The following is a 144,179-nucleotide window of genomic DNA, read 5'->3' as shown; positions in this document are numbered from 1 at the left end:
TTGAGGTAATTAAAAATTAGTGTCTTGACAAATTGGTTTTAACATTCTATCTATCTTGGTCAAGTTGCGTCACTGTAGAAGTCATTATAAGTTTTTAAAATACGGTGTCCACAATATTTTTATCAGTCAAAAAAATCCAACAAAGGTTGAGCTATAGCAGAAGCTGCAACAAAACTCACAACCGCACATCAAGTTATGGCAATATTAATGATTATTTTCAACCACATATCAAAGATAATTTCATCATAAATATCTGAAAAGTTTGTGTTGACAGAGAAACTTTTTTAGACTTTGCATTTATGACAATATCAAACAGATGAACACACAGAACGAACAAATTCTTACAATGCCACACAGACACTCTTCATAAGAAAGCTTTCAGAGAAGCTGAGAAGCTGCCAATAAAAGAGACAAAAGAAGTTGTGAGTGCCATTTGTTTGAGCAGCATGTCTCTGTGAATCAGTGTTTCTGTCTACAATAGCAGAACATCTGACAGAGAAAAGCTGTTATTTGTTCTTTCCAGAGCTCCCAAATGACAAATCAGCATTACTAATAGATTTTGCACCTAGCAGTTCAAGGCAACCTCCTGCTGGGCCTAACGCACCATGGTCAACAGTCCTTGCAGTCTGTCCACCACACTCCCTCCAGAGACTGGCAAATTGCCTTACACATTACATGGGGGTTTTCTAAAGGGGAAGAGTCTCCTATCTCCTATTCTTTGTAAATCAGGGGTTTGATACAAACATAAGTGAACAGTAATCCCTCAAAACAGCCTTGAAATGAGCCAAGAGACTGAAGAATGAAATTGTGAGGGGAATTACACAGACACAAGTATCTTCCTTCGCTGTTATAATAATACGATTATGATAATCTGCCACTTCATCATTTGGAATTGACTTTTATATTGTTGCTGTCTTGCTTGGTACTGTAAGGATTCAAACTTCAAAGAAAGTTTCTGTAATGTTGCAGTTATAATGCTTCATCATAAATCTGACACTTTTCTAGACATGCCTTTGTTTCTTCTTTTAACCAAGGCTTACTATTAAACCTAATCAAGCCAAAACCACGTAGGAGGCATTTCACACCAGAGGTACAGTTTTGGAGTGCACTGACAAAAAGATGACAAAATACTCAAGTCATTTTGGAACCATTTTATCGTTTGGGTCATTTTTATGATAAATCATATTCTTCTGAGACCTTCCTTGACAGTAATAAAGAGCCACACTGTTTCCCAAATAGTTTTTTAACTAATTACTTAATTGGTGCTCAAACTTGAATTTTAAATTTTAAATTTAGCTGTTGCTAGAATGAAGCCATGACGCATGACTAAAGCGGAATCTGTAAGTCATGTGTCATCCTCCAAGCTCAGGCGCACTAAGAACATGTTGACGAACAGAGCACAGGGAAATTAAACAGTGAAGTTGGTAAATGCACAGGACATGATACAGTTTGCCGATGAATAAACACACTCACAGCTTCTCGGTACCCAAGAAGACCTCATGTTAGAGTGACCACTATTGCGATCCGTGGTAATATCCATGCTATTGCTATCCATGCAAACATCCATGCTAATGATGATGATCTTGCTAGAACAGCAGTCTGTTTGTAATGTAATGAATTACATCTGCCACCACATCAACCACATCCATTTTCTCTGTTTGTGAAAGAATGTTAACCACTGGTTAGAGTTGCAGCTTTTTAAACCAATTCCAAACTCAAAGTGGTTTACTGTTTCCCATGGAAGAAGCCGCTATTTATTGAAAGTACAGAACTGTCGCCACCTTGGCTGAGAAGAATGCTACCCACAAATGTAAGCACCCTAATTGCCTAACGACAAAAGACAAAACCAGGGGTGGACTAGGACAAAAATTTGGCCCTGGACTTTTTGGTCCAGACCGGCCCACTACAATCTGCGCGCAGATATTGTGCCTACTCGCCCCGTTGATGTACATACAAACACACAAGCTCTTAATAACACCACTATACTATACAATACAATATCCCTTTATATTCTGAAGCCTTGAATAAAATAAATGATAACTACACAGTGTGTTGCTCACTTGCTCTTAAGAAGGATACTGGAGAAAGGGTGTGTGGGTTGGGACGGGTGATATAATCTATGGGTGGGCTCACTGGGCTGCTTGGGGTCTCTGGTGAGATCATCTCCACAGGAGATGATGTACTGGGCCTGTCGCCTATCACAAACCTGGACTTGAAAAGTAGAGGAATAGTGTGGAATAGGTTAAGTTTGAACAAGATTACATGCACATAATGAGTCTGCATGCAATCAGAACTTTGGCAAGTTGGCTAAAGTATGGAAAACAATTGTATAATGATCTGAAAAATGGACAAACACTAATTTTATTTTAGAAAGACAGTACAGCTCAACATAATGTATAGACAATGAAGCATAACATAAGAGGAAATACTTGTAATTTGTGTACTTCATCATGAGTAATATGTATGCAGATGTTCTATTGTAACAGTAGTTAATCAGTGTTTTATTAATTTTAACTGTTTACTGTTAAACTGTTGAAAGGACAATAAACCATAAACACAGACTGAAAAAAATATGTAAAGCATACATGTTAAGTTGTTAGCTCAGTGTCCTTCATGACCAAATTGGAGTGTGGGCACGAAAAAAGGTGCATGTTGGCACTTTGCACTTTAACTCTGGTGACCCGATTTGGGGGATGTCATTATAGGTAGAAAGGATGAAAAACTGGGAAAATAGCAGATCTACATGCTCAAAACACATCACATTGCAACATGTGAGTTGTAAGCTTGTAGATCTGCAATTTTGTGTGGCATCCTTTGATGAAAGTATGAAATAGGGATTAAGTGGTTAATAAAAGCAACTAATCAATTATTCAGGATAGTATATGAATATGGTTATTGTTTTCCAATACTTTAGATAACTAGATTTAGTTGTAACACACCACACCATCCAGAGTTTGCTATTTATTATGTCAAGTAAAGTTCATAGACAGTTAAAGGGATAGTTTGGGTTTTTTGTAGTGGAATCATATAAAGTACATATCTATAGTCGAACTGTTTCCTACCATAATCACCGATCAGCGCAGCCTCAGTTTGGAGAAGTATAGAGCCGCTCCAGCCCAGACGCTCAGCTTTGTACTGCAGTGAACGGGGTCCAGCGAAAAAGCGAAATTAACCACCTAAAACAAGGCTCACGTAAATTTTTTTACATCAGGTCAAGTGTACGTTGTATAGGTAGAATTCATACCGCTTTACATCACTGTCAGACCGCGCTTTCTTTTGGCACTACATTTTCTCAACCGCAGAGCCCCCGTATCCCTACGCATGAGCGCTAATGCGGAAGGATACGGAGAGTTAAGTTTCATTTTTAACAAAAGTAAACCTCTCGTCCAGCAACTGAGCCTCGCGCTGTATTCCGCCGCTTGCAGATCAGCTGTTGCCCAGTTACGCTAGTGCGTAGGGATACGGGGGTTCTGCAGTTTAGAAAATGTAGTGCCAAAAGAAAGCGCGGTCTGACGGCGATGTAAAGCGGTGTGAATTTTACCTATACAACGTACACTTGAACTTATATAGATTTTTTTACGTGAGCCTTGTTTTAGGTGGTTAATTTCGCTTTTTCGCTGGACCCCGTTCACTGCAGTACAAAGCTGAGCATCTGGGCTGGAGCGGCTCTCTACTTCTCCAAACTGAGGCTGCGCTGATCGGTGATGATGATAGGGAACAGATCGACTATACATATGTACTTTATATGACCCCACTTCAAAAAACCCGAACTATCCCTTTAAGCAACCGTTCTGAACCATTTATTTTAATCAATGTTTATCCACACCATTCTAGAAGGCACATACCTGCTAACCACGGTATCACTGCCTCGTTCACATGGTGGAGAGACTTCCTCAACACTTATTTTTTCAGCCTCCTCCTGCACCATAAGGACAGTGGTAATGCAAGCCTCACTCTCTTCAGACTCACGTGAAGGACCCGCTGCTGAAGCTGTAGCATCGGTGCTGCTATCCCCAGCCAGGCCGGCCCCTGCAGCAAACATTTGCGTTATTGTTTTACTTTTAGCAGCCTGTCTTTCCCTCAATTTTTCCGCACCGCCTTTGCGTTTTTTACTTTCCTTCTCCATTTTTGTTTTTTGTGTGCTGGTGTGTTTTTTTTTTTTTTTTTTTTTTTTCTCGCTCTCTCTCTCTCATCATCGACTCCTCATCATTAAAATTGATTGGACGAGGGGGGGTCAATAACATGCGTGGGTGGGACTCCTGGGCCTCTGTAGCCTCTCATAGGGCCATTGGGCCAGGTATTCTTTAGACAGACAAGCCACTGGGCCAATCGTCACCTCACTGCTGTGTCTGCAGCTGAGCACTGTGGGCCGAGCCGATGCATGTCTCTCTCCCCGGGCCGGGAGAGTTACAATAGTTACCAAGGCAAGGCGAGGCATGGCAAAAAAAAAAAAGTTAAATTAATAAATGAATAAAAATAAAATAAAAAACGGCCGTCCATCGGCCCATTAGTGACCGGCCCACCGCGAAAAGTCCCGGTACTCCCGATGTCCAATCCACCCCTGGACAAAACCGATCCAAAATGAGAAAATGAAATTATTCAAATGTGTATTTTTACCTGCTAGAGTTTCATTTAAAGTAGGGATGGAAGGATATTCTGGGCTTCCCGATATTGCCCTAAAATAAATTCCATGATTCCGTCTTGGGACTATGATGACATCTACCACCAGATCACATGGTTATTTTGCTTGTAACGCTCATGGATCTAATGTGTAGCATACCAAACACGGTAATATACAAAGAAACTAATTATTTCTTCAACATTTTGATTAGTTTGATTAAAAAGCTTGTGTTGGAGTGCACACAGACCCACTGACCCCTGACCTTAAGGAGGAAGGATGTCAAGAATGACAAGGAACAAACCTGAAAAGTCCAGCCTCATCCGACCAACTTTGGATAAATAACTACTTTGTTTGCTCTTCAGACAGGGACTTCATCCACCAGTCATCTGTTAGCGTGTTATATTTACCACGAGTGTATTTGATGTTAACCAATATGATTTAATTGTGATTTGAGTTCAGTTATCTTTTACTATTTTTGATGTGCCCCACTGTTATCTAATCCTAAAAACAGGTAAGAAAATGATTATATGTTATAGTACGGGTTGATGTGTTATCTGAATAATTCATCTTACAAGCTATTTGCACAACCATTGGTTCTTTTTAATGTTGCATATATTGAAATTAAATTACAACCCTTTACGTAGAGTTCTCTTTTGACTAAGGCTGTCAATCGATGAAGCTGTAGCCACCCATTTAGCTATCGCTGTTGAAAGTGTGTCTCATGAGTTGTCCAGGTGTCTTCATTGCAAACTATCCAACATGGTCTGCCTTTGGAGGGTTGAGGAGGGCTCTCTGTATCAGCTGTGTGCTCGGCCAGCAAGTGGTATTTGAGACTTTGATGTACTCCAGTGATAACTCATTGCAAATAACTTTTTTCTTGTTGAGGGAACCATCTGGCAGGGCTTTGAAGCTGAACTTAACATTCAAAATACCCTTTTCTTTAACCATTTCTGCTGCCATCGACAGCGTTACTGCTGCATCGCTTCCTTATTTCCTAAACTACAGAGCAGGCAAAGGGTCATAACGTGTGTGCATTAATGGTGCGTCAAAAAAATTCACACTGAGGAACCACTGACACCTTATTATGGTGTTAACTTTGACAGCCCTACATTCCACTTAGAGGAAAACATTAGTAATCAAGAGCGCCATGGATTCTCTCTCTTCCAAAACACGCCTCTAGACTATAAAACTTCACAACACGTGCTGTTCTCTGGTTCTTTGGGTTCTTTTAGCGCATCCTCCTGTCCCTCCTGCTTCTCGTCCTGACTCTATGCTTTTGCTCAGCATCCTTTTGGACTCACCGCGGTGAATGTTGAATGTCTGTTTTATTATTGTATGTTTGACTCAATATGACTAATAATTGTCCTTTCAACATAATTCAACAATTGAATTTTCAACCGTATGTACACACATAAGTTGGTGAAAGGGAGGTGTTCTCATGGAAGCTACAATGTCATCATTGTCTCACTTGCCAGTGGACCAACAGCAGATCCTGTAGGACTGTGACTGTTGGCTCACTATTGGTCACTGGTTGCCTATCCATTACTAGGGATATAACAAATACATGTTTAAGGAAAGCAAAAACATTGCAATAGAAAAAGATATTTCTTAGACCCATAGGTGTTGTTAAGCCCTTGTATGGGTACCCAAGAACATCTGTATTTCATCTCATAAAAAAACAAAACAATGTATTATTAGGGTTTTTGATGAAGTTAAGCCATTCATTTCAACACATCAATATGCACGAGGCCTCAGTGACATCAATTTCATCAGTCTCTGCCATTTCCCTGTCAGCTGCTGTGGATTTCCAAAGACCACACAAAGGCATACACGGTCAATTAGCTTTCTTGCAAATTAGTATGTGCAATCATCCTGGCTTACATTGTGTTTACCTAACGTAATATGCCACTTAGCACGATATTTTCAGGAAAGAAAAAAATGATTGTACAGCCCCACACAGTGTCTCACACATGGACCAGGATTTTCAGCGAGAGGGATGAGGCCAGCAGTCTCTTTGTCTCTGTAATGTTTGAGTAGGCAGTCATCTTGGACGCATATTAAAATATTTGACAAGAGGAACAGCCTGGAAATGACAACGCCAAGTGATCTTGCATATTCTAATATTCACATTAGGAAGGGAACTGCCTTCCCCCGGCTTGAGATATTGGCAAAGAAAAATGAGCGTATTCTCATTTTAGAAAAAAGGCACAGGACTCTCTAAGTCATGCTTATAGACTATTGATTGAGATTAATGGACAGGCTTATGGAAATGAGCTCTAAAACAATAACCCATTACATTGGGTAATTGATCATTTGAAAAATCTATACCAATCCTTTCCCCAGGCAGGAATTAATGTCTCTGTGGACCATAATTCATTAACTGCTTGGCACACTAGTTGGCATTATTTCAAGACTGAGAAGTTAAAATGCAAAAAGAGGAAAATCTCCTGCTGACCTGTTACATAGTCATTGGATTTCCTGCTGTTTCGCACGGCTACCCTGCACACCAAGCTCTTCTAGTCTAATGTAATAGACAATAATGTCAGGATAAAGGGTTGACAAATTATGCATTATGTCTGTATGAATGTGATAAAGTCTAGTTTTGAACTAACGGATAGCATTTTAATGATAACCATATATTAGTTTTGCTCTACTACTTGATTAAACTCAGCATGAAATATATTTCCAGACACCGGAAACCATATTCATGGAGTAAATCACACTGCAATTGAAGTATGATGGTGGGATGTGCTTCTTGAATTAGTGTCACAGTGGAAGAAACCTGTAATCATGTCTTGTTAGTGGTCAGGTTCCCACCATTTCCTCGTGGACTTGGATGACCTGTATTGTCTGAAAGTTCAGGCATATTTAGCTCGCCAACAATTTGTGTTCCCAAGGCAGCTATCAAATTTCAAATTTGGGGCACATCCTTCGAGGGTGCTGGAAAACATGCTGATGACCCAGCATGTGATATTAAACTGCCATGAAAAAACTCACTCATGTCAGACTCTTGTGTGATGACGGCAGACCAAGTTAAAAAATTCAACGATTGCACTGTGTTCTATTGCTCGTGGTCTGTATTCACACTTATTTCAACTTACAAAAGGACCAGCAGATTCAAGGACAGCAAGTCTGCATGAAAATGGAGAGAAAGTGAGTGGCCTCATCTGAGGCATGCTGGTATTTCAACACATCCTCACACCTTTACGTCCGAACAAACTGTCGATACGTTTTTTGCATCACCCCCGCAAAATCATATATGTACACAACCGCAATCTCTGTTGTTATAGATTTCTGTGTTCAAAATGCTCTAAGTGGTTTGTCTCCTCTCTTATAATATCCTTGGCTAAACCAAAAAGTATCCAGCTCAGCCAATGAAAGTCTCTTGTGTGCATGTTTTATGAGCCCCAAGATGTGGAAGCTATATGGAACACCGGGGTTATTTCATACCTGGATGTTGAACAGGTATTGTTTTATGCGCCACTGAGCAGCTTTCATTGGAAGGAACGTGTCTCCACCTCTGACACTCTATTCAATTCCCATTGAAGGTCCAAGCTCTCACTACGCCAACCTCCTCCTTATGCAGACTTTATTGCACTATATAATCCTTCACCTGACTTCCTCCTTTGCTCCTGTCATGATAACCACTGCAACTAATCTAAATATGTATAAACTGCTTCCACAGATGACCTACACCATCGTCTGTCTGGTAATCAGTATACATCGGTTCATCAGGATGTCAACACACCCTGCAGGCACACCATATAAATCTGGAAGCAAAACAGACAGTTAAATCATTAGAGGGCAGAGATAAACAAACATAGAGATAGACACTAATAACAGGACGTCAAAGACTGGATTCATTAAAAAAATAAAAAAAATAAAAAAATGAACAGTACAAATTTAATTTAAAAAAACTCCCCTTGTGTATCTTGCTGGGTTGAGGGAAATCTTAAGGAGTTGCTGGATTTAGAAGAAGTTGCTAACTTGTCCTAGTTGCCGTCTTGTTGTGTGTCATTGTGTGTGTGTGTGTGTTTGTGTGTGTGGGGGCAAGGAAGGTCTGTTAGTCTCCTTCTGAGGCACAGAGAGAGCTGAGACTGACATGAAGGACATAGCAGACTGAGCAGCAGGGACTGCTACTACTCTTGCCAATAGTTCTTGACAACAACAACACCAGACTGCAGCGCATTGCGAGAACCATGTGTTGGTACTTTATAAAGCGCCCAAGCAACTGAAATCCAAACGGATTTGCTGGCCAAGTCTGAGGTGCTGAATTGCACATCCACTTAACTTGAGCAATCGTTTTACAAGAGGAGAACATTTTCTGCCAAGTTGACCAGAATGGCTGAGCGAGCAGATGAGCAATATAACTTTCAAAGTAAGACATTTGCCCTTCAAGTTTATTCTGTGTCTTACTGAAACAAACACACATGAACATGTACTGACTATATAGTATGTGTTCATATACAGTACAGTTTATTTTTTCTGTTTGCTTTCTTACTTCATCAGCTTACATTGTACTTGTCATGTTATACAGTTTGAAACTATTTTAACTGTTGTCCACGTATGATGTCAGGGTCAAACAATATTGAACACAAAGTTCTGTCACAAAGGTCTGTTTTAGGTTTCATAGAAAATCAGATAAATTATGTAATTCTATTAAAATAATAACTTTTTTGTTAAAAAGAAAAAAACCCTCCATTCATATTTCTGAGTAATTCAACATTCAATTTCGATCCATTATAGCACAGATGATCATGTCTCTATTTTATTAAGCTTTCAAAATGTCCTTTCTGCTCTTAACCAAATATATTTTGGTAATCAAAATGTATCATTTCAGTTTTTATCATATACATGTTGCCTCATGATGCATGTATTCATATTAATATACATACATACAAAATACATAACACAACAGCTTTTGCAAATGGAATTTTGCAATGCAAATACTGGTCATCGTCATAAATTATTTGTATCAAACGGCCTTATTGGCCCTTTAGCATGGCTTGGATCTACTGTCATTTAGAATAAATGAACACCATGCACCACACAGATCAGAGGCCCTCTCTGAACCTATGTTATCCTTATTCGTCAGCAAGTCTTTACTTTCTAAGATCTTAGACTGTTTAAATGAATAACAGTATCACTCCACCTTAGTTTGTACCTTGTACGTTTTACCTTTTAATAGCTGCATCTAACAAACTATCCACACATCGTCATCAAAAAAATTACCATATACGTCACCTGTGAAAGCAGCTCATGACCCATATTGCCGTTTCTTGTTAAGTGGTGACCTCTACTGGCTGCAGGTACTATGACAGCAGCACAGGAGAAAGTTAGACAAAGTATAAAGAACAACAACTCACATGGGGAGGAAGTCAAGGACGGATAGACAGGTTGAACAAACACAAGGGGCTCTTTGTAACAATTTGCAGCAATTTATATGTATAAATAACTTTTTTGGGGGGGCCCTGTGTGAGCTGATTGCAACATGACCTGAAAAATGATACCTTTCCTGTGCGTCTCCGTTGCCTATACAAGCCCATGGATGACTTGTTTAAGTTATGTAACGCTGCTGGACCATGGATTTCTTTTTGACAGACATGGGTCAGATTTTCCATGACAGTTCAAATGATGAGATTTGACACGCATATTCTCCAGTGATACTTCATTAGGGTACTTTAAGATCAGGACAACTCTCAGAACTGAGTATTAACAATTATATACATCATTATACTCTAAAAATCAAGCTAATCTTTGTCAAGCTATACATGAGTTTCTAGAATTATTTAAAGCTGTACCTCAATTTCAAATCTCTGATAGTGAGGCTGGTAAAATTAAAGCTAAGTAAATAGGAGAAGGCAAGGACTTTTGTCAGTGTCAGGTTTAGAATATAAGAATGTGGTTATTTCTTGGAAACAGTTAATTGCTCGCGTTGTCCAGTGCAGACCAAACTCATAAAGTCTCAGTATAATGGGAAAAAAAGCAGAAAGAAAGCAAAATTTCCCAGAATGTTGAACTATTTATTCATTGCTCACTTACTCTAACCTAGGGTCTTAATATGGCATTGGTGGTATCAAAATTAAAAGTACGGTAACAATCTTTTGATCATATGAATGTGCCAACACTACACCACCAAAACAAACAAATAAACAAACAAACACACACACCTCTGATCTATGACCATACAAAAAGAAGTGCCCACCCATGAAAAACCAGTGCCCCTTTCCTGATCAATGTCGGCTGCCAGCATTGAAGAAGTTGATTCCTTGGTCGATCTATATGGTCATCAGAAAGTCATTACCCCTTTTCTAAGTGAGTCATCCATGTTTCACAAAAACAATAAGAAAAGGGACACTCAAATTATTGGTAGAGGAGCCATACTGAACAGGTGTCACCATGATTAAAAAATATACTTCACATCAAAAGCAGCCATGAATGGCCTAGATGTGGATGTGTATCTACAGAAACAGAAGCCGTGTTTGAGAAACTGCCACATGGTGTCACTTTGAGGTTTCAGTCAAGAGAAACACCAAGCCTGTTTTCAGCAGAGCCAGTCTTTTGCTATTCGTAGTCACTTGATAAATAACTGGATTGACTAGAGGCCAAGGGCATGTTACCAAAAGAAGAAAATGTGCTAAGGAGCACATGACGGAGGCAATAAGCTTCACTTATACAACAAACACATACCAGTATGCTTAATTCAACAAACCTAACCGCTGCCTGGTATGGAAGACATGCCACACAATGAATACTGCGCAAACACCAAGGATTCCGCACTTACAGGAATTCCACTTTTTTTGCTTTTCTTGTTGGCAGGAGCAGACTAAAGCCCTCCGGTGGTGAAAAATGTCACATATCAGTAAAACAGGTACAATCAAGTAAATCAGGTTCTCAGTTATATTGAAGAGGCAAAATGCAGATTCACCTTGGTACCTAAATATAGTGAAACCTTTCATGTAGCCGATGTATTTTCCCATTCTCTCACACTGACTCTTTACCTCTTAAAGCGTAACATACAGTCCAAAGTGTTCCTTAAAAGAATCTGTCACAGGCTCGGCATGTAGCATCACTGAGGCCTATAATCGCTATTTATCCCTCTGATGTACTAAAATATGTGCTTAGAATACAAGGACATCAATCAGAGCACATTAATACGTACTTCAGGACAGCCGACTGTCTGCCACCTCACAATACCAACAAAAACATACCTACATGAAGGCATGTGATGCATCAGGACTGTTGACAGATGAAACAAATGTAGATTGGCTAACACCTGGCACATTTATCAGTCTCTCCTTCTCTCCCTCCTTCCACCATTTCTCTCTCCCTTAAGCAAGTCATCAGTCAACATTGAGCTTTCACTCTGCCGCATCAGGTAGGCGGCCAAGAGATTCATTGTATGGAGGCGACATAACACCAGCATCACAACTGCCTGCCGAACTGATTTCTGTAACCCACTTCATATGAAACCAGCAGAACCTGGTGTGAGAAAATGAACAGGTCTGGGAGTCTTTCATGCGAGTCTACCTCTTGAGCAGTAGGTGAGAAAAACACACTATAGGATAGAAAATCCAAACTGGTAAATGGCTCATCTTTAAGTGCAAAAAAACAAACAAAACCCATAAAGGCACCATTTGGGCATCTGTTATGGACAAAATACGCCCATGGGTTTTCCCATTATTTATTGGAAACAGTGAAACAAGATGGGAGATCTGTAGGCAATGCCAGGGGAAGCAACAACACACATGATGAGAGCTGTTTCACCCTAACATTTCTGAAAAAAAACTTTTCAACCAAAATCAGATCAGTTGGCGGACCTGCCTGACATGCATCTACCTGCAGCATAGGTAAGTGTTAGAGGTATGAAATGCTCAATGTTGAGTCATCACTGCCCAGAAAATGAGCTGGTAACAGTGTTTCAACCTAGTGTCTGAAAAGAACTCCAGACAATCCTATCCACTTCCAGTCTTCCAGTTTCAGACATTTAAATATGAAACCCGTGCTCATATTTGGGCTGTTTTCACTCAATATTGAGAATTTATGTATGCAATACTGTTCTTGGCTGAAAAAACAATTGGATGAAAATCTTGGCAGGTCCATAATTGCGTGCCAGGTCATATTCCCAGCTGTTCCCATATTCATTCACATTGAGAATTTGACACTAACACTCCTTCATGCTGAATAAAGAGGTGGATGCAAATCTCGGCAGGTGAAAAGAAAACATCTGGCGAAAATGCATCCACATTGAAACCTAATTTTTAAAGATCAATAAACCAAATGGTCTTACTAGTTATTTACTTATTTATTTGATTGAATTTGACAGAGTGTGTTTGACAACTGACACTAAGTTGTTTTTGTTCATTTAAAAATGCCAACACAGTCGGCCTTATTAACGAACACATTTCAAGAAATCTCAAGGAAAATCTACACCTACTTCCACTGAGTATAATAAAACATTGATGACCAGACATTCAGATCATTTGTCATCATTGATGAACACCCACAAACAAAATAATATCGTCTAAACCATTCGCTGCCGTGGAAATTAATACGGCTGCATCTTTAGTCAATCCCAAGTCAATTTGCATGGATAGTAACAATAGTAACAGCTATAATAGTTAAATTATGAGTAGTTTTTTTTTATTATGAAATTATAATAATACTAAAACATGGAAAACCACTTGAGTCTAAATTTAATTCTTCGTTCGTTTGTTTGTTTTCTTTCCGCTTTTTCCGTCAGGGTTGCGGGATGTTGCTGCTTTTTGTCCCCCCTGGGGGGTTGCGGGGCTTACTGGGGCCAAATCCAGTTCGACTTATGGGCGAAGGCCAGGGTACACCCTGGACAAGTTGCCAGCTCATTGCAGGACCTTTACTGATGGCAGTGGCTGCCCCACAGGGTGCCAATTGCACATCAGGAGCAATTCCGGGGTTCAGTATCTTGCTCAAGGATACTTCGGCATGTAGCTCAGCCCCACCCCAGGGGAAGCAGGGGATTCGAACCAGCAACCTTCCGATCACTGGTCCACCAGCTCTACCCACTGAGCTACAGCCGCCCCAATATGATTCTTATTAATAAAGCAATCACCATCACTATCACCATCATCATCATTATTATCAATATGATTCTTATTAATAATAATGATAATGATGGTGATAGTGATAGTGCTTGTAGTAGGAGTCAAGCAGGACCACAGCACCAGGACCGACCACAGTACACAGGAACCTGCAAGACAAGAAAGCACAGAGACTCAGGGAAGAAGCCAAGTTAGTATCATGCGTTAATGTGACACAAATGTGTACAGATAGAGCAAGAGAGAGGAACTCAGTGCATCATGGGGAGTCTCTTGGAAGTCTTAACCTATGGCAGCATAGCTAAGGGACTGTGCAGGTCCTTTCTAAATGCTTTATCAAAGTGGACAGTTTTAAGTTTACTCTTAAATGTAGAGACGGTGTCTGCCTCCCAATCCTAGACTGGACGATGGTTACACATGAGAGAGACTTAATAGCTACACGCTCTGCCTCCCATTCTACGTTTGGAGACTCTAGGACCCATAAATGAACCTGCATCCTGGGAGCGCAGTATTCTAGTGAGGTAATAGGGTACTATCAAGTCTTTAAGATATGTAAGTGCCTTGCCAATAATGCCTTTGTATGTGAGGGAGATAATTTTACATTTTCTTCTGGATTTTAAAGCAAGCCAGTGCAGAGATTATTACATTGAAGAAGGATGATCTCTAATATGAGTTCTTAGCAAACATGCAGCAGCATTCTGGATCAGCTGGAAAGTCTTTAGAGACTTTTTGGGGCAGTCTGATGAAAGCAGTAATCCAGCCTTGAAGTAACAAGGCGTGGACTAACTTTTTGGCATCTTTTCGATACAGGATGTTGCTGATTTTTGCAATGTTCCATAGGTGAAAGAAGTCAGTTTATCAAATGTGTTTTATGTGGGAGTTGAAAGACAAATCCTTATCGAAGATAGCACCCAGATTCTTTACAGTGGTGCTAGAGGCTAGAGTAATGGCATCCAGAGTAGCTGTATCATCAGATGATATGTTTGTAAGATGTTTAGGGACTTACAGGTCATCATGATTTTATGTCCTTAAGACAGGCCTGAATTTTAGTCAACTGATTAGTGTCATCTGGCTTAATGGATAAGTACAATTGTGTATCGTCTGCACAACAACGAAAACTCGTTTTCTAAAGATATTACATAAAGGACGCATATCAAGTGAATATTATTGGTCCAAGCACATAACCACTTAACTAACTTTGGTATGTATGATGATTCATTATTATCCTGGGCAAACCGAGAACTATCTGATAAATAAGACTTAAACCAGTTCAATGCAGTTCCTTCCATTCAATGTTCGAGTTTTGTGTCAGGATGTGATTGTCAATGGTGTCAAATGCAACACTAAGATCTGACAAGAATAGCATCGTTCATCGTCAGATGGAATAAGGAAGTGATTTGTAACATTGACCAATGCTGTTTCCGTGCTCTGATGCACTATAAAACTTCATTAGAAACCATCATATAAGCTGATGCTACGTAAAAGACTTATTATTCATATAACAAATAAGGCCTGACACAATTTAATGTGTAAGATTGCTGTCCATCAAGAGCAATATCTAGGTTGTTTTTGGATGAATAAGCAGATCTACAGTTTCAGGAGTTGGACTCCTCCTCAGCTCTGGTGCTGGCAGATTTACAAACAACACTGACCTCAGTTAATGTCTTGCCCCAAATGTCCTTCTTTAAGGGCCTTCTTCTGGCCAGACTGTGGTGTCTCAGTACTTTCCTCAGTCTCATCTGGTCTCAACTTCTTCTGCAGAAAAAAGGTCATCTGTTCACCATGGTTCATTCTATACTTCATAAACAAGGGTCCCTCAGCCTAATGTAAAATATCAAATACATGCATACACAGATACACATTTATACTAAGGTTACATTATATAGCATTGAAATATTATACTGTATGTGTATATACAAATGTACTGTATACTTTATGAAAATGTGTTTTTTAAGAGTGGGCTGTATTACTTATATACCTCAAGGGATGCAGCCTCTGCAATCACTCTGGCATGAATGTCCAGCTGTTATCCTTTAGCAGGTAAAGGCAGTGCTTAAAACCTTAGGTTGAGTGTAGAGGCTGTGTAAAGACTGCATTTATTCTGCACACTGGTGCATCTTTTAGCCCTATCTCTGTGGATTGCCAATTTGATTTCCCAGGGTGATTGGTGTTTCAATGCCAGCAAAGCCTGCTTCTTTGTTGTGAAGCAACTAAGCATGCAAAGAAGCGATCACTAAGAGTCTAAGTGTAGAGCCCTCCAATATAATCTTGGTTTGTGCTTTTCATTAGCTTGAATGCTGGCGCTATTTCTAAGCATTGTTCCACCTGGAGAGAGGAGGATGGCACAAATGGCAGGCTGCTGCTCCAGGAATGGCTCCATCATGTCCAGCATGCTATTCCACCTCGTAGCGACATCAATTTTCAACTTGTGTGGCGGCATCTGTAGAAGCTTCTGTTTCGATTTGCGATGGCACTGCAATGGAAAAATCCTGTGATTTGCCTAATCCTCCCAAGCAGCCATGACACCAAAGTAAGATTCATAGCTTTCTGAGGAACAAAGTTAATTGAATGCACAAAACACTTGTGTTATATTGTCTATCTGTGCAGCAGCAAGTGTGTTTGCAGCATTATCTATAACAATCACCAAATCTATTCGTGCATCACCTAGTTTGGAACACACGAGACCCAAGCTTCCAGGCGTCCCTGTTGAAGAAGTCAAGAAGGTGAAGAATGACTGGGTTGCTATTCAAGTACATGCATCACATATAGGAGCTGTTGGTCAAGGTGTCTCTGATTTTTACATTTGTCTCTTGGTAAGGCTGAGGCACCACTTTCTCAGTAAAATACTGATGCCATGGTATTACTTACTTTGGCTCAATTGTCTGTATCATACACCTAAAGCCTTTGCTTTCAACAATGCTGTAGGGTTGCAAATCAAGCTGGCGATAGATTTTGTTTTTGTTTTGTTTTTGCCAATTAAAAATTGGCTGGCAGTTGGTGGCTGGTGGCCTACGATGTGATCCCAGGCACTTGTAATGTTCCTGAAGTACTTGACTCTAATTTTGCAAACTTGAAATACTGAACAAGAGGGCTTATGTTTGCAGCCACTGATTAGCCAGCTAGCCAGTAGTCACACTGCTTGCTGCCTGTGCTGGCTTCCACAGAACCAACATATCTATGGCTATGAGATTAAATAAACGACCATGGAAGAAGAAATGGCGTGCATTAGGTCAAGCAAGGCAGATAAAATGTTGTAAAATTGATTAGAGGTAGTTGTGAATAGACTGAATCATAGAAGAGTAGAATTGTGATTCTTATGTGAATCAATATTTCCCCCACCCCTGGAATGAAGGAGGGAGTGGTTTTTGGTCAGAAATATTTTTATTTTATTTTTATTTTTCTACCGTGCATTCTTATTCCTTTACAAACCATGATATCTGCAATACCCATAATGTAATTCAACCACTAACAGTTTGGTCTCAGATTCTTGTGCACAGTGTGATCTTCTAAAACAGGTAGTCAGTGATTAGTTTAACGTTTTCGACTTACCTGCAATAAATCTGATAAATTGGTTGTGCTCTATTCTACTAATACTACTGGACACCACAACTAATTGAATTTGCAGCTACAAGGCAGAGGTCAAACTGTGTCCAACTGTTCCACTCATGCGAATGAGTTTGGGCCTTCGAAAATCCTCTGTCATCAATGTGAACAGATCTGACACATTCTCTGGCTTGTGGAGAACTGCATAATGATGTACCTGATTCAGCTTGAGCACTTACACCACTGACATGTAAAAACTGAACAGGACATGAAAAGTTTCTGGGGTGTGTTCTATCACTTTTTGAAGCCTTGTACAGTCTTCTGTGACAGTGTGATTTATTGGACTCTCAGACTGTCAACATTTAAAGCAGTATTATCTAACCTTTTTACCATACAGTAACAGCTTCAAAATGATTTTGGTGGTACGGTGACTTATAATAGGGTGAACGGTGTCTCTATCTCAGCCAGTCTGCCCCCACCACTTGTTTCTGCACAGTATAACTTCAGTGAGAAGGTAGGATCACAGTGTGACATTCATGTTTACTTCAAGATACAAGTTTTCAAGATAAAACATTGTTTGTTAGTAGGTAGCACCTACATTACATTTGATAAGCTGTTGTAGACCTGGGATTTGTATTTAAGACAGCGGTGAAGGTGCCAAATTGCACAAATGTTTACATAATGTTGCTTTAGCATTTAAGCAATACATGTTGATATAAGTTGTTTAAATTCAGCACAGATACATACATACCTGTCCATGTACTAATCTGTCTCAAGTTCCATCAGTCTACACCAAACTGGATTTTCAAGATGTTTCAGCTTTCCCTCGAGGAATTTCATTGTGCCTTTTGATGTTGATCTTGATTTTTGTACATAGCCTAAGGAAACTACACATACAATATTAGGTAATGTGTGTGTGAGATGTGAATTACTTGCACATATAAATGTGACAATCAAATAAGTTCTATTACTTTTGCCATGAAGATTATGTTTTCTTTGGCAGGAAATGTCCAAAGCTGAGGAACAGATTTCAAATTAAATCTGGTGAACAGCTTGGGACAACTGATCTGATTTTGGTAGTCATCTGGATGCTGGATTAACTTCATTTAATGAATAACCTTTTTCTAGTTAATAATTACAGGACTAACGGACTTTATGTCAAATCTCAAGAATTGGTTGTTGAGGTCAAAAAGATCAGGTCAAGTGTGAAAATAAGTGATGAGCAAATAGCAAGCCGGAGGATTGTTCAGGCCGACGTTTGAGTTCTTTTAACTCAAACTGCATTTTGAACAGACAAACTAAGAAACTAAAAAACAAAGCAATGAAGCAACTCATGTTGCAAAATCATCATACCACCAAAAGTAAGCAAAAAAATAGGCAGCAGCATCATGCAGACAACAAATTAGCAGTATTGCAGAGTTTCTTCACTCTAAAAACTTGCATTGGAACCTTTTAAATGTACTTGAATTAATTGAGTTAACTTGAGTAAAAATAAATAAATAGGTCGGAATAACTTTGCTTATTATCATGACATAAAAAAATAATGATGATGATAATGATAATAATCATAATCATAATCATAATAATAATAATAATAATAATTGAAATACTCACTAGCTTTAACTGGAAAACAAAACATTATTTGACAAGACAAATAGCAACATTTACTGAATGTTATCTCTCCATTTAATTTCTGAATATGGATAATTTCTTTCTACAGTGGATAACATTAAAAGACAACACTAGACTAAAAAAAGGCTAAACAGTGACAACTGGTGAGTGAAACATCCATAATTAGGCCTTTGACTTAAAGGAGAACTTCGGTCGATTTAAACATGCAGCTTCATTGCTCAAGCTACCCTTGATTTGCCAGTACCGAAGACGCGAACAAATTTGGTCCAGCCATTACAGGGCTCCGTGAACGGAGACTTAGCATTGAACGCTAACAGCATGGGGTCAGAACTTTACACTGTGTTTTAAGTGTCTTAACATGCTCCACATCTCACACCAAAAGTTATGCAACATCCTCAGTCTCTGTAGCTGTTTGGTTGTGTTAGCTTGTTGTTGTGTTGGCAAGCTAAGACCGGTCGCTACGTTCAAATTAAAAGCCCCCGCTAAGAACCCATTTCTAAACTCCAATGGGGTGCAATGTAAAGCTCTTATTTTGAAGACAAATTCGTTGTCAACTGTTCACAGCCGAACTTCGAACTTCACATCACGTCACATGTTTACGCCTACCTCAGAGGCGGCTTTTGGAAAAGGACAAATATTACACCTCCGTTTTGGAAAGACAGGCCGGCACATTGCCGCCCCTACCTTGGAGCAAATGTGCCGCCTTTTCTATCTAAAAAGGGTTACAGTTGACTGCTGGGTATTTTGCCATTTATTTTCTTATGTCCAACTCAAACAATGACTTCATTGATATTCATGCATATTATTAATGTAGTATAACATTTAATTATTGTAATATTTACAAAGCCACATAATAATTTTAAGTGTGTATGTGTAGCGGTTTTTAGACAGAGCACCAAGCCGCCAATTTGCCCGTCCTTTTGGCAGCTCGGTCCACGGTTTTAGACAGAGGCCGGCAAATTGGGGGTCTGTTTTGGTCCACCGATTTTCCGCCTCGGAGGGACACTTATTTCCGCCTCGCCTGCTGTCTAAAAACGAGGCGGCAATGTGCCGGCCTCTGCGTGAGCTGGGCGGAGGTGTCAATGACCTGCACTGTTGTGCAACCCACAGCCGGGGAGTTTTAAAACCAAGAAACAGTTGATCACACCAGCCAGTCCATTTAATCTGCGGACATTAAGATGAGCAACTGGACAGCCGTTGAGATCCAGGAGATGCTAGCATCTCCTTGGTCTCTGTAGCTGTTTGGTTGTGTTGTTGTTGTGTCGGCAAGCTAAGGCCGGTCGCTACTTTCAAATTAAAAGCCCCCCGCTAAGAACCCAGCTCTAAACTCCAATGGGGTGCAATGTAAAGTTCTTATATTGAAGACAAAATTCGTTATCAGCTGTTCACAGCCAAACTTCGAGCTTCACGTCACGTCACATGTTTACGCTTCTACTTCAGAGGTGGCTTTTGAAAAGGAAAAATATTACGCCTCCGTTTTAGAAAGGCACATTGCCGCCCTTACCTTGGAGCAAATGTGCCGCCTTTTCTATCTAAAAAGGGCTTATGTGTCAGCTAATTATTTTGGAGCATGTGTGGTTAATGACTGAACTAAAAAGACTGAACTGACATAGTAGCTCTTGCTCAATGCTGTGCAGAAATGGAGTGGAGAGGGGAGATATCTGCACCTGTCAGGACATTATCAGTGTCAGGGAGTTGACAGCTCTGACTGAAATACAATGTCAGCCACCCTTTTTCAGTGTCATCCCACATGCTTACCTGCTGACAGCTGTGCTTGACTTTGACACCTGAGGTAAGCAGCTTGCCGGCACTATGAGTCAGGAGTGAAGGGAGGACTGGAGTCACTCTGGAGGTCATACATGGAATGGTGTTCTGTTAAGCTAGTTTTAAATGCATAAAAGGTTAATGCAATGTAGAATTCTGCAGTTTTTTTTTTCATTAATACACTGAAATATTTCACATTAGTGTGTAGATATTAAATTGTTGAGTGGTTCTCAAATGGCATCACACTTTATTATGATGAATAATTCAAAGACAGAAGAGAAAGGTTCTATTTGTCTACAAATGTGAAGGTTTCCTATCATGAGCTGGGGCTGACACCAGCTGCTTACATCAGCCAGGCACATAGCACAGTGACACACCTTGACTGTTAGCCTACCATCTTGCTGCTATCAAACATTCAAATACCTTATCATAGTAGTAGCAGGCAGATGTGTGATTAATCTAGCCTAAAGGAGAAATGTCTCTTCTCCACCTGTACCTGCTCACACACAGCTTCACACTCTGCTGTAGTCAACAACCTGATCAACTCAACGCAATCTCTGGCTTATTTAATGCGAGCTATCCATGCACGCCTTTAGTCAAAATCAAGTAACTCATCTGCGTTCCTGATCGCTGCCATGTTCATAGAGCCTGTGCAACATCGCTCCATAGCCATTCTGTTCATCATTCTCACAGCCCACAGTAATCATTGCTCTTTTAGCTCTTTTGACTTCCATTCCTGAGAGTGGAATCCCAGAAAAACATGTCTTGATCTTTATCTCGCTAAATGCTTCACTATTGTTTATAGCCACTTGACTGTCAAGGCCTTTTTAACCGAGAGTTTGTTTGTTTTTTTTTCTTGGCATGGCAGGCTGATAGGAGTTGGTGTTGCTTAGAGTGGATTGGTGTTGATTGGAGCAGCTCAGTTAATAATACTGTGATGAAATGAAACCCGCGAAAATCTGCTATATGAGGCAAACAGTTTTCTCCCTGTGAAAGTTTTTATAATATCGTCAATAAAGATTTTATATGAAAGGTTTGGTTGTTTGGATTTCAGGCCAAAGCTTCCCCTCAATAGTTTGCATGAGCAGACTACAAGGGGACCTGGGAGAACGATCCTCTGACAGACCTGCCATATGTCCATTTGTCCTCTGTTTATGATTACCTCTTCAACAGTCCTGACCTTTGAAGCAATGAGCAATTGATTTAATTTGTTCAGACTCACTTGTTTTAAAGGGGAACAAGTCTTGTTTAATTAAACTATATTTAAGTATGGGTTTACCTGCTATTCATTTGAAGACCAGATAAGCCTATAAAGCCCTGTTTAATGACTTACATTTAGCTTCCTAGACAGAAAATTCAAGATTATTATTCATCATCATGCATTTGACAGGCATTCTTTGTTTATTCAGCGTCAGATGGTTTCAGATCATTATAACACTACTTGATCTTGTCTTGATAGGTAGGATTCTTCAGAAGCATAACTCTGTTGAGCTGTATTACATTTCTTGGAGCAGCAATAGGGCTTTTTGTGAAAAGGAGGGACTGGGTATACTTTGCTAATATTCGCTGACGTAGTTAAACAAAGAAAAGAAGGCCACTTAAGTCGACCTTGATGAACAGAAAACCTCAAGAGGAAAGACTCCAATGTAGAGTTAACATTTATTCCACCCTCTGATGATGAGGAGCTCTCTATGCTGAGAGGGGTCAATGAGGACTATTGCAAATTTGGCTCCTGTTTCTTTTTATTAAGTTTCTCTAATTAGTCACAGTCTAGAGTGAGGCACTATATTATTGAGATTTCTTTGTTAAAGCACTGAGGCAATGACTGGTTATGACTGGAATCTATGGGAGCTTTTTTTGTGGCTAGCTTTTGGGATATACTTTAAACTTATCAATCCTAAGAAATACATCAGGTAGCTTTTGTGCCACTATAATCACACCTTTACCTCACAGGTGACAAGAAGCTGTGGCTACTCAAGGCTCCTGTGGCAGCAACACAAAACTGCCTGTGTGTGCTGTTTGCTCAGTGTTGCCATCACTTTTAATTGAAGGTTCCATCTTCATTATGTGGCCATCTGAATGAGGAGGTGGGCCACAATAGATCAATTGTGTCATGAACTGGAGGTCACCTCAGCTGTTCTTAATGGTTTACTATCAGCTCCTGTTTTGCATGCTGTCACCAATTTAAAGTACTTTACATTCCCCAAGAATCTGAGGCATCTGACCTTGACTCCTTTACAGCAAGCAATCTAAATGGCAATATGGGGTGTTTTGTGAGACTTCAACACAGAGAAAGCAAGATGAAATTCCTGTAGCTATTACTTAAAAGAAGACAGTGTCCATCATAACTACAAATCACCATTTTCCGCGGACATACATCCCTCATACTAAGATCAGTGTCAGAGTAAACCGATTGCCTACACCAACAGCCATCTTCCCAAACAGCCTTGAACACATATGTTCAATGTTCAGCTTCATTGTTATTGTATAACTTTACTAGTATCATGAAGTTATGATGGAAATGCAAGTGTCCTTGCTTTTGTATCTCCATGAAATGAATGGTGATTACATTGGAAGAGCCCAGTTGCATCTGTTTACATAAACACCATCCACTACTTATAATATACTAATAATATTCTATGAGGGTCTTGGGGGGTTGTCCTATTTCACAGGAGGATATTTAATCCACAACCAATTAGAACTCTATACTGAGAGGCAAGGGGGCAATCATGAACATGGGGTAAGGGTAAAAATTTGAAATGAGATTGAGCCAATACTGTGAATGCAGGTTGTGCAAAGTTAATGGTGCAGTGTGTGTGGAGTAGTGTGCTATGTAGAACACCTATACTATATAACGTTGAAGACATTTACACATGCAGATGAGTTAAGGAGTCTCAGTTTGAGGAAAAATAAATAAAAATAAATAAGCTGCCCTGTAGTCTGCTGGCAGACACTCCTGCATCATACGCTGTGTCTTAAGTTGGTAGCTATTGTCTTTAAGTATCCTTTGCTCTGTGCAGGCAAGTTAAAGAGAAAAAAAGTTAATGAGAACTTGACATAAAAAAGTATTGCCTTCTTAGGTGAACTCAGTTCACTCATTTGGATCTGGCTGCTGTGCAGGATCCATACCCTGTTTTGATATTGCCTCAGCATTGTTTGGATGTAACAGAGTCAGCGCCATTATCCAGACAGTCTAGAATGTGTAGAGCAAACTAAAGACGTTTTTGATCTCTCATTACACTCAATAAAATCCCGCTTTAAAGAATGAGCATCATTCCCAACATGTCAGGAAACACTGATTGCAAACAGTGGTAGCTGGTGTCCAGCCCGCTGACATAGCTGAACTCAATGAAGATTGCCAGCAATTTCTTGATTCCAAAAGGCAATGCTCCAATCATAGCAACACCAGCCTCCTCACACTTACTGACTCTGGGAAATTGGCTGCGGCACAGAAGCTTTTACAGACTCTGGCAGAAGAGTCTGGACCTGGTGAACGCCTGATAAGGCTGATTTGAATGAGACTGCTTTCTCTTTTGTTTTGATTACAGGAATTATAAATATCAGCAGTGACCCCACTTGTGATGCAGCCTTAAATTAATATATTGCAGCTGTAAAAAAAAAAAAAAAAACAATGCAGGCAGTCTAGTTTCAGCATGGCTCAATGATGCCCTCAAGTGGCCTGATCCAGCAGCTAATTAATGGGTAACACCATCATAGACAGCAGATACTTATGATTTTGCTTTTGTGATAAACCCTGCATTAAGTTTGCTCCTATTCAAATATGAATTCAAGAACTTTCATTATCCCCGTCTGTGTGTGTTTTTCTTGATCTGTGCCAGACATGCATGACTGTCAGTGACAAGTAACCATTGTTTTTGCACAGAGAATGTCTAAGTGCTGCAAATGCCTTGACTACAAAGTGATCCATGGCGTGTGACTTCCTTTTCAAAAATAAAACACAGTAAAAGTTTTCAGCAATATTCTTCAAAGATAAACTCACATATCCTTTGTAACTGGGCTTCCAAAGGGGGCCCTTGTTCATAGGTCTCAGATCCACGCTGCGTTCCTGCTGTACACAAATAGTCCTGATACGCACTACAGGCAACTTGCCTGCCTTTGTGTCTTTGACTACATCAAAATAATTGCATGCCTTATTCTGTGGGTGATTCACTGTTGCTGCATTGCAGTAGACCAGTCACACATCGTGACACAGGCAGAAGGGTTTGATACATACTGTATACTTTTTGCCAAGGCTGGTTCCAATAAGAGAGGTAGTGGGCCTTTCTTGTGTCTAGTGAAGCCTCCCTCATATGGCCACTGGGTGCGGTGGAGAAGACAGTTAAAGGTGGATTGTATTATATAATATGTTTAAACTCGGGCTGCACGATATGGAAAAATAAATACTGTAAATATTTTGACAGATATTGCCAATGCGATATGATTCACAATTAGTTGGAATGACCATTCTTGTATCATAATTTTAACCACAAAAAATTCAATAAATGATGATGTGACATTTGCAAGGGTCTGATCCGAATAAACATGTTATCTAACATCTGGAGAAAATTGTATTTTGTGTTGTAGCAATAGTAATAGTAACAGTATCCTTGTATTGTATAATGATTTTGTAGACCAGGACATCCCTGCAGCACTACAGCTCTTCATTATAATGCTGTTTGTCACATAGTTGACCTTTTACCATATTGCAATTTGATTATACTTCAATTAAGTGTGCAGCCCACAGTTAAGCATGAACATACAAACTCTCAGTCATCTTAACACTGCGTTGAAAATGACTTTTGAAATAAAACTTTAAATACGACTGTGATGCCACTGGCAAATTACACAATAATGGAAACTGATTACAGTATAACCTATAACCTAGCATTTTAATTGTTTAAAGTAATTACCTACCACCTTAATGAGTATATTTTGTCTGTTCAATGTCGACCATTTATAGACAAGTATGACAGACATTTGTGAATAGAAACAGCAGTCAGTAAGTTCCTCCAGCTCTGAAATTGCATGTACTAAAAATAAAAGCACTTAAAAGGCAAGTGGCTCTCTGCTGTCCTTAAATGGATAATTACCATCCACGACAGTGAGCGCCTGGTATTGTCTTCAGTCTGTGTGTGTGTGTGTCAGCATGGAAATGTATGTGACAGAAGCACATTTTCCAGGAACCAGCCAAGCAGGATTTTTGAGTACAGTTATTATATCAATTGTGTTAGATTTAGGAAAACATGGTGTTTAGGGTTAAAATAACTACCTTTCTTATGCAACGTCAGTTACGAACATTACTTATGTTACTGAAGTGATATTATGTACATCTACACTGCACACTTTTACACTTTATCTACATGTTAGTAATTAGTTAAAATAACTTACTTCACTTGTTTATTTTTGGTTTCATACTGGACACAAACAGCTTCCCCTGGGTGCCAGCCCTGTCCTTCATGATCAGTCCTCGACCTCCTCCCTTAATGGACTAATAACTAAAGACTTAAACGCTGCCAAAGCAATAAACATGGGTAATAATAAGCTGCTTACGCCACTGACCATTGGAGTTGTAATTCAGATAAGGACAGGCTGTAGAACTGAGTACTCTTGTAATAATGCAGTAATGAGCACTGAGTACTTATTGCTGGGCAGCTCAAGAGGTTAAAACAGGTTGTCCAGTATGCGGAGGGTCACTGGTTCGATTCCCCGGCTCCCCCGGCTGCATGTCAAAGTATCCTTGAGCAAGATAACCCCAAACTGGTCCTGATGAACAGATCTGCCATGTGCTTGAATGTGTGAGTGTGACAAGCGTTGTGATCACTTTGAGACTGGAAAAGTGCTATAGACTTCAACATGTTGATGAGGGCTAAACCAGTTACATAAACCTCATTTATTTTGGATTACATGGAAAGAACTCACTTTAATTCACAGGTAGACAAAACTAATTTCCTTCACTAATAAAGAAAACAAGTGTACAAAGAAGCAAAAAAAAAAGGTACAAGAAATACAATATTCTTTTCATTCCTTCATGACCAAAAAATGGCAGACACTGGAATCTGTAGTTGCCACTGGAAATGTTTCTTTGACTCTCAATTGATATACATACTAGTTTAATGGTACATGGTTATACAGCCACTTTCACTTTGTTTATTTTAAAATGCATGGGAGCAAACCAAGAGACAGAAAAAAGTCTGCAGCAGCTACAGTTGAACATATGCTAAAAATCCAAATTCATTGACATTTCCATTGAGAACAATTTGCCCTGTAATTCTAAAGGAGATTTTGTTTTGCCTCAGACTGCAAAAACCCTTGATTGGTGTCCACAGTCTTTGTGGGCACTCTTAAAAAGCTACTGTATAGAGTGCCCCATTTCCCCCTGTCCCCCCCATTGTTATCACACTGATTCAGTCCGTAGGAGGCCTAGTAATGACTAAATGGTGCAGACTCCTTCAACTCATGGTACCCCTGGTGGTTTGGCTCTGTGAAGAGACAGAGAGGTCAGTTAGAACTAGTAAGTGTCACAAATCTCTCTCTCCTAAATCAGCCATGGCTTTTAAAACTCTTTTAGAAATACAGGCAGTTCAGTTTGGTTCCAAAAAGAAAGAACAAAAGCAAAACATTGACAGACAGTAAAGAGAAAGAACATGACTAAACAATGTTTAAATTCACTGCAAATGTTTCTCAAGCCACTTCCTTAGGTCTATTTGGATACTACCCTATTCTATATTCAGTGGCTTTTCAGTGAGAACTGCTTATTTTACCTTATATTTAAAGCACTTGCTTTACATTCTCAGAGCCTGTGTTCTGGAGGTCACTTAATAATTTTCTGCACATCCCAAATGATGTAAACAAATATAGCCACTAGCAGAATACGTTTAAGTGTGTAAATAAATGTTACGGTACCAAGACTCATATTCTCCTCCACAAGAGGCCTCTTCTCGCTGCAGTTTACCACTCTTCCCTGCGCTGCTCCCAGAATAGTCATGATGTCTACTAGGCTGAGCTTCCCTTCCTCCTTGGCCTCCTCCACCTCTCCTGCCAGCTCCATCGCAGCCTCCTCGCGCTCTTCCATCTCTTCTTGGCTCAGCATTGCGTTCAGACCCTGCCCTGTGGTGGTTGTGCCCACCTGTGGTGGCGCCAGTGAGCACAATGCCCTCACCTGCCCATAGGACTTCAGGTGTGCTACGTTGGCCCGCAAGAAGAGCAGAAGGACATTGAGGTCATTCAGTGGGCATCCTAGCCTACGCTGGCTGATTACATCCAGTGCTGGAAGGACCTCGTAGACAGAGATAAAGGTGGTGTCCCAAACAAAGAGCCGGATCAGGCTGAAGAGGACTATAGGAGCAAGCAGGACGTAGATGGCACCGTTGGCCACGCTTATCACTTGAAAAACCAATTGGCCAATCATTTTACACTGAACCAATTCAGGAACCCAATTCTGATCCCGCAGCATGCCGGTGCGGACAAAGCAGCTGAACTCATCCTGCAGGAAGGCAGAGAGGTGGAAGTAGGCCAGGTAGAGACAGGCAGCAGTCATGAAGGTCAAGAGGAGGAAGCCCCGCAAGAAAAGCATGCTAACAAGGAAGTAGGAGTTTTGTTTGCACTTCATGTATCTCTCCAGTAGAGGGTACTCAAAGTATCGCTTCTTCTTGGCCCTGCAATTGGATAAGGAGAAGAAACTCAGCACCATGGTCTTCATGTTCAAACAGCTACACACATTCCCAGCTGGGAACACCCCAAAACAACCACAAACTCGTATTTGGCTACGAGGAACTGACCACCAAAGCACCCAATCCTCCACTGAGACTGTTGGAGGTGAAATTTGCAAGGATATGTTAATGGTAGTTGCTGAGGGAGAGAAAAATATAACTCTTCACTACCCCAAAGCACACATTTTCGCAGTTTATCAAAACATTCAAAATGACAGCACAAGATCACTTCTGTAACCTTTAACCAATAATTCACACTGGCAGATAAAGTTTAATTTAGCGAGATGTTCTACTTTGGGGACAAATCAACACTTTTCAAAATTGAGTGAATCAAAACATATATAGGTATATGGGATTTTTTTTTTTTAGACAGACACAAAGAGGAATGAATAATGACTGCTACAATCCAACAATAGCTGGTGTCTTACCTTTGCAGTTCGGCCTGAAATGTGAGGGGGTTCTTTGTGTTCTGGCGCATGTCCAAAATGTTCTGAGCCAGTCGGATGGAGCGGTTGTACGACTTGTCCAGTTCGTCAATAATGAAGAGCAGGTCTGAGCCCAGTGAGGGCATGACGAGCTGGCGCCAGATCAGAGCCGGCAGGTACATCAAGACAGCCATTGCCATAAGAGAGTATGGGAACATCTGGACGGACAATGAAAGGAAAGGGTGAAGTAGAGGATGGCAGGAAAAAGTTAAAAGAAGCAAGGTGACTCACATAAACAATAGCCTCACAATCTAGTATTACAAATGAACACTTAAATGGAGAACTGCTTTTTTGTGACTGGGCCTTTAATGTCTACTTGGGTCTAAATACTTTGCAAATGTTTGAACAACAAAAAGATAATCTGCCTCTTATTGAGCGGTACACAGCCATTAAAAAAACAAAACAAAAACACATCAACTCACAGCACAGAGAACAGCAGTTTAACATTGACAGCCCCTCTAGGTGAGAATTAAGAATCGCTCAGCTTACTTTGTGTACCCAGAGTGAGCGCTCCTCAAAGTTCCCATTGCTGTCGAATTCATGATGCATCAGGGAGTCCCAGCAGTACGTGTCTACATAGCTGGCCTGCTTGATGGTGAAATTGCTGGGAGGGAAACAGCTGATCTGAGGCCCTGCAGAATAAAAAAATGTTGATCTGCAACATTATCTGCTAATATGTGGGATTATTTTCTGGAGCTTCTTCCGATCATGCTTCAATCAATCACTTCAAAATCAATTTGCCTGTAACCAGTCTCTAAGCATTTGATATATACCTGTCTCTCTCTCTCTCTCTCTCTCTCTTTCTAACTCAAACACACACACACACACACACACACAGTATTGCAGGCCCAATACCAGACATGGGAGCTTCTGCTTGCCCTTTTCTTTTCTGCTCTTTACAACATTAACCAAAAAAAATCATATGTTTCCAAATGGCAACCTGGCATTTAAAAACCCTGGGTGACTCCATCGGGCCCCTCTACCTTATACTTAGTTCACCTTGATATAACCACATGTAGTCCAACCACTTGAATCTATGCTCTGTACCCATCTGTCATTTCCAAAGGATGCCCCACCCTTAAACAGAGAGCCCAAGGAAGAAAACACCGAGGGTGTGCCCCATCTATTTCTGAGCATTGCAACAGAAACATGGAGGTTCTATTTTTTACAAGCCACCTCCACATCTGCCTAGCTTTCTGTTAGTAGTAACATACTGCCTGTAATTTACTGTCAGGATGTGATTTCTTCTGCCAGACCCACTCATTATAGACGACCATTACATGGTGCAATTATACGTGTTTGTGTGTGTAATTAATCAACCACATTCCAACATATTGATAGTGACACCTAAAATATAATTATGGCAGCTGTGGTTATGATGGAGTATATTCATTTTAAAAATGACCTTGGATAGAAATTTACAGAACGAGGAAAGTACAGCCTGAATTTTTAGACTAAAATGCTCATTTTTTTCTTTTCAAAATGGCGCACACAACATTTGGAATAAATTGTCGGCTAGTTTTGCAATGACATACAATATATTAAAACCTTTTAGAGTGTGGTAGGGATGACATATTTTTGTAGGCTAACCCAAAAGTTAGCATCACCCTCGTTCCCTCGACAAAAAGCCTTTGGAAATTTTCAATTAGATTTTGGATTACTGCTAACAAAAGTTTATGATACTTACATGTTTTGTTCAGCAAGATAATCATCACAAATGAACACCACTTTGATGATTTTTAAAATGTTAATGCAATCACCACAAGCAAAAGGCTAACGTAAGGCTATGAACAAATCTACTTGCGTGAGTTCAGCGTCACCACCACTAAGTTTCATACTACTCTAAAATAAACGAATGTTACTGTAAACTGATCAATCTACAAGCTGGAAAGTAAGAATACTTTGCAACTATGGTTGACCTGTAAAGACACGTTTTTGTCAGCTGCAGACCTTATTTCAGACATTTAACAATCCAAGGACTTAGAGAGGGAATTGGAAGAAAACAAACTTATTTCTGGGTTTCAGGATTCCCTGATTCCTGCAGGACTCTTTTGTTTAATTCAAAGTAGATTTATTTGGAGGGTCATCCATGATTTGCAGCTGCATAATGAAATGCTAAACAATGAACAGCATATCTTTTCTATAAAGGCTTTTCAAATCTATCAATCACTTTCTCTGTACCAGCCGTTATATAATTAACATACCCCTGAAGACGTCATGGTCGAGCAATTCATATAATATGCATTCAGCTTAACATAAAAAAAATTCATTGCAAACTGATTTTAATGTGGTTAAATTTTTTGTGTGTTGTTACCAAATGAGCCACAAGAGCGCAATGCTGCTGGTCTTTTGCTGTTAGGGCTTCCCAAGAGATCAACCTTAAACTTGATCTGCTTAATGATGGGATATTTGCTGGTACTTGCTTAGGTTTAAGTTACGCTGAGTATTACAGTTATTATACTAACTGACATGACTGTATGTTCCGTGTGCTGCTAACTGTGGGAATCAATTTTTTCCACTGTGAGTGCATGTGTGGGCGCATGCGTTCACAAGTCATCCTAAATACAAAACAACTGCATGCCTTTCGCATGAAATCTTATCAAATATTCCCCTCAGCCTCCCACCCCTGTGAGCCATTTAGCAAAGTGAGGGAACCTACATTTCTGTCACTACTCCTATCTCCTACTCCCACTCCCCAATTAACTCTGGCAGATCATCCCCACGTTTGTGCTTTGTACAACAATTCTTGGCTGAGAGTCCAGGTGCAAGTAAACCAGACTCCAGACAGCAGCGCAATCAAGAACTGTTGTGAAACTGACAGCCCAGCAGATAGGCAGCCAAGATCTATCAGTTGAGCCGCATACCCCGGCACCACATCATGTTCTACGCCCCCCCTCTGGTTAATCAACATATCCTCTCATTTGACTCAAATCGGGGGGAGCTGCCACAGAAGAACTTTGCCTTGTAATTACAGCGTGCCAGCGTTAGTGAATGCTGCTCTCAATCATCCCCCATGGCAATTAGCATCAGGAGCACCAGGCTGATTGCAGACCAGCTCAGAAGAGACAACGTTTAGTTCAAAGTCAAGGGAGTCAGCCTCCACAGCAAAAGTCTTATGCTGCAGACTTGCCACGTACACTTTAGATTGTCAGCGTGGTTTTTTGTGCTCTACAAATGATCACTGGCAGACAGGTTGTTGGCATGTTTTATATGAAAACACATTTGATTCAAAACTTGTTTTGTTTTTTTAAAGTGAATAAAATAGCACAACACTCAAAGGTATGAATGGAGTCAGGGCCAGTTGTGGTTCTGTGTTTTTAGTAATTTTTTGTTGTCATGTTATCGTTGTTTTTGTTGTATCTACATTGCTCAGAAGGCCTTAATGGAGTCAGCACTTAATGTGTTCCTTTTATGATCGGTGTTTAAGTGTTTTGTTTTCTCCCTCTTGCTTCACAGCACCCTAATTTGGTTAAGGAAAGTGCAGTGTAATTACAGCTTTCATTGTTATTGCTCTTGATATTTAGTTTAGTCAAGAAGGAATTGTCAGGGATGAGGAGGGTGCCAAGATGAAACCCTTCAAAGAAAGAGCAGAGATACGCTCACTGTCACAGTTCAAGACTTTTAACTTAGCTTCACTTTTTTGTCTGGACCTGTGTGTTAACTTTAAATTATATACCCAGTGCCACAGGAATAATAAGTGTCTTTATATTAGTATGCATGATATTCTTCAACTAAATGCAGTTTAGCAGGTAAATAATGAGAAATTCAAGGACAAACAGAAGAAAATTACTTTCAGAGGACACTGCATTAAAATGCAAACAGAGACAGATCACAAAGCCAAAATGCAACCACTGAATACTAGGACTATGGGGTGTCTGTAACATAGATAAAAAGGATAGGGACAGAGTGTTGCTCACCCAGGGAGATCTCGCGGGCAAAGGCCATGCACACCAGCATTAGCGGAAGTCCGACCGACACAAATTTGATGACCTTGTCCAGAGGAAGCTCCAGCTCCAGGTGGTGGATCCGGTTTATCCCGGGGCCGTCCTGCAGCAGGGCATCAGATAGCATGGCCTTGGCTGCCGCCTGGGCGATGGACATTTTGAACACCTAGCCGATGATAAGTAAAAGGTTTATTTTTTTGACACAGTGAAGTTGGGAAGGAAGATATCGTGTGCCCTCAGTGCTGTAAGAACAAAAGATACACATGACCTATGTCACATGTCACTGCTTTCCTTTCTCTATTTCATCTTTTCTGTCTTTCTTCACAACATGTGATACTGTAACTTAAGATAGAATGCCTATAAATGCACAGTAATAGGAGAGAACCTCTCCTCTCAATCGAGGATTGTTTTTTCCAATTAGCACGAAATGTCCTGAACATATCATAAAAGCTATAACCAACTTACCTTAAGTCTTCCAGCTTTCTATGGTGATACTATTAAAAATACATTTGCAGTGTTTCCCTCTAAAGGCCAGCGCTGTCTTGGAAAGCTTCTTAAGTATTCAGGGAGGGCCTCTGTAAATGAGAGGTTGGATTTGGGCTGGACCAGGCCTAGCCGGGTCTGGCTCTAATTACAGAGACGACATCTGGGAGCATGTAGGCGCCCAGATGGCACTGACTGCAGCAGACCTCCAGTACCCAACACTCGGCCATGCTGTGTGTCTGTGTGTGTGTGTGTGTGTTTTTCTGGTCTGTCCACACTGTGTGGCTTTGGCCCACTTCAAACAAGTGAACCATCGCCAGTGGCTTTTTCAGCCTCTGTCATTCTGAGACTATTTTTACTGCACTTCAGCCTCAGGGCTGAGATACTGTACAACAACCATACAACAGAGATGGCCATGTTTCTGACCTTTGCAGTACATGTGTGTGAGAGAATAGAACAGTGAGTATAATTCTTTTCGATGGAGTGATTTTGATTTGTGATATAAATCCAGGAGAGCCACAGGCAGTGTTGTGCCTGAACGCGTTCAATGAACGATCGTTCATGAACTTGTTCATATTTTGGGCGAACGTGAACTGAAGGTACTGTATTTCTGCCTGATGAACATTATTGTGAACGCGTTCATTCTGGCGTTTGTGAACGGTGCGTTCTCACAGTTTAACTACGTTCAAGACAGTGCCAGATTTCCATCAAGCCTTCCAGGCGAAAACCGGCTAAAACACACCGTGAACAGGCTTAATATGTAGCGGAAAAACACCCAATCTGGCTGTTGTGTATAAAAAGGACGCTGGACGAGAGGTTTCTACACGCAGCTCGCTTTACTTTCGATCAAAACTTTCGATCAACCCTAACCCTAACTATTTCAGACAGAAACAGCTGCATACCAAACATGCAGTGAGGCAGGCATTACCAAACGAACACAGATGAATTCGTCCTGAACGGACAGAACACTGGCAACGCCAGACAGAATTCTGACTTTAATCTCAGAATTTTGAGAAAAAAGTCAGAATTCTGACTACTAAAAAAAATTTCACATGTGGCCCTAATCCTCTTCCATAGTTTTTTTATTTATATATATTTAAAAAGTTTTGGAGTGATGTTGAATCTCATTTTTGTGATGCTGCTAACTCTGTCCATTCTCTTACCCTTAAACATGTTATTTGCTGTTAACCCAGAAGTTAATGCTCTTGAACACATGATAAACTTTGTTATCCTATGCAAAATGTTTTATTCACAAACAAAAATTTGCAAAATCACTACCTAAATCTGCTCCTTTTCTCCTGGAACTGAGCTCTTTGCTTAAATCTCTGATTGTGTTAAATAACAAAAAAGGTAATACCTTACTGAGTCATTATGAAAAGTTTTTCCCTGAAGCCACTGTCTGAACTATCTATTTATTTATTATTTTATTTTTCCCTTCCTTCTTCTTCTTTTTTTTTAAAATTATTTATTTATTTACTTATTTATGTATTTTATTTTTAATTTGAACTCTATCCTGTACCGTAAACCTGAAACGGCACATTGAACTAAAGCACCCGGCTAGCCTTTCAAGGTATGTGCAAGTGAATAAAAAATCAAAAGACACGGCAACGGCGAGCCAAAACAGATCCTCTACCACCCAAATTGCATTAATGGCGTACAGTAGCAGCTCCGTTGTCTTCATCTCCCAGCCGCAGCTGGACAACCTGGTTTTGCAGAATATTGTCGAAGAGCTGCAGTTTCAGTGTTAAAACTGAAAACTGAAAAATAATAGCTTGCATCAACATATTGAAAAAAAAAAAGAACTATGAACTAGTTCATTTTTGGAACTTTGAACTTAGTTAAAAATGTTGAATTATGAACTATGAACTGAACTAGTTCATTTTAAAATTTGTGAACTGAACTTTGAACTTTGAAAAGTGAACTTTCCCAACACTGGCCACAGGATGCCATCAAATTTGTCGGATGGAGCTCTTACAGATGATTTGTTGAATAGAATTGAAACATTTCGATTGCTGTACTCATTCCTCCTGTCCATATCAGCTTGTGAGGTAATCAGTTTCTAACCTGATGAAAATGCAAGTGATGAAGGACAAAATTCTGCTCAAAGAAAGGGAGATTTGGTTCTTCCCTAACACCATAAACCAGCTTGATTTGGCTCTCACCAAATGACACTTTGAACACCGACCACAGCCTAACCGTAACTTAAGTTGCCTTAAGGCGACTTTTATGACTTAAAGGTGCACCACGTTTGTTTAGGAATGGAAATCAAGCAATTAAGATTGTTCTCTTCTGATTAAGATTCCTCCCCCAAAACTACATAGCAGACCCTTAATTCAAAGAAACCTTAACCAATAACTGATTTTCAAAGAAATAATTTTTTTACCTTATTATCAAATCTATATCGGCCCTAAACATGACACCTTTTAAATGAATATGACTGACGTACTTGGGGCGCCGCAGAAGCTAGGCTGGCAGAGTGTGTTCACCATATAAAGAGGCTGTGCCCTCGCTGCAGTGGCCCACAGTTTGTATCCGACCTGTGGCCCCTTGCCGCAATCATCCCCTCTCTCTCTACCCGTCATGTTTGTGTCCACCCAATCAACATAAGTCCTGCTTCCACTGGGCATAGTTGTAACGTGGAGGCTGGAGCTTTTACGGCCATTCTTGACAGTGCATAGACAGGTAGCATTCAGTTGTTTTTTGTTGAAAACACCTGCCTGCTATGGCTGGTAATGGCGCTGACGGATCGAGTAAGAGTGAAACAAAATATTCAAGTTGCAGTTCATAAAACCTAAATAGTGAGCTGAGAGATGCTAAAATGCTCTGTAAAGTTGGGTGTGTGTCACTCTGAGCAAAACCTCCAAAAAAAGTATAAGTGTACAGCAACCCTATCCCTAACCTTGATAAAAAATACATTTTAAAAAATCAGAGAAACAACAACAGCGACAAAAGACTATTGCAGCTTTAGGGGGAAGAACCTGAATTGTTTTTGTACAAGGAATGGTTGAAAGCCATTGGAGCTGTTGGATCACACTGAAAAGCTTATAACATTGAAAGCCGCTCTGTATTAAAATAAACGTTAAGAGGCTGTGTTGGATGTTTTTTCATGTACCAGTGAGATGATGAAATAGAATTCTTCAGTGAGTCCAATTAAGTGATGAACCCATAAGTTTAACAGCTCATTTGACGAGCAAGGGATACTATGAGACAAGATTTGGAACTTTGAAGGTTACAACACTGCCAGACAAACAATACAATACAATGCTTAGGTCACACTTGTAGTTGATTGGCTATCACAGCTTTTGCCTGACTTGGTTGCAAATACCCTTTTTGGCATTGCGTCAACAGTGTGCACCCATTCAGATGAATGAGAGGAATGTTTTTCTCTGATCCACTGTTGACTTGTCCACCATATATAACAGAATAATATGACATAGCTTATGGACTCTCTGTCTTTTGCATTGTATTTCCACTTATTCATAACAAGAGTGTTTTATCTGACCGGTCTTGCATGATTAAGTATTGAATTCACTGAATTCTAAACTGGTCTGAACTGAGCAACAGTACACAGCAGCAACCCTGACTCTGTGTTAATAATACAAAATACACAAGTAAATGATTTACGACCACTCTTGCAGCTGCGGCTAGTGCAATCCCATGATAAATGAAAACGCCTACCTTAGCTGCTGTATGGCATAGATTATTATATTCATATTTTCTCCCACTTTAACTCAAACTGGCTACTTCTCCGACCTTCTGCAGAGACAATCCTATGTGGAATAATGAAAGAAGAAATTAAGTGTTGACTCTCCTCCCACATAAAAGATCTTTTAAGTTTTGGTAATATCAGTTACCTAATCACCTCACTGCATGTTGCCAACACCTAACATACAGTTTTCCTTTAAAAGCCCTGCTATGGCCCTTGCAATTCAAATTTCTCTTACTGGAAGCCACGGAGGAGGAGAAAAAGAGCAGAGGTTCTCTGAAACAGATATTTGATAAGTCTTGCTGCAATTAGAGATGAACCAAGGTACCAGAAAACAATGCAAGTGTGCAATTATACACAGGCGTACAAGCTGTGTAAAAATAATACAATGTGGCTTGGGCAGCAAAAACCCACAGGAGTGATTACCATTTACTCCAAGGAAGCAGAATCCACATTTCAGAAGTTCAAAACCCTGGGCGCTCTGTTTAGTTCTTTTATGGGAGCTGGTTGAAAAGGTGGGAGAGCATTTGGGTGGGCGTCTCCCTGCAAGTTAAATCACAGGCTAGCAGTAACCAGTGGGTGGGAGACTGCACATGTGACAGGAAAACGAGGGGAGTTAAACCAATATTTAAACTACTAACTCTGTAATCTGTAAATATGTTACAATGGAGCGGGGACTGAGAGGATCGGAAGTGTCACACACACATAAGCCTCGCTCAATTGTGTTTCTGGCTTAGATACAGCATGGCTGTCAGGGAACAACGCTCATGTTAATTGCCTTGTGTTTTGTTCTTTTTGTCTAGCGGCGTCCTTGCCGTCCAGTCACTAGAAAAAATGTGGTTGTTGTATAATTCTGCAAACCAGTGATACATTGTGTCTTTAATTGTCTATGATTCTTTGGGTTCAATCATACATTTTATGTTGTAACTTTGTTGCACTTATAGTCTGGAACGTTTTGGAGTAGAACGTATTTTGGATTAAAAAACAGCTGCCTTGGTTGCCACGAACACGGATGAAGATGTCCTGACTCCATGTCAAAAATATCGACCCCCCTTTTTTTTTCTCCACAATTATGATTACTATGACCTTTATCTCATTTGTCAGGTGATTATCTTGAGTGGCTGCAGTAATTATTACAGCCGGATAGGAGCTAGTGATGAGTGGCATAAGGATTGAAAGTGTGTGTAGGGAGGAGATCAGGGGTGGGTGGTTGGGTTAAAAAAGCACAGGACTATCATTCAGGGGAGTTCATGTCCAGTGCAAAAGCAGACGTCAACGTTGAGTTCTTTAACCTACTAATGTAGTGAAGCTACGTCATGTGGTTAACGAAATATTAGTTACTTAGATAGCGTATGTATGTTTGCAACGGAAGTTACTGCAGTAACCGAGCGATTTAAACCCAAACCACAATGTTTTCCTAAAGCTAACCAAACCATATGAAGAAAGTCCAGTTGATATGGTGCTGTTAGCTTCAATAGTTATGTTGCTTCAGGAACGGTGATATGTGTTGTTTTTGAAGAATATGGTGCGTAACCTATGGCACAATGTGATCAGTGATTTAAAGAGCTGCCAACATGTTATCCTATCCTGTCATCAAACTGCCAACTCTCTGTTTTACAGCTCATGGTGCAGGATGTGTTTGCTCAGTGTAAACATAGGCAGAACTGTCATATCACAAAAGTCAAGATCAGTACCTTTACATGTTTAATTATTAAAATTGGTCTATTGAAACACAATAGATTATGACAACAAAGTGTACAAATGAAATAGAAATATTCCCTATTGTCTGTCACTTGCTCTGGAAGATCCATTTAAAAAAGTAATTGGGAAAAAAAAGAATATTAATGAGCAACATACTTCACAATGAACAATCAGAACATTCATTATAACATGGGTTCTCTTTTTCTAGACATCTTCACATTAGAAACAGGCGACTCCATTTGTGTGTTTTAGTACAAAACAGAGAGCTGAAATTGTTTCACAGTTTTTTCAAAAGCCTTCACATAAAATTGAAACAGACGTTTCTACTGAGTTTTTGTTTTTTCCTCTTTCTCATTTTCTTCAAAATTGTCTTCTTCCTTGAAAAAGTTTGTCAGTAAATGACATTGGCTTTGTTGTGTGTTTCCAAAGTCTTGTCCCCTCCTTTGTGTAATTTCTCTCCATGTTGAGATGTGGGCGAGACAGTCTGTAGTGACTGGCAGTGCGTTTATTTTGTGACAAAATCACCCAGGGTCACAAAATACACAAGCAATCTTCTAATAGTTGATGGTTAAAGTCAAGTACGGGCATGGCCTCCAGCTAATACAATAGCCTTATTCAGAACGTTTGCAGAAACTATAGTCAATGCAGAAGCAGCTGTCTTTGTCATGTTGATCCTTGAGCTACCCACTGAGGCCACACAAAATAAAAACTGAATAAATATGCAAACCTTCAACACCAGAATGCAAACATATGAAAAATCTAATATACACACTATATGTGCAGTCCGTATGCACTGGTTTACTACAGATTTTCTTGGGACAGGAAAAAAATCAACTAAGATCATTTCAAAAGTCATGCTGCAGCGATGAGTCAAGTGTTTCACTCATGAGGAAGAGACATGCCGAATGCGAGTGTAGCTCAACCTGAGAACCAGTGAGTCATTTAAAAAGGTGTGAATGATGTCCCAGCAGTGGAAGCCAACATACACAGTCACTTCAGCAGATATTTGGAAAGCAATACACCTTTTTTCATCCTGTCTTTTGGCTCCTTGCTCTATTTTAGGAAGCAAAATGACACATTAACTGTGAAGTGAAAAAGCTGACTGTCAGCTTTCAGTCTCATGAAATGAACAGTTAAAAAAAGCTACATCTGTTTTTTGTAACTCATTTCATGTCGACAACATTTCTGGACAGATTCAGTTCATTAACCATTCAGTTAAATACTGTCTCACGTACAGTCAAAACCTTTCACTGCTCAATGATTTTTCAGTCATCAGGATAAATGTTGGCAGTTAACATTTCTGCAAACCAACGATACGCTAAAATACGCGGCTTTTCTGATAAACAAGTAAGAACCTCTGCTTGACATATGTTTAATTCTATGTTTTAACCACAAGGCTATGGTGGTGACAGTTGCAGTAATACTATCAATAGCACATATGGCCGTACGATGTTGCAGTGGAGCTACACAGCTTGTTGCTAAATCTAGCTTGTTAGCTTGTATGCTTACGCCGGTGTTTAGCTCTGTGTATATGGCTACTGGTTAGCAAAAGTGTCTTTCAAGTGACCGGGCAGTTATAATAACATTAGTTTGTGTTCAGTACACTCTGCAGTGGTTGAATTGGTTTAGAGAAATAATGTTACTCATGCTTCAGAGAAAAAATTTTGCGCCGGGTAACGATTAGCTGGTAACTTCATCTACAACGATGTGAGGAACATTGTTTGTTACTCGAGATATATACAGTGATCGGCATGAGGCACTCGTCATTGTAATTTAGTTGTATTGGTCAGAAATAGAACAATCAGGGCTTATATTGTTGTTATTTTGAATGTGACATCTTGGTTATCTGGCTTCCTCTGTTACCATGGTTACAAGCCTGCTCGTGCACAGCAGGCTCCTCTGTGGGGAGGGGCTTTGAAGGCAGTGCTGCAGCGCAGCAGAGAGGAAGAAGGAGGGACCTGGGAGCTGTGCTCATTCAAATAGTCTGGCTAAGTCCACTTTTTCTCAAAACTCCAGGCTGCAGCTTTAACTTGACCCTAACCACCACTGTGTGGTCACAGAATTTTGGGGGAAAGAAAACAAAGAAAATGAAAATAGAGAGCAAAGAAATGTAAACATAAGAACATAAAAATATGTGAATTTTAACATATCTGTTGTTTGCAGAAACGTACATTCCCAACATTCCTTTAGGCAATTGAGTTGTCGGTAGTTCTCTAATGCCTTGTGTAACTACCCAAAACAGCATTTCCCTTTTCAGTTAGACTGTAAAATTAATTAAAAACAACCTCAAGATGTCATTGCTCTCATTAAGCATCAAATGTAATCATGTACTTTTATTTTTTTTTAAACCTTTCTCCAACAGTCCTTAATTTGAAACTGGCAATAATCTTCAGCTTTGTAGTTTCTGTGCCATTTCCTTCCACAAATGACAGGAGCACTGGAGTAAAAAAAATGTGCTAATATCCAAATATTTCACTGCATGAAAACATACTATATCAAATGAAACAACACGTATTCATCATTAAACTAAGATTCGTCCTCTATAATCATGAAGGTCATTTTATCAGATTAGACTCCACAGTGGCTCTTCGGGAGAGTCTCTGATGAATTTGGAGAAAACCTAATATGCCCTTCAATGCTCTCGAGAGTCACTTAGCATTAGCGTCGAGTTTAAATGAGGCCATACTGGGGGTGACAACTGAGGTCAAAGTTCATTCAGTCTTCTCCTCTGTTCCATTACTCCAGTTCCTCTCGGTGATCCATGTTCAGATCTCTCCTTCCTACGCTGGACATTTGCCTCCCCCTGTCATTTTCCTCCTCTCCGTCCTCCTCCTCCTCTTCCTCCTCCATCCCTTCCTCCTCTTCCTCCTCCTCCTCATCTTCGTCCTCCTCCTCCGTGCCATCCATGGAGTCGTCGGCTCCCAGCATGGCCTGCTGCATTGCCAGGGTGGCTGAGTCGGATGACAGGGACTGGAGGCTGTCCATACTCAGCGGGTCTGAGAGGAGGAAGGGAGACAGCAGAGAGGTTGACACAAGATTATAAACCTATCCATTCTAACAAAACTGCATATAGCTGAAATAATAGATTCACTTGGGCACCTTGGTAGTATTTGTCAAGTTTTTCTTTCAGGCAACTAAGTCAAATGAAAACCAAACTGAAGAATATGCAAATATAGGCACAAATATGTGGGACCTACAGTGGGCCTTGACATGAAAAACTAGGCATTTCCTTTGGATGACCATATTTTCTTTATCTAACTATTCTCAGGAGAAATGGACATATCGTTAAATAGACACTCAGAATTAAAATGCAGATTTTATTCCATAATTTGATACTCGTGCTTTTATGTGTTCTCGAGTGATAAAATAAAAGGGTCAATAGTGGCACCTAGTGGTTAAAATGTAAACATCATACATGCATTTAAATAATAAGAATGGTCTTGGAAGTTAGGGAATATCAATGGTGTATCTGTGTTTTTTTTGTTTTTTTAATTTCTGGAGAAATGTTGGTGCTGACATACTGTCTGAGTTGTTTCCTGTTTGAGATCTATGTGTCTGCAGAACTCCAGCCACGATGGAGTCAGGCCAGAAACGTTGTGTTGGACGGTGCTGGGACTTCATCTTCTTTGCTTTCGGAGCTGGGTCTGGATTACTAGCATCCAACATAGGTTGGAGGATACGCCGACGAGCATTTATAAACCTGTGAAAACAAGAGGGGGGATGATGTCAGGATATATATATATATTTAGAAAATACACTATTTAATCCTAGTAAATACAGTTATTTAAAACTTCCATTATTTAACAAATACAACCTCTTAACCCATCAATGGATAAAAAGGTAGCAAAGTAGCAAATTCTGCTCTTTCAACCTTCATTATTTGCAAAATTACAGTCAAATCTCTTCCGACAATGATGTTCCTGAATAAATAAATAGCCTTATACAGTGAGTTTACGTATGGGAGGTAATTACATGTATTTTTGTATCTATTTCCATCAACGTCACATGTGTCACATTATATGGACGTTTTTTGAGTCAATGTGTATAAATAAAACAAATGAAAAATAATTTAATAATTGATAAATAATTATTTCATTTGATCACAATAACTCAACAAGATGCAAAAAACTTTAAATGTGCCACCTTACACTGAACTTGTGTAATAAAATTAGATGGACAACTTACCTGTAATTAAAATACTTGGTCAATGATGTGACTCAAAGTCACGAGGCGAATCATTTTGTGTGTTTGTATTTTGAGTGATAATGTAGAGAGAGCCAAGGAGGGAGATGCAATTCAATCTCAGGTGTACTTTATATTAAGTGCCAGAAGATGGTGCCACCGTGCCAGCAATATATTGATGAGTGCAGGTATTTCTCATATTCAATTCAAGCAAAGTCTCCAGTTGTTTTCCCACCTATATAATATGTGTCTTTATGTCTACATGGACACATGAGGACAGCATCTTACCAGTTGTTCACTTGCAGAAGGGTTAGATTTGTTTGTGCTGCAATCTGCCTTTTCTCATCTTCTGTTGGGTATGGGTGCTGAAACGAGAAAAAAATAAACTGTGTTTGACTCAGTACTGACTTTTCACGTTAAAACCATCAAATGAAACCTCTAAACACTGAAATGTCTTTCTCTCTGACCAGTCAGTGATCTCCATATACAATCTCCATACATCATTCTTTTCTTTTTTGCCCACACTTCCCTTGGAAAGGCCAACAAATTACCATTTGCCTCACCATGAGATGCTGAAAGAGCCAAGAGCGCATGATGTTGGTGGCATGTTTGGGCAGGACACCTCTCTTATTCTTGGACTTCTTGTCTTCGCTGTCCAACAGGGACGACAGGTCCACGTTTACCTTTGAAACAAACAAGGTTGGGAAAGGGTTGGGAAACAAATAGGAAGAAAGGAAAAGGAAGAACAGAGTGGATGGTAGGGATTAGTTATTGTTGCCACGGAAACAAAGGGAGACTACCAATTACCTATCTTTTTTTTAGTGGCAAGGGCAGAAACACCTCCTCAAGTGTCACCATGGTAACTGAATTTGAGTAATGATACTTAAAATATAAAAAAGCAGCCCCCTTGACTATGTGGAGACACAAGAGGGTCAGTCTTCTGTTTGGTGCTTCGACAAGGTGTTTGAAGGGTGGAGGGTCAGGTGAGTTTTCTCTTAGAAGTTTGGATTTCACAGTTAGGTGCTTAATGTGCGAGGAGCTGGTATGAAGTATGACTCTGTTTGGCTTCGTTTTTGATTTGTGTTGACCTAAGCATGTCTTTGTGTTCAGTGAGAAATCATTATTCAGATGTTATTGTTTGGAGTGCTGAAGGACGGGATGCTCTCCGAGTATTGACAGTCTTTGACAGCCTGCGGTGTACATATGGATGTGTGTGAGCCCATGTGTTTGGTATAGCTAAACTGTTCCTGTGAGGACTGATAGTCCACTGTTCTTGTGAGGACACTTTGGGTTGTGATGGTTGTCAAAGCACTGGACTGTGGTTGAAGACGAGATTAAGTTAAGGTAAATTTTCGATTGTTGGATGTCCTAGTTAAAGGTCCACTGTGTAGGATTTAGACTGCAAACAACGAAATACCCATCATCTCACTCTCCCTTATGGTGGAAAACAAAAAAAGTAAAAGGCCATCTCTAGAATCAGTGTTCTTTGTCCGTTTTGGGTTACTGTAGAAAGAGGGCAGTCTAAGATGGTGGAATCCACAGGGAAGGACCCACTCCTACTGGGGATATACAAAATGTTGAGGACGTCTGCTGATATTCTGTATTTTTCCTATTATAAACAAACCTCACAGAAGATCTTAACAATGGGTGTATCATTCTAACAAGCATTGTGTCAGTCAAAGCCTGATGTACATTATATCCTCCTTCTCTGTGCCATAGAGCTCCGTTGTTGTCCAAAACACATCAATAAGCGGTGCTGTTGCACCGGGTGACTTGTTTCTTCGTCAGCATTAACACACACACACACACAGACACACACACACACACACACACACACACAGTGTAGTGTAGTTTATTTTGACTCAATCCCACATACACCGTCCTGCTGCCCCAAATCCTTCAAATATGGACCATGGAATATGGATTAATCCACTTCTGAAAATAGTCTACAAAAAGGATTAAAAAAAAATGTTCCTGTGTGAGTAATTATTTTTAATGAGCCTTTGATTTAAATAAAAATACATGTTTCTGAGCCATTTTCAAAGTTTTTTTTTCTTCAGTAGAAACCATTGTACTGTGTGCTGTACTGCACTGTGCCAAGACCAGTTAACTCATTGTTGGTTCTGTCCTCTTCATTTGTTTGTTGACAGTAGGAAAAATATAAAATATCACAACACTTGTCATTCTTGTCACACTTGTTATTCACACAGTCACATGGAGACTCAACTCAACTCCCATCAAAAATCAGTGCACAAGAAGAGAAATGAGTTAAGGCAAAGCCCCTTGAGTGTCCAAGTTTACACCGGTTTGACGCAGTTTGGCCTTTTTTTTCACCTTCACAAATGCCATTAGAAACGTTTTATCAGACACTTTCTCAACTAGAAGTGGTTATAATAGAGAGAGTTGTGTCCGGTTTCCCTTTTAATATGAAGGATACAGACAACAGCCACCTGGTGGTATGGAGCGTTATCACCGCTTACTCAGGCGTAGAGCAAACAAGCTAGTCCTTGGCCGAATTCTTTACAGCATGTTCAAGTGCGGCTTTTTGGCCGGGACAGAAGTGAAATGAGGGAACCTGACAGTTAGCCTTCAGCGCCTGTAGTTTTTTTAGTTGTCCGGTTTTGTGACCTCAGGCTAAAAGGTTAGGGTTATGGTGAAGGCTTAGCCCCAGATTCCCAAGGGAGAAGGGTTGGGGTTAGTCGATGTTTCACTCTGTGTGTGTTTCTTCGTCCACACTATAGTACTGTATGTGTGTATTCATTTCACTGTGGAGATAAATGTGTATGTGTGCTCTGAGGCAGATAATATGAAACACAGTGGGCCCTCAACAGCAACCATTACCAAACCCTCTTTGACACTATCTGCAAAGAGCTATACTTCATATCCTGAATAAAAACATATACCAGATAGAGATGTACACTCATACACATGCAGGGAATCACATCCCACACTGCCTGCATATTCATAAATATGTAATATATAATATGAGACAAATCCTGTTAATCTGTCATTGTCATTGTACAGTACCAAGCAGTAACAGCAGCTTTGAGTCATTTTACGATTATTCCTGAATGAGGTGGCCAATTGTGAAGGCTAAAATATTTCAGAGGGGAGCATACTTAAATTTCATATGCATAGGCATCCAGGATAAAATGCATGAATAAATAAAAAACACAAGTCTGCTAAAGAATATAAAACTGATTAATTCTATGCAGCGCGTAGTAGTGGAGAGAATCTCTGTCTCAGAGATAAATAACAGACAAACCACCCTTAACACACAATGCCCATAAATACACATTCACACACGCTTAGATCCCCCTCTCATATTCCCCACACAAAACAAGACTCATTACAGTTGCAGCTGGCTGTCACGTGGATAACTCTCCTCTTATCCCCCCCTCAGCCCTGGGAGTGCGTGTGTTCCGGGGGAAAGCGAGGTTGAATTAATTGGCGGCACCGAGCTCAGGAGTGTGATTACTCGGGGCTTGTCGTTAAAGCAGCGACGGGTCTGTGTTCAATTCCCAGCCTGCATGTAGCACTTTGCCTCAGCTGGGTCACGGCTATTCACAGAGGCCTTCTCTGACTGTCAAGCACAGAATTACCTGCCTGAAACTGAACCCACTCTTCAGGCCACTGCTGCTGCTCTTACAGCACTGGTTAAACTCCCCTGCTCCCAGTTTTTGTTTATATCTAAAGGCAGATGTTGAGACCACCAAGGCCAGACAAAGACTGGCCTCACTAGTGATGCATTATATCCCCCTAGCATGTTGCTTTTCTGAGACATGCATAGTTTTGACATGTCTGAAACAAAAAGAAAAAAATTATCAGCGATTTTACAACTGGATCATAAAAATCGATTTAAATTCCAACTTCATCAATCCGTAATTCTAAATTCTAATTGCCCACCCACTTGGACTTCATACAACTAACTCAGGCCATCTTACATGCACAAATGAGCCTCTGACAAATGAGTAGTACTTTATGTAGTATAGTAATGCTGTCTGTCCCTAATGTTTTCAGAACGTTCTACACTAATGATACAAACTGTATCAAAGAAATGGTCAGTGCTACTGCCAAAGACAGACCCCTTACTTGGAAATTTAGCTCCTTTTTTTCATTGAGCCACCTTTGAATAAAGAACATTTTGTCTGCTTTGATTAGTTAGTCTATTGTTTTGCCTTCGGTCTGTTGTGTCAGTCCTGTGTTGACTGTCAGTGAGTCAGCGCCAGTTATCCTGGTCAGAATCTCTCTGTACTTCCTTCTTTCACAAAACATTATGAATAGTCTTCTGATAGTTTGTTGCCTGCCTGAAAAAACACATAGGCATGATGAACAAACACTGCATTGTATGTAAGAATGTACAAAGAAAAAAAAAGTTGTATTTTGTTTTACTGCATTCAAAAAGCTTTACAAAAAGTGAATGACGAAGTTTGATTCACTGTATTAACATATGAGGTTAAACATTGGCACTCTACTTTGGCCATTTACCTTGTAGCAGCTTCATTTCAAGGTATAAGGCTCAAAGTTCATTTAGTTGTCAATAAAAAACAAGTCGTATTGCCTTAATGCTAAACAAGATAGAACTAGGTTTTATGGTGGAGTGCTGAGGATGAGTTCAGGAGTCTGGTGACTGGTGGTACGCAGTGCTGGCCCTGAGTAATTTGGTGCCCTAGGCAAGATCTTAGCCGGCGCCCCCTTGCATCGCAGTCAATTTCACAATCAATTTTCATACACTCACACAGAAACTGCATGTATGTATTCAAGATTTTATTTCCTTTAAGTCATAAATATCACACCAAATAAAAACTGAAGAAAGAAACAGTTGATACAAATACAATATAAATAAGGCATTGTGCAAACATATTATCTCTCAGACTCAGCAAGTGCCATCTCTCGCTTATCTATTGTCCGCCACTTCGCAAAACGACCTCCAACTCCTTCCATGTTGCAATGTATTGTGCTCCTGGCTATCCTCATGAACCTTCAGCAAGTTGCTTGCATTTTTACAGTCCTTAAGTCCTTCCTTATTAAGTCTGTATTCTTTTGGAGAAAACATTTAGCAGCAGAAGCAGTGCAAGCTATCATTTCTGTCTGAGTTCTTCGGCCAGCTTCTTTTGATTTTTTTCAGCATTGACTAAGACTCTGTCACAAAAGTCATGTTGACACTCTCCCATCTTTGTTTTGGGGAAATGTGTAACTGTTTTTTTATTTGAAATGGCCTCTGTGAACTAACTCTCATCTTACTTTGTCAGTTAGAAGAGACAGCCAGTCAGCAGGTCTGTTGGTGCAGCTTTTAGTCCTGATGCTGTGTCACTCTGCTGTGCTGAGGTAGAGGGACAGGAGCACCTGGCGCTGTGTGTCATGTCACTGGGGTGGTGGTGAAATATTTCAAAAGTGCATCTAAAAAGAGAAGAGAAGTATATGTGACCACTGCATGTTACATTTTAATAAAATAAAACAGATGCTTGATGTGTGCTACACATATGACTAATATAGACTAATAATAAAAATGTGATGAGATTCATTAAGCTTTATTGTCATTGCGATGCAATTCAGTCTAACCAGAGTGCAGGTGCAGTGTGTATATATATATATATATATATATATATATATATATATATATATATATATATATATATATATATATGTTTCGCATATGAATGATATGGGAAAGCTAAGCTGTGGAGTATTAACAGTAATACGCTTTAACTGCACTTTAACACTGATGTAAACTCTAACAAATATAAACTGTGACACAATAAACCAAATGCTTACAACTACCCTATTACAAAGGGCATGGAAAACTAATAGCATTTTAACTGACATACTAGCAGGAAAGACACCTGTAAAATAACACCTGAACAGGCCTAATGTTAAAGCGAAACTCTCCCCAAAAAGCAACCGAGGTTTTATTTGGGATTGAATATGAGTCAAACCTTCGTGTAAAAGCACAATTACGACAAAAGAGGCACTTTTAAGATTTACCGTAGCTTCGGTTTTGGGCACGTTAATTTTGAACACGAGAGCTAGGGGCATGACACACTAGCATCAAAATCGCTATTTTTAGAACACTAAGAAGGCTCGACACAACATGAAACTTTGCTCGTAGCATCACCAGGGTCTCTACTCATGAACACGAACATTGAGAACATTGTTTGTGCACCTCCTGCGCGTCGCCGTCATGGCAGGCAAAAAGTGTTGATCCCCGAGTGCGACCTGACAGGCAGGAGAGTAATGGTGAACCGCTCCTCAAGCGTGCCTGTCAGGTCGCACTCAGGGATCGACATTTTTTGTCTGGCATGACGGCGATATGCAGGAGGTGCAGCAGCTAACGTGAGTAGTTCAAAAACCTTCTTTTTCATAAACTCTGTGTACACAAACAATGTTCTCAATGTTCGTGTTCATGAGTAGAGACCCTGGTGATGCTACGAGCAAAGTTTCATGTTGTGTCGAGCCTTCTTAGTGTTCTAAAAATAGCGATTTTGATGCTAGCGTGTCATGCCCCTAGCTCTCGCGTTCAAAATTAATGTGCCCAAAACCGAAACTACGGTAAATCTTAAAAGTGCCTCTTTCATCGTAATTATGCTTTTACACGAAGGTTTGACTCATATTCAATCCCAAATAAAGCCTCAGTTGCTTTTTGGCGAGAGTTTCACTTTAACTTTCCAAATGTCCCTAATGAATTTAAGGTGGAGTAACATTAACACACGTCGACTCAGCTATTTATTGATTATTAAACAATGCTGCTATTGTCCGAAGTAAGCTAGCAAGCTAACGCTCTGCTCCAACAACGGTAACTACGATCATTAAACTATTAATTTCATTCACTTCATCACATTGACGTTACTGTACCTGTATCTTCTTCGCATTTTTCTTCCTCTTCTTTTCTTATGTTCCTTCACTGGGCGCCGGATGGTTTCAGTCTTTTGGACCTTGTGGTTCCGCTACAGTATAAATAAGTAAATCTCTCTCTTGGTCTTGGGGTCTCGGTCCGGTCAGATTCAGGCAGCTCACCTCTCGACCCGCCCATCTCACAGAGGACAGGTACAGTGCACCGAGCCAGAACCCAGAAAAAAGGCCTCTCCGTTTTTTAATAGTCTTTGCTATGACGTTTAGAGGTGTATGAACCTTGACTCATCCAGATCTTTAACCCGGTTCATTAAAATAACCCGTGAGTCGCGAATCTCTAGTATCATTAACTCAAGTCACTTGAGTCCTACTATGATCAAATCTAAAATGATAAATAGCGTTGCGCAGAGCCGTATACATAGCAAGCGTGTAGCCCACTAGCCCCGGGGAAGTTACTAGCTACGAGCTACAAGCTACGGCTACTAGCTACGAGTGTTTCCCTCATCAGCTTGCGGGCTACCTTGCGAGCCTCGATGCCGGAAACACAGCCGACTCGTCGTAGCACTAGCTCGCAAGCCTGTGGCTCACAGGAGTTTCCAGCATTGCGACTCGCAAGCTACGAGTCGGCTGCGTTTCCGGCATTGCGGCTCGCAAGCTATGAATTGACCGAAGCTCGCAAGCTAGCCCGCAAGCCAATGCGGGAAACACTCGTAGCAAGCTCGTAGCTCGTAGCAATTCTAGTTCTCCCACTTCTGAATTTCAGAAGTGGAAGAATAGCTTCTGTTGTAGGCTAACTGCAGAATATTGTGTTATTTGAGGATCTGAAATAACAAAGACAATGTTCTGCAGGTAGCCTAGGCTACTGTAGGCTTGGTGTATAGATGTAGCATAATAAATGAAATTAGGTAGATTGATCTTTGCAAAATAAAACAATTCATACATATTATATAAGGGCGCCGTTTAGCTCAGTGGGTAGAGCGCACGTCCCATGTGCCGAGGCTCTGCAGCGGACCCGGGTTCAACTCCCGGCCTGGGTCCCTTTGCTGCATGTCACTCCCCCTCTCTCTCTCCCTGTTTCCTGTCATATCTTCAGCTGTTCTATCAATAAAGCCATAACAGGCCAAAAAAAATATATATATATATATTATATAAAAATATTAAGTAGTATATTGTAAGCAGGCTATTATCATCTCTATTTGGAAACTTCGTCCATTTAAACCGTTCCTACCTCAGTTCTCTATTATTTATTTGTTTTATTTTGTTTTATTTTATTTTATGTTAGTATCTCTTATTTTTCCAACCATGTATATCATGTTTTATTGCGTTGTGTTTTTTTACTACATTAGTGGTTAAGAGACAATGGGCTAGGACTGAGTTTCCATGGTGATTAGGCAATACTGACTGAAGTGACTCAAGTGACTCAAGTGACTCGCACAACCCGGTTCAATTTAGTGAGTGACTCATAATGACTCGAATCCCTACATACCAGCTCTAATGACGTTATGTTACTGTGAACTTCTATAATATTTCGAAATAATAGTAGTAATGGCACTGGTAAAAATATATATATGTTTTAAAAAAATTTATTATTATCATTTTTTTTCTCCCCCCGTTTTTTTATTGTTTGAATGCACACTTTCTGAAACTACAAACACACGGCTGGGTAGTATGGTCTTAAAATGATATTACATTTTTAGGCCATATTGCAAAATCTAATATCTACCTCAATAACTAAAAAATATCTTCAAAAGCCCCTCACAAATGTTAGGACTGGGTAACAAAATCACATATCACAGTATTTATATGATATCATGATATCCACACAAATTTACGATGTCTTCCTTCGTATGATGTAGTATTCAGTTAAATGTGTTATTGTTTATTTTAACTGTATCTATCCATAACAAGTATGGAGGGAGGAGTACAGTGTGTCCCATATATCCTAAAACAACTGCAGCAACCTTGTGTAATGGAAAAGTAATATTAAAACCTTAAATGTGTCTTTGTGTATGAAAAAAAACAAACAAATCCAAGCATCCATGTGGGTTTGACTGTTCTTAAAGCCTTTCATGGAAAAGCATAAAACATTGTGTGCTTTATGTAGGTGTCAAAGGGTCGCGTGACTATGAGTGAGAATGGTGCGCATTAACTTTCATTTTTATTTCATGCATCTGTGTAAATCACATCGTCAAAAATATTTGATCTTCGGTGTGAACTTAGTCTTAAGTGCATGGCCTTACATGACTTTAATTGGCAGTCAAGCCTGACAGGATCATATAAACGCCCTGAAGTTCATGAGAATTTCCATTTTGTCTATCAGCAGGAGGCCTGTGTTCAGACAGAGCTCAGGGGGGTTTCTATGAGATGTAAGGAGGTGCTTTTAATAATAACAAATTCGAGAGCTGGTGGTGAGGGCAGAGACGGAGAGCAAATGTGTCCGCCAAATCATCCGGCAGTCGGACTCTTTTACCTGTGAGTTCTGGATCTGAATGGTTCCCGGCGGCAGCGCCTGCGTTAACACTTGCCCTTGCGATGTCACCATGGCAACCGGCTGGTACAGGGTCCCACCTGAGGGGATAATTTGGCGTCATGAGTATCAAGTGGCTTCAGCAGCTACTGGCAGCCACATCCACACTACCACCAGAGCCTTATTAACTTCAAGTCAGCCCCGCAAACAAAAACACAGCAAACAAGAGACAAAATGATAGATTCAAGGTGCATTAACGTCCTTTAACCCCGGAATAAAAAGAAGAAGGGAGTGAGTTTTTGCTGCAGGCTTAATTAGTCCTGATCAAGATACTCTCATCACAGTCTGTTTGAGCTCTTCAGTGTGTAGTGATCAAAGGCAGACACATTGATTTATTTTGGGTTAAAAGGGATTTCCAGAGGGCAGGATTAACATTTCACTGTACAGGCTTGACATTATAAAATCAGCCAAGCACCCTGTGAAGGAGGCTATCATGGCTCTCTGATATACATATACACAAAACTCAGTCAGACGTATATAGAAAGAGAACGTTGAAATAAAAGCGGTTAAATGTTACATACTGTAGAATGGTGTATGCTGCATGTGCTCTGCAAAGATAAAATTTTTAAAAACATGCTCACCATACTAAATATTCTTCATTGTATGTATATATAAATTTGCAAGTGTGGATTACTGATGTTGACGTGACATACTGTAGTAGTAAACTACTTTAAATGCCACATGCCTCAAGTAAAAGTTTGCATTTACATTTACGACAGCTTGTTTTAATCTGTTTAGACAGCAGCATTTTATGTGTCGAATGTCATTTCATTGCAACAGTCTTCTGGAGAATATGAATTATAATAGCCTTTATTTATATCACACTTTTTTCAAAGAGTGTTTTACAGTTAAAACAACAAAGCAAAACAGACCAAATTGTAAAATGAGGGAGGGAACAAACAATGAGGGAACAAGGCAGGTGAGATGAATTGAACAAATTATGAAAAATATTACACTGAATACATTTGAATTCAAATATATTTCTGTAATATTTCAGCCAAGCAGCAACATATTGGATATGCTGGAGAAGGTTACACCTGAACAATGTGGATTGCAGTAGTCTGAACTAGAAAAGATAAAAGCATTGAGTTCTTTTTATTCGAAATCAAAGAACTGAATATGATTTTCTTTTGGCCTCAGTTGGAGAGATTGTGATCAAAAAAACAAAGTCAAGAGTCAAATACTGCATAAGTTCAGACTGCAGAAGACTGTATAAGACTGTACAAAAATGAGGGGTTCAGCAATTGTATACATAATGTATTCCTAGTTGCTAATAATATCGGACAGGTGCAGAAATGGTGCATTGTAAAGGTAAAAATTTTAATATCATAAAAAAGCTTCCAAAGTCGTGGTGAAATCAAACTGCTTGTCTTTTATTAGGAGATTTTACTATGATGCCATGCAAGTAGAAAACTAATACAATCCAAAATGAATAAATTCTGTTTGTGTATGTGTCAGTCCTCGAGTTTAAATCTTTGTGTTTAGAGTCACATGCTCACCTGACACCACTTGAGAGTTGATTGTAGTCATGGCGACATTGCCCTGTTGCAGACCCCCGGCAGGCACCACAATCCCTGAAGGGTTAACAGAGCTGGAGACAGAGGTCATGGATGGAGAGGAGGTCTGAATTAGTTCCTGGGGGATCACAGAGAGACACTAGTGAGCAAATTTAAAGAGGTAGCTCTACTGTTTTTGTAACTGAGACACTCCCAACAGCAAACTCTGCCTGGTGACAAATGATGAATGTGTGACTGCTGCTCAGACAGGGATATTATCAAAGAATCCTAAGATCCTGACAAAGTTCTGGACTGACCTGCTGCATGTTGAGACTAGTGTGCGATGGAGAATAGGGTCCTCCAAGGTCGTTACGGAGGAGGTTGTCGCTGTGCATCTTGGTCTTGAGGCAGGTGATGTAACGGTTGCAGAAATCTTTACAGAGCTCATTGACCTTCTCTAACTCCAACAGGTGGATACGAAGCACCTGAATAGCCTTTACCATCTGGGGAAAACAGAGAGACAAAACATAAACACATCACCTTTTTGAGTCCCCTCATTGATTATCAAGATTAATTTACCATTCAATAATAGTTTTATTGAAATGTTATGGAATTTAAGGGGATCAAGGATTACTCATATGATTTCCTAATGATTTTTAAAAAATGTACTAAATAGCATAAAGTGAGCTAAAAAAAAATTGCACTAAATTATGTATGGATGAGTTTAGGCTGAGCACCGAAACTTTTATGGCGTCAACTAAATTGCTTCAGTGCAAGCAGTTTTTCTCCCCATTGTAGACACATGCTTGCTCATGAAGGGGAACTGTTGGCTCTCTGTAAATTAGTAAATTGAAGAGTATGGTCTAACCTGCTCTAATTGACTGTTGTTGTGGATTGGTGCTATATAAATAAAAATGCACTTTGCCTTTTATGACTTACCAGTTGAGTACCAACAATCCTCGTCATTCGGTACCAAATTTCAAATTCTGAGAAGTAAATCTCATCAGCGTTCGTGAGTCAATAAGCATGTAGCAAAATCTAATGATGCTGGAGATTCGCTGCCTAATGACACATGTTGTATAGTCCTCCAGTTAAAACAGTACATTTCGACATGGGACATTGCACACGTGTGTCATTGTCATTGTTGTGTTTTGAGCGATCGGACTAAGGTATGCGGCAGCCCAGTTAACAGACTGAATGTTTGCATTTAACATGTCTTACAGTCACGGATACGTTAAAATTTGTACGTGTCATGTGTATCATGAAGAAGAACACGCAGCCATCTTCCTGTCAGCATTCAAGTCGCCAAAAGTTACAGAGCCTCCTTCAAAATCTCTACCGCTGAATTGGAGACCAAGACTGGAGAGGACACCATTATGATGATTTTTTTTTTAACAGATAAAGTCTAGCAAACATAAATATTTGGCCAACTTGTAAATGGTTATTCACTAAAGTTGAAGTAAGAGGTGTGAAGTATACAGATGCACAGATGGTCACCCACATCAGCACTGGACGTCTGGCCACATTAATTGCACGCTGATAAACTCACCGTTGGAGTCAAAACAGGTCAGATGAGGTGTTTACGGTCTGATTTTTAAAGGGTGAGATGTGATGAGAGGTGGGGGCATGCAGCGATTTCTTTTATTGATGAGCAGGGAGTGACATTCAATTTTAATGGTTATTCCACAAACGCATACAGAGTGAAAGTATACAGGGGGGCTGTAATCCTTTCATCCTTCACTCTCCCAAAGCCTGAAATCATTGAGCTGCTAATCTGCAATTCTGAGAAGTCATACTTGATGCTTCTTCACTGTCTGTCTGTAGGGGCTTCGTGAGCTACAAGATTTAAACAAATAAAACAAATTCTTTTCAACGTAACATGACAGTGAGGTTGAATAGATGTTATGTCTAGTTTATGGTTTTGTCTGTTCAGAACATTTCTTTAAAAGAGCTTCACCAGCAGGGTAATGCTAAATGTACATGAAAAAGGATCTTTTTGCAACATTAAATCAATTTATTGATTAGACGTCAACAGTTTAATTAATTACTAACTGTTTTGAAGATCAATTCGTCGCTTTTTGAGAGAAAGACTGATCTGATTCTTAAATGTGAATGTTTTCTGGTTGCTTCCTCTCTGACAGTACACTGAATATCACTGGGTTAAGGACAAAACTATACATTTGAGTATGTCATCTTAGGCCTTGGGAAACACTGATCGACATCTTTCTGACATTGTAAAAAACCACATGACAAATTGATTAATCGAGTAAATAATGGACAAAATAATCAACAGTAATAATGGTTTCTACCACACAGTCGCATACGTAAACCTTTCCCTTTTCTCTACTGCAGAATGGAATCTTTATTATAGGTGACTTAAGCCACTGTGTGACTTTAGCCAGTCTCTGACCCAATGTTTGATCTGCACAACTCATTTAAGAGTATGAATTTCAGCCTTGTTTGGCGTCATTTGCCATGCAGTGTATATGGCAAATGATCGTTTCAAGAGGCACGAATGGAGGGAGGACCAATCATCTGCTCCCTAACAGCCGTCTGTCTGTTGGATGAATTTCTGACATGTCAGAAATTTTGGTCTGCTGATGCAGACTCTCGCAAATTTAAAGCAGAGCTACGAGTTGATTACCCAACACCAGTGCCTTTTTTGCACCTATGCAAAGTGGCAAACAGAGCATCTGAAAACGCCATGGCAACACGACGATGGACAGATAACATGAAGGCCAGGTTGGTTGAGCTTTGGCAACAGCAAGGGTGCCTCCTTGATGTTTCCTCCTCCTCCTATCACAAGGAAGTGTGCCTCTCGATACGAACAAGGGGCACACAGGATTGCACAGATTATCAAGGCAGCACGCTTCTACCTGCCTCTGAGCTTTCCAACTAATCTTTATTGACAATTGTCAATAGCCAGGATGGTCCGCAGGGGCTAACAGGCCATTTTTTTAATCGTACAGTGTGAGCTCTCAGGTCATGGCTTGATGATTGGACCATACAGTGTGAGCACAAAAATCACAAGCTCTGGCTTTAAATCGCAGGTGATTTACTCATGCAGTATGAGTTGAAATTAATGACAATATTTCTAAAATCGTACAGTGTATACGCTGCTTTAGCAAGATTGACATGTTGGATTTTGTTCCCCACAAAGATCAAATAATCTAAATTCAAATGTGCATTTATAACCTTTTAAGAGCGTTAGACAGCATCCCAAGGTCTTCTTCAGTGTCACTGTCACTGAAGAAGACTTTGCCTTTGAAAGCTCTAAAAAGTTAGAAAGTGTAGCCTTCAGCTTAAATGTTTTCAAAGATGTTGTTCCTTAATGTTAAGAATAAATATCTATCCCATAACAAGTTTTATAAAAGGTAAAACTGAAACTCTAGATATTTTGTAAGCCTACTGTCAGTGCAGCAGGAATATGAGGTAGGCTTTTCATCTTGAGCTCAACTCAGTAATGAATGAGAAACTTATTTTCAGTTAACCTGCTAAACATAAAAACACAGACAAACTAAAAAATGTTAACCAATCATTGGACGCTCCATGTTGTTATTTGAAGTGTTTAACTTATTAAAGACTAATTATTTAGCAGCCAAATCATGTGCTTTGAAACAAGGGGGAGTACAGACATTAAAATATTTGAGTTTCGAATTTCAGTATATTTCCTACAACGCTGTCCGGGGCAAACAAAGACTACAAGACAGACCGTCAAGGGGCATTAAAGATTTCCACTGAAACGTGACCTAAATGAACTCTTACAGTTTAGGGCTGATGAGGTTAGCGTCAGGGCGGGATTTACAGAATGATGCCCCTGAAGCTGTAGAAGGACATCTCCCCACACTACAACGGAATTATTGCTAGGGTCAGACATTTTCAAATAACATAAATTATTGCAAAAACAAGTGTCTACCGACACTTTGCATCTTAAAGGCCATATTGATAACATTTTTTTTTTAAATAAACATCCACAGAGCTTGAAGAAAGGTGCCGAATAAAATCTATTTTCCTTAATAATATGAATATTTTTGTGATTTGTTCAAATGTTGTCAAATCCAAAAAGACACATACGAATGTGAAAAAATCAGTTGTTTACAGAAACATTGTGCCAGCATTTCTTTCTGGAGACTGGGCTGGGAGAGGAGAGCCGAACAAGTGAGAAGAGAGAAAAGGAGATGACTGGAGAACAGAGGTTAGAAGGAGAGACCTGGAATGGAGGCAAGAAGATAGCAGAGCAAAGGAGAGGAAAATAGATAGCCAGAGAGGAGAGGACAATATGGGACCAAAGGAGAGGAGGACATAGGGCAATGGTAAATGGACTTGCTTTTCTCTAGCGTTTTTTTCCAGTCGGATGACCGCTCAAAGCGCTGTACGACACTTGTCACATTCACCCATTCACACACACACATTCATACACTGATGGCAGAGGCTGCCATGCAAATGCCAACTGCTCACCAGGAGCAATTTGGGGTTCAGTCTCTTGCTCAAGGACACTTCGACATGCAGCTGGGGGCTCTCAGTAACAATACATAAAAACAACAAGGAGCAAACTACATGTTTCACATATTGCTTCATCAGATTCACACAGAGAGCCCCCAGTGGCTCATAAAACACACAGATGATGCTCAGAGCGAATCTGATGAAGCAACATGCAAAAAGCGTAGTTCACTCGTTTTTCTCCTGTAATTGTATATAAAGTAGTCTCAATCATATCCTGGTGTGCACTTGAATATATAGATTTTTTAATCCATCGCGGTTTGCCCTGTACCGGCTGCTCCCAGAAGAGAAGGACTGTTGTGCACAGGTATCTTCCATTTTTAATATTTGCCTTGTTTGTTTGAAACTATGGAAAAGATTCAAAACTTTAAGTTAATGAACAGTATCCACATTTTCTTCATGTCAGCAGTTATCTGACCATCAGCCTAGCTTTTCACCACTCCGTGGCACAGTGGAATGCACTCCCTCAAAGTCACAACTCAAGGTCAACAGAATGGACAGAAAAGTGCTTGGCCAAGGAGGAGATAAATCAGCTAATTAAACTGCGCTCACTTAATCAAGGGACCAGTAACTCTCTGCCCATCGCAGGCAGTCAGGCCCAGTGTAACATTACTGCCTTGTGGAAGAGTTAGTGCCCTCTGGGAGGAATGCCCACACCCAGTGCCTCATAAAACACACAGATGCAGGGTTAATTGACTGTTCAGCACTTGTCAGCCTGCCGTCCGAAGTACTGTAATGGCAAGAGTGCACTTTTTTTTATCTTGTCTCTGTCTTTGTCTCTGTCTGGCTTCAACTCCTCCCCCGCTTTTCTCAGTGAACATGATCAGCATCCTCCTCCTCTTAATTTGCAATTACTGTTAGCTGTTGTGTGATGGGAAGTGCAGGGGGAGGATGAGGAAGTTTACATGAAAGAGGAGGGAATGATTAGGAGTAGTAATGATGGCATGCACTGCAAACTGACAAACAGCCATTTCTACAGCTTTGGTCTTGAATTTAATTGAGCAGGTTCTCTAAACTAACCAACTAATATTGCAGCATTGGTTAAAACATAATCGAAGAGGCACCACAATGCAACCACTTCTTGAAATTGAGGTCCATGTTGTGTTCATAATTACATAACAGCACTTTGCTCACCAAGTTGTCCAGCTCTGGATCTTCACTGAAGAATGGCTTGTGTTCTCGCTCCTGCTGATGCACAAAGTTTTCAATGTCCACATCAAAGCTGGCTGACGTGATGCATTCAGATCCCTGTGTGGCCTGCTCACATTTCTCAAACAACAATGCCAGCAGGGGGAACAATGGATGTCTGAGGAGGAAGAGAGAGAGAGGGGCAGTATGGATCAGTTTGTCTTTTGTTTGATTTTGATCCTAATTTTAGTCTATATCACTGGTCGTATACTGATCGTAAATGTTGAGGCATCAAGCCTGAATTGGAGCTTTGAAAATCCTCATTTCACTGCACTTCTAGAGTTCTGCAAGAAATTCATTAATGCACTTCAGGAGTTTGGGGAATTTGGTGATTTCATACATTTCCCAGAAAACCTTTCCTCCACTCCAGAGAATGCATGTGAACATAACCAGTCAAAGGTGGGCATGCGGACATAACAAGCCATCTTTTTTTTGGGATTGTGCATGTGGAACACAGCAAAATGTCAGGCCAAGAGAACACTTGTTCCTTGATTTTAAGATTTTAAAGGGCAACCCCAAAGGTCTTATGTCTGCCATTTATGTTTATGTGGAAATTGTTACTATTAAACACCTTAAGACTGTCTTTAAGTGATTTGACATTCACATTGTTTGACCAGTAACCTTTGTCAAATAGACCCATAAATGCAACATAGTGCCAGTTTTACAATTGATTTTTACCTGAAAGTAGAAAAATAAATTGGCAATTTATTTTGCATCATTCCCTTTCCATCATAGGTGAAGACAAATTGCAAATGTTTCCATACTTGTCAGATTATAATACCATGACCATGGGCTGTGGACAAAAATATGCAAAGGGCCCTCTGCATACACACTGGCCCACCTAAATGGCCCTCTCAGACACACATGTCAATGGCAATACTGTTCTCAGGAACCCATTATTTCTAATGTTTAGTTTAGGTATGAGGATGAGTTGGTCTGAATGGGCCTTAACAGGACAAGACGAAGCAACAAACACACACCATGTATTGTGATGCAACTCGCCTGATTAAGTACAATGTTTTAATCACATTTATACATACCAATGATCAATTTACATTAGTAATCTTTAAGAATTAAAACAGAAACTATTTATGAATAAAATATTGCCTACTACCAACCATGAAAGAACAGTATGTATATGTGTAAATAATACAGATTGAGGTCATGGATTTACTTTTAGGGCATTTAACCTTTGTCCAAAGTTACTTATAATAATTCATACATGCAGAGATTCGTATACAGATGGGGGTGGCTGCACATCAGGAGCAGTTTGGATTAACAATCTTGCCCAAGGACATGTTGACATAGACCAGGGGAATTGAACCAGCAACTTTCAGATTACAAGACACTGGCTCTACCCCTGAGCCGCAGTCGCCCTTGCATCAACAAAGTAGCATTCTGATTCACAGTGAGTGTCAGATACACTCTTTATGAACACTCTTTGTCCTTACACGCCAGTATAGTCGCATTTGGCCTCACATGGCAGTAAAAACAATATGGATTAATTCCATTGTCAAGTAAGCAATAAAAAACATGCAACAGCCATTTACTCTTTCAAAATAAAGCCACCAAAACTACTTGATTGGTTTGGGAAGGATCACGGTTTCATTTCAAACAACTTGTTCCTTGAAGAGGGTCACGATTGATTATTAGCTTCATGCAGGACTTGACCCTGGTCACCTGGGTGAAAACCCTGACCTACTCACCACAGTGGAATTTCAGGCTCCTTATATTGTTTTGTCTTTTGCTCAAAACTTTAGCTTTGAGCACGTGTGTAACTTTTGACTGTATTATGGTAGAACTGTCACGCTTACGCGCTGTCCTCTAGTGGATTGCCAGGACTTTCACTTGTGGTCCATCAGGTCTGATGATCAGTTATTCAGAGGAATATTTGTCCAAATCAGAGTGATTTACGTAGCCCCATTCACACTGCCGCTTGAGTGCGGGGATCCTGCGCTTATTCTCCGCCTCCACCTGTCTGCTCTCTCAGTTATAATACTGTCCGATTCTTCTGTCAGAGGATCTTTGTCAGTTTTTAAGTTTACACTTTGCCAACACACAAGATTCTCTCTTTTGACACTTGACATTATTTCCACTCAGCAAGCAAATTAATTGCTTATGTTAAAAATTAACCCCATATGAGCACTATGACTATATGACATTTTTACTTTAACATGTAAGGCTGCTCTCTTATAAACAGCTTGTGGTAACACTTCATAATAACCATTATTAAGAAATGGTGAATGTATGTTATTTTCATGTTCAAAAAGAATACAATGTTTTTAAACCATTTGTTACCACAGTTAGGGGTTCTATGCCTTGCTCAAGGGCACATTAGCAGTGCAATGAGGTGAACCGGCATCCATCCAGCCCCCAAGCCAAGTTACCCAGATTTCTTTCATACATATTTCCACCCACTTTGAAGAAATCAGGATTGCTCAGGATCCCCCTTGTCTACAGGGCCCTGGGTGCATGTCCATGCTGCTCATGAAGTACTTTGTCTATGGTCTCTGTACCGAAGACACTTTAATGGACTCTTAATAGAGTCACTAAATGGAAAAATCCAATAGAAGAATTCAAGCCATAATACGAGCTCCTCTCCAAAAGCCCTCTCCCTCCCTCGCTGTATTCTTAATAGCGTGGCAGCTCCATGACATTCCCTAAAGGACATGCTGAACATATGGACAAGGTTCAGCTAGAGATCAAAAAAAGATCTTTAAGAGGATAGGATATGGTCCAGTGACAGCACAAGGCTTCTCAGTGTCACCTACATTGTTACCATCTGCCTTTCACAGGGAATGTCACTCACACAAGATCCCCCAGATTCACTGTGCAATGGGCCATACTGCACTGCTGTATGCAGTACATGCTAAATTATTGAGCATTTCCACTTGGAAGAAAGCTGCTGTCATAATGGTCAGGGAGAAAGAAAACTCCAATGCAATAAAATCTGAGAAACTGATTGAGAATTAAAACATTTGGCTAAGATGAATATTTTTGCTACACTTTATTTTGGTGATTCCTGCTCTTCCCATAACCGATCCAGACTTTGCGTGAGTTGATGGAATAGGCAGAGTTCATTGTCCTGTGTGTTACGTTTGACTTAAAGGAAACCCCGGAAAAATTTTTAAAATATGCCCCTGTCAAATGCATTATGATAAGGTCTCTGGGCAATATTTCATATAAGCCCTGTATAAGCTGCTTACTAGTGGCATATTTTATCATTTCCCTATCCAGTGGCTTTAGCTGTACATGGTTTACAAGAAGAAGACCATTTCACCGCTCATCCAAGAGGCTTCTTCAGTTCTAACTAACTGGATTGGAGTTGCAGGCTTTTAAATTGTGTGTGGGAGTGTCCTTTCAGAGTTAAGGACATATGTGAGCTCAGAGTCATTAGGGCCACTTGTGGGTCATTGACCCAACCCACCTTCATGTGGGCTGTTAGGGATAGGTGAGGCCAGGTGTGAATGGTTGTTAAGCTGTAAACGAAAGGCACAACACAGGAGGGCCAACTCCTCAGGTCAAGACTCTGCTGTCCACTTACATCTGAAGGAGAAAAATCATTTAATTGAGGACAACAATGTAAACATCTTGGCCAGAGAAGACAGATGGCTTTCTGTAGAAATAGTCCATCTATGTCAAATTGGAACAGCCATCTTTGAATTACTTATCACCCACCTACAATGCTGTAATGAGTTCCCTCCCCAGACAGCTTAACAACCATTAACTCCTGGGATCACCTAGCCATAGGAACCCACATGAAGACTGGTTGGGTCTACGACCCACAAGTGGCCCTTAATGACCCTGAAACTCAGAGCTCACACATGTCCTAAACAACTCTGTAAGGGCACTCCCACACAGTTTAAGAGCCTGCAACTGCCCTCCAGTTAGTTAGAACTGAAGAAGCCTGTTGGATGAGAGGTGAAACATCTTTAAGAAGCTGAATCAAGTCCAGTTGCCTACGATACAGCACTTAGAATTACCATGACCTGGATGACTGATAACCTTCATCAACAAGGCAAAGCTTACAGCAGATTCAAGTTTTTGAATATGTAGAATGAACTTTTGTGGAGATTTTTTCACCCCTGAGACAATTGCAATAATATGGGTGCCCAATTAACCTCTTTGCTTTTGGTTCGAATGAGCTCAGCCTGATTTTTATTTTCTTTCAGTTTGTTTAAGCTAGTGGGAAAGCTGTCAATCAAACTCTGTTCAGGAATAAACAACCAAACTGAGACCCCCTTGAAAAGAGGGTCTACTTCCAAGCAGACTCCAACAATGTGTTTTCCTTGTGGTGAGAATAGAACAACCACAGCACTTGACTCAGCATGAAAACTATTAAATCTATCTAGTGAATGTCAACTATTTACATATCGTCAACCTTTCAAGATTATTTGGTAACTTTGGTAAAACATATGTGCCTCATCATTGCAATATTCCCTGATGCATTAGAAGTGAAACCCATGTTGTGTTGTTGTTATACCAGTTCCCCAATTAAAGTGAGTGAAACCCCCCGTGTTCTCTTAAAACATCTATAGTATATCCCTGTTTGTCACTATTTATGATATAGGAGGTCCAATTGCTGTCTCGATTATTATTTTTTACAGCCAGTCATCTCTTGGTGTGCTATTCATGACACCAGAGAAGATAGATAAAAACGAAGCCCAGTATATTGCTCCTTGACTGCCTGTCAGTCAGAGGAGTTTGTTTGTAGCAAGTCAGTGTGAATGAAAACAGGAGCAGAATATTAACCTATAAACTCCGGATCAATTAAGGCTAAAGGTGTCCTTGTAAGTAATAGCCATAATTCAAAGGTAACCCTTAAACTGTGGAGGGCAGCATAACAGCTATCGGCTGCTCTGTATACTTTCTTCTTTGCTGTAAATCTCTTTGGCTGCAGTAACTAGGTGCCATTAGCAAGTAGCTCAGTTAGCTGTAGAGTTGAGTGAGCCTCTAAGCTGACAGGACGGATCCGTCCGCGCCACAACCTCTAACAGGGGAAGTCACCATGGTCAACAGGCCTCTGCTCCACCAGGCTCAGCCACCTCCCAGTGAACATGATGGGACACTGGACTAGGACTGAACAAAGCCTCTGAGACCAACCTAGGACATGTTTAATAAGGAATAAAAAGTGTAAAAATATTTCCTTTTCTCATTTTTATTTGTTTATTTTGCTTACTTATTAGAATTGCTGCTTTATCATCTCCCAGCTGAAATTTCAGGGGTAATCAAACTGTCACATCTTTGAGTACACAGTGGTATTACAAGATAGGACATGCCAGGGCTAGCTGGTTAGCATGCTAACTTCAGGAGGCATCACTGTAACATAGTATATAGATGTCTTCTTCGACATTGTGTCAACACTGTTGTTTCTTTAGACTCTGTGGATAATGTGTTGAATGTTTTAGACCAACATTCTGGACATATCTTACAAATTGCTCCTTTAAATAAATTGAATAAAATAAATGTATGTACTGTAGAATTGATATTTGCGCTTAATGATAACTGTTTGCTTAACAATGATCCACTTAATGTCACATTTGTATTGTGTTGTTGTTGTGCTGCTGCATGTGTGTCTATGTATGTGCGCAACGAGTATGTATTGCAGGGGGCTGCTCTGACATGGAGGTAGACTGGGTCCTCTGCTCAGGCTCTAACCCATGGCTCTCATTTGCAGCCTTTAATAGTCGTCTATATTATACTCTAATCTGCCTGATCCCAATTTAATGTCGCTCCCTCAGCCAGACGTGGGAGGAATACTAAACAGGAGGGTCACGTGCAGAGCGGAGATCCTCTGCCTTGTCTGTTTAATGTCTGCCTGTGGTGGGGTGGGGAGGAATCTGGGTGGGGGTGAGGAAGGGGGGGCTATAACTGAGAGCAAACAGGGTGACTGTCAACATTGCAGATGGTGTCTTAACAAGTTATTTATTCTCGCATTCAGTCTTTGTTTTTTGTGTTATTTCATTATAGAAAGTGGTTAATTTTAGGGTGAGAACATTTAACTTTTTTTTTTTACTAGTGGTGTTAATGTCTATAAAGAAAAGAGAACACGACACGTCAACCCACCATAGTATCAACAAAATGACACATTGTTTGAGTCGTGAGTCGATTGTGAGCATCACACACTAACACATCTATTCACAGATACCTGCTGTCAAGGAGATGTGGTACCGAAGGGTCTAAGGACCCCAGGGCATTGTGGGTAGAGCTACACAGTACATAACACTTTAATTGGCTGGTAAATATATAGACTACTGTGTGAGCATGACAGAAAAAAAAAAAAAAACCTTCAATAGCCAAGCTAAAAACAAAGCAAATACACAATTAAAGGTGATAATACCTATCATTACAGAATGCTTACATGTCCCAGAAAGAAAATGTCTCATCAAAAAAACTGTGTCATGAAGGCGGTGATCTCCTGTGCATCAAACTGTTGCCTCACACAACATTTAAGAGACAGGCACCTTTTTCATTAGAAGATGTATTATATTCTTTGACCCACATGTATATGTGTTTGCATAGCATATTTCTAAATAAGATATTACGTTCGGAAATTATTATCATGCATCATATTGCTGCGTTTCAACAACATATTTATTCTGTTTCTTCTTATAATAAATGTATTGTTTTAACAAGATCACTTCATGGTATAACAAATAACTTTTCATGTTATTATTCCCTTATTTTCTCGTTATTACTACATACCAAATAAGTCTCCCTTTGATAAGAAACATTTCTTGTCATAACATCACATCATTCTATCTCACTAACTTTCTAGTTAATTCACAAAATCATCTTGTGGTAACAAGAAAACACTTGTCATTATCGCATTAACAACTTTTACATCATGTTAAAATCAGGGGGAAAAGTCCAGTGCCCGAGGAGGAGATATTGTAGCCAAGATATGTAGCCAGGAACAAACATCTTTTGAATTTACTGTAATATGTTGAATATCATTATTATTATTTTTAGAATTGCTTTAGTGTTGATGCTCATTGTAAGCTCATCCTGTCATTGGTGCTCTGCGGCTAACAGCCAGATTTTGGAATAAATGATGTAAAATGCTAAGGCTATCAAGGCAATCAGCGTTTGCATGAGAAAACATCTATCCTTGACGGCATACCATTACCATACGCACAGTTGGACCTGGCCAACTTGGAGCAAGGTAAAAACACTACCCTTCGGCGCTTTCTATGACCTTTACACAGGAAGTCAGGATTAAGGTAGATGGGGTGTGAAAAGGCATGCATTTTTATGAACGTGAACATAGCCGCATGTGACTGCTAGTGTGTGTGTGTGGGTTGGTACATGGTCACACAATGTGTGTTTTCCAGTTTCCCACTACCTCCTGCAACTATCATGAGGGCCCCCCCCCCCCCATGTCGGCTGCCAGAAGCAGCAGGTTCTATCTGCAGTGCGACGGAGTGGAGATTGCCGGCTGGGGGATCATTACAAGGGCCATAAAAGAGCGATTTACAGGACGGCCAGTGAGTGGAGTCAGCACGGTCCCCACCCTCTAGCACTGCGTCGTGCTGGGTCACCAACGAAAAGCCCAAAACGGAGAATCAGAGGCCAGCGGGGGAAAGTGATGACTTAAACATGAAGGTGAGGGACGTGGCGGCTCCAGTGACATCTGCTTTATGGTAGGTGAGTCAGAGGCTTAAGAAGGAAAAAGGGGGTGCCACTTGATTGATGTTTGATAAGAGGCCACTACACTTGATAAAGGTAAAGCGTGCTTTTAAATACTTGCTTAGTTTAGTGACAAATGTGTAGGTGTTCTGAAGCTGAATCCTTTGGTATTGATTATTGTATCGATTTTTCTCATAGGTCAAGACTGAATTTTCGATCTAAACATTCAAGCCAACAAGCACATTAACAGAGTGGTCTATCTCACTGTCAGTCAACACATCAACCTAATTGTTGTGAACAAAACAAGCTCTTATGCTGGGTTCTAACCACGCTCTTTAATTTTGTAAGGCAATAGAAGCAAAATGTGCACATTAAGTTCCTGTACTTCTTGGGAGAAGAGGATGTAAAGAGTTAGTTAAATAGTTGCCGTAGTGAACTATTAGTACTATCACTACTATTACTATATTACTGTACAGTTAAAAAGCTTTATGACACTGTCCGACTTGAGGAAAGCCTGATTAAAACTTATTTTAAAAATAAACTCTAAGTTTATTAGCCACTAGCCGCTGACACTTGTCTGCAAACTGGTACGTAATTACACATTAATCTGTTAAGGAGGAACATTATTTATTTGGTCATTTTTTTGGCCAGACTTTAAGAGGCTAGAAAATGGAAAAAGGGAAATAGTGTTGTCCTACCATGCAGATTCAGCAGCCAGTAGCTCCCTCAAACTCCAATGCCCAACACCAGAGTGTCCCAGGGCTGTGTGCTCAGCTACACCTACACACCTTTGACTGCACTCACAGACATCAAGAAAAACTCCACTGTGAAGCATGTGCACGACACCACCATCATCGGTCCCATTACAAATCAGTTCATGTCAGGGGAGAAAATCAACCATCTTGCAAAGCGGTGCACAGGGAAGAATCTACTGCTCAACATAAGCAAAACCATGAAGCAAATTGTTGATTTTAGACAAAAGGAGGCAAAGACACACACCCTTGTCTACATCAGTGGAGATGAGGTGGAGCAGGCAAACTGTTTTAGGTTCCTGGGAATGAGCATCACGGAGAAGCTGTCATGCTCCTCGCTAACAGCAATTGGTTTATTTCTCAAAAAAAAAAATTTAGAGTTAGATTCCATTGCCAAGTTCATATAACATATATTACATGGGAGCAAAAGAAAGCATCCGGACTGGAAACATCACAAACTGGCATGGTTTGTGCATGGCCCAGAACAGGAAGGCTCTACAGCGGGTGAAAACATCTACAACAGCATCTGTGACATCAGTGAAGTTTGATGTCTGCATAGTGCCCAAAGGATACCAAAAGACATCACCTACCCCAGCCACCGTTCACCCTGGTGCCATCTGGCAAAAGATACAGAAATATCTGCTGCCATACCACCAGACTACAGAGCAGCTTCTTTTCTCAGGAGGTTAGACTCCTGAACTCATCCTTTGCATTTTAATATGAGGAACAGCTTTATTTCTAATAATTTACTCATTTACTTACTAATTATTAATCCATTTATATAATTTATAAGCTTCAGTAGAAGCTTAAAGTGACTACAAGCTATAATTTGTTGTACAAACCTGTGAGCTAATAGGATAATAAATAAATCTTGCACTTTATATCAGAGACACAGGACAGAGACCACAGAAAAAATAGACATTTGAACATCTATTATTCCTGTGCACATCCATCTACTAAATCTGCACACTTAAACCTCCAGAACATCTACTAAATCAACTAGTCAACTATTCCATCAAAGAATGATCTTCAACCTCAAAATCTCAGAAATAACTCTCTTCCACCAAAATTAAAGTTACCAGGTTTTCTGAAGACCATGAAAAAAATGACAAACCAGCAAATGCAGCGCTTTGCATGAAAACAAGCTCAAATCAGAGCCGCGTCGTCATCTACGGAGCAAGTCATGTTTGCCTGCTTTTGCAATAATCTGGCAGGCCACCAAGGGGGTACAGAAAGAGGTGGGGGTGGGGTTTGAAGGTATGTGAATGTGTGTGCGAGTTCTCTCTCTTTGCTCCCCACTGTTTGCCAGCCTAATCAGGCCTGCTGTACCCCCGTATATTAGAAGCCGGTTTGTGGTGGAGTCCTGCTGCGTTTGCTCCCGACAAGGCCCCAGTTTCCCCAGGCTACATGTCTGAAGCACACCTTGTGTAAGGTTGTGGATGGGGTTGCGGTATATACACGTACTGTACACACACACAGAGACACACACACATACACACACACACACACACACACACACACACACACACACACACACACACACACACACACACACACAAAAACCCCCCCAGCACTATCTGAATAAATCCTGTCTCCCTGTCTCTACTTTTCAAACTCCCCTTTTCATTCTCATGTCTGATCCTGAACTTCACTTGGGGTTTTGTTTCTCTGAGGTGCCCTGAACCAAAAAGCTCCATCTACTCTTTGGTTTATACAACATCTCTCCCAACCCCAACCATAACCAGCAATGCAGGTCCACGGTTGCCTGTGTGGAATTCTGGCTGAAGAGCACAGCACATATACACAACATTAAAACCACCTACTTAATATTGAGCAGGTTCCCCTTGTGCAGCCAAAACAGCTCTGACCTGTCAAGGCATGGTCATAAGAACTCTGGTGTCCTGTGATGTCTGGCACCAGGACATTTGTAGTTGATCCTTTGGGTCCTGTATATTGGGGGGTGGGGCCTCAGACTTGTTCCAACACACTTCCCACAGATGCTCGATCAGATTTGGACCTGGGGAATTTGGAGGCCCAGTAAATGCTTCAGGGTCTTTGTTGTGTTCTTCAAGATGTCCTGAGTAGTTTTTGTGGTGTGTCAGGGTGCATTCTCCTGCTGGTAGGCCACTGCCATTGGGGCGCGCCATTGCTATGAGGGGCTGTACTTAGGTGGTGTTTGTCAAGTGGTATCCAGATGGATGCAAAGACCCAGGGTTTCCCAGCAGAACATTGCATTGTAACGAGATGATCAGTTTTTTTTACAGTACATCACCTGTCAGTGGAATGCAGGCAGGACAATATGCAGGTTCCACAACACCAGCAATGTAAAATGTCAGCTTCAAAGTGAAAATGCCAACACAAAACTCAGTGGAGGTAGTAACAGAGCTGAACCAACGTCCATTTGAAGGAGTGAGCCTGCAACCCTGCAGGACGGGATAGGGACATAACATTTTGATAACATGTTATGTGTGTGACCAGCATTGAGGGGATTTTAAAAAACTACTAGCTGCTAGCAGCAGTTAGCAGCTAACTCAAATTAACAGAATAAAAAATAAAAAACAGCTAACGAATATGATTACAAATTAGGCAGACACAAAGGTCTGGGAGCTCCCTATCCTCCGAGCAGAAGACGAGATCAACCGCCATATAACAGGGACAGTAAATTATTGTTATTGTTCTGTATTGTCATTTGAATCTTATAGAAATTGCTGTCCATCTCTAGTGTTATATATTGCACCAGATGCCTAAGCTTCTGTCTTATATGTCTTGCCTCTTTTGCTTCCTGATATCACACTCATTGGCAGCATTATACTGCTGTTGGGCTCAGTGTGAAAATGCAAGTCTGCTGTAATGAAGGGCCTCTGCTGCTGCAGTATAACTGGTTTTCTTGTGCTTCAGATGAGTGTATGTACATTGCTATCTCAGGTCTTCTTTCATCTGGACTGTGGTGGCTGGACGGCAAGACAACAATGCGCATTGACAGTTCAGTAAGATAATCAACTAATCAGTACATGACGTCAAAAAAGAACCTTTAAAAAAGGCACAGTCATGTTCTGCATCCAGCAATAGTTCTTTTCATTGATGAGACTAAGAAAAGGCAGATAAGATTTCAGGCTGAATGGATAGATTCCAGAGGGCATTACTTGACAGCTGTGAAGTGCAAATGATGTTCTTTTCTCTTCTATGTATGCTATAGGCCACTTCTGTGCCACGAAAAGATAAAAGATTACTAAGTTGCCGAAATAAAACACAAAAAAGGAAAGAAAATTGTAGACTTCCTTTCTCATCCAACGTCAAGCAGTGAGGAAACTCATAAAAATGGGTATCTGACAGAAACAGCCAATAAAACTACTTGAGCTTTGACACAGTTTCCTGCATTCAGCAGCAGCTGAGCACCAACACACGCTGACCTGCTAAATGGAGGAGGCACGGCCTGTTTTAAGCTCGTCAGTCTTTGCGCTGCTGGAAAAGCACAGTGGTCGAGGATGCATTGATGCATTGTGTCAGTGAGGATAAACAGACTTTATGGTGCATTACAGAGGCAGACAAACACAGAGGCGAACACAATGTGGATAACGCCGTCCTTGGAGGTGTCAAATTAAACACACTCCCTCCTGAAGTGTACGACACGAGAGGTCTTCAAATCTTCACTTCTTTTATCCCATTAACAACAAGTATACGCATAAGCAGACACACCCGAGGCTGAATAAATTCTATTTCTTGGAGTTCGGGGAATGTCAGCGTGTTGGCTTGTTAACCTTACTACAAATACACTCACAAAACCTTAAATCCAGTCTCAATGCAAAATGCCCTAGCTGACTAGCATGAGAGAGACGTTCAGCAAAGACCCACTATGGATGGGAGTGAATGATAAAATGCATCATACAGGGTTCTACGCTGCAACACTGGCATCTTTGTAAAAGGATCTCACCACTGTCAAAACAAAGAGTACATTCACTATTATTCTTTATAGCTTTCTGATGCTTCCATTTGCAAATAGATTGTGTTAAACACGATGAACATGATTCTGGTACTGTTAAACCCAGGCCCTATACTTACATGTTTTGGCGTGCAAATTATTTCTTTCTCACTTAAAGTTTTGGAATAAGTCAGGCACATCACCTCAGCTGGCAGCCGGGAAATGGCTGCAATGGCTGCAATGTAATTTTTTGAGGCAACTATGACCATCAAAGTTGCGTATACCAACAGTGTTTGTTTTTGTCACTGACAGGCTGAGCTTGTTATTCTGACAACATAATGGAAACAGTTCCTACAGAGATAGACCTTTTTGATCCATTTGGTTACCAGAAACACAAGTCTTGTTCAAGGAGACGTCTTGCTCTGAAATCTCCAGAGGTGAGTTGTTACAGGCGTTACGTTATGTAGGTTGTAAAATTGAGTTACATATCCAGTAATGACATTTGAAATAAATTCCTGCCAGCTGTCCATTAAGGTAAACTCCAAACTTCATCTCCGACGTCGACTCACATTGCCAACACTGCTGTCCTGCTACAACTCACCTCTCCATATCACAAGAAGACCTATCCTTGAATAAGACTTGTGTTTTCAGTGACAGAAAAGATTGTATTATTTGAAAAAAAAAGTTATAATTCGTCAGAATAATTTACGTGATATTGTCAGACACATAGAATAAACAAAATCCCAGCCTGTCAATAGCAGAAAGAAGCACTTTTAGAGGATAGAACTTTGAGTGTCGGAGTTGCCCCAAAAGATTATGTTGCAGCCACTGCAGCTGTGTGCCAGCCGCCAGCTGAGGCGACCTACTGAACAGATTCTAAAACTTTTAGTAAGTATAAATCATGTAAAAAAAAACAAAAACAAAAACGGAATTCCTCTTTAAGCCAAGAAGAGATTACTGTGTTTGATGAATTGGTTCTTGTACGAAATAAATCGACAGAACAGATTGCATCTTTGTGAGACAATCAAGGTGAGAGCATTCTTTATGGAATAGTTTGTAGGGGAAATGTAGAATACAGCTCATACTGTATGTGTAATACTGTCTGAGAGGACTTCTGAAAACCAGACTTGTCTTACTGCTTATCAATGATTTCTTAAGTTCCCTACATGTGGAGCAAGCAAGCAGTTAACTCAAACAAACTCATGAAAGTGTGACCTTAAAACAGCGTTCTGGTAAACACGTCTCTTCTACTCGAGCTGTTTCTAAGCATCATAAGGACATTTCTGTACTGCATATATAAAAAAAAGGACTATTATGATGTCTCTTTTAATTAAGTGCATGTTTCCATCTCTGCGTTGAATCGGCTTCCATCAGCCGCGAACATTCCCAACCTGAAAAACAAAAGCCTTGCTGGCTTTTTAATAAGATGCAGAGAATCCAGAAGGATCTTTATAGTAAATGCCACAACTCATTAGGCTAATTACCCTATCACACATTTACTCCGCTGCTAATAACAAAGTAGGCAGAGAGACAGAGAGAGGGAGAGAGGAAACCACACATCTCCTCATAAAGTTGGCATTCGAGCAATTAGTGGAAAGAGACATTAAAGCCCACACAGACTTCCTGAGCAAAATAATTAAAGAAAAATGGGGGAGATGTTGGTTCTTTGTGCTTTTCTCTTTTCAAAGCCCCCATATGAGTACTGTGTAGAGGCAGCAACACTGGCAGGTCAGACTTCTATTAAAATAAGAGTGCTGTTTGTGTCTTTTTGCATAATTTGATTCACTGTGGGAGACATGACTTACGAAGTCAAAACTAATTGCGTTTATAACAAGGTAACAAGGTGCGTTTAGTCATTAGCTCCTTGCATGGGCAAAAATAATTCCGAAAATTCTAATGTGCTCGGCCTCCTCTGAATACAGAACAGCAAGGATTTCACTTAACAGCTACAAATAATCATATTTTAACAACACATGCTGGTAAATCCTCAGTTGTTGTTGCTCCCTGAGCTCAGTGTTGCCTCTGACGCTGTTGATCACAACATTTTAATTGGCCATCATACACATTTACAGACTCAGCAAGCTCCACAGTATATTCTCCACACCAACAGTTAACTGGTAAGTAGCTCCGGTTCCCGTCTTATTTCATTCTCGTCCTCTGTGCACACTGATAATGTAGCACTTTATTTGCCTGTAAAACTAAATAATGTGGACCCCGACACTCTTTAAAATGATTGTGCGGAAGTGCTAACACTAACTTTCATGAGCATTTCTTGGTGACTAATCATCTTGCTGACTGATAGTGCTTTAGAGGAGATGATTGGTTAAAGTCAAATTATCAAAGCCATGGAATCGAAATGTATGATTTCAAGGGGAACTTGTTTCATTTCAATGAAATGGATTGTACTTTGTATCTGCTTGTTTGTGTGTATTTATCTTAGAGGAGTATTAAACTTTGTTCCTGCAGCTTGCACTAACTGAAATAATCTGCCATAGTAGCCTCAAATTCAATTCCTCTCTTCACACAGAGGCACTAATGCAAGGTCACATTTACTGGTATTTACAAGAGCCTTGAATTTATATTGTTGTCTATTTTTTTGATTATCAAAAAAACAACAATAATATACAGTATGGAAAGCTTTCATTAGCTTACAGAAATTAAACAGATTTTGCTGATAATTGTGTTACTACTGCCATAAATAATTTTGTGGACTGGTTACATAAATTAGTTACCTAATGAGAGAGCTTCATTTTAAGAGTCTGAGAGTTTAAGAGAGAGTTAATGCTAAGCTAAGCTAGCCATGGCCTGACTCTAGTTCCATTACTGTTGTTCTGCTGTGCAGATTGTAAAGCTCCTCTTGGTAAAGTGTGAGTTGTGATACACTTTTACCATGCCACAGCACAAAAACAAAACACACATCTACAAGTCCTCTTCTACAGTGCATGTTTAAAAACGGTTTTCCATTCATTGACACACCCAAGTATGGATACACAGATCCCTGCCTTTATAAAGGCACTCCAATCAAGAAGCTAACAAAGTAAATTTGCATTATTAACATTAATGTATTCACTGTAAAAGACAATACGAGGGTCAGACAGCTCAGACACCATTTAAATTGAATTAAATAATGAATAAGTCTGTATCAATGCAGCAAACATTCTTGTTGTGTTTAGCTGATACTGTAAGCTTCCTCTGTTCTTGCTTCTGAAAGGAAGAGGAGGAAAGAGGAGGAGACCCCAAAAAAAACAGGTGGAAGTGGAAGAAGGGGTTATTTGCACTGACACTACATCCACCAACACCACCACCACCACCATACGGAGCTGCTCCCAACATGGCTGCTCACATCAAAGGCAGCCTTGCATCTCAGAGGAGCTGCTAAGGACTTTACAGCAGCTCGCCTCAGGCCTGCATACGGGGGCTCACACCTAGTCAGACAGCAGTGGTGGATACCCACGAGTGCGACCTGAGGAGCCAGGACAGACATCCCAACATAGTCTGCTGTGTCATCGTTACAGGCAACCTGCGCCAGACAGTGCAGGCCAGCTCGTGTCTCGCTCAACTCAACAAATCTAGTAAATTGTTGGTTTGCTGCCTACACCCAGCTAGCTCGATTAAAAATGTCTGTATTTTGAATAATTTACTTCATAAATAGATAATACAAGCTCATTATAAGGGTGCATCAATATTCTACTAATAAGCTGAGAGAGTAGTGAGGTGTTTTGTTTTGTTTTTTTTTACTGGAGTTTTGGGTTTCACCCAGCGGTGATTTTCTTTCTTATTTTCTCTACCTAACAAGGTGTTGCCTTCAAGGGCCTCTACATCCTAAATAAAAGAATTGAAGTTGGAACAAATGTCAGTGGGGTGAAGTGTAAACATCCTAAAAAGTATGACAATAAAAAGAGAAAAAAAAAGGAAAAATCTTGTATACAGTAGACTGTAAACATGACCAGATACATATCGCAAAGCTTTTATGCAGAGCTTGCTGCAAATGAATCTCAAAGAATGCAATGCATTAATATTTTTTTTTCCACATCATCTTCAGTAAACTGGGATGTATTCATTTTTGACACATTTTGAAATCACTAAAGTGCAGTGTCCCCCCTCTTTATGGTTTCATTCTGGTAATATTTGGACTTTATCTGGACTAAGAAGTACAGCAAACTAATAGTTTAATTCCAAAATGAGAGAGTTTTCTACCAGAGGGTGATGCTTACCTTTGAAAATGACTGTTGGCGTGAAAGAGAAATAAATTACGTTTTAAAATGTAAGTCCGGAACCTTACACAAAACAACTCTGCCTGATGAACATGTTTTGGCTTAAATGTGTTTTTTGGTTTCCTCAAGCCCCTCTTGTTTGGAACCCAATACAACCAGTGAAAAGCATTTTTAATTTAGCCATGCATTTATTTATTTTCTCATCCTAATAGATCAGAAACTCCTGTGCAGTATACATTTTAAAGAAGTCAGAGAAACAGCCTGAATATTGCCAGTGTATCAAATGCTTTTTTAAAGCCAATGCATTAAATTCAAAGAGAAGCATAGTGAGGGCACTTCTGGTCGCCTTTGATGACTGAAAGCTTTCACTGAAGGTGCTTGTTGCTTTAATGAGTCGATAATTGAAGAAGGCACCTTTCAAGTAGAACTTTCAAAGGTTTTAATGTCATGGTTAGTTTAAGGGAACACCCAAAAAAAACTTGAGTGCATGTAGCCTTTATGGGCAGGAAGCACATCAAGTCAATTTAATAGAATTTCATAAAGCCAGCATGGGGTTTTAGAGAAAATGCAATGATTGTTTCAAAGCGAGAACACTGAAGAGAACACACAGGGATGGCTGACTTATGGTCAGTCATTATGTTAACTGTCATGGTTCTGATCCTGGCAATTATTTTTGATGTCAGATTTGTGTACAGATCCGCCACATACAAACCTAGACTATCATGACACATGGACCTCTAAATGGAGATTGAACCCACCTGTAAACAGCCCTCTTGTCAGACTCAAGCTGGGCCTGGGGGTCGAGGGTCACACTGACAGAGGTATTTCCTGCTGCAGAGGCTGCTGGGATATGGACCTGTGGGGTCTTGGTGTTCTGCTGAGTGGTGCCCGTCATCTGGGAAAACATAAAATGACTGCATATTTAAACTATTTCTTTACTGTCATGGGTTTTTCAGGGTGGTTCTTCCTGTGGAGGGCCGTCCATACACAATCATTACAATCATTACAACGATAATGATCCACACTTTGTTACAACAGTTGTCGTCTAATGAAGACGAATTTTATATGACCTCTTACATGAGTCAACATCGATTGTCCTGCCGATCGTCAACGAGGACATCACTGAGGACAAAACAGTCTTCAGAGATCCCATCAGTACCAAACACAGGTTAAATCCTGTTTATTTCATTTTTTTGTAATTGGAACCTAATATGCATTATATCAGCGTTTGATGTGACTGAGTTATTAGAGTAAACCATCAAAACCAAGTGTTTCTTAAATGCCATCAATCAGCCTAAAAAAAGAGGTAGACGACAATATAATAATCTCTCCTGTAACATTATTTTGGAGAGAAAATTAAGCTAACTGATGACCCTGTAAATTCAGTCTGAATCAATATGATGGACTGACCAAAAGACTGAAAGACAGATTCTTGGGTGTTTCATATTACAGTAATAGTAGTGTTTAGGGAAATCAAGATTAATTGAAGAAAAAAACATGTTATAATGTATTTATGTCTATCAAACCAACCCATACGTTGTTTTTTAAACTTGAACAGGGGCTTCTCTTTGCTGATGTTTGTGTGGCTGTTACCAGAAAACTAAAGCAGTCACTTAAACCTGCTTGGGACAAATATGAATGTTACATGACCAAGACAGCAGGTTTATCAATGATGGAAAATCCTTTCTTCTTGTCATGAACACGCAGCTGCTTGTGAGTTCTAAGTAATTTTTAATCACTTTTCAGAAGCAATAAGGTGCAACGTGCATCCGACGCCGACAGACTACAGATGAGGATGTAGCTGGAGTGAATCATTGTTGCCTGACAGGTCAGTAGCCTTGTAATGAAGCTGTTGAGAAATTTAATTATAGGATATATTTAGTAATTGAACAAGGCATATATAGATTCCTGTTAAATGATAAATATTAATTTAGCAGCTCAACAGTGAGCTCACAACTGGCCGTACAGCTGAACCATACATATTGCTTGACTGGTGGTTCGACACGGAATCATTAGAGAATCTTTTGATGTTATTTGTGCTGGAGGGTGGGCAGGAGAGTGACATGCTTTACGAACACAAGCCCTTGTCTTCTTCATCCTTTACCCCACTTTCCTTTCTCATTCGTTCTCTCTGAGGAAATGAGTCTAACAACCCCCCCACCTTTTTTTTTGAGTCGGGGTGGGATGGGAGGAAGCTTCAAGTCTTAATCCCAGCACCAAATGGGAAATAAATTAGCTTCTTCACACTTAACTAGCTCTCATTTGCATTTGCCGAGCGTGCAGACTGCAGCTCGGGAGCTCTCCCCTGGCACTAATCCTCTGGGCGAAAGCAGACAGAGGTGGTGTGGACATGGAGGAGGGTTAGGCGCTCAGATGAACCTGCTCTACCTCCACTCCATAGAACGGTCTGCAGTGTTAGACATAACCTGAGTCCAGCCACAGTTAGGCTACATTAATTACGCTGACCTGTGTGTGGCATCACGTATTGTGTTGAACACCGCAGACTGGGGCTTGACCTCTTATTATAAACTTTTACATGCAGTATGTTTCACCCTTGCACCCTTGTGTTTTAATTATAAAATGCAAGTCAACCTCATGAAGAATCACTTTACCATTCCTGTAGAGACTTACATTATGTTTGATGCTCAATTGCTGCTATTACTGTACCTTATGATATCATTCTTCCATAAAGATACTCATTATTACATTCCCATATTATTGCTTTAATATTGAAAACAATCATACCATATTTGTTGTGATCACTTACCGTACCAACTGTACTTACTATCCTACATATTTACTTACTGGAAATGACTATAATATTGTTCCTGCAGTCAATTTTACTTTGTTGATTTCTAGTGATAACATAGTAACTGTACTGTACTTGGAGTCCTGGAGATTCACCTGAGTTTTAATGAGCTCTGAGAAAAGCAACAAGGATATATAAAAATAAAATAAAAAGAAGTTACATTTAGCAAATATTAGTACTGTAATTTTCGGTACCCATTAATCAGTAAAGGAACAGTTCAAACAAAAATTAAGTCATTCAAGTCATTGACTACTTGACACCATGCTAATGAAAAGTCAGGTGAAGTTTTGTAGTCCACAAAATATTTTTTTGTAGTCTTCACAGCAAAACAGTGTTGCAACATTCTCTTCATAACTAATGAATGAGATGGGGACTTGTTTTAAAATGTAAAACCGAAAAATAGCATCAAATGTCACCATACAGCTTGTCCTGGGTAATCAAAGCCCTGAGACCACAAATTGATTTGAAAAGATGTTGTTTAGGCCCTTGATGCAAGGTTGAGCTTGTGCACCCACTTCAGACGAGAAAGCCACTTTCAGCTTAACAGCCACAACACAGATTCCATCTCAAAAACAGGGCGTAAAAAATGTTGTGGATCTCTAGGCTTCCGGAGACTTGGATAACACTGGAGGAGCTGTATAGAACCATTTTATGTTTCTATAAGTTACCTTGTTTATGTTTTAAAAGTCTCCAACTGCTTCAGTTGATTAGCAGAATGCTGCAACGCTGTTTTGTTGTGAAGCTCCAGAAATGTTTCGAGGGCTACAAAACTTCACACAACTTTCCATCAGCGTTGGCGTTAGAAGATAATGACTGAATTCTGTTTCACTTACCATTTACAGCATATGCATTTTATGTTCTCCTATGAAAATTATTGATCATAGAACATACTAACTATCATGAGCGGTTTAGTATAAGCAGAAGTCAGCTGGCATTAAATACATTACCCACAATGTATTTTAGCCACTGGGACAATATTGGAAGGGGGTTTATCAGATTGCATTCAGCTTCCTCTGCAGCCACAAAAAGCTTATTACTTCTTCTTTTTTTTTCTTCTTTTTTTTACTTTTTTAACTACATACTTTTGCAGTAGTGCTCCCCAAATTATCAACAGTCATCAGACTATAATTCACACTTTAAGTAAGGAAACATTGCACCACCTTTGTCTAACTGAGCCTCACCCACTTCAAACAATTAAGAAGCAAAGGGAAGCACAAATAAAAAAATAATAATAAAAAAGCATTTGACCAATTCAACTGTTGTTGATATTGACAGAAGATAATGTATTTGTGTAGGACCCCTTCAATCAAAGTAAGACACTGAGAAATAAAGGTTTTCAGGGCCTTTAACAGTCTTTGTTAAGGTGCCACCCTGTTGGATGTTTAACCATGGAGGTAAATTCTGGTAAAACGTCTGACCTGTTGGCTCTCCTGGTACGATGGTGGAGGAACGCTCTGGGTGGCCATCATTGTCACTGCAGGTGCTGGGGACACATGTTGCATCATGGGATAGCTTCACATTGAGACTGAAAAAGACAGGAAAAAAAAACAGAAACATAAATCCAGTGCCAGTGATTTTAAATTCTATTACAGCAGCAGCCACCAGGTGCTGCTATGATTAAATAATAGGAGATGAGAATCTCACGCAGCATCTTACTCTCTTTCACACTTCTCTCTCCCTGTCTCCATTTACTAATTCATTTCTCTGCTCTATCTCCTACCGCATGTACTGCACAGAGCTGACAGAACGGCAGGGTGATGTATTAATACTGAGTGATCTGACAATGCTACCAAGCAGAAAGAAAAACACAGCAACGCAGACTCATTCATGGAAGCCTTTACAAAAATGCTTTACATACCAGCAGGTTCATAATGACACCGCAAACAAACCTGACTACTTGTTTACCAATTACAGACAGCTATGCTTGTTTGCTAATTACAGTACAGCTGGCTTTAAAGTAACGCATCATGGTGGAGTCACCTTGGTCGTCTCTATGTGTTTGCTGCTGGTGTTGTTGTTGCACTATTACCAAGCCAATCAAGAGGGCTAATTAGGGCTCTTGTTGCTGGGCTAATTGCTATTGGCCGGGACCCCACAGGGCTGAGGGCTGTACCCTGTGGAACACCACTGTAACCATCGCCCCCACCCCCACTGAAGGAGCTAATTGGTTCAGGGTTCCATTACACACACACACACACACACACACACACACACACACACACACACACACACACACACACACATGCAGACCCCCTACCATCACCCCAACTTACTATAGGCAAGCACAGCGGGGGCTCCATCCTGAAGCTACATATAACCTATGTGTATACGCTGCATGAAAATGTCCTCTAAATTAACTATTTGACCTGAGGGGGGAGAAAGGGGTTTTATCAACATTATTATACCTTTTATTTGTTAAACTGTATTTCTTTTAAACATTTTATTATTATATAGCAATTCATTTGTGTCAGTCTGTCTCTATGTTATTTGCGTTTCTGGAAAACTGTTCATTTGCTTTACTGCACACTTAACAGGTTTGTTGCTGAGGACCGGAGGAAAGGAAAGTGCAGCGTTTGACACACGACACGCTCAAAATGAACAGCGTTCTGTGCACCAGTGAAGGCCTGGCTTCAGCGCTCAGACTTTCTCTCACACGATCTCATGCGCAAGCAGGCGTGAACAAAATTAGAGATTAGCGTGAGCAGCGCTTAGCCAGAGTAATGTGTTGCAGTGAGAATTAAAAAAAAAAGAATGGAAGGTTAAATGAGTCTGGATGAGTGGCTTTCTATTCCTCAGCAAGAACTAAAGGTGAGACTTAATATGTATATCAACAATAGGATGCTAGCTAGCATTAGCCTCAAGGGCGGGAATGTTTACCATTGCTTGGCAACACCATCAGCTGCTCCGGGATCCCTCTCTAATTGATTATTGTGGTACAGCTCAGAAAGTACTGATGTAATCATCCAGATTTTAAATCCCAAATATCAAACATGTCAGGGTGTCAGGGTTCCCCGATCATTTCAGGAAGCTTAGGACTTGATCTGTAAACCCTTCATATTATCAGATACTCTGAGCAGAACGGCATGTTTTGAACAGTCAATGCACTATGAAAATGTAAATGTTAACCCTGATCTCACAAATCAATGTTTGAACTCTACAATGTCCAATTTAGTGCTTTAAACACTGATGCGGACAGTCACATCAACTACTGTCAAGAGACTAAATGTTCGCTGGATACCTTGAGCCACTGGACTTATTGGAAAGGAGCCCTTTAATGCCGAATACAGCCTTGCGTGGTCATAAAAGGCAGCCAGCAATTACACTGGACCGGTGCACTTGGGCTGAATAGTATTGACCTGGCGGAAAAGGCTTGATTGTAAATTGGTGAAATGGAACTGGAACATCTGAGCAACATCGCTACATCGGTTGCAACATCCGTTCAGAGTTAACGCCTCAGGAAATAAAAATGTGCAGTAAATCCACCTGACCAGTGAAAGTGAGGATTTAAAGTGTGCGACTCTGAGTTGTGACATTACAGCCTTACTAAAATGTAACAATCAAATAATTTTTCGATAATGCCATGTAAGTATCAGGTCCAACAAAGATCTTTCATACATTTATATCATACAAGAAATACACTATGAAGTATTAGGGGCTCCTGATATACTGTATTTATAGATGAAATGCACATAATTATGTCACAGGAGCATTCCTGGAATTGTGTGTTTAACTCTTTAAGCCCAGCTCTACACATAATTCTGCTGCCAGACAGGAAGTGATGCGGACATCTCATCCCCCTCTCCAGAATCAGGACAATACATGACAGACTTCCCCCGCCACTGAGCTCATACCCCACTGAGACCCAGACCCTGGCACTGTCTCTGACTGGAAAAGTCAGAGACAAGACAACTGGCTGAGACCCTTCTCGGTTTAAGTGGCACCAGACTCCACCTCTGCTGCCAACACTTTGACGTTAAATGCTGGTTTAGTTCCACTGACGACTTCTAATTTGGGGTTTTAGCTGCAAATCTGCATGTTCTATCATGTCACACTGTGCTTGTGTTTGCTGTGTATGCACGAGTGTGAGTGTTTTCAGTGCAGCATTATATGAGCGTGACTGTTTGCACTGTGTGTGTTCACACTTGTTTGTGTGCCATGTGCATGTCTCTGCGAGTCATTTTGTGTACTGATTGCGTCTTCTGGTTTCTGTTCTCATTCCAACTGGTATCAGCTGAAAGGCATCTTCTCCGTTATCAGTCCTCATTTTAATTGCAAATGCAGTGAGCGTGTTAGTGATTAAATGGAAAATTGCACATTAATTGATGAGACTGAAGATAAAGCAATTCCAATTACTGCACAGTATTTTAGGCGGCCTCTCAAGTTTTGCCATCCCTCAAAGGAACAAGCCACCGAACGCCAAATTTGAGCAGGCAATAGTGCATCCATAAATATACATGCACGGAGAAATGATGTGCGCACAAACACACACCATTGCTGCTGAGGCTTGAATGTACAAACAAGAACAGACAATACGGCAAAAACACTAGCATTTAATATCAACAGTGAAATTAAATACACACAAAAAATCTTGCCTCATGAAACCCAAAGTACAAATCTCTCCCAGGAAAACAAGACAATAACTGTCTGGGAACCGCTCCCTCTGAACTCACCAAAGGTGTACGGTTACACAATAAGTCGTAAAATTCATTTTGAGGACAAATGACGTGTTTGTTCCTCAACAAAGGCCTTTGAATTATTACAGAGTTCATAATGCATATCAATTGAAAAAGTGCCTGTAGTCACAATCAAAATTCAAAAGCAAGCATAAAATGGAAAATGAGAAGTAGGCATAAAATTATTCCAACAAACATCAAAGGGTTTTGTGAATTTGGATTGGAGGCAGTTGCACCCTTTCATCGGATTCTGTGCAGTAAGAAACACTTCCATTCAGCATTCAATTTTCCAACAATTCTAAGCCGTAGAATGGGTCTCTGCTGTATTGATGTAAGGTTAGTCAGTGGCATAGCTGCAGTTTCACCCCGTTTACCGCTGGCATTGAAATGAAAATCCATATCTGGTCACATATGATGTGATCACTGCCTCTGGCCTCCACACTTCAACCATGTCCAAAGCTTTTTTCGTGTATGCTTTGGTTGGAAAGGTGAATTTATTGTAAAGTGTTGAACTTCTATTACATGGGAATGGGATGTTCACAAAACGAATCCTCCTTGTGATTTAAACACAGAAAAGAGTAGTCATGAAGAGATTAATTCCACAGGTTTTGCAGCAGTTCATTAACAGCAGACTTGACATAGATGTGACTCTCTCATGTTGATTTATCAACACTTATGAAGACTAACGAAGCGGTGAACAAAGGTAACAGGGATTACAGACACACATTAGTTGTAGAGCTCAAATAGATTCAATCCTTGTGGAAAACTGGAAATAACCACGGTGATATGTTGGAAGTTTGATGCAACATTGATTGAGATGTTCTGGTTTTATAGAGATCTCGAGCAGAACCCAAGTCACTCTCCTACCAACCAAAGATGAGTGAAGACTGGAGTGGTTGTAAGGCTGTTCTCGGGTGTGGTGGTGTTTTGAGCTTAATACGGATGTCAGCACACTAACATGCTCAGAATGACAAATGCTTACATGCGGTATGATGTTTGTACTTGTAGTTTTACGTATTAGAGTTCAGCTGAGGCGGATGGGAATGTCATTAGTTTTTAATATATGTATATATATACCAAAGTACTGAAACAGTCAAGCTTGGCCTGATGAAGCCGCTAGATGAAAGGTTTAGGGATTTCACAATTCACCTTGATGGGGTGTACAAGCATTTACATTTAGGACATTTATTAGATGCTTTTGTTCAAAGCAACTTGCAGTAATTCATACATACATTCATGGCAGTTGCTGCCATGCAAGGTGCCGACCAGCATATCAGGAGCAGTTCTGGGATTAAGTATCTCGCCCAAGGACTCAAGGGGAATGGAACCAGCGACCTTTGGATAACAAGACGTGCAAAAAGGCTATTGTCACAATTGCCAGCCTGAATAATCATTTACAAAGTGATAAGCAACATCTCTCCTCACACAATAGGCATGGATGGGGACTGAACCCATGACATTTAGTTTACAAGACCAACACCGTACCACTTGCCCACCATGTCATGGCAGCAGTGCCACTGTTTCCAAGACATTACACTCAAACCACAAATGTCATCCTTATTATGGCATGAGATTACAAGTCGGGGAATCATGAGGGTAATTACGATTATTAGTCTGGGAACCAAGAATGATTATTTCTTTAATTCTTTTAAAATTTGAAATCAGCCAAAGCCTTTCTTCAGTTCAAGGCCAGCCTGGTCTCACTCCCAATGCATCAAAAACTGCAGCCTGGTCAGTGGCACCTGCTTCTTAGATGCTGTAGTTCCCCCCTTTTTGAAAAGTCTGTGCCAGGGGGAAAGTTAGGATGGTGGTCATACACAGGACCCTCTCCTGGGTTTTTGACCAAAAATGATGCTAGATTTGTTTGCTTTGTAGTTGATGTTATGTAATTAAGATAATATAGATAAATCATGTATTGCAGGTTACATAAGTGATGTAGAGGGGGAGGTACAGCATCATAGTTTGAAGCTGACCATGCTGTTAAGTTTGACAAGATGGAAGTGAGAACGTGTTGGCTTACAACACACTTCATCCTAAAAATGTTGAAGTGACTGTTTGATATGATTTGCTTTGGAACATGCCGTTTTGTTTTTTGCATACCATTTATTTTAATTTGATGTCATGGTTTTTTGTTTTGCATTAAAGTGACATGTATTTGGGTGTGTCGATACAGGTCGTTTTTCAAGGTGCATGGATGGAAAATAAACAAATAATAGCTCGTCTGAATCTGGTGGATTTTCAGTTCAGACGACACTCATTAAAGTGCTGATCCATCGACTAGACCTTCAACTAAATCATGTCGATATTTATGTGTATATTTGTTTACTACACTTAGTATTGATTAAAAACTGAGCTCTTCTTACAGCATGCAAAATTCTCCATACTGTTTTTTTTTCCTCTCAAAATCACAGAGCAATCTGCAACTCTGGAAAAAAAAAGAAACACACAATCCCCATGAAGCCAATTTCTTAAAAACAACAGTGCAAAGGCTTGTCTGACTTAACTCGTGATCAATTGGATCCGCTTGTAGAAACCTGGAGCTTTCCATAAATAATATCCTGTGCATATTCATGAAAACAGAGACAGTATCAGTGATTTACACTCAAGGCTAGATTCAAATCCACTCTCTAAATGTTGAAACCATGAGAGATTGCAGCACTTTAACCTATTCTGATACCTGATCTGATATCACATGTTCATGCATGAAGAAAGGAGAGAGCCAGCTGAACAGCCTACCTGTGGATATAGGGAGCTGAGGAGCTGCAATTTGCACATTTTCCCCTCAAAATCTCATTTAATCTGCCCTGTTTGAGTCTGTTGGTTAAGAGGTTGACCTGCAAATGCAATGAATAACATTTGGAAGTGGGTATGTCACCTTGGTCAGATATTATGCATCTTGATGCCGTGCAAGAGAGGAAGATGAATAAATAAATCAGGTGTTTTTGAATATGAGTAGGATCTAATCATCGCCTTATTGTCAGGCCTGATTTACAATGCAAACACCAGGAGGCGAGGCCTTGATGGCATTGAGTAAAATGGTGGTGGGAAGGGTGGAATGGTAATGAGATTGGGGCAGGGTGTTGGGTTTGTGTGTCTGTGTGTCTATGTGTGCTGGGCGGGGGGGGGGGGGGCTCTGTACACATTTGTGGTTGGACCCAACACAGAAAATTTGGAAAACACACAGATCAGTGCGCAAACACCCCACTCACAAGTGGGAATGGGCATGCATGCAAACACAGGCATGTATATTAATGCACAAATGCCAACATTAAACACAAAGATAGCAAAGCTTCAACCAGTGTCATCCTGAGGGCAGCATCACACACACTGTCTTGCACCCTAATGCATAAGCAAACACATATCCTTACACACACACACACACACACACACACACACTCAAAGGTGCAAGTGCATACACAGCCGGAGGCGAAGATAGTCTCACCAGTGGTCTTAGGGCTACAAATCCCCCCCAGGCTAAAGCGAGCTCCACACACAGTGCAGCCAGGACCCAGTCCACACTCCCAGACCACCTCATTAACCTGAGCCAGCCGCCCTCCCTCCGCCCAGCCTCGCAACACCCTGCTCCACACCAGCCCACACTTACAATTCATACTAGTATTATTTATTCATCTGCTCTTGTTGATTGAACAGATATGGCATGGATTTGAAGCTAGGCGAAGGATGTTTCAACATTGTTGTGGACATTGTTAACTCAGAGTTCAGCAAGATCACGGCAAAAGTGGACTGAAGTAGGCCATTTTTTTTTTTTTTTTGGAAGGACTCGTCTCAAGGGTCAAAGGAGAGAAGCTGGTATGTGATTATATATCTCCGCACTGATCTTGAGGTTCCTCTGTTTTACCTTGTTGCAAACACTGATACAGGGGCAAGACGTCCTTTTGTTGAAACAAACACACAAAGAAAAAGTGAGATCTTCTAAAATGAAAAACATGGGTTGAGCATGTTCTGATTTAGATGTGAATCAAGTCACAAAGGGCAGAATGCAACTGACCCACAACAAGACCAGGTCAAAACCTAGTATATGGCTGGACAAGTTGCGAAAATGTGGCCAATTAGTTACTGTGATTTCTTTCTGTTAGGCCTACACATTTAACTTATTATCAAGACACCTATAAAATATGTATTGCTGAGATCTACAGATTATTTCACCTTGATTAAATGACCACATTTCCATTTAAACTTAATAATTCTCCCAGTGTCACATTTCATGTTTCCCTTGTCTTATCTGCATTACCATTTGCAATTTCAGCTTTTGCATTTAAAATGTAATTTATATTAATACATTTTACATTTTAACTTATTTTTTTTCAATTGACTTATTCTTCCTTTAGATTGATGACATGAATATTTCTAGTTGTGTAATAAAACAATAATCTTTTTAACTGAATTTATTCTGTCTTTAATTTCTATCTGGTTCTGAACACAAATATCCTCCATACAGATGATGGTCTTAGAATTTCTGAACAACCATTTCTGACTGATCGTGATCGCTGATGATGAACGCACCATATTTATAACTATGATCACACCAAATCATGCACTGAGGCAGCTTCCCACGGATGCTTTTTTTTTTTTTATTTGCTTTAGAACGTAGCTGTCACACAATCAGAAAATAAGGTTTTATTCCACTAATTAACTACTTTTCGCAATACCACAGCTCTCTCTCTGCGTTCACTCTGTAGCTCCCTCGACCCTCGAGGTGGGGAGTATGTGCCAACTCATAATAGTGTTTTAATTAATGATGAATGACAAATCCTGCACAGTGTGCCTCTAAATTAAGGTTTAATAATTATGAAAAGCATCACCTTCCACCGCTTTCTCATTTCTGCCAACACTTTTCATACTTTCACTGCCAGTGAACTTCTGTGTAAGGGGAGGACATCAGTGTTGTAACCTATGTGCAACGTAATACCCATTCACACAGATTATTAGGGACTTTAAGCAGCGACAGTTGAAGGGATGGTTGTGGTTAAAGCTCCACACTGCACATGTGCAATTCCCGACGTTTCTTTACTGTGCATATGACAATAAACACTTTGAATATTGAATCTGATGTTTTAGCAAAACCGTCTACTACTACTACAATGCCTCGTATGCCATACTTAGAAGGTGGTTGCAGAAGTAGCAGTTGTAAGAGTTCAATTTTGCTTTGCAGTATTTGTTTTATACTACTATCGCTACCCATTGGAATGTTTTGCCAGTACCGTAGCTGTCCCTAAGTCCCTCATTTTGAAAGACCAACGGCCAATGAGCAAACACAGCTTGACTGCCTTGACCAATCCTGTAACTTTGTCGGTCACTTACTCACACACTCAGTCATGGATGAGACCTTGCACAACATCAACACAATGTCTTGTTACTTGACAAAACAAATTGAAATGTTCAGATTTGTAATGGCTCTACAAGAGTAAAGAGTTGGCCAAGTTTACCCTTCAGCCAGGACCAAACTGACAAAGATCAGTTTGATCACATCAGAGACTTTTATTCTAACTTTATTCATACTATTATTTTCTAAGTCAATAAGTCACATAGTCATCGTCAAAATCCCAGTGTGTAGGGTTGCACAATATGGTCCTAAATAAATAAATAAATAAATAAATCATATTGTGATTATTTGACAGGGAATGATCATTTTTTGCATCCCACTTTTCACCAAATTGAAAAAGCTATTCAAATCATGCTGATGTGAGGTGTGTTGGGTTCTTTGCTGATCAAACTGTTTTCTTACATTTGGAGAACGATATTTGTGGGCTGGGGCATTTCTTTAGCACAACAGTGCTCATCATAATGCTGTTTGTCAAACAACTTTTTGCAATTTGGAAATCTGCTCTTGGTCGCATTGTGATTTTGATTGTATTATGATTAATTGTTCAGCCCTACCAGTGAGCATTTTCCTGTTAAAAGACTGATAAGAAAGTGAAAATGTATTCATTGACCATTTGAAGACATTGATTAAACATTCACATTTAGTAATTATTACACCAGCATTTGTAATACTGTCATTCTACTGAAAATTTCAAATGTGGTTTCTCAGTCACCAAAATGAAAGCATGAATATGTCTTTATTGCAAATCTTTCAATGATCTTCTTAGGAAGTTATTTAATCTTGAGTATCATTGTATCGCTAGGGCTTCTTGTTAGCATAGCACAGTTTCTATAGTTCCATATTCATGACATTTTATAAGAACATTAAATTAGCTAAAATGATGTCTTCTCCTACCAGTGAAATCTGACTTTGGAGTGTTTTGTGACACTTGGATTTTGTAACCACAGTTTAGCTCGTTGCTAGAGAGAAGCCCCTGTGCCATTTTCCTCTTCTCACTCATTGAGCTGATTTCACTCAAAGGCGCTCCTCTGACTTGTCCTTATCAATTTCCAATGACATTTTGTGCTTGAATTTAAATCTATAACCTTTCCAGTTTATTCTCTCATACTGAACTTCTTAATGAACGTCCTTCACATATTCAAATTTGCCTCACAGCCATAATGAAGACACAAGGATTTCCCTGGGGTACGACTGTTTGCAAGATTCATTGCTTTCTTTCTAACTGCTGACAATGGCGTCAGTGCTCCAATCTGACTGCAATTCTTGTTTTCTTTGTATTTATGCAAATGTTTGTTTGGATATTACAGATTCCGGTTTGATTGTGTTCCTTCCTGCTTTTAAAAATCAGATTAAAGGCTCAAGTAAAATGGATAGGGGTAAAACTACAGTACAGTGGAAATTTTTTGTAATCCCCCGAGGACAGGTGGTTTACATGCAAATAACCTTATTAGCATAGCTTAAAGCCCTTATTGTAATGAGGTTATATTTTTTTTTATTCTGAAGAGGCTAAACATATAAGTCAAAGATAAAACGCATATTCAGGCTGCAGGTAAATGATTGTGCTATCTTTAATCATCTGTATCAAGAGGTACCTGATTTGTAACCTCTTTTTTTCCAACTACATATAAATAATATAAAAAATATAAAAAACATAACTAACCCTAATTTGACAAATCCCCCAAAATTTGAAATTTAACAAATTTTTTTTCTACATATAAATACATATAAATACTGACTCATACAAAGCTTTGCACTGCAATTATGCCTGAAAGTGGTTAAAGTTTCAGCGAACTACTCGTTCACAAGTCTCATAGGCTTCTCACCATATTAACATCTCTACGATACATGTAATTTTATGTTCACATTACATGTTTATTACTTGGCTGTCTAACAGGAGGTGGAGTGGATGGTGGTGGATTTACAGGCAAGTGAGCTGCAAGACTGTGTTTGAACATTTGTAAGCATCACATCACTGGATATTTGTTAGGAAAGCTCAGGAAAATTTCCAGTCACGCCTGTGGCCAGAAAAAATGTGCAACAGCTACATTGGTCTACAGTAGGGCTGCACGATATATCGTTCGAGCATCGCCATCGCAATATACATGTGTGCAATAGTCACATTGCAGAGCCTGCAATGTAGGAGGCAAATGAATTCATCTAATTTCAAGGGTACCTGACACACACTGTGCATGCAGACTCTGCATGCACAGCGATCCACCAATCACATTAGTTCTTAATCAGTGTGCCGAAGCAGACCATGCCCCTGCACATGGAGTAAGTCACTGGTAACGACATTGCAAAATGAGCAACGAACAAGAGAAATTCGCGAAAACAAAGACTTGGTGCCAAAAAGAAAAGCAACGTCAGTTATCTCGAATTATTTCAGCTACAAGAATGAAACACGTGTTCTGTGTCAACAGTGCTTTGCATCTGCATCTGAGAGGTAACCAGCTAATTTGTTTGACCATTTACGTCTGTACCACACAGCAGAGTCCTGCACAGGTCTTATTTTGAAAACCCGCCTGTACACGCCATACTTAAAACTGCATCTGACACATTTCCCTACAGTAGCACAAATTATATTTCGCACCCGAGCCGACCCGCTATAAATTGTTACCGATGCCCGACCCGCACCCGTCGGAAAATTAGACGGACGTAATTTTTAAAAATCAAAGTAAGCCAGCATGGGGAATGGAAGTTCTGGGAGGGCACAAGCATGCATGAATGAGTTCATACGAAATATTAATGCTTATCATTTTGAAATGCAGCATAACATGAAGTGCTATTCAGGTCATCTGATGAAAATTCCTGTATTTTTTCGTATCGCAATATATATCGCAGGGTTAAAAAAGTCGCAATGTCAGTTTTTTCCAATATTGTGCAGCCCTAGTCTACAATGCAAATATTATAAGTTTCACAATAATGGCTCTATTATGAGATACTAAACATGGCGGACACTTAATGTATGTTTTACTTCCATAATCTCCATAATCAATAATGTGTATAATCTTTTGTTTGTTGGTTATTATGAATATATATATATGTATATATATATATATATATATATATATATATATATATATATATATATATACATACACACATATATATATATCTGTATGTATACAGATATATATATCTTCGTATAGCTTCCTTGCATGTTTGAATCATTGTCTTTGTGTTGCACAGTTATCTGAACTGTTGTTTTGTTGTTATGTTATGTGCTTCTCTGATGGCATTCTTTAAATAAAAGCCAACGATTGCACAGCTTAGATTGGCTTCAAGTCAGTAAAGACAGCAGAGCATTAAACATGTGTATTGAATAGATTACAGTTTATCAGATGCATATCGGAAAATGTATGCAAAAATTTCAACCTAACAATTAAATCAAGGCACACAAGATTATCTGTACTTACTTACCCACACTACACTTATATGATTGATCACTGTCACTCATCATTACTGTAAAGTAAAATGCCAAAACACCCGAGTGAGCATCATTAATATGGACCCAGCTTCCCATTGGCTCCAGCTCAAAAATGCCAGCGTGGTTTGTTTCCTCCCAGTAGGCTGCCGTACACACTGCTCAATTCTCCTACATAAAAAATGATAATAAGAACATGGACATGCTCCACTACATATACAACGCACACATGGCAAACACGGCACGTGGCGACCAAATGGTTGTCGGACCTGCTTCAGTGAACTTATTTTTGTTTCAGCTCTGTCGCGGATAAATTTACACAAACTGGTGCTGCATCATTTCCTAAAACAAACACACACACACTCATGCAGGCACATGAACACATACACACTCCTGGGAAGCAGGTGGGTGGGGTGGGAGGAGATTGCCAACATTGCACTCCCCTCCACCAACAAAAATAGCACTGCAACAGCGTCTGTGTGGTGCAAAAGACTCAGAACCACGGATGAGATGGTGTTTAACTCTCAAGCCATATTAGTTTAAGAATGCTCCATTTTCCTTGTCATCAGCAAATCCAACAAGAGAACCTATACCAACGACTAAAATAGCATGTGTGCATCCAAAGCCTGATCCATCTCATTCCTCTGTTTCATAGGGCTTCATTGTTGTCCAGACACTATTAAATCACTTCAATGAGCCCCACTGTTGCAATCGGTGACATATACCTGAATGATGAATATGAGCATTGTAGTTTATTTCGACTTAATCCCACTCCTGCGTCCTGAAATAATCTGAGCACATCAAATAAGCAGCTAATAGTCCCTAACTAATGTACTCATGTTTTACTCCTGTTTGTAGAGTTTGCTAAAAATTGTTGTACTCATCTGTTTACAGAAATAACTGAGCCTTGTTTAAGAGTCTACCTGCTAGAAGGTCTGTCAGGCTGGTCTTGGAAACAGAGATAACTTTTCCACAGCATGCTCGTCTGACTCATCAGTTGTAGAAAATGTGTTCACCACCCTAGTTCAGCATGTAAGCCTGCTAATGCTGGCACTTACCACTTTTGCTGGAGGTGACGAGAATGTCAGTTTTGCAGGTATTTGTCATAAACCAAAGGACAAATGGGCTTAAGACTGAGTCTCACAGACCGGATAGAAGAGTCAGGAAGAATTGAGTAACCAACCTCACACTTTGTTGGTTTTGGCCTTTTAATGAGCATTTGTTGACGAAGGGAAACAAATAAAAAATACTGCTGCCCTAATCCTTTAAGGTTGGAGTTTAATTATGAGGTTATGAGATGACCTGGCAGGTCCTCGTCACATCTACAACTTCCTTAATCATGTCTTGATTGATAAATTCACCGGTTCCCTATACTAAAATTAAACATGTAGACCATGAACACAGAGGAGAACTGCTGATATATTCCAGCCATCTTGTTTTCTCAGCCAAAGACGTTTATGGGTGCTTTAGCATGAAATATGTGCATATACAGATGTACTCCCGCATGTACCTTGTGATCCATTCATCTGTGTTTAGCCAACTCCGAGAACAGAAGCTAAGGCATTTTGATGAAGAAAGGTGCTGCGGGGCAGAGTGTCTGCATCCTGCGGTCGGCACACACACAGGAGGAGCATTTCCTCCGCTAAGCTGATAACCATCGGAACACTGAAGGTAGAAAAATTCAGGCTGAAATTGGAACGGCCAACCTCATGGAGAGGAAATGTAATCTACAAGAGTTTCCCGCTGAATCCTCCCCCTCCCCCCACCACTTCAGTCCTCCTCATCTTCCGTTGTCATGTTTGCTGGCACATACATTGTGCAGCTTATCCGCTGTTGCATCTGCAAGGTTATTTTTTTTAAAAAGGATACCTCCTTATCACAGCGAGTGAGCGCCATCCGTGTCACTCCAGAACAACTTTAGGTACTGGCGAGGTGACGTGACTGACAAGTGAATGGCAGTGGATGCTGGGTGGCTTATTCGCTTTAACATTTTACTCTGTACAGAATGAATGATACAATCTGGTGCATGTACCAAGTGTGGTCTTCATGCAAAGAGTTGACAGCTCAAACTCAAAAGCGTTTGAATTAAAAGTAAAGTAACAGTAAATCATTTTTCGCACGCTGATTTGAATTGATGAAGTAGAGTGGCTTGTTTGACTTCAGTTTTTTGGGTACAAATGTAAAAGTCTCATCTGAAGTCTGACTATAAAGACTGTTATATGCACAGAGGAGTTGGCACACCATCAACTGGTCCTTCTCAAGCTAGTTGTAATGGTAAGATATAATCAACTGGGTTTGGAAATATGAACACCTACAGTATTCACTAAAATACACTACAATATAATTTATGATCTCATCATTTCATAAAAGAAAATTACATTTAGTAAATGTGTTTTGATGGAAACAAGATTGTTGGCTAGATTACATTCTGTGGCAATGAAGTGCTATATGGCAGAGTCCTGCACGGGTTCGGGTACCCGCGGGTACCCGACGGGTGACCCGCACAATTTAGATGAAACGGGTGAGAAATAATGTCCTGTGTCTGACACGGGTGCGGATCGGGTCGGACGCCTAGAGAGCGCGGGTCGGGTTTTGCGATTGTCATTTTCATGGCGTCAGGTGCAAAAAAAAAAAAAAAATCATTAGCGACACATCTACAAAAATATGCCTGCATTTCAAAATGATAAGCATGTACCGTATTGACTCGAATATAGGACGAGGTTTTTTTGGATGAAAATTATGTGGAAAAAGTGGGGTCGTCTTGTAATCGGGGTCTAACCGTTGACACATGCTGATAGTTGTCTGGGTCGCTACACGACCGCAACGGCAGAGGGCGCCAGCTTATTGTAGAGACGTCACTGACACTGTGGCTTGGTTATCTGTCAATCACAGCGGAGAAGAAGTGACAGGAGATGAAAAATGGAGAGACGCGGTGATTTTACGGAGCAAAGTGGATCAAGTGTGGCAAGTTAACAGACATCTGAGGCGGAGCTATGATGCTGATTTTAAGATAATGGAGATCAGCGCAGCGGAGACGCCAAACAACTGTCAGCCAGCCAAGAAATATGGAGTTATGGAGTGTAACGTCCAAAGATGGCGGGTCCAAAAAGATCGTCTGAAAACGCTAACAGTAAGAGAAAAGCTTATCGTGGTCCTCTAAGCGGCCGCTTCCAAGAGACTGACAGGAGGGTATGTGAGTTTGTTATTGAGAAACGAATTTTGGTTATCAGAGTCTTTTTCTGAAGTCTTGAAAAGAGGGGTCGTCTTATAATCAGGGTCGTCCTATATTCGGGACAATACGGTATATTTCATATGAGCTCATTCATGCGTGCTTGCGCCCTCCCAGAACTCCCATTCCCCACGCTGGCTTACTTTCATTTTAAAAAATTGAGTCAGTCTAATTTTGCTTTGGGTGCGTGTCGGGCGTCGGTATCAATTTATAGCGGGTCGGCTCGGGTGCAGAATGTAATTTGTGCTACTGTCGGGAAACGGGTCGGATGCGGTTTTAAGTAGGACGGGTACGGGCGGGCAAAATAAGACCCGTGCAGGACTCTGCTATATGGTTGTAGGGAAGATGTTGGGTTGATTGGTCAGCATTTAAAACACAGGTCTTTTCCAACAGTGACCAGGGTCTGCTTCCTTACAGGCTAGACACACTGACTGCGTGAGCAGCGCACCTTGCATTTCATTTCAGCGCCCATGATAACAGATCATGGAGCTGCAACACTGCCAGCGTGACTCGCACGTCTTGTGCACATGTCATACAGGGCTGCAGCAGTGTTTCGTTTAGATATACAGAGTTTGCCTATTTTTAACACAAGAAACATGTGGTTCTTGGCAAAAATAGACCTGAAAACGACCTGGTATGATGTCATATCGATACTGATGTCCATGTCAATGTCATATCGACAAGGTACCAGAGTTTTACTGCAGATTTAATGTCTGTATCTGTAGAATATGTCAAGCCAATGCACACTACTGATGAAGGCTCTGCACTCTCTTTTTCTTTCTGTCCATCCCTCTCTATCCCCCTCCTGCTTTCTCGTTCTTTCAACAAGGGGAAGCGAAAATCACGTCGTCATATTTATCGATAATTATCAATAGGCAAACTCCATGTCAGCAGCTCTGCAACACAGCCGCCACGCCGTACAGATCAGCCAATGTGGATAAAGCGTAAACATGCTGTTTCCATTACTATAAGTCACTTTCAGCTTTTTGAATAACTTACTAAGATCACCATATTTCCCTAACCTAGGCAAGTGCACCATGTGCCTTAACGTAATCATACAAAACAACAATCATCTCTTGTTGCTATGATTGTATATTACATTAAAGAGCAGATAAAGACCTTTGCAAACCCATTTCTGATTTGCTACATTTTGCGAACATTTTGTGACTTGGCTGAAACAAACATTAAAGGTCCAGTGTGTAGGGCATATGGGGATCTAAAAACTGATGTTTCTACCTGAGGATGAGCCTTTTATATCAACAGAGGAGTCTGCCGTGTTGCACCGCCATGTTTCTGGAGTAGCCCAGAACAGAAAAAAACAAAAACTGGCTCTAGAGAGTGACTTTCACCCTTTCCATGTTTTTAGCTGCCATCATAGGAGAGGGTGAGTCAAGGGGTGTTCAGTTGGTTGCAATCTGCAATTTACAAGCTAGATGACACTAAATCCTATGCAATAGTTTTTGAAATCATTTTCACATCATGTACGGTATGTGCTGTTGCAAAATAGTTAAATAAACACAATCTCTGAGACGCAGTGTTGCCATGTTAGACTTTGTTTTAGTTAAAGGACAGTGAGCTAAGTAACGTTAATGGGTCTACCACAATCTGTTATTTACCATGTAAAGTTTAGCATGTTTGCTAATGAGCATGCTAACAATGGCATATCAGCAATGTAATCCAGTATTCACTCAAATCACTTTGAGTTGATTTTGGTCGCTGTTATGAATAGGCCTGAAAATATAAATAGGATGAATGTTACCATGGGAACGCATCTAATGCACACAACGAAAGACAGTCAGCTAGTGGGTTCAGATGTAAGCATGTCTCAATGATATGAAGGTCCAGATGAAATAATGAGATGCCCCTTTCAGGTTTTTAAAGTCTACATGGCACGAGCTTAAACAGCTTGGGTTGAAGATATTAGATTTGGAACACTGATCAAGATGACTTGGTTATTTCCATTTCATCAATAGAGACTCAGCTGAAAGTTGCGATTGCCATTTCTAACTGCATTATTAGTAGAAGTTTGTACCTTCAACAGAGTAGAGATACAAACAAGGGAAAATAACACTGAGCCAGTGATGTTTTTGTATGTTTTGGAACTGCCTTTTGAACACGTAGTTTAACATGTTTGCAATTTTCTACCCTTCATTCAAGACTGAGGAGAAAAAGTCCTGAGCAGTGTGCCTGGCATCACATCCCCCTGAGCTGCACGGCTGATGTTTGAGGTTGAGTTCTCCCCAACTCTGGTGTAGGTGTGCATATGCTGAAAATTGGTAATGTTCTACCAAACTGAACCCGGGCATCTGTAGAAGGTCCTGTTGCACTAGTCCCGCCAGCACCACCACCAATATACACACACATACACACTCCCTCACAATGAGATCAGCAGAAGGGAATATTTGAGGAGAGTGGTGGGGGATTAATGAGAAAGGGATTAGCAGGTGGGTGGCTCTCTCGCTGCGTATGTGTATGTGTGCTTGTGCATGTCTGCATGTGTGTGCCGGCAATGTTAGCCACTTGAGTGTCAGTGGAGCTCCGGCTGGCGAGGGGAGGGTAGTGAGTTTGTCTTGGAGGGACAAGGCAGGCAGGCAAAGAGCTGCTGCACGCCAGACAGAAGCGGAGGATGACTGAGCAGACTGGCATGTACAACAAGTCTGCACTGAAGAGCCCAGCCAGGGTAATGACAGGTCAGACTCTTTGAGCATGCAAAGCAGGGAGTAAAGAGGAGACATCTGGTAACTGGGTGTGGTAGAGATGTCCAAGGTCATTGGCATTCCACTAAATGCTATATCTGTAAATCATAAATGCTGAAATGCTGTTAATATGTTTCCATATTTCCAAAAACCTGCTGTTTAGATACTTCTAAAGGTACATATAATTCTTTAGATGTCACAATCTGTTTAGATACCATGACAACTGAGATAAACTTGCAAGACGGGCTGTAACACAAAGCTATTATCTGTTTATTTTGTTAAAACATCTGTATTCACATTTGGACAGGGGCTGGACCAGATGTTAGACATTGTTTAGACTGCTTTAATACATCTGCTGAAAAGGTTATGTTTCCAACCATCTCCATTTGTTTGTTAACTGGGGATTCCGGTGTTCTAAACATGAGCCCTATGTTTATATGTTTGTTGTATACATGATTCATCCTTAGCCGAGTTGCCCAAAAAGAATTTAGCTGGAGTCACTGCAGCCGTAAATATAGAGCCCAGGTTTAAGAATACCAGAATTTCTCTTTAATCCAAAAGGTAATGGAGTTTCTACATTCAATTTTCCTTCCTTCTCAAATGTATATGCACAATATAAGCTGCCACCAAAATATACAGAATAACATTTATTTTAATGTTAATTTAATTTAATTTAAACTAAATACTTTACTTAGCTGTATGACTGCACATGGTCCAGGTGGTGATACAACAGGAGGTTAAATAAGCAGTAAATAATCATTAATAACATTTTACAGGGAAAACAAGCAAACAAAACCAGATTGTAAATAAAATGGGAGGCTGCCTAGATAGAAATAAAGTTGATTGGAAGTGTGTATTTTCTTTGTGAAAGAGTGAGAAAGCATATGCATACACTTTTAGACAGTCCCCAACTTCAGCCCCTCAGATTCCATCTAGATTGAACAAGGTATCCTGCTTCAATATCAGATCATGAAGGAAAAAACTGAATGTGCGCCAAGCACTTCCCTGCACTGACCAACAAATCTGGTGGAAACTGATGAAAAGTTATTAAGGATGAACCTTACTCAAATGTCTGTGTATCAGATAAAAAAAAAAAAAAAAACTATCTGCAGATTTTGGCAAATCCGTATCATGAAAACTCCTTCTGCTTTGGCTGCTAGCAGTTCCTGCCACACTGTCCTGACAGCAAGACAAGATCTGAAGTTAAAAGAAACATCTCCTTTAATTTTTTCTAGAGAATCCTGCCACCAGTATAAAGAGTGAGTTCCTCTGTTTGCAGCAGTGTGTGTCTATGATGTCTGTATTCAATTTGACTGAGCTATGGATCTGAGAATTCGTCTGACATTTCTGACAAAATGTGTCAAACTGGTAGGACATTAAAAAGCACATTACCCGTTCATGATATATTCATATTTGTTTACAGCCCTAGCAGGTTGCACAAGAAGCTGTCAAATGTTCCTTTTAAGGAACTAAATGCTCTTTGGATACAAACTATGTACAGACTGTATGATGAGGTATTGATGCATTCAGATCTTTTTTTTTCAAATGAGCTCATATATTCCTGCATGTGGAGGTGCAGCAGATCCAGAGCTGAGGCTATCAATAAAGGAAGTGAGGCAGAGGGGAGCAAACAAAAATGAAGTGGAACTGGAGTCATCTGAAATGCGAAGACCAAATAATGAGGCCAACACTAGTGGTGTTTGCTGCTCTTGGCTGGACGGCCTCTGTTTGTCTTAGTGTTGGGGGGCAAAGAGAGCCGGCAGCGGAATGGAATTCTTGGAAACACCAAACAAACCTATATTAAATTTCCTCTGAAATGCCATGGGGAGAGGCATGGAGCATGCGTGGCAGGGGAGGATGGACAGAGGGGTGGACAGCAGAAGTATATGGAGCAGGAGGGAGAGGAGAAGGCACACTGTAATGAGAGGGGTAGGTGGTCAGAGAGCTCAAATAAAAGGGAAAAGGTGGGAGAGAAATGGATAGGAAGACGAGGAGAGGCAGCGAAAAGGGACGTCTGCAGGGTGTGAGATGGACATGGACAAAGCCAAGAAGGAAATGCAGAGTGTCAGCCCGGCAATTAAAAAGAAAGCAGCAGTGGCAGTGGTGGAAAGACGGACACACCAAGCGTGACAAAATGGGTTTAAAAAGTCACCCCTCAGATTCTTCCAGAACCCCCCCTTCCTGTAAATTCAAAAATGCAAAAGAGGAGTAGAGTGCATCTGTGTGAGGTGTGGCTTTGTGGCTCTACAGTATATGATGACACTGATTGACGACCAATCAGAGTAGGGTTAGCGACGTGCGTGGCTGCTGTGGCCGGTCATCAGAGCTAACCAGCGATCAGCAGCTCCCATCTGGGTGTCTGCTGGAGCTCTGACAGTCACTAGAGGCATGTTGATGCGCCTTTGAGAGAGTTTCTGTGTGGGTACTTTTGTTGTCGCTCAGCTGGCCTCTGTCATGAGAGACTGTCCTGGTGTTTGTGGTGAAGTGTCAGTGCATAGTCACATCCCAGCTTACTTACAGTGCTGTCACAGTGGATAGGTTAATGTTACTGTTCGTCAGGTTGGAAAATCTTAATAAGCAAGCCTATGTGTAAGTAATTCAATTCTGTAATTTAGTCTTGTAACTTCCTGTTCAGCTGATTCTCATCAGAAAGAATATCATATAGGTTGACTGTGCAAGTGGCTTATTATGCCCCATGTTTCAGCTTATTGTTAAGCACCAACCTCCAGTGGTCATAGTTATTATTACAGCAGCAAATGAGGACACGCATGAGGAGTAGGACGGGACGGACGGGTGGGCAAGACAAACAAATGACTTTCACCGAGGAGGCCGCTGTGCATGTCCAGGATAAAACCAAAAGCCAACGGTTAGCGTACTATTTTGACCCAAGCCATAATGCTTTCCTAAACCTAACCAAGTAGTTTTGTAACCTAAACCTAATCATCTGCGACTGTATGTGACTGATAGATATGGAGGAACATGTCAAAGTGGCCAAAACAGAGTGGAGTCACAGTGAATGCTTATGTGTTTGGTTAGCCAACAGATCAGATCAGATTCCACACCAACAAAGTAAAACAACTTATAACACATCTGAGAGGTTCAGTATTTTTAAAATAAATCACTTCGACTTGTTTCATCCTTCATATGGTGCATTTTCTTGAATTGAATACGTCTACCAGCAAACACTGTGCGTAATTAACAAATTGACTAGCATTGTTTTATTCCATGTGAGCCAGTTAAGTAAAAAGAACTTAACTTGCTCATAACAATGATTTCTCTGAGTGTAGTTACACCGAGTGATGTTTGGAGGGGAAGGGAGACAGAGGCAGGGAAGACAAAGCCACACCAGACTGCATTGAATAAACAAAGATATATACACACTTATTTGAGAGACGAAACCAGTCACCGTTGCCGTTCGACATGTTATAAAAGGGGAAGTAACTCTCTTCAACTATCAAAAACACAAAACTGCAGGTGCATCAACAACAACCCCCCTGAGGAGAACGTTTGACAAACCAGAGCTACAGTCTGTGAGCCAGATCGAGTCCCGCTTTGAGCTACTAAAGCCTCACATTCTCCCTCTGCGTTCCCCTCTCTCTTTCTCTCTCTCTCGGCTGAAGGGACATCTGGAGCGCATTAAGGCACTAAGGACATTGGATCTCCCCAGAGCGCCTGGCTGGATGGGTGGCCCACTGTAGCCCCCTTTCAGCAGCAGGCCCCGGCCCTACCTGATTGATAGAGGGAGCCCCACACGAACACTTAACACTCACACACACTGACAAATCCCACACGTTTGACATAGAGCGTGGGCCATTGAAACATTGGTGGTGCTGCTAACATGGATTAGTATGGACACAATGTCCTTCCACCTTTCATTGTCTGTAGTTTTGCCTGTCAATCTTGAATTGGTTACTTGATATACTTACTGTGCAAAATGTTACTGCAAAGTTAGCCCATATTTTACATGTGGATTTAGGGCTAGAGATAGAGGGGCCTTTTATTTGTAATCAGTGAACACAATCTGGTTTGGTTTTAATGTAAGAGTCAACTCCTGACACATGGAAGCAATGTGGGAAGATGAATCCAACTCTGAACTTCATGCATTTTCTTCAATTCCTGCAGATTTCTAAAGCATTCCTGACACCTTATTCACGTAAATAAAGATGCAAATCAAAGCCCTTGTTTCTCAGAATTGTACTTTTTCATTAAAGGACAGAATGTTGTTGATGTTTCTAAAAGCAGATTTTTTTTTTGCAGATGCTCCCCATGCAATAAGAAAACACAAACTTTTTCAAAGGAGGAAAGTTCAAAGAACCTCCTCATTTCCAGTAAATTGCTTTGCTTGATTTGCCATTTCAAATAAATTGCAGTGTTGGCCAAAATTTGCAATTCACAGGAAGTCGTCCCCTCAGCCACACAGAAGAAGTTAATCCATATTTCACGTTTGAATATAAGATGGAAGCAGAGAAAAAAGGGAAGCGAAGATAGGTAACTCCTTGCCAGGAGATGAGGAGCGGAAGGGGAGGGGTGGCGGGAGAAGCTGTGGGAGTGGAAAAAAGGCGAGAGAATGGGAAGAAACAGGCGCCATTTAGAGTAAATGGCATCCAAAAACCCTCTCCAATTATCTTTGCCTACCATGCCAGTGAGACTGACTTAATTAAAACGACTTGAGAGGGAGGGGAGAGAGGAAGGAACTGCCAGTGATTGAGGGGGCAGGCAGGCGACGTATCTGCACCGAAACACAAAGCTCAGGCATCGCACAGGCTGTCGACCACTTTCCCTTTTCAATTCCCGACTTCAAAAGAGAATAAAGAAATAATAATAAAAAAAGAGAGGGGGCTCTCACCATTCACAGCCATGTAATTGCGCTATTTAAATCCTACATTTTTATCATTGTTAGAATATTCGTTTGGGGGGGGGTAAAAATGGATAATAAAACTGCTTTTTTTGTTCTTGTCTGACTGCCCCCTCCTATAATCCTTCTGCCTTTTTTCTGAGAAAAACCTTTGACAGTGACCTTTTCGCATGAGGTCTGTTTCTATGGAAACAACGTCCAACCCCTCTATGTTTGGTGTTCCTAGTATTCCTGTCATAGGGCGGCCATAACCGGCCCACTTGTGACTAAGAGGAAGAATGCATCACATACAAAGACTTGTCTGTGTGTGTTTTATTTAATGTTTCCACTCAGGTGCTTCTGCCGTCCCGGGTGGAAGCAGAGAGCATCTACAGCTGGAGAGACTTGCAAAACCATTCAGCCTCTTCAACATGATTTCTGTTTTTGACTTGCACAGCAAAGAGAAACCTCAAAGCATCGAGTCACAGAGGACAATCAGACCAAATTATAATGTATTAACCAATGGCTTACAGGTTATCCATGATTATTTCAATTGTACCTACATATTTTGTTTTAACTGGTTTAATTATTACTTATTTTGGCATCCACATTGGTATCTCAATTGGGAAGAAAATTCTCAATTTCACTCTGAAATTCAACATTAAACCCTCCCCGGACTTGTTTTAAAACATATAGAAATCATTTGCTCTGAATAATTTGTGGCTGATATGGTTTCAAGATTCAAGTTGTTTTAATTTAATTTTCATCATTAAGCAACTCAAGACTGAAAAATGACATTTCCTAGGCTACACAAGAGCAAATGCACAGTCTAATTAATAAATAACTACTAAAACACTAGTACATTTATGGGTCTTTCAGCCTGAGGAAAGAAGCTGCTCTGTAGTCTGGTGGTATGGCAGCAGATACTTCTGTTTTTTTTTTTTTTAGATGGCAGCAGGATGAGCAGACTGTGGCTGGGATGGGTGTTGTCTTTTAGTACCTTTCAGGCCCTGTGCAGACTCCTCACGTTACCAGCAACACTGACATTCCTTCTCCCTTCGTGAAAAACACTCAATCTATGAATATCCAAATATCATTCGCTTAAAAGTTCAACTGTTGAACACAAAATGTCTCCCACTTATTCAAAACATTCTCTCATTCTCAGTGGTTGTGCACTGGAGGATTCAAGTTACTACATCACACTTGTCTGAGATGCATACTGCACTGTGATTGGATCTCAGAAATCCTGCTGATTGTAAAAGTGTTAAACTGAGATTTAAATCAACTTTATGTAAAACGTGGTTTTTGAGTATAGTAAATATTTCCACCTTGGGAAACCAAACCAAAGTGTCTGTATTTCACAATCTGATGATGGGACCCAATATTCCACTCTTACCCCTGAAAATGATGGCACATCCATCATTCTGCACGGTGAACTTGAAGCATCACAGTAAAGCAACTATAAGCGTAACAAATGTCTGAGTCAAGTCTTTTTCATGATGTATGTTCCAGCATTTACGGTGGAAAACATTACCAATGTTTCACGCTGCATATAACCCTTCCAGCCCAGTCTGACAGCACAACGTGTCACAGACCCGCCAATCCCGAAGACAGCGTGTGAGCGTGATGGTTAGCAATGCCTTGGCATGAGAAGTTCACCGGTGTGTGAAGGTGCAGTGCCAGCAGGGGGCTTATGGAAACACATTTCGAATGTATTGTACAGAGTTAGACAGTACTTGGGGGGGGGGGGCACTTACACCCAGGTGACAAGAATTACAATCCTGAATGAAGCCAATAGTCAGTGGTGATTGTTTTAAGGCATTAGTAGTTGTGTTTTTCATAAACCCTAACCAAGTAGTTTGTTGCCTTTATTTTCAAAGTGTAGCTGGACATTGAATATTTATTAAACCTTACTTGACTACAAACTGTGAGTGCATTACGAATCGCATACTTTTTCCTTCTCTTTTAGTATGTAATGCAGCTGCCCTGACAAAGTACATACTGCTGCATGCAGTATGTATACAATTGGGACACAATACATGTACTTCACCATGACAGTGCACCTTAAACTTTGACCCTCTCACACCACATAATTTTGAAGTACAAAAAGAGGATAGTTACACTTGAACGTGCTATCATCTGTCATTACCGTGTCTGTCATTTTGTCAAATGAGCTGTCATCTGTCAGTGAGCTGTCAAATGTTTGCGCTCTCTCGTCTTTGTTAATATTGATGCGACACACTCTGACGTATGTGGCGTGTCAAGTGCTGTGCAGAGGGCTGCGGGTAACAATAGCCAGAAAAAGCATGCTGACTTTCATACTGCAAAATGCAACTGGAGTAGGACATCCAGGCATTTTTGGCATATTGCATTTCACATACTTCAAATGGGGACATGCTAAATCTTTTTCTGGCATACTAAATAGTATAGTAGTACCGGTAATGCAGCGCAGGGTGTGTCATTTTCTAAAGTGGGCATAGCCTAATGCGACAGTGACACGTTGGACCAACGGGTCCATCAACAGCCTGGCATAATGAGGGGTTAAACCCACATGGGCTGTTCCTTGTACTGGTGTTCCTTGTTTCAAAAGCTCAGTCAGTCCAGTTGAGCATGAAAACCTTTCAACATCAGACATCATTGCTGCATATCCAAATTATTCTTCTGCTCGTCAAACATCAACACAGGATTTACGGTATTTTAACGTTTCTGTAAAGAAATGGAATTCATACTCTTTGTTCACAACAGTGTCACATTCTGACAAATATTCCTCATATTAGGTTTGAACCTGTCTCTTATGAAAAAGAACAATAATTTTATAATACAATTTATCATGTATCACAAATATCACAGCATTACAAGCATTATCCTAGTCTATTATAACACAGGAGGTTAAACCTGCCATTAAGCGCTATAAGGTTCAGGTGGCATTAATGAATGTCTAAAATATGTGCATACATTTGCATCTTAATGTGAGCGAAGAGCCGATTTAGAACTAAAATGTGATAAATTCCAAATAGTTTTATAACTCGCTATCCTTTATAAAAACATGGGAATAAATTTAAATTCAGTTTGCATCAAAATATGTGCTGCTGATGCCGGGACAAAAAAGCTCTCCTCCACAAACACACACACACACAAACACACACACACACACACACGCATTCACACTCACATACACAAACACATACTCCTCTGACACCTTGATCAGCCAATACACAGTAACTGCTCATGTGTCACAGCTAACACCTGTTACTGTGCTTTTGTCTTGTGAGCTTATTGTAATAGACTGCACAGTATTTCTCACTGAAGACAACACAAGCTGGGGCTGTTTCATCGAATGTGTTTGCACAGAAGGTTGGTGGGCGCTTTAACTTGAAGTTTAAGTGTGAGAGTACACTGTATACGATAATTGCCAGGACTGAGGAACCACTGTATCAGTATACATTGGCTGGAAAGAGTTTAGCAAAGGCAGCTTGGATATAAATCGAAGTTTAAAAAACAAAAAACAAAAAAAAAAACATTAAAACAACAGCAATGATTAAAAGTTTGCAATGAGCTGTTTGTACTTTTTTGCGTAAAAGTTAATATATTTTTTTAGACACTGCAAAACATGACATTTTAGTAAGTAGAGGAATAAATCAGTGGTCTTTTTTGTTTCTTTTAATGTCAGTCAAACATGTTTCTAATGAGTTTTGCATTTGATTAGACGCTGTCTGAGAGGACCGGGGTCTGAAGGTGAAATAGAGAGAGAGTGCTTGTGTGTGTGTGTGTGTGTGTGTGTGTGTGTGTGTGTGTGTGTGTGTGTGTGTGTGTGTGTGTGCGTGTGTGTGCGTGTGTGTGTGTGACAGAGAGAGAGAGGAAGGAGGGTTGAGTTAGCATGACAACCGCTATTTTGATGGGGCCAAAGCCAAGTATCTCCACATATCCACTTTCCCTTCCCTATTCATCTGCTGTCCTCCCTGCTTTTCCATCTCCAGAGCCCTCACTCTCCTCTCCTCTCCTCTCCTCTCCATCCCCCCGTCTTCTTTCTCATTCTCGCCATTGCTCTCTCTCTCTCTCTTCTTTCTTCCTAAACTCACATTCTCCTCTTTTCACTGATCTCCCTTCTCCCCCCCCTCCATTTCCCTTTCCCTTTTCCCCCTTTCTAAACGCCTTGCCCTGCTCAGGGAGCTTCACATTCCCTTGTGTTGAGCTTAGAGAGTAGTTAGAGAAAAAGAGGGAAAGACAGAATATTAATTGTCTCAATGTGGTTTGAATGTGGCTGTTTGTTGGTTTTGAGGGGGGAAAAACTGACACTCTGTGGACTGTTTTGGCCATGTCCCATATTATCTCAGGGAAACAGTCAATGCCAATAGTCTCTGAAGTGAAAGAGATACAGATAAAGTGAGGATCGACTCCTTACTCTTAACCCCCGGTACTCTGCTTCTCACTGGCCAGATTGTTCACTCATTTGGACACACACATATACTGTATACACGCATGCACGCACACACACACACACACACACACACACACACACACACACACACACACGCACGCACACACACGCACACACACACACATACACACACACCACAGCCTCAGCTCTCTAGTTGCCAGGGAGACCGCCATACCAGGGCTCTGACCCAGGAGGTTTGGGACTGTTTTCCAACCCCCCACCCTCCCCCCCAAAAAAGCAGGAGAGATGGCAGCTGTAGGACAGCTGTTCCTACCAGGCCCAAGCCTTAAACCACAACCGTCATCCCACCATCAGTGCAGCCTGCATGGCATTTTGGGGACAAAAAATACCCTGCAGCCCAAATGATTAGACACATCTGCATTACTCAGTGGATTCTTTAGAGAAGTCTGTCGAAAAGAACAGGAGACAGATTCTGTCCAGTCCAATAAAGACCTGAGAGGGTTTACTACATGTTTCAGTATGGTTTCAGCTCCCTACCAGTTAACAGGCTGCTTTCATTTCTTCTATGTACACAATCCTGTTAGGTTTGTCTCCTTTGTTAGCTTTAGCAACTTAATGCTGCCTTAATTTTACATAAAATCTTATATTTTATCATCAAATTATAGAGAGCTGTGGTCCTCAGTTTTAATTGATACATGTTGGTACATAGTTTAAGCTTGGCTGTTCAATTCTGGTTTAATATTAGCAGTAATGGTATTTCATTAGTCGTATTATCAAGCATAATACTTTATTGCAGGTATTTTTTGTTTTCTTCATTACTTGCAAATGATAATAGGGATGGGCGACAGCAAACTTATACATCTTAATATAGCCTATCTTAACAATAACAATACTGTTCATTTGTTAAATGAGAATATGACTTATGACTTCTGAATTTTGTCTTCAAAATATTTATTTGTGCAAATTTGTGCACCACATTTCTTTTTACAAAAAATAACTTAATAATCAATTAGGTAGGTTTCATTGTGATATATTTTTGTTAAAAACTATCCTATTTGCCTGTAGTATCTGGCCTTAAAATGAGATTGTGATGATTATGTTTGAGGATTTAGGATGGACAGACACAGGAAAACCATTGCCTCCACCATTTCCTTGGCAGAAGAACTAATAATGGTGCTAGCTGTACCTGGATATGCTTTGCCTCTCTTTTAAAAAACAGCAAGTGGCTGTGCGACACATTCTTGTTGCTAATGGTGCGTCTTGTGGTAGTTTTATCGACAGCTGAAAAGTAGCATCACATCAGATTACTTTTTCTTTCTGCCATGCTCCATCTCTTCTCTAACAACACAAATTTGATGCGGAATTGTGTAACAGGGTAGGCAGGGCTGTTTTGGCACAAACATTGAAGTACTGAAAACTGTAGAAATCGTTGCATTTCATCAATGTATTGTTGATTATCACATATATGATCACATATATGATCACTAAGGAACTGATGCCAAATGAGTAGTGATCGGACAAGCATCGATTTGTCCATGTCGACATGACAATGATAATGCAAACATAAACTTAGATTTTGTAGTCAACTGCTTCCAAAACTATTTTTATTATTATTGTTATTTACAATTATTTTGCAATAATAAGTTTAAACAAAGTGGTTCTAACTAGTTGCTGAATAACTATAGCAATGTTTTTTTCTTTTTTCAGTATTTCTCCTTTATACTTTTTTTTCACCCCTCATATCATTTGAAAATCTGTACGGGATATAGTTTATAGATATAATGTGAAAAATACTTTCCATACTTGATGTTAATTGGGCTGATGGCATCTCTTCCTGTCTGGTTGACAGTCCAGCATTGTCAGACATTTAAAAAATCAATAACATTTTCATTACATGGCTATTCACTGCCATTATCATGGCACAATACTGACACCATAGTGGAACAACTTCACAAAAGCCACAGTGGATGCTGCTTTAAATAATTGGCATTTTGCTTTCACTTGTTATGGAGTTTGTTTGTTTTTTTAACATCAGACTGCACCATCTCTCTATCAAATGACCATAGTTTTACCTCTGCTCACTGGCCACAACAGATATAGCCTGTGGATAATTGGCCAAATTTCCATTGTGTGTCCAGACTTCTGATTCTTCCTAGCTGTTTATATCGCTGAATTTCCCTCGATACCAACTCTGTGATTCCTATTTGCATGTTGTCCCCAAAAGAGATAATTATCTCCCATTTGTCCTCACTGTGAAGAAGTAGACATGCATAGCCCTCAACTTTTCTACCAACTAAGTGTTACATAAGTTAAAGGAGATTTCTGACATTACTGTGTGACATTCATATATGCTTTTGGTTTGCAGAAGCTTACTGGTAAACTTACAGTATACATGCAGGTTTTGTGATATACACAAACATCAGCTTAATGTTGTCTTGGTGGGGCAAATGGTGCAAAAAGTATTGTTACGGCTCGATTGATCACACAAGTGAAAACTGTACAGGACTAATTCTTTCCCATACTTTGTTAAACAAACTAGCAGATACGTAACATTCAGCGAAAGAACCCGAGTAAGGTGGTAGCAGCGCACACACTTCACAGTATTTATTACCCCCCTGACTCCATAATGCCTGCTTCTCATAGGTGAACACATTGGTTTATTCAGCGTGTAATAGAATTTGGCGGGCCCCTCATCTGAAGGAGCCAAAAGGGCCATTGAACTGAAACCAACGGCAGACAAACCGTGTCACCTTTAAGATGGCACAGCAAATGAAAGTACAGGACAACTGATCTCACAACTGCAGACCGCACAATGTAACTATATTCCAGTGGGGAACAAAGCGATCCCACCAAGATGGATGGCCACCTTTCAATGCATTTCAAGGGCAGACAGATCAGTGAGGGATCATTACTTCTGTGAAAGGGTTGGTTTAGTGGTCTGAATGGAGAACTTTGTTGAAGGGACTGGAGTGAGCATTCTGTTGAGGAGGAAAAGGTTAAATAAACATGCAGTGTTAAATGCTTATTTAACAGAAATAAAGAAATTTCTTTCAAATACGTTTTTCACGCAGCCAGTTACACTCACTGTCGCCTCTCAGTCTGTGGTTGGAACCACACTATCAGAAAGATCCGATATTTTCATAGTAATCTGGGAAAAATTCATCGTCAGGCAACAACAATAATAAATTAATCAATTCTGAATTATTTCATGACCGACTGGGCTTTTGGTGGCGTTGGTTGGCCTTCAACCCATACGCAGATTACAGTATGTATGACTGCCTTTGTTTCATACAGTACCGTCCTGTTGAGTTTCAGCCAAGTATTCACATCCATGTTTGCACCCATCTAAGCCTGTCTCTGTCTAAATGAAGTGTGAAATATGTGGGAGGTTTTGGACTGAACTGTCCACTCACTTATAAATATATAATTTATACATATCTATTGCTGTTACTTTGCCAAAAAACAGAATAGACCCAGCTTCCAAGAGCATGAGACACAGAAATAACTGCTTTTCATGTTGAACTGGACAGCCAGAGCACACTTATCCATTTCTCAGTGTGTCTATTTTCCAGTGTAAGTCACTGCAGAGTCTTTCTCTATAATTAGCTAGTCGTCTTCTAGAAGAAGACTAACCTGCTCTTTTTTTCGTCAGTGCCAGGAAAAAGAGCGGGCTAAGTTAGAATAGTGGTGATTTGGCTCTCCCCCTCCATCTGTTTTGTTTTCCTTCCATCTCCCTTTTTTTGATGAGCTGGGTCTTCAGTCCCCCTTATAAAATCCCATTAGCTCTTAATGAAGTCGGGCTCCTAGCCTCTCGGCCTCACCTCATTTAGCACGATTGTCTGGCGGCCATTAGCATGGAGGCAATTACAACCGCACGACAAGAGTAATTGGAAATGCCGACAGGGACCCTGAGAAATGGGAATAAATAAATATAAAAAAAAATATTCAAACTAATAAGCTCCCATTCAGATGGTGGGGAGGGAGCCGCATGTGTCTAAGTTAAATCAACATAATTACAATTAGGGTTGGTAGGGTAAAGAGCCCGGGTGAGGGAGAAATGGATATGGATGGATTGGAGGATGATGGTTAAGCATAGAGTTAGCAAGTGCAATGGAGTGAAATGTGGGATCACACTGTGAAGCTAATAATGTGGAGTTAAGCGTGACCTCAAATTCATGTAACAAAGAGGTCAGAGGGAGTATGTTAGCGATCGCCAGTTTGCCTTCCAATCTTCTTTGATTAAAGGTAGATTTTCCATTCTGTAGCCAAAATAGAGCCTTCATTAGCTCCGAAAATCCTCTAACCATGGCTAGACTACAGGACTTTGAATCTGACAAAATTGGTGTGATATGTACTTAGACAGAAGAAGCTAAAGGAGCTCCACAGCTGCTGTCCCATGTCAAATTTGAAATGGCAGCCTACACAACCTCAGATCTGCAAAGGCCATGAGTTAAAATGCTACCTATAGTAGATACAGCATTTCTCAACAGTGCGTTTTTTCACTCTTGCTCATTCCCAAAAGCTATAAAATGCTTATGATTAATATGCACTTCCAGATGTCTTGATTTAACTGAAATCTCACAGAGTGAGCACATAAACCTGGCAGGGCTAGAATCACAACTGAGGAAACCTGCTACTCTAACTCATGAGGTAAGGCAAATGAATTTCTCTCCATGAGCAGGGCTAAATGAGGCCCAAAACACTTTAGTGCCAGCATTCCACTAACATCCAATCTGCAATAACGTGCTGTGTTTGCGAGATGAAGTCCTGTAATGAATTACAGCATGTTCTAATATTTTTTAATATTCCAAGAGGTTATGTTTTTAAACCAGTGTGTCTGGTCTGTCTGTCTGTCTGTCTGTGCTTGGTTAGCAGGATATCAGAATAAAAGTCATGAAGCAGATTTTTTCAAATTCTTAAGAATATATGAAAGTAAACATTTGCTCATCCTATGATTCAGGTCTTGTTGGAATGATTGTCCACCACTATTTGCATGTGTATAGAGCAAGGAGCAGACTGAAATGTTCCACTCCTAATACTGCACAGTTTACAGAGGTATGTGCTCTCTGAGTGGATATGAGACCAGTAGAAAAAAAATGATCCGATGTTGTATGAGTCAGCAAAAAATCCCTTTTGACCTTCATTTACAGTAAATGCACAACAAATGAAGGCTATGACTCACGTGTATTGACCTTTTTAGGGAATGTTCCTTGATCAACATAAAAGGGTTAGGTCTGAGAGGCCGTGAAGTGCGCTGAGCTACATGTAAGGAACAATTCACCCAGAAGTGTATATTTAGTTATTATCTACTTGCTTAAATGCTGATGGAAAGTCGGGGGAAGTGTTGTAGTCCACAAAACATTTCTGGAGCGTAACAGTAGTCACAGTCACAGTCACAGTCATCATCACGGTCATAGCTGACAGTCGCGTAATACAGTTGCGTAATACATTCCCTCCCCTGTAATACAGTACAGGGGAGGGAATGCAGTGCTAAAGAAAAAGGCTGTCTGATGGCAATGTAAAGCACAAAAAACTGTTGGCGCCAGACAAGCTGTATGGACCCTTTTTCTTCTTCTTCAGTTGTGTTTATATATTTTAGGTCCCCATCTACTTCAGTTGTTTAGGAGAAAGCTGCAACACAGATTTGCTGTGAAGCTTTGACTTTCCATCAGCATGAGGGTGACTTTGATTGTCTTCTTTTGCTGTTCAGTGATGTCATATGTACATAAGTATATAATGGAGTACTTTATCATTAGATCAAACAGGGAACTTGCCACTGCCTGAACTAAAGGACTACTTGAGAAGTCTAGGAGGCTACACTGAAACAACAGCAGGCTGCAGGCTTGGTGCCAGATAGCCATGGCATCTCTCCTGTTAACCCCCCCTGCCCCACTTCTCCGCGCCTCCTCACTCCCACCACCCACAACCACTGTTGCCCCCTTTCTTGCCCCCTAAGCTGAATGACAGGTGGCAGAAACCCGATCAGCATGGGCCTTCATCAAGGAAGCACTCCCATCTGAAACGGGCACGCTGCCCAATCGCCCACCCGAGGGCCACAGCACAGGCTCTTCTGAGGCTGGATAGGGTGTGTGTGTGTGTGTGTGTGTGTGTGTGTGTGTGTGTGTGTGTGTGTGGGTGGGTGTGTGTGTGTGTGTATTTATATGTGTGTGTGCATAAATGAAGCAGGGTTTGCTGGGCTACAATGGACACAGGGGCATGGGAGGGAGAGAAGGAGAGGGGTGTAATGGACTTTTTGGCTGAAGAACCGAGTGGCGGAGCTGGCAACGGGCATCCAGGGCTCAAACGGGAAACGGGAGGATGGCTCCCACAATAGTCAGTGTGAGAGTCCCAGAGGGTTGTCCACAATAGCAGGGCAAGCGGCTGCTGTCAACAATGACCTCCAAGGCCTCACTGCTTGAGCTGAGATGGTCCCACCCTTCAGCACTTCCCATTTAGCACTGCCATCCAGCTATTACAGGGATTATTATTAGGAGCATGTATATGGAGCATGTGTGCATTTTGTCAGTGTCCTGTCACTTACATTTGAGGTTCGGCTCCTCTGCTTTACATTAAACTATATGCCTGGTGACTAGCAGTGAAGGTATTTTGAGTTCAAACGATGGCAAAATGTACTAATGCAGATAAACTATCATACAATCCTAAACAAATTTCACCAAGACTGACAGTGAGATGTAACAAAGAACTTGAACGCACAATATGTTTACCAATGCTAGGGTGCTCTCTATCAAAACAAAACGCAACGTGTTGTGTGGGGAGGGCAATGCAGCACCGCATATTTATGATGCAAAGACATCTGGATGTATGCGACAACTACTTCCTGCCCTTATACATTAAATCAGATTTGAAAACCTATTGGCTATCACAAGCGCAGCAGAGCATCTTGGCGCGAAATTGGAAATCCACAGTGTAACACAGACCTGTCCTTGTGCAACCCACTGTCCCTGTTCTTCATGAAAAAGTTTATTTGTCTAAAATAGCTCTACAAGCAATCACTCCATGGGCTGGAGTGATTGTGAGTGGAAGGGGGGGGGGTCTCCAACCAGGAGGAGATTTAATTAGTGAAATCTCATTAAGTCTAACAAAATTAAGCGTAAAACAATCCTTGGTGGGGAATCGTGCTGGAGGTTTTTGGGTGGGGAGTGGGAGGGCAGGATTGGGGAACACTTAGGGGCTGAGAGGACATGGAGACTGGCTGTGCGATTAGTCTGGCCTGTGTGTAGGAAGAGACAAATGGCTTAGTAAAACCAGACCTCCTCCGGCAATCAGCTAGAGACTGCCATGTGTGTACAGAACCCCCATTGTCCTAGCTCTTATTTTGATCTGCGGCCTCTTCCCAATACAAGGGCATTTACAGAATTTGACAACAAAGACTAATTAGGATTTAGAGGCATTGTTTCAAGAGCAAAAAGTTGACAAAAACAACATGAACATGAAGGGTAGATGTAACAAGAGGAGGAGGATTACAGAGGATAGCAAGTTTGAGGCCTAGAGCCTTGAAGCAGGGAAAATGTTTAGAGTGCGATCAGTCATGAATTCTTTACTACGATAGGGAATAAAAAACTTCTATAAATAGTTATATAAAGGCCGCATACATATGCAGCATATATATAACCACATTTTTTGCGATTATGCCTCAAATGTGGTGAAACATATATATACATAATGGAGGCAGGATATTTTAAACATTTAACTTTATTGTCCTGAACAACATTAGTGTACTTTAACAAGAACATTCACAGAGAATTCTGCTAATCTTCCGGTTCACACTTTTATTTGGGGGTCCTAGTAGAATAGGTTTACATACTTTGACAGAAACAGAAGGACAGAAAGACAGAAAGACTTGTGAAGCTCAGGTGAAAATCATTGATAAAATGTTAACTCCATCCTCCTTCATGAAAGTGAGATGGACTACACAGCCATCCACTACCCCATCTTCCAAATCTGTACTTTAGTCTTTGCCACATAAAAGACTCAGCAGGCCTTCTACCTACTTTACCACTAAATGTTGGCACTGGGTGTAAACTGTGAGTTGCACAATCATAAAAGTGAATCATATGCCAATGTATATTATACAATGTATATTCTGTGGGATTATGAGTTGCGTCAAAAGGGAACATGTAACACCCATCCCTTAACAGTGTGACTGTCGAGATTCCCTTGAGAAGAAAAAACTAACAATCCACAGCCGATCCTGTGAGGCTAACAGGCACTATAAAATTGGTGTTATTCTGGGGAGCTGCCAGATTGATGAATGTAGAAGCCATGTTTGGTCAAAAGTATCCAAACCAAGCATATTTGGTTGTGTTTTGTTTCTCCTGCAGGGTTACTATGTACACATGGGGGCAAGTCTTGTCCATGTTCTAGTCTTTTGACATAGAGACCGAAATATGGGACACCACCTGGACCTAAGTGAATATAATTTGTATTTGGTTGGAATTGGGTTCCAGATCAAGTCTTAATTACTAAGAACCAAATTTACCCCTGACAACCTCTGCAAAAATGGTGATAACTCAAATAGAACAATTTTAGAGAGAGAGAAAAAAAAACCAAGAGAAAAACGAAGTAAGAGGTTTTCATTAAATCTCGGGGGGGAATCATTTTCAACTGAGCAGGAATGGCCACAACTTTTCAGTTCTTCAATTTGCAATTAGCTGCAAACATTGGGGAAGAGGGGATACTAAAGTGCTTGTTGCTTATTTCACTCTGAACCTCAGGGACAGGCAGTAATATTCAAATGTTTCCAAAGCAGCAATTTTGACCTAATTTCTAATATCATTGTCTCTGAAACAACTCAGGTGGAAGAGGATATGGCAACAACAACAAACAGCAAGACAAGTCTTGCAAACACTTCCCCCTATGATACATGTTGCTGTGCTCAACGGTAGTTATGGTTAGAGTCATCGGTAAAAAAAAAGTGCTTTGTCTCATAATAAGTGTTTTTGTGCAAAAACAGAGTATGATTTGTAGCAGTATTGTTTGCTGGGGAAATAGCCAAAGTCATCACAATACACCACACACTGGTAGTTTTCACAGCTCAGTAACTTAAAGGGTTATTCCGGTGTAAATTTAATCAATGGTCTAACACACCGTGACACAGAGTAAGACCCCCCCCCCCGGGATAAAGTTTTCCGACCGCTAGCTTATGTAGTTTTAGCAACCTCAGAAAAGACCGCACAATAACAATACACTGCAGTCTGTGCCTCCACCAAGAAACCGCCATCAAAAAGCCACTCATAGACACAAGTAATGCTCAGAACAGCACCAAACCTCAGCAACAGTACAAATAGGGTCCCAGCGCATAGTTCGAGGCATCAAACATCTGCTAGCTTAGCCGGATTTCTACTGTAAAGACAACACCGCTCACCACTCTCCTGCAGCAGCTCGCTTGTTGTGGGGAAGCCCTGCGAGTCGATTACTGAGTGCGGTTAGAAATGCTCAATTCCGTTCTTTTCTCTGTCCGCAGAACTCTACTGCACTCGGTAATCAACTCACAGGGCTAACCCCACAACGAGCCTATTTGTACTGTTGCTGCACTTTGGTGCTGTTCTGAGCATTATTTGTGGCTATGAGTGGCTTTTTGATGGCGGTTTCTTGTTGGAGGCATAGACTGCAGTGTATTGTTATCGTGCGGTCTTTTCTGAGGTTGCTAAAACTACATAAACTAGCGGTCGGAAAACTTGATCTCTCAAAGGGAGGTCTTACTCAGTGTCACTGTGTTTTACACCATGGATTAAATTTACACCGGAATATCCCTTTAATCATCTAGTCTGAGAGTTATGGGACTTTTCAACTGCAGCCGCTAGTGTCCTAAAGTGGAAAAATGTCATAGAGCATTCAACTTGTCAAAGCTAATTTGGTATAAACAGGACACAAAGTCTAAGTCCAGTGTGTGACCCATCCAACAACCCAAACCACCAGTGACTTCGACTTTTGTAACTCTTTATACTACCACAGAGGAGCGCTTCAACAAGTGAAGCTTGAGGGGCAACTACAGTGTCAAATTTAGAAGCGTAAGGCCACTGACCAGGCTTCTTATACATACAGTATCATACATAATGGACACCTGTGTTTTACATGAAAGTAAAACATGATATGGTTACCTCATTGCCGCAGTAACTCAGCAGCTAGCTCTGCCTCACAGAATGTTTTTGTGGGAAGAACCCAAGATCCAGTCATGGGCATTCAAAAACCATATTGAGACTTCAGTGTCCCATGTTCATGGCATAACAATACAGAAATGCTATCCACTTCAAAGCCACATCACATAGCCAGACAATTGCTTGTTAGAAACCAGCACACTCTGGAGGCAGCAGGTACAATAAGAGGCAGTGGTTCTCATCTGTCATTTGAGCCTATTTCCATTGGCTTTTGGTTCCCATTTACTCACCAACACAACAGGTGTTCAGTGTTTGAGGTCCCTTTCGCTCATCACATGGTCACATGGGTATTTTTCAGGAATAGTATATTTGTGGAAAATATATTAACAGTCAATCAGTTATAAAAAGTAAAACCCTGTATACTACACACAGCGCCACATTACAGATGTCATAAATACAATAAAGTGTCCCTTATATAACACAGCGCCAAGATTGCAGATTCTCATCAGATCACATCCATTCTCATTCTGATCCACGATGCAAATAGTGTGTTTGTCGGAGAGTGAATCATCAATCATTTGAAAAAAAAAAGGTATGGATTGAAGTTCCAACAAAAACTGAGCCCAGAAATCAAGATTCTCATTTAGAGGTTGAATAAACGCTGTGAAAATATGCACAGGGGATTGAAATGATCAGCTGGTTTCAAGCGGCTTGAGTGAACTGCAGTAGGGTAATCATTAACCGTGTACTCGGGGCATGCCAACGTGTTTATAGCATGAATTACATTTGATTGTGTGCTCTTAAATTAAATCACAGACTGGTGCTGGCCTTTGAAGAAACAGATTAGCTCTGCCAGATATGTTGTTATTTAAAGTCTATCAAGACAGAATGAACATTCTGTTCATGAAATACACACTTGCAAATTGCACACAGCCCTGTTAATGACATGTATAAACAAGCACAATCATATACAACCTGGTTATATCATGAAGTTTACAGGAGGGCAACTTACAGTTAGCTTGCCCACAGCAACACAGCAGATTGTAGAGTTGTTCTCTTCCCCGTGGCCCGGTATCCAACTCGCCACACAAAGCCTGGTGACAGATGACAACGTTTGAGTGATGCAGCTTAAGAAAGTAATTATTATCATAAATCAAAAGGACATTAAATGGTCAATCAAACATTAGGAAATACATTTATGTGGGGACTATTTTCAGCAGCGTATGTATACACATTTGGTGGGTATTTAGGGCAGCCAGGACGGTGTATGAGGAATTAAGTCAAAATAAACCACAGTGTGTGTGTGTGTGTGTGTGTGTGTGTTTGTTCACGATAATAAAGAAACATGTGATCTGTTTTTTAATAGTTTTTGGACAACAATAGAGCTCTGTGGCACAGAGGAAGAACATATATCAGGCACTGATACATACACAACACCGGTGAGTAGATACATTAATTTATTGTTTGTTTGTGTATTTTTGTTGATAATGAAAATAGGTGAAATAACAAAAGCCTTATCCTTTAATAAAATGCACTTTGGGCTATAGAACATCCCGCATAGTAGGAATATCATGGACTAGAAATTGATATTATTTGAAGTAAAGCCATTTTACGCATGATTCCTATTCCCATTATTTTATTAAGGATAGCAGAATCGATGCCAGGCTAACAGCCTGACTGTATCACCAGTCAGCCTCCATTCTGGTGGCAGAATTGCGTAGGGAAAGAGAGTTTTACAGGGAACCAATCTAAACACTGGTGGTGTCATTTCCTTCATAATGGATAAGTTAAAGCAAAAGACCCTTGTTTATTGCCGGTTTAAGTGTACAATTCCTTGTTTCTGTACTGGTGGCCATCGCTCCCACCCACAATGACAACATTTTACTTTCCAGTTTAAAGGATTCAGCAACTGTAGGCAAAAACTGAATTTAAAAAAACAGACAGGTTTTGAACAAATACCCCAATTTAACTCCATAACTGTTCAGCACTTAATGGCTCCTCACCTTTATTTGATCCAACTCAGTAAAGACCAACAGCAAAAAAGGGATAACACAAGACCTCTGCTGGACAGTGGGATAGTAACTTAAAGTTGCTGAGTATAGTAGCTCAAAGTTGAACTTAAGAAGTAGGTCTAAAAAAATCTGATGGATGTCTTTAATCTTTAATTATAGACAAATTAATAAAAAAAAATGCATAACAATTATAACACCAGTGAGGAATAATACAACACATTCTGAATTATGAATGTAAAGATTTTGAGTAAATTGCTATAATTACCAGGAGGAGTAAGCCATTTTATAAAACAATCATACTGGTAGAATAGGTTTGAAGTTTAAATTATAGTATAAGTACTTGTATATGAAAATAGGTACTTTTTATGAGTGAATACATTCATAAGTGTTTCTTTTTTATTATTATATCAGGTCATTATTGCCCTATAATTATCATTAACTTGATTTGTGGTGAATTCATAATTTTCATGCAACTCTCCATCATATCAAAATGAATCTGAATATAGTTTTCAATGATACAGGTGAAAACAGGGAGGTCAGAGGACTGCTGCAACTCAAATTCTTTTGAGCAATTGACTGGTTGGCCATGTCTGAGCCACACAGAGCAGGGAGAGTTATGGCGCACATGCAAAAGATTTAAGTTCAATCAAGCATTCAGGGCTGGACACCTGATCTTTCGCTTAAAGCTCCTCCAGAACAGTGGGAGTGTGGTCGGGCCTCACAGCAGGCCGCCTACCTCCAGCAATCTGCTAACACAGAGCCTCTGAAGGGATGGTATTTATCCAGTCCTGCACAGCTCAGTGGGGACTACTGTGTGTGTGGTAGGTAGGTACTACCAGAGGCCCAGAGTAGAAGGAACGGGGGGACTGGAATGAAAGATGAGGAGGCTTAGCAGAGAGTAGCCTAAACAATTTTTAGGGTGTCTTATCAGTTTTTATCTCTTAAAAGTGGTAGAAAATGATAATAACTTCATACCATATCCCACTGTCATGCATATTTTGAGGAAACTCAATTAGGAGTGTTTACATCATCTGAGATGTTGCAAATAAAGTGGCTCATTGAACATAAAATGGATAAACATCAGGACATTCCATTAGAACCATTTTTTGAAAATTGTTTTCAAGAATCAATATTGTGCAAATTGATATTGCTCTTTGGTGGCCACCATTTTTCACACTTTTAGTTGAAAAACAACAAAAAGGAACGTGCCTGATGGTGTTCTACACAATGACTTGGATACACTTATTCATGACGGCTACAGAATGAAATGTATGTGTTGTGGTGTTTTCGAGACAGATTTAGGTTCAAATCAGCATTTTGTGAACAAATTATCTAATGCAATACCTCACAGTCACACTATTAACACAAAGTGTTTCCATTCCTGTAGTTAGATTTACATTAATTCCTTCCGTCATAATCTAAAAAGTATTCTTTATTTGTTTTAAACTGCAGCATTAATATTAGTTGAACCTAGGCTCTTTTTAACAATAAATGATTTGAAGCTTATCAGTCTAAAAGCCAAATAAAACATGTTGATGACAGTAAAGAGAAGCTCTAAGCCCGAGAAAATTTGGAAATCTTTAGGATGTAGCTGGAGTTTCCCTGCCACACAGTCTCCCCAGACTGGGGGAGATTTGGGTGAGAGCATTCTTAGGTTTCCTCCAGCCACAAAGAAAACATTTTAGCTTCTCAGTAATCCTTCCCGAAGCCCTCCCTAAGCTCCAAGGGCCCTTCCTCCCTCGGTCATCCCTCAAGCCCCAGCTGGGATCCTGGAGTAGCGTCTCTGTGCCGAAGCTCTCTACACACACCATTCACCATCCCTCCATGACCCCTCAGGGACCCAGCTGACCTTCCTGTTGACGTCAAAGTAAATCAGAGCGGGAGCTGGTGCGACGAGGGGCTCCACCCAGGGGGCTGGAGGTCTAATCACCGTGTTCCTCACAAAAGCCGCAGAGGAAACATTAGCATTCCTCAATCTGCTCGCCATCACTCACACTGCAGCCTGTCTTCTTTATACACAGGTACACATGTACAGTCAGTGGAGGGAAGTATCTAAGTCATTTTACTTGTATTTTACTTAGTATCTCAAGTTTTGTTTAAACCTAAAAAATAGTTTTTGTGTGATCCTGCTGAAAAAAACAACCAACCAACAAACAGACATGGGTGAAAACATAACCCCCTTAGCGGACGTCTTTAATAAAACATAAACACAAGATGATATGGAAATTGAAGAAACTGAAAGCACAAACTGTATATCCAATAAAGCATGCCATGTGAGGTTCCGTGAGCAGAGGTTGTTGGTCACTGCAGGTGGAGCTCCCCACCAATTGAACCAACTAACAGTATATAAAGTGGTAATGCACTCACAAAATCAACATTAACATGTATCTGCACCTCTACGCTGAGGATTTCCCAATTTTCTCTGTTTTATATGTAATAATTAGGGCTGTCAAAGTTAACGGGTTAATAACTCGTTAACGCAACATCCTCTTAACGCCGTTAATTTTTTTAACGCGCGATTAACGCTCGGTATAAAAAAAAAAGAAACGCGCATTGTTTGATTTACGGCCGTCGATGGCACCTGTATCTTGATCCAGAGGGCGGCAGAAGAATAAGAAAGGGAATCAGAAGAAGAAGTTAAATACATTTAACAATAATAAAGTAATTCCTCTCACTCGCTCTCCTAATAGTTTTTCTTTACTTGTATATGTTTGGTTAGGAAAATGACCTCATAGGCCAAATGTGAAAGCAGCCATTATGACCCACATTGACGGCTGCTACAGACGCTAGAACTGGTGACCAGTTGTGGCCGCAGTAATCATTACAGCAGTAAAGGAGGATGTCGGGTGACCTAAAGAGCAAAAATGTCTGAATGAGGAGGTGGACTGAATGGATCATTGTTCGTTAATAACAGACTGACTCATTCCCACCAAGTCCTTCTGATGAATGACAACTTTTAGTTTTGATACTTCAAGCACATTCATATCACAGGCTTTTTACTTGTAATACATCTTATATTTTCTTCAACCGTATCTTACATTATAGTATTTTCTACTATTACGTAAGACAAGAGTATTTCTTACCCAGTATAAAGTACTTCTTATACAGTACAGTAAATGAGTCACAAAAGGCAGTGCCCAAAACGCAGGAAGGATGGGACCTTGCCCCCGGTTTACGCACCGGCATTATTATGGCTGATGGAATAGGACTCAGAGAGTTCTGCTCCCCGGACAAGTTGTGCTTCATTATGAAATAAGTGTTTCATTGTTGCACTGTGTACAACATTCGCTCATATCAATAATGGGATATGCTCCAATGCATCAGGCAAACCCTGGGAGAGAATCTAGCTTCATTTGACTCATTTGATTTCACTGCCGCATTTGTGGCAAAGCAGGTTTGTAGGAGACAGACATGATTAAATATTCACAACTTCCTGCCTAAACTTTCTCTCTCATCATATGGAGGCTCTGTACGGTGGAGAAATAACTCCAGATGGACATTTTTAAGATTCCCAAATCCTCCTCTTTTTCGCTGGCAGGAGTTTTGGGGTCAAGGTGTGAAGGGAGGACCAAAAGACCCGTTTCCCACAATCCCTCCGCAGCTATAGCCCCCCAGCTGTTCAAGGGCTTCCATAACAACAGCTGCGCAGAGGTTTAGTGGTTCATGTTGCTATGACAACAGCAGGATCAATTGGCATGCACAGACTCTCTGTGCTAATAGCAAAAGTGACATTATACCATAATTTCATTTCAATAAAACACAGGCAGGTTTTTTACTGCTCTAAGATTCAGGGGAACATAAAAAAGAGGCAAATAATTAATTTTGCATGATAATGCCCGTGGCGTGAGTGCCCGAAACTCGCACGAATCTCCCACGCATATTGACAACCAACCCAGCAATCTCACACTTCAAAATCATTCCCTGGCATTAAAGATAAGTCAGTACAGAGTGTGATTGTATCCAAACTCATACAATAGAAGCTAAATAAGGCTTCATGCCCGGCAGCTGTATGTGCCACAGATCACTGACCGGCAGGATGTGCAACAATCAGAAATATTCCTGTTCTCCTGACAAACAGGATATCGGGTCACTTGGCCACCTTAACAGTGAGGAATTAGACTCTATGGTACAGGGGGGGGGGGGGGGGGGGGGGGGGGGACGGTTACACTACTGTAAAGGGCCATGAAGGACCAATCTCAGCTTTAATTGAAGTTTGAGTATACAGGACAGTAGTATTTAAGATGGCTTACTACATCACAGGCAGAACCCTTAAATGTGGTGGAAGTGAATCAAAAAAGTGTCATTACCAAAACCTGGTACATTTAGTAGTAATCAACTAATAAAGGAGATAAATAGCAGATTAATCGCACAAGATTTACCATATTTTTTTCACTCACTAGATAACAGTGATCAGTTCTCGTTAAAAAGGTCTCGAATAGAACCAGTAAAGGGTTAATCGAAGGTCCATGATACAACAGTGTTACTGTTTGACTGCAGTAACAACTTGACTGATTTCCCTCTCATACCTGAAATTCTGTCAAACAAATGCATGTTCAGGAGACAACAACTGACATTTAAAGTAATGTCGTTAACAGGCCATCTTAAAGGCTCAGAACAGCCTACTATATTGAATTATGATCACTTATGGTCACTTGAATTCATCATGCTAAAATCTCAGATGAAAAATTAGATGACAACAATGCCCAGTGCTGGCTAATGGTTTTAATGGTCAACTATTCAATTATTCTGTGAAACATCTACTAAAAACTTGAAAGTATTCCTTCTCAATCAGTTAGTCAAAGCTCAGTTCTTTTATTTTGCCCACCAAACTTTAACCATTTGAGGCTAATTCCGGGGAATTATGAAGGGCTCACACTGACAATGGCAGGTATTCCCACAGGAGTAACCAGAGCCGGCACGGCGTCAGCGCTGGTTTAAGCCCAACATTTAACGAGCATGCAGCTGATATGGGCAGCTGTGCCAGACAAAACACATACATTAAGTCTACACACAGACCTGAGCACTTTATCCAGCTGCTATACACACTATATCTAACTTCCAGCATGACACAAGCTGTTCTAACTTTATGTCTCTGCCACTAATCGACTCTCGGCTGATATTTGACATTGATTATTCCTCCCTGTCTCACAGAATATGATAGCCCCTTGTGAACAGTGGGGAGAAAGCCAAACAGGAATCCACTGCTAAAAATACCCACATCGTGATGAGTCAGGATGGATTGAGCAAACAAAAAAGAGACCAGTCTAAATTCCTCCGGTCTGGGCTTTCTTTAAAGAGTTTTCGGAAAAAGAGGTTCCAATCCTTAGTGCCACCAGTGGATTCCTCTATTTAATGAGTTGAGCTGCATCAAGAAAAGGGGAAAGGAACCTTAAAACTAGTGGGATAAAAAGAGATTATCCATATAGAGGCTAATGATGTGAAAAAGAAACAGAGAAGAGAAAGGTCCAGGAACACAAAAATGTTTTGTGCTGAAATGTTTGAGATTGACAATGACAATGAATTTCTATTATTGACTAAAACTTTCCAGGAATATATCTTTGTCTAATATATCAAATTTATGACTTCACACAACATTTTTACATTTTTACTTGATGCTTTTAGAAGTATGGAGGCCCAAATCCAGCAAAAGCTAGTCAAATGTTTTCGTACAATTGTTTGCACATATTTGAGACGGTTTCAAGACTCGTTTTCCGCAGAGTGAATACACCAGTACCAGCTGTGCTTTGTCACACTTCTCTCCAACAGTGAGTTAACAGATGCACCGCTGCAGTGCACACACAGACCCGCCTCTCCGCACTCCTCTGTCTATGCTCAGAAGTAAATTAACTTGAATACTTAGTTTTTTCACCATGGTATTAAATATTTATACTTTTCTTTTCAACTCCAAACACTTAATAAAACAAAAAAAATGACTTTTTTTTATCTTTATTCCCTTTACATCCAGTCCATAAACTATGAAAGCAGCGTATTCCGACCTTTATTTGCATGAAACCAGAAGTCACCAGTGAGTTTTTTTTTAACTTGACACGCAACGTAACCCAAGTTACACAGGTAATGTAGGTACATTTGTAACAGAAGCTACAGAAGTAAAGTAGCCATGTCAAGTACCTAAACCTAACCAGCCTGTGACTTTATCACGGCGGTCCAGTATGTGTGACACTTTTGCACTGCACGGTCATGTTGTCTTGGGAACATACATATATGTTGATTTGGGAGTTTGCATAGATAGGTGGCTAGACAGACAGATGAAATAAAATAGGTTTGTAGTTGTGTTGAATTTCTTTTAACATGATTACATACATGTATTACTATTCATCAGTGTCTTAGCTTATATGTTTTACTTGTGTGATAACCTTGTGCTTACTAATGAAGGTCTTTGGGCTTCATCATTGACATGTAAATTTAAGCAGATTTGCTCATGCCAGCATCTTTTTCTCCGTATATCAACCTTTCAACAGTCTAAATCTCAGCGTGATTGATTTTCAATATTGGATATTTCTTACTATGCAGCACACTTATTATATTTCAGCCCAACTTCCCAAATGCAATAAAAGTATGGTAAGTAGCGAGCTCCTGCACATGGCGTTTATCATCTGAACAATGCTTTTGAAACCCCTCTAGGCTCTGGTGAGACTCTTACACTCATATGCTTTGTCACTTACTCAAAGGCAAATACAAGGATGTGGTTTTCAGGTGGCTCTCAGCAAGCTCTCTCTCCAAAGTTTATTAGTACTTCTGTTTGGTTTCAAACCATGCAACTCTTTTTCAAATGTTTTAAATATTCTCACAGTCATCGGTGCCCACTCATCATGACCACATTTTTTTAAATGACCATCCTAACTTATTATCTCCATGTTTTTTAGAGGAGCTGTATTGTTATTAAAAACGGGTTCAATATAAATCCAATTATATATGAGATAATACATAATAAAAAATGTTCTAGCTTGGGACTAAACAACTCTTCACACTGCAAGAAATATCAGTGTATCTCAAGTCATCAAGGCTATATCTTGTTTTGAGACTTAACTATAGCAGTGACGGTACATGGGCTGTGGTTGTGACTGCCATACTGACATAACAGACAGGATCCAGAAGATGCTACTGTTGTCATATGTGGACAGCAACAGTTACAGAAAAGTGTGTCATCAAAATAGTTTGTCATATCAGACTTCTATCACACTCACATCACTCAAAACGCATTCATTTAATTCAGTTTTCAGTTCTAAACGGTCATTTTCATTCAATTTGAGCATGTTTTTGCTTGTATATTGGATTTTATCAAACGTTTTCTCGATATTAACTGGAGGTTCTGCCATATTGTCTCAAGTGGACATAGTAACATCGAAGTTGGAATTAATTCAACTTACTTAAAATTACTTTTTTAAATTAAAATGGGTATTTTTATGGTGTAAACTCTCAGATTCAGTTATTCTCAATCAGACACACTGTTCACACCAAATGCACCGTGCATTTTATGTGCATACACACTCGATGTGACATATACCACCTTGTATGTCTAACCTGCTGTACTGATTGATATCAGGCAAACAGCAGGTAAAATGACACAGTTGTCATGAAATAGCCAAAGAAAACCTGAGGAATGTCTTCACAGTGCACATCAGCTGTCCAGACTGTCAAATGCATCACACTGACAAGACACTGCTGAAATAATCCGGGTGGAATCATGCCTTGTTTCTTCAAATAAAAAAAAAAAAGTCCAGACAGACAGATGTACACTAGGTACCATTTCAGAGTCATTTTGAAAACTTTCGATGTGGACAGATTTTCAGTGCAAGTGCTCCTCAAGTGGCCTCAAATAATTTGGAAAACACCCCTCCATTATCATGAAGATGACATTTGAATCTTCCTAGTATAAATTGACGTGCATTGAAAGTCAGTTAAATTAATTAGCTAATTTGGCATCATTAATAGCCCCCATGATGAAACAGTGAAATCAGAGGGCATGGTGGAAGGGACAATAAAACACAATTGCCTAACCCTGCGTCTACACCACAAGTATAAAGGCAGCGTCGCACTTGGATGACAACAGCATTCAAATGACATTGAAGAAACTGTCTACACTCCATTCGCATATTTCAAATATGGATGTGTTATTATTCAATATCATTCAATTATCAACTATTCCTACAAATAGGAACTTTACATTTAATTAAAAAAATGTATAAATGAATGATAAACTCTAAAATATATAGTGAATTGTACTAAACCCGTGAAGTTTGAGTTGGTGTATAGCATAGGTTTCAAATGTAGATTGGGGGGCTTTTCACTGGGCACTTAGCTTGCCTTGACACTTGTATATTTTTGAAAAAATGGTGCAGCTGAGACAGGAGCTTGCATAGAGCCAGTGCAAACAGCTGCATAGATTAAAATAGGATTCTATCTGTTGGGCGACGTGTGAGTGAATAATGTGAATTCTTTTCGTCTAGACATGGGTCAGCCTATTTAATTTGTTCTTTTATCCATTCAAGACTGATTGTAGAACTGCAATGATTCTTCAGTTAATTTATTGGATGATTAGTCGACTGAAAAAAAATTAGCTGCTTACTTTTTGGTGTGATATGAGCTTGTGCTGCTTTTATTTGTTGTTTCATGACAGCTATATGAAGTGTCTTTGGGTTTTGGACAAGAGAAGCAATTTGAAGATGTGACTTTTGGCTTTGAGAAATTGTCACTAACATTTTTCCCATTTGTTTACATTTCTTAAATTAATCGATTTAACATTCTAAAAAATGGGCAGATTAATTGTGGATAAAAACAAGTGTTAGTTACAGCACTGACTTATTGGATTCAGTATTGTACTGATCTACCTATAGAGGGTGACTACAGTTAAGAGGTCAAGACAAGGGAACATTTCAACATCTTTTAATCATTATCACATGAATTTAGAGATATTGTACTATAAGATTCTACTCAACTATTGTGAAAAAAATGTGCTGGAATACTTTAAAAGAGGAGACTACATTTGTACCAATAATTTCTTCTGCCCTCATTATTTCAATACAGGTAAAATGATATATATTTTTTTTTGTTCTTTTCTTCCTGCATTGAATTTAAAAATGCTTTCATTGTCTTGGCATGAAACAGAGAAGGTAGACAGGGAAGACAGAATACAATGGACTTGGCAGGACAGACAGTGAGGAATTCCCCATCATGTCTGAAGTAAGCTAACCTTGCTTTTTTTCTTTCTGACTCTTCCCTCCTGGTGAGTGTCCAAAAGAAGAAAGTTAACTCTTTCATTGACATGCTGGAAGTCTGCTTCAGTTGTTCATTCAGTGTGCATAGCTCCTCATAATAAACCATCACGTCCCTAAGAAATGAGCCTGCAGACTGACACTCAGGTATTCTCTGTAGTCTCCGCTATGCATTTCCACACATTAGAAATGCACCACTTATTTCACAGCCCACATCCCCAGTTCCATATCCTGGCAGTTAAATACAAAGTACTGTCTGTCCATTTCCCAGGACAGAAAATAGTGTCTTTAAAATTTAAGGTGCGCTGCCATCTGTATTAAATGTCTATGGCTGTTTATAAATACCACTGACCAGCAGTGAGCTGGTTCACTGAGACGGAAAGAGACAAATTCACACAAACACACACAGACTTTGGTGAAAAAGTCAAAACGACAAAAACTCAAGCACATTCTAAATAAATTTCCCCCTCCTCTTTCTCTGTCCCTACATGCACACGTACACACACACACACACACACACACACACACATATATATATATACATATAGGCCTGTTTTGAAGTAGGCGTCAAGTAGGCAGGTGTCATCCCTCATCTCTGGCCACAGTACGTCTCACCTTCATAGTCCAACTGACACCTCTCCAAGCCACTACTCTCAGACAAGTATCTCCCTGTCTCTGTGTTGACCTTTATCTGTTAAAGAAGTACATTAACTTTCTGGGAGATTGGCCTGTTTATCACCTTGGGTGAAAATATAAAAACTAAAATCATCTAAGGCTGCCCAAGGGTTCCTTTTCCATAGTGTAAAATGGTAAACCCACAGCCAAAGAGGCCTAATTCAATATTTCACTAAAGGGCAACTCACACAGAATGTCATTCACCCATCTCAGGGAAAACACCTTCCTTCTATTTTAACAAATGTCAACAATCCACAAACAGGAGTCACTACCAGTCTGGTAGTCCAAGTTGTTTCAGTGCCTAAACCTAACTAGGTAGTTTCAGTGACTAAACCCAACCAGGTAGTTTTGATCCCTGACCCTGCAATTAATAACTTTAAACAATGCAGTTTTCTTCCTGTGTACTGTTCATGTAACTGACGTAAACTTGTGATGTTAATCATCCTGGTGAAGACAACAGCTTCTAATGGCAGACCAGCTGAACTGTGGGTGAAGTTATGTATTTGAAGGGATGAATGCTTTTGATGTGTCACAGTTTATATGTGGTAGATTTCTAAAATGGCTATGTGTTAAATTCTAATCTAATTAGCATGCCATTCTGAAATCAAAAGTTGTTTGTAGAGAAAATTGGTGCATCCATGCACTTTCCTTCTCTGTGATACTGGGTTGAATTTGTTTTTTGGTTTTGGTGTTTCAATGCAACTGATAATCCACTTAGAGTGGCCAAAGTGACACATTTTTAAGTCCTACTCATCAGGGGCTTTAAGATGAAAAACATGTGATATGCATACCAAATGACAACCACTGGAAACTACTTGATGAATGTGCCAACTAATGGAAGGTGTATATGAACACATGGGTGTGTACACTTGCTGATCTCATGCAGAGTAAGGTATATTTGTTTGTTTTTTTCATTCATTCATATGCTTTTAGAAATACATGACATTTGATTACTCAAGGAGTAATAGAACCACGGTGTATATTCATAGTGTTCACTCATGGAGAGCTGTAACACATGCCCTGGTATCACCTAACATACACTCTCTTTAAGTGTCAGCGTCAAGCACTCCTTAGAACAGACACGATTTCACAAGAAGAGAGGTTGAACTTCAGACTACCCCCCAAAAAAACTTTCCTTCAAAGCTAAACAAACAAATCTGACCCGCAATCAGCCCTATCACGTTTCAAACTCCCATTTACACAAGACTGACACTGTAGTTATGCCAAAGGGGTGCCAGCGGGGAGAGGGGTACAGACATACCACAGCGGTATCGAGACCTTGACTGGAGGAAAGTAGCTGGGGAGGTTTAAGTTGGACAGCGCTCTCTCATCACCCAGTGAGAACCTTGTCATATAGCAGCAGACATGACGCTGTACCACCTCCAAGCTGCCTCATTTGCCCACACACAGGCTCGGCAGCTGTTTATAACTCCCTTTTAAAACAGAACCTCCATCACTCTATCAAGATGAGGTAACACAAGGAGTGGGAGGTGCGTGTTGGTGTTTTACTCTATTATTCAATAGTTTTCAGTGTCTGATAATTAATGTGCTCTAAACTTTGTCATGACTTCTTTGGAGATTGCTTCATCACCTCTTTAACTGCAAACTTTTGTAATTGGAGGAATCTCGATGGGGTTTTGATCATTTCTAGCCTTGTTATTTTTTATTTAGAAAGTATGTGAGTTATATGGATAACTAATGTATCTATAGAGACACAGTGGGAATAATGTGCCCTTACATTGTCATGCTGCGTCTGCAAGGCATGGAAACATAAAGGAAATCTTTGCAGTGAAGATCTTTCTTTAAACGGTCAACCTTCGAGTCAACACAAGAGACAAAAGGCATGAGGAAGTTTTATCCCCAAATATTATACAAAAACATTTTTCTCTACCTCTGCAGTAATTACAATCTATTACTGCGATTTATTGAGAATAGCAGGAATCGCATTGAATTTAATTGTATAAACTCTGACAACCGTCTCTCTTTTTTTAAATAATGGCTGTCACCACATTCTGAATATGATTTTTTTTCCTTCTTTTTTTTCCCTTAATGAAAAAAAGTGCTGAAAATAGCTCATTATGTCCGTGTTTTACAGGCTTTTGGCACAGGTTAGTGAAAGGTGCCACTGCCAAAAATGCTCTAGGGCCAAGAAACTACAACTGAAACATTTGGCGTCAAATAAGTTGTACTTGTATTTTAGTGTTGAAAGAAAGCCAGCATCCCTGAAACTCTAAACTTGTGTTTTGACAGCCTTTTTTGTGCATCAGTAATCTGAAAAGCTAATTTATGGACAAATGTTTAAGACGCATAAGAAATAGTTTTGGTTTGCAAATCATTTTGAATCAAAGTGGGTTTAATATACAACTTTTTAACACCATTGAAATGCAAGTGTGGACAAGCAGACTATAAATACTATGTCACCGCTCATTCACATTTCCCTTTTATATACATCACTTTAACTGGTATTTAATACACAGTGAAAATTGGACTTTAATTGGGTAGTAAAATTTGAAGTTATAGCATTTTCAAAAAATCCTGATGTCTTTATAGGCAGTTCAGACTAACTCCAGGCAAGGCATCACAACTGGACTTGGTCCTGATTCGCTCCCCTCATTAAATACCAGATTTTTTTCCAAGAAGGGCAGCTTTGAACTGGAAAAGCATCCAGCAGCAGGTTTATCACTTTGGAATTGGAAGAGCTGCTGCTGTCAGTTAGATAGCCATATTAGGACTGCTCTACATTAACCAAGTTGAAATCAACCCTTGACTAAACTTTGATTATTCAAGTTACATAGAACATTTGACAATATTTGAGGTCAACATGTAAATATCTAAATACCTACAGTACAATGTTAAAATATCGATTTTTCCATACATACTGATTCTAAAAATGTGAAACACTTTCGATGATTTTTCTTTGCAGTATCGATACACAGGTATCAGCTGCGCCTTCTCACTCTCTCACCTCTCTGACAGGGAGATGACACACACATTATTTTGATCTGACCTCATGAGCCTGATCACAAGAGGAAACAATTAATGTATTTTTATATTAATGTTTTCACTTGTATTGTGTGTATTCTGCTACTAGCCAAGCAAAGACACTGATTGCTATATATTTAATTCCTACTTATGAGCGTCAGTGAATAGGTGTTAAGGCTGTTATAATTCTCTATATGATTCACTTTAGTAAGACTACATAAGCATTAATGTAAGATTATTATATGTTAATTAGCACTTGTATTATTTTTTATAATAGCATTACAAGGACTTATCGACTAACTTAACTAATATGTCAATGTTAAACAAGTTTCTTGTAAGTGCCTTGAAAATGTCTTGTATTCTCACAATATACAAGTTTATTATGCCGATATTAACACTCCTTTTGAGGTTAATGAGTATCTGAAATGCTTATGAGCACCTTATTGCCACTTATTACAAAGACTTTAATATAAAGCATTACCAAAGTATGTCATTGTCATATCATAGCTTATAAAAGCTATAATTTTATGCTCTGAATGTTGTGTCAATTTATTCTGATGGTATCGAAAATGGTACTGAATATCATTATTTCTCAATGGATTACATTCCAGGGTCATGACACTTCTGCAGTTTACTATATGCTTACTATGTAAAAAGGATCACTTTATCTGTGATGTCAAATGCTGCTTACTTATGACTGAATTATTAATTGAAGTGATGCACATCTGTCATTTGGATTGGACAGATCTATGCAGCAGGCAGCTGCCAAAGTCAAGCAGCATATCGGTCCGTCCTTCACAATAGTCTCTATTATGCTCCTATGTCTTGTTATGTCTTCTGCATATAAACTACTGTCTGCTCAGACTTCAGATCCAAATAAAACACATTACAGGGTACATTACTTCACATGAGAAATTTCTCCAGGATGAGTTAGCGTACATGAAACACACACACACACACGCATACACACACATACACACACACACAGATGTCCACACTACAAAATAAATGTGAAGAAGATTATTTCTTAAAACACTTTATTTCTTAAGACGTTAGAGCAAAAATACTCAAATCCTGCATTTCTCACTTTTTAGGAACGTTTTGAACAATACAATCTTTGAGAGAGCAAACCTCTTATCATGGCACATATCCTAACATGCTAATTACCCCACACACAGTTTGAGCTCATTTATTATGCATGAAATAATCTAATATGATGACTGTGATAATTATGCGCACATAGATAAGATAAAAGAGTAGTAACCAATTATAGCGCAGGAGTTGGGAAAAGTAATTATTCTTTGTAGTGGAAAGTCTCGGCTCGAAAAAAAAAAGAATCAGTCTGCCTTTTTTTTCATCCAGTTCAGTTCACAGTGCTGCAATTAACATGTGGAATCATGTCTGCACTCGCTGATAATGTATAAGGAATATTTTCTTGTTTAGGCATACAGTAACACAGATATCTCTTGTCTCTTGTTGTAAGTATTGAGGGATGTATAAGCTTCTCACTAAGCTGCAAAATTGTAAAAGGTAAACCATTCACAGTGTAAAAACCTGCACGGGAACAGCTGTTGAGGTAAACTGCATTCCGCATAGATTAATTTACAGCTATGTGTCTGTTATGATAATTGTACACACTCATTCCCTGAGACTCTTCATACACTCAAGAAATCTGACATGTTGACATTATTACTTGAAAGGCAACACGACTCAATGCCTTGGGTTCGTCAGCAGCAGCAAATCAGGAAGGACACTAACGGGAAGGAGTGGTGCTCTGAGTCGAACGCTCACAAATCAGACGCGCGTTGTAGAGTCATTAAATATTACCACTTCTAAAATCAGAGCTGGCGTGCGGTTAGCCGGCACTACTGTGCAAACATACTTAACACAGCACAGCTTTCTTTGACAAATTATGTGCCTGCCATTGCAAATCACAGGAAACAGAGACTCGACAGTAATTTCATTTTTCTGTGACTGTTTGGGCTTAAACTGTGTCATAAATCAAACTTTTATGTGATGGAATGTGGCAGCCTAGAAACGAGTTAAACAGGGCTTAATATGTCGGCATCCATTTTGCTCATATAGTGAAGGAAAAGAAATGTTTCACAGCAGCTCTTGGATACTTTGGATTAGATGTAAACGTTGATGACTGAGTCAATGCTGCAGCAAACACAGGAGAAAAAAGGAGTGACACTTATAATAAATTATAGACATGATCGCAGTGATAATAAGTGATAATATCATTATAAAAAATTAGGACAACATAATGCATTATAAAATTATCATGATGTATTCCAACTATGAGAAATATAATACACTATGATCTGTGCACATAAAATGTCGGTGAGTGACTGGCAATTATAAAGTACTGTGATACTAACCCTATGACCCTTTATAAAAGGCTTTATAATGTCTTATGATTATTGTTATGAAGCATTATGAACATAAGTGCCAGTGTAAAATAACCTAGTCATACTTAAGGTAAAAGTAAAGATATTGCGGTATAATATGACTTTTGTCAAAGTCACCCACATGAATGAGTGACTGATATTAAATGCACTTCAATGTCAACAGTAATTGTCCAGCAATAAATATACTTAATTATTAACAGTAGTGAATTATACATATATCGACATGTAAACTGTTTAGGTCTTGTTAGGTCGTGTTATTACCAGATCCAATGTTCAACATTTGTTGTGATCAATCCAACTGCCAATTAAAAAATAAATTAATCTAAAAATGCGTTATTTGGCTCTGATGGAGGAGGTTATGCAATGTAACTTGTAGCTAAAGTTCAAATTAATAAATGTAATGGAGCCAAAAGAGCAGTGTTTGTTGTTGTTCAGAGTGGAAGAATAAAGTAGCAGAAAATCGAAATACTCAAGTACAGTATTTGATTAAATGTACTTAGTTGCATTACATCACTGCTTTTAACCATGATTTCACATCTCTATAGGCACATAAACAAGCATTATAAGGATATTCACAATGCATTACAGACATGGGCCTCATAGAAGATGCTACTAGAAAATGTGAAAAAGGGGGGGATGTAACCACATATAAAGAGAAAACGATGTACTGATGTAGTTGAATTAGTAGAAATGTACTACAAATGCACATTTTGTACGATCTAAATGACATTATCTCGAGTAGGATTGTCTTACTGACCTCTAACTAAAACCACATTTATCTGACTCAGGAGCACGCACGTCAACTTCACACCCCTCCGGAAACCTCTGTCAGCCATTACCCAGTCCATATCTCCCTCGGACCGCTGCAGTTGACTCATGATTACTTGCAGAGTCTAAGCTTCAGGACAAATATGATAGTCTGAGACGAGTCGACGCGGCTGTTCAAAAGACAGCTCTCACAAACAATACCAAATCACCTTAAACAGGTTTGCCAGATTTACAGATTTGTACCAAACATCAGCACAACGAGGGACGTGTCGGAAGGAATGTCTTTATGTAGGTGTCGATCCTGCAGTCATTTCAGAACAGGAAATAAAGGATAAGAATGTGGATGTGAACAAAGAGAATAAACTAACCTTCAGCTCTTCATGTGCTCTGTGGCTTTAAACTTGAGGTTAATGCCAGTGCCACTCATGTTTCCTTACACTCTCAGCAAAGTCATAATGTTCTGAATGTAATGAAGTGAGGAGAGGAGAAAGCAAGGACGATGAATATGGCCAAGAAGGCAATTGCTGCATTGCCCGTGTTTCATACGGACAGCTGATGTTCGGAATAACCAGTCTACTGTATGATTCTGCACAAGTGACTTTCTCACAGACGTGTTTATTCAGACCTTGAGCCATGTTCAAGCATGGTTGCAATCAAGATTACCTCAGTGCCTCTGACATTATTGAAAAGAACAACCCTTTTACCAAAGCTGATTTATTTTATTTGTAAAACTCAGCCTCTGTGGAAATCGTTGTAGGGATTTACTGCATCCACAATACATTATCTGTCCTGACAAAAACAATGTGAAACACATACAAGTGTTAAGACAAATTTAACTCCACCTTTGCTTTGAAATTTTAATAATAGCCCACATTAAATGATTTTGTGGAATACGCGAATATGATAAAAAACAAAACAACAACATTAAAATAAACCCGATGTTGCAATTATTGCTCATTTAGGACCCCTGTTAGTTATTACTGCAGTTACAACTATTCTCCCAGGGTTCACACAAGAGTGTATCTATAGAACTAGATAAACACTTGCAATTTATTTGTGAGGTGTCACATATACTGTGTATCTATAACACTTGTGATGAAAATGTGTTTATATACAACTTATTGTATTTTTATGCTAGGTTTTGAGAAAATCTCATCAGCCATAATTACCTTTGTGGACGTTTTTATCTTTAACCAGGGCAGTCTGGAGTGGATGTTGAGCACACATAGAGCAGTACTTTGACACCACACGCCAGAGTTCATATCCTAAGTTTTCGCAACAGAAGCACATTGGTTTTGGTTAAACAAAGACAATAACAATAAAATGCACATATCGTTTCCTATCCCATCCTAAACACATCCTATCTCGTGTTTCCAGTTATTGTAGACATTTTCAGTATCTAATCAAGAATATGATTTTTATCCAACCTGAAAAGTGCTTTAGTTACCCAAAAATAACCATAAGAATCCGATCATGTTTTCATTGCTATGAGTGGATAGTGTACTACAAGGGTGTATTGGGGGAAAAATAATGAAATACTTGCAGATGCATTTACACAAAAACTACTCAACAGATTTCCACGCTAAGGATGGGGAATGGGTCCCCCCCGGATAGACCACATTAACTTTTGGTGGAGATCCTGATAAATGGATGCATCCAGAATTTTCTTTCAACATTGCAAAAAAAAGCATTTAAAAAAATAAAAACCAAGAGATTGCTGATTTCATTTCATGATTTTTTTTTTTTTTTCATAGAGGGGTTTTTTTTTTCCAGTCACTATATGGTAACAAATAGGATATTGGATTAGGCTTGATTGAATAAAATCGGGACAGGTGGGCCTTAGCCTTAGGTATGTGCTCTACTTATCACTATTTTAGTTCAAATGTTTCATCATAATGTCGATTTAAAAAGTAAGGTCAGTGGCATTACATTTCTCCCAAAATGTCTTTGCAGTTGCAAATTGGTTGTAAACAGTATAACATGAATTTGTTAGTCTGCACTTGCCCCAAAATGGGACATTTTAGGTTGCATTAGCATCACTTAAAATTAAAAGCTGCTGGCTAAACAGTTAAACTTAAGGGTAACATGGGACTTTGTATTTCAGCGTCAGTGGCATTTGGCTCCTTTGGGTACTGACATGAACTTCTATGACTCTAGGAGCACTGTGGCATCCAGGATGCCGAAAGCCTTAATGAGATATAATACAGTAATAAAACTGTGTAGTCCTTCTTTAATATTTTAAGAGCGACAAGTCTTATGAAACATCATAAAAGACGTAGCCTTCCCATCGAAAATGAAATGCACTTCGACTGAAGCCTGTGCCATCATAAAATCATGGAACTTTTATAGCAGGGGACAGAACTACATAAAACAAGTAATTTGCAGCTAATAAGAGCGATCACTAAAATGCATTAGGGCAAATTATTCTGTCCTTGCCACCGTACAGTGCTTTTATTGAAGTCTGTTGTTAAGCCGCTGTTTTAGCCAAGAGCCTGTACACTAACAAGTGTTTCATCAGGCATCTGCAAAGACCACTTGGAGATTAACGGCAAGGTATACAAATGGATTTGAAGAGAAAGCTGCTTTTGTTAAAGTCTAATGTCGAAATAAAAGAGCAGCTATAGACTGAGTGAAAATATTGTCCTTCAGATCAATGGTGTCCTGGAGTGCAATAGGCTGAAACATTCAGATGAGATGTGAGTGGCAGAAAGAGCAACACACTTGAATAATATCGTTGGAGAGGATACTGAAAAATGGAACCGTGCTCCAGTAAATAGCCTTTTGGAGGTCACAACTTTAGAGCTGATGCATTTCTATTCAAAGTGCAGCAGACTTCAATGAGCTACTCTGCCAATAGTCAAAGTAGGGTGATTTCAAAAGGCCACCTACCCCCACTTCAAAAAAGGCAAATTTCATCTCTACTGCACACTTTTCACATGTTGCCTTGTGTCTTGGGCATCCAACCTGTCTCTTGGTGCAGCTCGTCTGTGGATTAACACAGCCGTAAATGTATCCAAGGGTGAACAAAACAACTTCAGGAGGTGATCAGAGATGTAAACAGCACAGCAGTGATATAAGTTAGCTTAGCGCTCCCAAAAATAGCTTCTGTTGATGTGAACTTGGCTGCAAAACTTTCTGTTTGTCTTCAACTTTGTCATGAAAGTTACTCTGACTCACAGAGGAGGAACAACAGCTTTCCTGCTGGCAACAGCACTGCAGTGCTGAAAAACATTACAGTACAGTAGCAATTTCACTGCAAATCAAGCTACACGCTGAAAACATACTGACACTTTTGCAGATTTTAGTTTGTGAATAGAATAAAGCATGGTCTTAAGCCACTGTTATTAGCATGGAAAACCAACATTGACATTTCACTCTTAACTAAGTTTTAAAGAGTATTACACTGAGATTTTCAATAGTAGTGACACCATTTTGGCCCATGCATTTATTCCTTTTCAAGAGAAGCGCAAATATGCAGCCACACAGTGCTTGGTGGGATTTTCTCTGCTATGATCTGCTGTTGAATTCAAATCAAATATTTTGAACCTCACCCAGCTCAGCTGTTACCACGACTCTCAAATATAATAAATTCAGGATTTACTGGCAGGCTTCATATTTCTCTGTGTGAAGCCCTACTCATTTATTAGGATTATCTACATTCCACCAGAGATAAGAACCAAAGGCACAATGAGGTTCGGAGTCTTGTTAAAGGTCTTTAAATGCAGAATATATAATAAGCTGTTGCTAATTTGATTTTGTGCTTGATCCTTGAATAATAATCACTGATGTCTAAAAATAATATGTTTAATTGTTTTTAAGGCAAAAATAATGACATCAAAAGCAATTTATACTAAAACTATGAATAAAGTAGACATTAGAGAGTGGAAATAACCTACTTCTTACACATCTCTAAAATTTCACTCACAGTAAACACTGTATCTATGTGAGCATCCTGCTGGTGCAAACCTAAGCTCTCCTTAGGTCCTCCACTCTATGCTATGACTTCGACTTAGTTTATGGAACGTGTCCCTGCTGGCTTTTCATTTCCTCTGTCTAAAAAAAGGAATGCAATCACAGTACTGATGTTAAAATCATTACCTAATGACTAAAGCCTTTGTATGACTTCTTCCATGCTGTGGCGTTCACTGCTCAAGCACACATCACATACTACAGTGTGGGGAAAGGCTTTTCTAAACTTTGTTTGAAGGGCCACTTGAATCAAATGTGCTCAGCCCAATCAATCGCTGAATTGCATACCGAAGACTAATATGGATTTTTCTTACATGTAGGTCTTCAGCAGAGGATGTTTTGATGACACACTAACAGCAGAGCAGAGCAGAGCAGAACTGTACCTTATATATTGCAGTGGCTCACCATGTAAGTGTTGTAATTCATTTACTCCTATGTCCTGATTAGTAAAACCACGAGTGCTTTTATCGTGTCTTATTATTTTCGCCTATCGTCAGTGTTGTTGTAAAAATATGTGCCAAGATGGATGCACTGTCTTCTCCTGCAAACCAAATCTATCCACAGCTACAAATAAAGCAACATGAACCTCAAGCCGCATAGAGATAATGCGCGGGTCAAAGAGGTCATGTCATGTCCTGTCCATGTCCTGTGATACTTAACATAGGTATAATTGTTCATGTTTTTGGACTTTCTCACACGTAAGCTGGACAGTCACAGGGTTAGGGTTAAAGATTTTAGCTCATAACATAATGTCACAAATGTTCACGCAACCGTACATTACCATCACTGTCTGAATGCTGTTTCTGAACATATCCACCATTCCACAGTCCTATGCTGGATATATTTTCTTGACAGCTTTATGTCCTTCCAGAAACAAAGCTTTGTGATGTTGACAGTATGGAGGATCATTAAATTTGCCTGCTGCTTCTCTTGGAGCATAAATCAAGCCAATCCATCTCTCTCCGACCCCGCTCCCTGGTGGCTTACTTAGAGCCATGCCAACGCAGCACTGGCTGTGGAATGAGCAAGGGTAAGCATGCAAGGGCTGCCTGACGGTATAAACAGGCCTCTGCCTTCTCTTGAGAGCAATAGGGATCAAGCGGGCTTAGTGGGCATGACCTGTGAGGACCCAGACAGGGCCAAAACATGCAACACAACACAACACAATTGTCTTAAGGATTGCTGCTCTATTGAACATGAGAAAAACTAGCTTACATCACATTGCTCACGGGCCCGGAACAGGACCTAGATGCACTCCGCTGAGGATACCCAGCAGACTAAAGCCTTATGAATAATTCTAAACATCCTCTCTCTTTTTCCTGCCTGATTTAAGAAAGTGAAGCCCTCAAAAATAAATTAGACATCTCACAATCTGATTGCTTCAAAGAGGAATCCTACAATATGAAGCCTATCAGTCTTACAAGAAAGTCAAAAACCTTACATTGCTCAAATATAATGTATTTGTTTCTTTGGCACCATGCAGGGTGGAATTAGAGGTAACGCCGAAGGAAATGACAAGACATTTGCTTCGTGGTTCAATTCCCTCAATTGCTTTATGGCCATACATAAATGCTTAAATTGGTTTGTAACATATGCTCTCCTCGCTCTGTTTACTTCCTTCATTTAGTGTGACTGAATCACTTTATTAGTGATTATCGCCCCAAAAGCTGCAGGAATGCACAGCATCACACCTCATCATGTAATTTACCCATATAGTAGGAATGGGAATATGCAAATAGTGTCGAAGTATTTTCCAGCACCAAACATGCCCCTGGGCTGCTTGTCCAATGACACAAATCATCAATTAAGATCTCAGCAGGGTATGGGGATAAACTAAATTGGCATTATCTCTATCCGACAATATGTAGAGCCGTGTGGGGTACATCACAACAAAGAACAAACATCACTGAGGGTGATTGGAAGCGAAGCGTTTCAACTCATGTGTTTGAGCTTGTGTGTGTGTGTGTGTGTGTGTGTGTGTGTGTGTGTGTGTGTGTCTTTGTGTGTTCGAGATCAGTTCCCAGCTGAATCATCCACTTTGAGACGCTGAGGTGGTACACAACAAGAAACACAATCATTTGAATCGAGTAAAAAGGTAACAGACCTTCTTTTGGTCTTTCAGCAGCGATTCACAACAACAACAGTGTCTTTCAAAGCATTTACTTTCACAGGGGGTGCGAGTTGAGCTCCTCACGGGATTTTATGCTGAGCACTCTGCACCTGCCCAATGTGTCTGACGGAGGGAGCTAAAGTGGTCTAAATCGCCATTGTGATTTCTCAGGGAAGCAGATGATTAGTAAACAAATGGTTCAGGCATATTTAATTAAGCTAATGTACTCCCAATGCTCTGACTATAGTCTATGCTGTGAAGGGGCCTTTACTTCAACTGCAATATACAGTTGTTAACATTTTTACCATCAACAGATGAGAAACGGAAAGAGGTAAGAAACCCTGGAGTTCTGTTTCCTGAGCTTCACATTCAGCACAGGGTGTTTTGTTGTGGGTTTTTTTTCCTATATGAGATGTGTTTGCCAAATCTATGGTAAATAAAAAAAAAAAAAATATGTGATAACTGAGGGGCCGAAATCAAAGCTGAGCGCAACTGAACAGATGAGTCGACTGGGTTTGACTCACAAAACTACCACAACACAGCAAACAGCCTGCAAATCTGTGCCTTTTTAACTGCAAGATCGTTAAAATCAAATCGAACAGGGCCTCAAGTGTTTGAGACAAGCTGTCCGACAGACACAGGTTCCGTCGAATCACATTGACTGCATTTTCGTGCCAGCCAAACATCTCCTGTGAGTGAAATAGTCATTTGAGCAATTGTGGAATAAACTAGTCATCTGAAATAGAAAAGTGGTGAGTGGCACACAAAGAGGGCCAGTGTTCAGTCTAGAGGGGTTTTGCAGGGCAGGGAAGGCTGAGAGTAAACATTAGACCTCGCTGAGATGCGGATAGTTTGAGCAGGAGAAACACTTCAATCAAAGATAAATTCACCAAGACCAAGAAGAAGAATTTGGATGCGCTTTTTAAAAATATAGACATGAAAGACAAATAGCTCTGTTAAATACAATACAACTCTTTAGCTTTGTATAAAAAAATAAAAATAAAAACAGTTGTTTTTCGCCTGCTGCAGAACATAGAAACAGAATGCATTTGCAGAAAATCCTGAGCTATTTAAATTGTCAATAAAAGGCTACATGTCAAACTACAGGTAATATACATTTTTTCAGTGTTACATAAGTATCAGTTATTTGGGGGTTTTTTTGGCCACAAAAAACAAACAAAACAAAAAACAGCCACACACACTACTGTCAAGAATAAAAAATATAGTTAACAAAATGCTGCTGAATTAACTTGGACAAACCTGAATCTAAGTTATTTTACACTGAAATCCTTTACCGTTTTATTACAAACACAGCAACTCTGCCAGTCAAAATAAAAGCATTTCAACTCAGGTAAAACACACCATATAACTTCGACATAAGGAAAATTGCAGTAGCCATACAAAAAAAACCTAAAAATATATTGTTTTTCTTTTTCCTTTTTTTCCCTCTTTTTTACATGGAAGATTCACACCCTCAGATATTCACTGTAAATGTATTAATAATCGGAACGTGATGTGGCACTCCGCTGCTATTTGACAAAGCCGCTGGAATAAAAACGCCAGCTTCCGGCTGCTATGCGCTCATTCTGTCCGATCCGGTCACTATTATCATTACAAATCTAAAATTGCAACCTTTTGCACAAAAAGCATCCGCCGACAAATACAACACATCCTAGACACTGGCATCACAAACATTACCGACACATTTTTTTTTTTTTTTAAATCCAAAGCCGCATCAAGAAAAAGCAACAGAAAAAAAAAAGAAAAAATCCACTGGTCTTTCAGTCCAGCACAAAAATGCATCTCCTCTCTTTTCCCTCTCTCTTTTTTCTCCCCCACCTCGACTTCCCCTCCCTTTCTCACTCTCTCTCTTTCTCTCTCTCTCCCTCCCTCACTCGCTCTTTCTCTCTTTCCCTCCCTCTCTCTCTCCCTCTCTCTCTCTCAGTCTCTCTCTCTCTCTCTCCCTCCCTCTCTCTCTCTCTCTCTCTCTCTCTCTCTGGCCTGGCTGGCTGTCTGACTGTATGAATAATGTCCTGCCTTTTGTAATGAAGGGGGGGTAAAGGGGAAAAGGACGCTGAAGTGGTAAAGCCCTGCTCCCATGCACTGACATTGAAAATGAATGACAGCTTACCTGCATGCCAATCTTCATCAGACTGACACTGGGCTGACAGCACAGCCTATACTCCTCCACACAGCCGGTGACGTCAGCCATGCCAGGCCCCTCCCACCTCCATCTCCATCTCAGCTCCCCGTTTTCCCAGCACCGGGCTGCTGATGCCTTCCAGTGTCCATGGGAAATACGGCAATCACGTGTGGGGGGGATTTCGCTAGAACAGTAACCCCCTGCAGACACAAAGATGGCATAAAGGCAACATTTTGTGCTCAGGTTGTATGGGAACACTGGTTCAAAGCAATAACAAGGAGGCAATGAAGTTCCCAAAAACACATGTTCTAATCTTCCTGTATATTTCTTTAGTGCTGTATTGAATGCAACTGGATGTGTTTCAGGTTCTTGAGGACATTTCACGGTGAAAAGCCTCTTGGATGAGAGGTGAAAATTTCACCTCTCATCCAA

At 40.1% G+C, this 144,179-nt stretch overlaps 2 protein-coding genes across 6 annotated transcripts; both read right to left on the bottom strand.

Annotated features, from left to right (window-relative positions):
- Positions 1 to 26,680: 26,680 nt before the first annotated feature.
- LOC115593562 (pannexin-3) lies at positions 26,681 to 33,323 on the bottom strand. Of its 2 annotated transcripts, XM_030437119.1 has the most exons (6): positions 33,238 to 33,323; positions 32,746 to 32,938; positions 29,318 to 29,460; positions 28,772 to 28,986; positions 27,538 to 28,289; positions 26,681 to 27,113 (listed from the first exon to the last, which is right to left on the bottom strand). In XM_030437119.1, the coding sequence occupies exons 2-6, from the start codon at positions 32,927 to 32,929 to the stop codon at positions 27,055 to 27,057; spliced, it is 1,353 nt and encodes a 450-aa protein (XP_030292979.1). In that variant the 5' UTR covers positions 32,930 to 32,938; positions 33,238 to 33,323; the 3' UTR covers positions 26,681 to 27,054. The 2 variants fall into 2 exon arrangements, with proteins under 2 accessions (XP_030292979.1, XP_030292978.1); XM_030437118.1 differs by lacking the exon at positions 26,681 to 27,113 and having other exon boundaries at positions 27,120 to 28,289.
- A 5,319-nt stretch (positions 33,324 to 38,642) lies between these two features.
- Positions 38,643 to 143,919, bottom strand: pknox2 (pbx/knotted 1 homeobox 2). 4 transcript variants are annotated; one of them, XM_030438073.1, is made up of 13 exons: positions 143,736 to 143,917; positions 118,457 to 118,538; positions 80,146 to 80,252; positions 76,677 to 76,813; positions 75,919 to 75,930; positions 59,351 to 59,522; positions 54,034 to 54,219; positions 53,720 to 53,855; positions 52,164 to 52,261; positions 43,408 to 43,527; positions 43,133 to 43,209; positions 42,184 to 42,362; positions 38,643 to 41,658 (listed from the first exon to the last, which is right to left on the bottom strand). In XM_030438073.1, exons 3-13 carry the CDS (start codon positions 80,230 to 80,232, stop codon positions 41,399 to 41,401), a joined length of 1,464 nt encoding a protein of 487 aa, XP_030293933.1. In that variant the 5' UTR covers positions 80,233 to 80,252; positions 118,457 to 118,538; positions 143,736 to 143,917; the 3' UTR covers positions 38,643 to 41,398. The 4 variants fall into 4 exon arrangements, with proteins under 4 accessions (XP_030293933.1, XP_030293936.1, XP_030293935.1 ...); XM_030438076.1 differs by lacking the exon at positions 143,736 to 143,917 and adding an exon at positions 138,415 to 139,586; XM_030438075.1 differs by lacking the exon at positions 143,736 to 143,917 and adding an exon at positions 136,695 to 137,235.
- Between the last annotated feature and the right edge of the window lie 260 nt (positions 143,920 to 144,179).

Source organism: Sparus aurata, chromosome 13 (genome assembly GCF_900880675.1).
Source record: "Sparus aurata chromosome 13, fSpaAur1.1, whole genome shotgun sequence".
Lineage (NCBI taxonomy): Eukaryota > Metazoa > Chordata > Actinopteri > Spariformes > Sparidae > Sparus > Sparus aurata.
This window is presented reverse-complemented; position numbering and strand designations above follow the sequence as displayed.

Bases quoted from the DNA above. Each gene is read 5' to 3' on its own strand.
- LOC115593562 (XM_030437118.1), bottom strand. From the start codon at position 32,929: ATGTCCATCGCCCAGGCGGCAGCCAAGGCCATGCTATCTGATGCCCTG. The intron at 28,987-29,317 runs GTAAGCTGAGCG...TTGTCCGTCCAG, and splicing joins GCTCACTCTGGGTACACAAA to ATGTTCCCATACTCTCTTAT. The intron at 28,290-28,771 runs GTAAGACACCAG...ATCCAATTGCAG, and splicing joins TTTCAGGCCGAACTGCAAAG to GGCCAAGAAGAAGCGATACT.
- pknox2 (XM_030438073.1), bottom strand. From the start codon at position 80,232: ATGATGCAACATGTGTCCCCAGCACCTGCAGTGACAATGATGGCCACC. The intron at 54,220-59,350 runs GTGAGCAAAGTG...TGTTTTCCCCAG, and splicing joins ATCCAGAGCTGGACAACTTG to ATGGTAAAGGCTATTCAGGT. The intron at 43,210-43,407 runs GTGAGGCAAATG...TTCTCGTTTCAG, and splicing joins GGCTCTTTCAGCATCTCATG to CACCCATACCCAACAGAAGA.